The sequence below is a fragment of the Ziziphus jujuba genome, chromosome 6 (assembly GCF_031755915.1).
Source record: "Ziziphus jujuba cultivar Dongzao chromosome 6, ASM3175591v1".
In the NCBI taxonomy this organism is placed as follows: Eukaryota; Viridiplantae; Streptophyta; class Magnoliopsida; order Rosales; family Rhamnaceae; genus Ziziphus; species Ziziphus jujuba.
This window is the reverse complement of record NC_083384.1, coordinates 16,580,875-16,725,053: the sequence shown is the minus strand read 5'-3', so window position 1 is coordinate 16,725,053 and position 144,179 is coordinate 16,580,875. Positions and strand designations below refer to the sequence as shown.

Here is a 144,179-nt window from a genome sequence, read left to right as displayed (position 1 = left end):
ATATATACATACTCATCTATATGCATTCATTTACACATATATAAATATATATATATACACATATCTATTTATTCATATACCCTCACATATACACACATATATATGATCACATATTTTCACACATACATACATACATACATATATATATACACCCTCATATATTTATATATTTTTTCATATATATTCACACTCATCTATATATATATATATATATACACACACAACCTTCTAACGAATATACATATATGTATTTATATGTTCACCATGTTTATATATAAATATATATATATATATATATATCAATCTACACACATACAAGCTCTAAATTTCATACAAAAATCTCAATCAAACCCAATAAATAATCTTACACAATAAATAAACACAACACACCTGCCACTTTGGTATTTGATGTCTAAAATATTACAAAAATATTACTTGGGCTTCCATAAAAACAAATGACCAGATAACTAAGATTCCAAAGTCCCAATTTCATGCCATGACTCAAGAATTACCAATGTTGCCCACCCAATTGAATATAAATCAAGGTGAACCCGATTGGCCTAAACTCAAGATTTGGGGCTTTTCAATATCTTGAAAATTAACTTAAATTAATCATTCCATTAGTCTCTAATTATTATTTGGAACCTAACTGTAATGACAATTGACTAAAAACTTGTCCAATTTCTGTCCAATTTCAACATAAACACAACCTAGCTCCATCAATGGCAACTTCCTAGATACTCAATTATAATTCACATTCTAACTACCAATTTGAAGCTTATGATGAGAGCATCAAGAATATACCTCCAATTGGTCCAACCGCCGCAGGAGATCGCCGGAATCCTGCCGGGAAGTTGCTGCCGAAATGGGCTCTGTCATATCTCACGAATGAGCAAGATTTAAGCCAATCTGAGCGGAAACGGACTCAGGAGGCCCAAATTTGTGGTAAAGGACCACCCATTCGACGCCATACTCATCGAAAGACGGCGATCAGAAAAAGCACATTCACCGGTTTTCATGGCTTTCCGACGAGCCTAGGCCATTCCATGGCAAGATAGACATGGCTATGGATTCCTGGTAGTGTGGGTTTCAATTTGGTATGACTAATTTCTGATGGGTGGTCAAAATTTGGAAGCAATTAAAGGTAGGGTTATTGCCATGAAAGGCTGCCGTATGTCACGTCCCGTGAAAAAGGAGTAAAACCCTTGAGGTTTAACTGGAAGACTCTACACTCTCCATGAAGATCCTAGAGAAGCCCAGAATATTCTAGAAGATTCAAGAGAAACCTAGACTAATGTAGATTGGAATCTCTCTAGAATACACCATGTAAATATCTTGTACATAACCCTAGAATAATCTAGAATCCTAACTAGATAGGTGACATGTGTACATATCTAGAACCTTCCTACATGCCAAGCCCTCTATATAAAGGGTTGGACACTCATTTGTAACATATCTAAGAATTCTAGCAATACAAGTATTCTTTACATTCTCTCAAACTCTCCTACTTCCTACTCTCTTACTCTTAGCTTCCGCATTGTGTTAGCTTGTGAGCAAGACTTACTTAGCAAGGGAGGTGCTAAGTGCCACACGGGAGTGTTGGAAAAGTTAGGCCCGTGACAGTTGGTATCAGAGCCAATTGCTGCTCAAGCATATCGTTAGTGTAACGTGGAAGTAGGCAAGATGGCTAGCTCGGAGGTTACCATCAATGTGGAGGGAGCTACTGATGTGCGAGGTCGTGAAGAGCAACGCAACCCCAATGCGGGGAAGCAGAGACATAAGTCCAAGTCCAAGGATGTGATGACTGGCGTAGAGTTACGCTTGGAGGAACATGCTGCTCGAGTACAGGGACGGTTTGAGGCACTGGAGGGTCGTCTAGATGGGCTAGAGTCGGAGGACATTGCCATCAATAAAGCCGTGAGAGGGTTACTCAATGGGCTAGACGATGCCTTGAGGAGGGAGCTCCGCTCGACACGCGACCAATGCATGGGGGAGGTAGCAGACCTTCGTGCCATGTTGGAGAGAGAATTGGATGCCATCCGCACCCAAATGGAGGATATGCGGGGTGATTGGGCTCTTTGCAAGAGGGCGGTGGCGTCGGGGACAACCACCATCCGCGAGGGACCATGAATCGATGTGCCAAAGCCCAAGTCCTACTCCGAGGCAAGGAATGCGAGGGAGCTCGAGAATTTCCTTTGGGGCTTGGAGCAATACTTTGAAGCAATGGGCATTGTGGATGATGCTTCAAAGATTAGGACCGCCACTCTCTACCTTAGCGACACGGTAATGTTATGGTGGAGAAGGAGGCATAGCGACATCGAGCGAGGTACGTGCACTTTTCATACTTTTGACGACTTTAAAAAGGATCTCAAAAGGCAATTCTATCCGGAGAATGCCGAAGATGAGGCAAGGAGTCGCCTTCGACGACTCAAGCAAGTAGGCCATATCCAGGAATACATCAAGGAGTTCACCAACTTGGTGTTGGAGATCCCGGACCTATCGGACAAAGACTCCCTTTTCTACTTCATGGATGGTCTACAACCTTGGGCCAAGACAGAGTTGAAGAGGCGTGGAGTACAAGATTTGGCTAGTGCCATTGCATATGCCGAAGGCTTCATTGACTACTCCAACCAAAGAGACTCTCTAAAGCCAAAGGAATGGAAAGAAAACCATGGAAAAGGTGGGGGAGAACCTAGTAGGATCAAAGAGGATGAAAGGGAAGAAAGTGCACATAAGCCAAAAAGCTTAAAATGGAAGCCGCCTAGGGAAGGTAAGGATGCTTCCAAATCTAAAAACTCTTGTTTCTTATGTGATGGACTGCATTGGGTTAGGGATTGTCCGAAGAGGAAGGCTTTGAATGCCATGACTACCCAATACGAGGAGAAGCAAGAGGAAGGAACTAGTATAGGTTTCTTACAATTGTTGAATGCTATCAAGGCTGCTCCTAAGGAGACAAAGAAGAATGGCCTAATGTTCGTGGAGGCAAAACTCAATGGAGTACCCACCAAGGCGTTGGTGGACACAGGTGCCTCACATAATTTCCTATCGGTGGAGGAGGCACAAAGGCTTGGGATCGAGGCAACCAAAGAAAGGGGCTCCGTAAAGGCGGTGAATTCAGACGCAAAGCCGCTCCAGGGAGTTGCTAGAGGTGTGAAAACCACCATCGGAGACTGGGATGGCCAATTGAACCTAACGGTTGTGTCCATGGATGACTACAAGGTTGTCCTTGGCATGGAATTCTTCAACCAAGTAAAGGCTTTCCCACTCCCATTTACTAACAAGTTATGCATCATGGATGGGGGAACGACGTGCATGGTGCCTACGGAACAAGCTAGCAAGCAGGAGGCTAAAGTTTTGTCGGCACTGCAGGTTGAGAAGGAGGAGAAAATCAACCTGGTTGCTGCCCAAGAGCTTAGCAAGGATGCCCTGAGCCATGCCAAGACATCTCCTAAGGTACAAGATGTGCCAAAGGAGTTGGAACAAGGGAGCTTGTGTGCATTGGCTTCAAGTCGTGGAGACAATAAGAGAAAACATGTAGAGGTTAAGGAAGGGGACTTAGTCTGGCAATCCAAAACTCTACATAAGGAGCATAAGGGGGTAACAAGACCCTATGAAAGGCCACTTCCCATTATAGGGAACGGGGGCAAGGAAGCCCCAAAGGAAGGTAAGTCAAGAAGGGCACCCATGGAGATAGCGACTTCACCCGACAAGAATGTGAAGGCCACACCTACGGATCGAGTCGGTCAACGTAGAGGCATGCCCAACCACACCAAATACTTGGTGAACGAGAAGGATCTGCCGGATGGTGAAGTAAGTGGGGAGCACAAAGATACAAAACGGCAACTCAAAGATCGCATTCGGCGGGCAAGGAAGAAGGCGCAATGAGGGCGTCGCGAGTTTAGGTGGGGGAGAGTGTCATGTCCCGTGAAAAAGGAGTAAAACCCTTGAGGTTTAACTGGAAGACTCTACACTCTCCATGAAGATCCTAGAGAAGCCCGGAATATTCTAGAAGATTCAAGAGAAACCTAGACTAATGTAGATTGGAATCTCTCTAGAATACTCCATGTAAATATCTTGTACATAACCCTAGAATAATCTAGAACCCTAACTAGATAGGTGACATGTATACATATCTAGAACCTTCCTACATGCCAAGCCCTCTATATAAAGGGTTGGACACTCATTTGTAACATATCTAAGAATTCTAGCAATACAAGTATTCTCTACATTCTCTCAAACTCTCCAACTTCCTACTCTCCTACTCTTAGCTTCCGCATTGTGTTAGCTTGTGAGCAAGGCTTACTTAGCAAGGGAGGTGCTAAGTGCCGCACGGAAGTATTGAAAAAGTTAGGCCCGTGACACGTAGCTTTCTTTTCTTTTCTTTTTCTCCATGGGTCATCGGGGAAGAAGAAGATGCTGATAAAAGATGGAATAATATAAAATAAATATATACAAGCAAAAGACAAAAGATAATAAAATATTATTAAAATAAAATACAATAAATACTAAAATAATATATAATATAGAATGCATACTATAAGACCGGTTGTGGGTTTTAATTTATCCAAAAAATAGTAATTTAATAATAAAATAATGCAACATTTAAATATGGGACCAAATAAGTAAATGAGTAAAATACTCTTAAAATTGTTTTGACTATAACATTCTATTCTTAACTCTGATTTTAACATACGACTAGTCTATAAACTCATGTTGATAAGTACTTTGCCATGGTACCTTGGTGAATATGAAACTCCAACTATAATAAAACATCAACATGAGACCCGTTTGGTCAACCCTAGTCACAAAGGGTTCGAAAATGTATTATACTTGATGACTATAAGGTTTATTTGCAGGAATTAAGTTTAATATAAATGATAAATTAGATCTAGTCACTTATAAGGAAGCAAATAAATAGTTCGATATCTTATCTTGATTTAGTTACCTGAAGGTAGCAATCCTATTATGTACAAATGGATCTATAAGATTAAGAGAGATTCCAATGGTCACGTGAATAAGTATAAGTTATACTTGTTACCAAAAAGTTTAGCCAAAAAGAAGAAATTAACTATAAAGAGAAGTTCTCTCATGTATCCACAAAAGATTCTTTTAGAATCATTAAGGCAATTGTGGCTAATTTTGATTTGGAGTTGTATTATATGAATGTTAGAATTGCTTTCTTAAATGGAAGTTTTGTATTTAAATGTGTATAAATATGGTCCAACCAATTGGCTTCCAAGTAGTGGGAAATGAAAATTTGTTTTATAATCTTAAGATGTCTACTAATGATCTTAAGTAAGTCTTATGGCAGTGGTATCTTAATTTTTGGATGAAGTTATTACCTAAAATAATTTTAAGAAAAATGTTGTTAATTTATATTTGAGGGTCAATGGGAGCAATTTGATATATATGGTATTGTATGTTGAAAATATACTGTTAAGTTCCTTTGATATTGACTTATTGACTAAGACAAAACTGTTGTTGTATAGCCATTTTTATATGAAAGATCTTAAAGAGGTTTCATTGGTACTAGAACCAAAGATTTTTCAAGATAAGGCTAATTGTGTTTTGTAATTGTCTTAGTTATAGCTTCTATTGATAAGATTATGTTAAGTTTATTATGTAAAATATTTTCCTAATATGACATCTATGGTATTGGTAATAAACTCTCTAGGGATATGTGTCTTAAGCATAATAGAATGATAAAAGAGAATAATAATAATAGTCCAGTATTCTTTTCCATTAGCAGTTTGTTGTTAACTCATGATTGCACACTATTGGATATTATTTATGTTATGTGCTTGTTCTTGTAAATGCTTGAGTAGTCCCAGTTATGTGTACTATGGAACAACAATTTTTGTTTTAAGGTTAGCTCACCCTACTTTGATGCAGTGAGGTTCAATAAGCTAATTATAATGGCTATAAAGATGTTTAATTTTTTTCTTTTTAACATAGGAATGTTATTTATCATAGTAGTAGAAGCTATTTTATGAATCAGTGTTGGATAAATACTTATAACTTCATTGATTATAGTGGTAGGGTATATAGCGTGTTTTGAAACTATGATACAAGCTTTTGGATACACTTTTGTTACATGAACTATAATGTTATTTTGTGGTAATTCCACAGCGATATCATCTCGATGAGAGTCTCATTTTGTTGTGTACATGCCTGTTATAGCATGGCAGCAGACCCTTTAATAAAGACTAGCTGATACGAACCTAAGACGACCTGCTCCCAAACCCGTATTATATTAGCCCGAATCTTTAATTAAGTTCAAGTTCTAATGGAATGGACCTCAACCCTAACCAACCTGTGGTTAGAAACCTTGGTATAATGTAGACGCCACAATAGGGGATGGAAAACCTATTGATAAGTCAAGCTAAAACAACCAATTCTCTAATGGTGTTTTAGGTGTTCTCAAAGAACAAAGAGATAATTAATCTCACAAGTATTTTTTTAGTCAAATCAAAGTTCCCTTAATATTGAAAAATAAGCTGTTAAATAGGCTACAAAGCCACGAAATAAAACCCTAAAAATAAAAAAAAAACCGGCCACCACACATAAAGAAACCTAGTTGGCCGAAACTATACTTCCTTTCCTAATCTAAGTTTGATTAATTAATTCCTTTATATTAAATTAGGAATTAATTAATTTACAATGGAAAGAATAAAATAAAAACCTTCCTAAAGTTATTTGTCCAGAAAATAAATAAATAAAAGCCAAAAAGTAATGGTAGTTTCCTAAAACAAAAAGTAAAAACAAATTAGGAAACTAAAAATGCTAGCCTTTTGATCAAGTTGACTTTGATCAATCTTTGACCTCTTTGAGCTTCAAATCAGCTTCTAGATTCTTTTTAGGATGCCAAATAAGCTGAATATGAAGTCCCACACGTTGCCCATGCTTGGAAAAATAAGAAAAGGCTAATACAGTAAAATACAGTAAAGCCAGCAAGCAATACAGCAAATTCGGCCAAATTGTTGATGCTGTCCGTATAAGCCCTTTTTGATTGCATTTGAGGCTGCTTTAACTTGATTCCATGACCTTTTAGGCATATGTATTGAACCCATAAAGCATTGGAACCATTTCATGCTTGCCGGACTCCAAAAATGTACCAAAACCGTCACCCGGGCCCGTTTTGGCTTCTATTGCTTGTATAAGTAAAACAGGCCTTGGTTCTTTAGATATGGCCAACTCCTCTTGACTATGACTTATTCCTCGTATAAAGATAGCAAGATTGTCCTTGAACTTCTTGGCTAGGGCTCTAGTGATCGGTCCCACCTTCATCCGTAATGGATCGGCACCCCAGCGGGTTGTCGATTGTATGGGTTCGGGCGGATTCGCATCACTAGCCTATAGTCTTGTTTGTGGAGCATACATCTTTGTATGGGTGTATAGCAGTTGAGATTGCTATAGCTTAGTGGGAGTCTTGTAATCTACAATAATATCCATGTTGTATGTAGTGTATGATTGAGTATTATCTTTTGAGCAATACATGTACGTATGTGGATCATTATAATGTGATGTTTATTACACATATTGTTGGTCCTTATTCTAGCAGGTGTGTATGAGACTTTAGTCTCTGAGTATATGTGTATGTTGATCCACTGGTGTCATGGTGAGTTCTTACTATCTAATTTGGGTATATTTTTGTATCCTATCGATACATAATGTGTTCAGATGAACTAGTATTGTGTGCTGGGGAGTTGCATGTGGTAAGATAAATTTCTATTACCTAGACCGAATCTATGGCATACAAAGTGCTTAGTTAAAATGGTGTCTAGTTTTGAGAGATTTATTGAGAGAATCCCTACTGCCTAGTTTGGTATATTGTTATGCCCTATCAGTATATATACTATATGCTTAGATGAAATGGTATTTTGATTTGGGAGATTCTGTAATAAGTGAGTTTGTTATTATTTGTGATGATTATGTAGTCCAAGTGGGATACTATTATATTTTGTATGGACTAGCCATAAGCATGTGACTCATTTATAGGGTTTGTTTATACTAGTAATGGAATTGTCTTGTTTATTGACCTCTTTTAGTACAGTCTTTGGATACACACTTTCTATAATACTTCAATTATCCCATTGGATTGAAAGATCTGTTCTCTCCAGAAGTCCAATTGACTTATTCCCTGTTTTATTATTATTTATTATATATTATATATTATTATTATTATTATTACTATTACTATTATTGTTTTATTAATTATTTTACATATATCTATAGATAAAAATTTGGGGAATAAGTCACTAGTGATAATATATGATACATATAATGTAGATTAGGGTTTTGAAGCATCTATGGTATCTATTTGGTGAAATCCTGAGGGAAAAAGGTTAGAGAGAAGTGTGTCAATTAGGCACTACTTTAGTGTTTTGTTTTGCAAGTAGATTTAAAGGATCTGATAAATAAATAGCTGTGTTTAAAGATTAATATATCATATAATACAATTATGATTGTGTATAGATCCATGATTTATAGTACTGCAATGGTATATATTTAATTGTTCATGTTTGATAGCACTAACATATAGAGGACATAAATTTCACTAATGTTGGAGCAAGAAGGAAACTAGAAAAAGAGAAAGAGGGTGGGTGATAGTAAAAATTACCCAATGGAATTGTGTGCATTATGAATTACCTAAATCCTTTCTCTAAATCGCGATGGGCATAAGAGCATCTTAAATGGAATACTCTTTGAGCATGTTGTTGCTAAATTTTAATATGATTCTTCCATTTGGTGCCTCAGATGGGGTGCTAAATTTTTATATTTTGGCATTAAATTCTAAAATAATAATAAAGTACATACACCTCATAACCATTTATTAAATCATATTTGATATGCAAAATAAATATATATAAAATATTTATTTCACTACAATAGTTTTTTTTTATTTGATATATTTTTAAATTAAAGAATTACTATTATTTGAAAAACATAATGCCTTTTAAAAAATTTTTAAAGAATAAATATTTTTAAAAAATTGATAAACTTCATTTTAAAGAATTGACAATTAAAACCTCACAATTCTTATTTCCATATTTTAATATAAATAAACTTTAAATATGTCCTTATCATATATAAATTTAGATGATCTATTGTATATTAAAAATACATAAATAAATCTAAAAGCTGACATTTTATCAATTTTGTCTAAATTTTGAAAATTGTTAAACTATTTATCGTGGCTAATTATTGAATATAATTCAATAATGTTACCAAACATATAATTAGGATAATTTTTTTTAATTTGTTTTTATAATTTCCATGAATAGCTGATTCTATCTTAATAAAATAAGCATTCTCTAAACCCAATACGTGCTTAATAGTTATACTTTTAATTTTATAGAAAAATTTTATTTAACCTCCTCAATTTTGACATAATTATGATTAAACTTATGCTTTTGAAATCATTTAGATCTCATCTATCAGATTTTAATAGTTAATATTAATAATCAAATGTCATCATTAAATTTTTTACAATATTATTCAAGCATATAATGTTTATTTTTAACATTCCTTTAACTTTTAACGGTATAAATTAAGTTAAAAGAATGACAAAGAAAGTTAATAATGATTTTCCAAAAATTTTAATTTAAATAAAATTATGATAAAATTGAAAAAGTTTAAATGAAATTTGCCCTTAATCTTAATTAGTAATCAGTGAACCGTATCATAAGATAAGAAAATTTATAATTTAAGAATATTATTTTTTAAGTCTTGCTATATATGATCGCTAATCGATACCCATCTGATGTATCAAATTTTAAGTGGAATATTTAATTTTATCATTTTTTATTCGAAAATCTTCAAAATTAGACATTTAAATTATCATTTGACATGTAATTCTCACTGTAATCATTTATTAATGTTGACAACTAGTAATTTTATTTTTTTATTTTTTTAGTATTTGTTATTGGATAACCCATGCTAAAATTGATGGAATGACATTTAGCAATGAAAATGCTTTAGTTTATCCTTGTTACCAATTCTTGAAAGTCCATGGACAATACTGATTATTATTATTATTATTATATTCATTTATTTAGTTGTTTGTTTACTTATTAATTGTAAATTATTTATTTCGCTATTGTTGTTTGTGGCTTTTGTTTTAGGGTGGAAAATGTGAGGAAACAGGATTTTGTGAGTGATCTACAATGTTTTATTTGCTTACTGGAAGAATATTTTTAGCCATTAGATTCTGATATATATTAATTGACTGTTTTCACACATCCTTCATAGGTTCATTCCCAACCTTTATATTTTTTAAGGAAAAACAAGCTTATACCGAACCCTATTGCATAGATTATATTGAACTCATATGTGAATTTATTATTGATAATAGAACATGCGCTTGAGGGAGCTCAGTAGAAATGTTATGATACAGAATCTAGAGAGTTACTGTGTAATTTAAAATGAATGAGTATAATATAGCACAAATTATATATATAAGTTACTGTGTAGTTTAAAATGAACAAGTGTAATATAGTACAAATTATATATTTATATATATGCATTCTTACTTACTTTTCAAGTTGTTTAGAAATTCATGAACTAAAAAAAATTGCTCAAATATTTTACATACATTAATAATCAAAGATCCATAAATTTGAAACTTATTTTATTCATGTTTCGTTACTATATGAAAGTACAGATCTAATTATTTATTGAGCAGAGAAAGCAGAGGAACTGCACCCTACTCTGCCACACTATATATCATTACACCAAACACAAAGCAACTGAAAACATGGTGTGTAAATATATATATATATATACTTGCACACACACTAAACTCCATCTAAGCAAGCTTAATGGATGAATCATAGACAGCACCAGCTTTCCAACAACCAGGGATGGCATTGTTGGATTGGACCCAGGTATAGCCAGCATTTCCACTCAGTTGGAACCTCAAGTTTATAGAACCTGATGGTGGGTTGGCGTAGTCAAATACTGCCCCAGAGGCTCTTCTCATAGGGTTCCATTCCTTCAAACCCTCCTGAACCAAAAACAACATCATTAAACCCCCATCAATATTTTTTGTTCAAATTGTATCGAATTTCAACTATGTAAACAAAGCATAACCGAAAAGATTACCTGCCACAACTCGACTGCTGTTAAGTCATTTTGTCCTGCTACGTATAGAATGACTATGGCCAAGTATTGTGGATATCTACTTTGCTCATGGACCTTGATCATGAGATTGTAACCAGAGTACTTGCAAGAGATCCTTCTGTATTCGATATCAACAGCACCATAATCAAACATCTCCATGGCCAAGTTTGGCTTTGCCAACTTTGTGTAGGCTCTTGTGCTGAGAACGAAATCTGTTCTGTCTCCTTCAGCAGCGTCAGTCACCACTACGTTCACCCCATCATCACTGCAATATTCAGTATCTGTGCACTTAACCTGAAAATTGTTAAAAAATAAAAGGTAAACAAAAGTTAAAAAACGAGTTTTTGAAGATAAAGTTAAATTATATATCTACTTTAATATATAGTTAATTATTAGTAGCAATATGATTTGAACTTTGAGTATTGAAAGCCACTTCAAGTCCGTGGGTTTATGCTCTTTTTGGGATATTATGAATTATTGTTATATAGTTTTGTTGGAATTCCCTTTAAGCATATATTTGCCCCACCATATATAATTCATAGTGAGAAATTTCTTTTATAACATACTAAACTAATTGAAGCACACCTGATAACAAGCACCACAGCCAGATCCATTCCTGTAGAGCCTAGAAACTCCAGCAACATTGCCAAAATTGACAGTCTTTCCATATCCTCCATACCCACAGGCACCACCTAAACAAAATCAACATCACTTTCGCTTAATTGTGTATTTGTAATATTATGAGCAACTATGAAGTAGTACTTCTATTGCTATGTAAAGCAAATGTTGTACTTTTTGCCCAAGTTGAAAAAGCACTTGGGTCAAAAATGTTAATTGTGCACTAAAATGAACAGAAAAAGTGTGATAAGTTAATTTTTTTTTTTTTTTTCATACCTGGAGTTCCGTATGCCTCAGGGCTACCATAATAGGTGGCTCTGGAGCTTGTAAAGGTGTTATCAGAGGTACAAAGTAAAGGAAAGAGAACCACAAGACCAAGAAAAACCATTTGTTTTTCCATTGGAAACCCCATTTTGGCGAGTATTTCCAAGAAAAGAAAATGGAAGGTAGACAAAGAAATCTGAGCTAAAAGAGTAAAGAGAAATGGGGAGGTTGTGAGAGCAAAGAATTCAAGCATCCTATATTTATAGTTGATTTGGAGGCAGGGTAGGTGTTACTAGCCACCTTTTTCTTCCACTTGATAGTAGGGGGTACAAAGGGGATGCTCAAGTTTATGGAATAGATTGATGATGTGTATGCGTAGGGTCTCCTTATTGATCCTTTAAGATCATTTCATGATTTTTTTAATTTTTTTAAAATGAAGAAAAAAGAAAATAATAATAGCAATAACTAGACAACATGTGTAATCATAATAAATAATTTTAAAAATAATCTATTTGAATTAATTATATTCAAATCTAATAATAATATATTGGAAAAAAATTTTACTAACTATCTTATTTTATTTTTATATATAATATATATAATATCATAAATAATAATATTCAAGTTTTGATATTATCATATATTACATACTATCAAAACTTTAAATTATATTATATGTTTTATTTGTTATAAAAAATAATTTAAAATAATTTGAATCAACAAATTAAAGATAAATAGATATTAAATATACTGAAACAAATAATAATAATAATAATAATAATAATATCGTGTAACAAAAATTTAAGGAAAAAAATTGTTCATCCATTAAAATTATTTCAACAATAAAGCTTGAAATCTCCTAAAGTTACAAGATTCGAAATTTGAACATCCACTGCGTTTTGTTAGCGTTGATCTGGTTGATAAAATCAACTTGTTCGTCCATATTTGAAAAATTATTTAAAAGTTTTATTGTTAATATATATATTTGAATCTTAATTTTTTTTTCATCTATATTATAAAAGTTTGTCAAGAATGAAAAGTTTGGCCTCTATATATAATACTATTTAATTATAGAATTCAAATTCAAAAGTTTTTACATGTCTAATTTTTTCATCTATGAAATTTAAATTCAAATTTAAATGTATTTATGTAATATTTTTTATCTATAGAATTTAAATTTAAATTCAAATATATTTTTTTATTCACTGGCAATAATTAATTTTCCTATATTAAATACTCATAATATAATATAATTATATTTATTATTATTATTTGCCCAATGAAAACTTTTTTACTTAATAAGATAATTTATTTATGGTTACATATATATTTTAAGATTAAAGAAGAATATCAATTTTATTATTGAAATCTATACATTTTGATATTGAAATTCTATTTATTACATAACCATATATGTATATGTATTAGTATATAGAATCTAATTATTAATTACCATATATAACATTTTTTATTTTACAATAAAATAACTATAACAAATTTAAAAAATATTAATTTATAGATTATAAATCTTATTTTATTATTTTAATTGTCTTTCTTCATTTTTTATTCATTGCAAGTAATTAATTTCTCTGTATTAATGAAAAGCTAAATGTATTTGACTTATTTGGTAAATAAAATAAAATCAAAAAATTTATTTTGAATATAAATTCTACTCTGCCATGTTTAACAATTATACCCTGAAAATGATAACTTAAATGTTTTCCACTAATAAAATAAATTATATTACTTATGTAATTTTTTGGTATCCAAATACAAAGATATTTTTATTATTATTTTTTTATAAAATCACATCTGTATATGTAAAAATATTTAAAATACATTATATATAGAGATACACTTATTATTTTACAAATATAATATTATAGTTTTGTCATAATTATACACTTTAACATTATTGTCCTAATTAAGGTACATGACATACAATATTATAATAATAACACTATATATTTTTGGGATACAAATAATTAAAGGCAAAAAATTCCATACTCTTAAATGGTTACTTTATTGATACTGATTGATATTTTGATAAGGAAGTTGAATTTTACATTATTTTGATAATGCCATAATTTTCAATAAATTATAATTTTTTTATTAATAATTTTGAAGAGAATTTGAACGAATATTATAATGACACATGGTATTGACTCTTATATTTTTATATATTATATAGATTATATTGTATAATATAATAATAATAATAATAATAATAATAATAATAATAATAATAATAATAATATCACTAACATGTAATGAAAATTAAAAAAAAAAAATCTGCTCATCTGTTAACACCATTTCAATACTACTAATTTCATATTTGTCATCAAAGTTTGTGACCTCCTAAAATCTTAGGACATGAAATTTAATGTCCATTATGTCTTGTTAGAATTAATCTGGTTGATAAAATAGCTCTGTCCGGCTATATTTGAAAACTTATTTAAAAGTTTTATTGATAATAAATATATTTGTATATATTTTTTTTAATATATATTATAAAAGTTTGTTAAGAACTAAAAATTTGATATTTATATATAATACTATTCAATCATAAAATTTAGATTCAAAAATGTTTCTGTATTTAATTGTTTTTTTTCCATCTGTGGAATTTAAATTTAAATTCAAATGCATTTATATAATTTCATTCAAATTCAAATATATTTAAATAATATCTTCCTCCTATAGAATTTAAATTCAAATTCAAGTATATTTTTTAATTCTTTGCAAATAATCATTTTTGTAATATAAATGATTAGTCAAAAAATGAAAATCCATATATGTAGTTTGCTCTCAGCAATTATATTGTTCGTTTAGTATTCTAAACTTTAATAATTATATATTTATATACATATACACATATATATATATATATATATATATATATATATATATATATATATATATATATAAATATATATATAATATTCTCTAAACTTCAGTCCAAATTTTTTATCAATAATATATAATGTTTGAACCGGATACAATCAATATGGTAAACCAAATATTTTTCCAATAATATGTTATCAAAATACTCCTAAAAAATAGAAGAGAGAAAATTAGTTTACATATCATGGACAATAGAACTGGATTGGCCATAGGCAAATAATTAATTTTTATCTACTATATACTCATAATATAATTTAATTATTTGTTATTATTATTATTTTTATTATTAATATTATTATTTATCTTATAAACATATTTTTAAATTATATATAGAAATTAGATTAAAAAATAATTTCCTAACTAATTTTTCCCATATATGGAATTCAAATTCAAATTCGAATTTAGATATATTTATATAATTTAATTCAAACTAAAATATATTTGTATAATATTTTCTATTTAGAGATTTTGAATTCAAATGCAAATTACAATATATTTATATAATTTAATTCAAATTTAAATGTATTTATATAATATTTTCCATCTATGAAATCAAATTTAAATTCAAATAAATTTTTTGATTCTTTGTAAATAATTAATTTCCTTATAATCAATGGTAGGCATAAATATTTCAAAAACCGAAATAACCGAAATGTGTCACTTAGTTATATTTAGTCAAATGTATTTGACTTATTTGGTAAATAAAATAAAAATAAATATTTTATTTATTTTAAATATATTTCAAAAAGTTACTATATGTCATTTTATAAATTGATATATCATTAATATTTCCAAAAATTTGGTGACTATAATAATGTACACTTTTTGATTAATATAATCTCATACATAATTTCGTGACTATAATAATATAATCTTATACTTCTTCAATCAAGTATATAATATTCTAATATAATAATAAAATATATATTAACTGATAAATAAAATAAGGTCAAATAAATTATTCTGAATATAAATCTTATTTTATCATGTTTAATAGTTATTATTTATGATATTATATTTTTTATGTTAAAATAATAAGATATCTTTATTAATTTTCATATAACCATATTTATATATGTAAAAATAGATTATTTATGATATTATATTTTTTTATGTCCAAATAAAAATAGATTTTATATATATTTGGATACAACCATAAAAGATAAGATCATAAATAAAATAAAAATAAAAAATATCTTTGTTAATTTCCATATAAACATATTTGTATAGATAAAATATTTAAAATATGTTTAATTAAAGAAACAATATATAATGTCATATATAATAATACTATAATAATAAAAATATATATTTTCAAATTCCTTCATTCATAAATTCAAATATACCATATTTGATTCTAAAGAATACAATTCTATGAGTATAATGTACCATATTTGATTGTGTTCAATTTATGATTATGAATATTTTTAAAAAAAGCATGTTTATTTAAAATTTATTTCAAAACAAAAATTGATTTTATCTATATATCAATTTTATCTATAAAAGGTAATATCATATATAAATATAATAAATAATAAACAATTTACATATAATTAAGATGAAAAAAATAGTTCTGAAGGGAATTTGAATTAACAATATGCTGACACGTAACATATACATTTTTACTTTTATATATTATATAGATATAGATATTTTCCCTCCATTAGGAAACAGCCCAACTTTTTTCTGTTTAGATTCTCCATCTCTTTGTCCCTGCAGCTAAGTTTAACAGAATTTCTAATAATCATTACAGTAAAGAAAACTTGTTCCTCTTTTTTTTTTTGTTTTTTGTTTTTTCAATTCCCCCTTTTTATCCCGTGTGGATTAGAATTAGGAAGTTTCTATCATAGGCATTTATAGGCATACTTAACTGTTATATATTTTGCAGTCTTGTTGGTGATGGTTTACAAATCAATTCTATGAAAAACCAACTATTTTACCATATTCTTGATTGACAAGGTTTTAGTGAGTTGACTTTAGGTGAAGAATTAAGCTTGACAAGTTCTTATTCTTTTTGTCAATTTTACTATTCTCTTTCCATCAATTTATATTGTCATTAAATTCATTTTCTATAGACTCCCACTTGGGGTTTTTTAATAACAGCAGCACCATTTCTCTTACAAAAGTAATCGAACTCTTGGACTATATACAATAACAGTCACATCTAAACCTTTTTTAATTTTTATTCCCCATCCTCTGAGCTTGGTCATGTCTGGACTTGATTTAGTTAGTAATTTTCTTTGTTGTGTTGTAATAAGCGCAAAGGTATATATACATGAATGCACTAATATGATTATAATTTTCTATCAATCATTTTCATGCACTAATATGATTATAATTTTTTATCAATTATTTTCTTTTGTTAGTCCGAACACGAATAATATGATATCATTTAATTTTAAAAAGTGTCAGCAAATAAACAAAATAAATAACTTTTTTTTTAAATGAAACAATATCCAATTAATGGTCCAACAGGAGTGGAGATAGATAATCTCCATTTTCAATGAAGTTTTGAAATTTTTATTGTTTTTGTTTTTGTTTTGTTTTTTTTTTTTTTTTTAAAAAAATCCAAAAGCTACCAGATTAAAACGAAGAAATTTCATAAAAATTGACAAGCGTAAAAAGTTTTATTGTTCCGCACTGAGGAAGTAAAAGCTTATATGGCTCTTACCCGTGTCAAATTTATTAGTGGATTTTAACTTTGGGGCTAGAGCACTCAAAATGTATCCTCACTAAGAAGATTTGGCTTTTAAGATGCCAAGGACTACAACTATGGCAGATTTATTAGTGGATTTTAAGTTTGGCAGATTTATTAGTGGATTTTAAGTTTGGGGTTAGAGCACTCAAAATGTATCTGTCAGATGATTTGGCTTTTAAAGGTGGCAAGGGCAACAACGATGGCAGAAGATGGCAAAGACAACAACTATGGCAGCCATCTATTGGAACACCCTTGCTCTTCTAGCATTAATAAGACTTTGTTGACTTCTTTTGTCAAGGAAAGAAATAAGGAGCAAACATGGCATGAGTTACGACGTCGGCAGCTATAAGGTCAGAGAAAGCGTAGGAATAAGGAAAGCATTATAACAAATAAGACATAACAAATTTAATTTAAAGTTTCAAGAAAACGAAAAAGCAAAAAGGTGATAAAAGAATAATTTTTTTTTTTTTTGGGGGATATTTTTCTGTGTTGGAATAAGCGGAAATTAATACAATTTGGGTAGATGCCTCTTGTTCATTGCCGTCCATTTGGTTGCCTGCTTGTAATTAGTGCTCCTGCGTTTGTAATGGAGCGGAAGAAAGCTATTAGCATATGAGTTTTAATTAAAGATTACATCTTCATTAAGCTTAAAAGCTTTTCATTATTACCACCACCTTCTAACCTTCTTAAGTGCAACTCTCATTATTTGCCTGTTTCGGAGATAATCCAGCAGTTTTTACCGATACCTTTTACAATAACAATGCCAATTCGAATTCCCATATTCCCATATATGTAAATTCTGGACATTTTTGTGTCCGGGACAATATGTATTCTTTTAATGTCCATTTGGTACGCTGAATATAGTCAATCCTACAGCATTAATTTTTTTTAATTATTATTAAAATAAATATACATTTTTGAATTAAACAATATAATTTAATTTAAATAAGTTTAATATAAAGAATTTATAAGTCCTTTATCTAATTATTTTTAAAAAAGTTTGTTAATTCATTAATAAAATTATTAATATGAATTAGTCAAATTGCATATATTAATCTAATAATCCATCAAGAGGGAAAAAAAAAAAAAAGAAAGAAAACCAAAACTGATACTGTTGGAATATATATATATAAGAAACAATGGTTTAAAAAAAGGAAGAAACAAATATAAAGAAAAAAGTTAAAAGAACAAAAGAAGAAAAAAGTAAAAAGTAGTTTTTCATTATTTATTTATTTATTTTTGGTGTCATCCAGCTAGACATAATTTTATCCTAGAGATGGAGATGAGATAATTTTTCTTGCCAAAGGGGCAATATCTATTGGCCAATGATTTTTTAATCCTATCAGTTGTTGCACCAAGTATGCGATTTGGACTATTTGATACTAATATCAATCCTTATCCTGTCTACCAATGGGACTTTAAGATTGTATTGAAATGCAAAGCCCAATGTCTTCTTTTTTATGATATGCATTATCCTGAGCAAAATTTTGTTCAGGATTCTCGGATGCTTATCAAGAAATTTAACTAAACGAGGGATGTTTATGCGGTGAGAATTCAAATTGCTGATAAGATGTAGTGAATTTTAACAGTTGCTATGCAAAAATTTGTAATTTAATAAAGTCAGAAATTTCCTAACTAGAGAATAATTATGTATATATATATATATATACAATTTTACTATGAGGAGTGAAATCACCCACCTCTTGGTGGACCGATTGCATGTCCCGATTGCATGTCTAACAATTACATGCAATTGCAGTCTAATTACATGTAACAACATAGATCAAATTTTGATAAATTCTTGTCACCCAACGCTTGGTGGGAAACACCTCCCATAATAGTATTTATGTACATGTAGTCGTTTGCTTTTGTAATAGTCGATGTTAGACTTCTAATGTTGTCCAACTAATGTCCAACTTAAGTCAGAATCAAAATAATCCAATAGCATATTTCATCTTGACCATACAAGCTATAAAAATAAGCTTTCACGCAGAAGGGACAAGGACTTAATGTGACATCATATAGGCAAAAAATATCGGAGAACTGAATTGAAATATAAATTCTAGAGCTAAATTACAAACTTTATAGACTACTTCATGCCAATTGCAGGTCTTTGATTAGATATTCGACCTCAAATTCCCTTTTTAGTTCCCGTGTACTAATAATAATCAGGCAATTTAGTGTTGTTTGATCTCAGCAAAAAAAGTTTTTAGCTTGTGCTTCTAGGTCCTCATTTCAGTGCAGTTCAGTTTTCTGCGCCAAGCTGACAACATATTTGACAGTTGACACTTGTAACAAAATTAGAGAAAAAATGAACTTTCTTAATGCATTTATAAGCAAGATTTATTCACACTAATTAAATGGCAGTTCCAGGTCAAGTTCCCAACTCATTAAAAGTGACTTTCACGACAAATGGCTGGACAATGACGTCACCCTTCATAAATGGGTCATGTAACCGCTTATAGCAAATAATGGAAGATACAATGTTACAACATGGGACTAAAGTATGTGTATGGTCCCTAAATATCTAATCTTTTAATTCCTTCAATCCGCTTCCTACACTTGTAACCTATGATGAGAATGATAGGGTAAAAGGCTATGCCACGGGAAACTAAACCAGAACCATCGAGCAACAAAGCACAATACCATCCACCAATGTTTTTTTCCCCACCACAACGCATTATTTTTGATAGCTTGTACAAAAATATATATGATTGCATTTTTAGAAATGTCATGATAGCTTATCCTATAAAAAGTTGTATTTTTTTATATTATTTTTTAAATATTATGCTAAATGCTATAAATAATCATTTAATAGCATTCGTTTTATGTTATTATGTATTTCAAAATAGTTATAAATATCATATCATAGCATTTTATAAGCTATATTAAATATATTTTTATAGCATTTGAAAATGCTATTTTAGATAGATTTAATAGTATTTGAAAATGCTATGTCACAATAACAAAACAGTAAATTTATAACAGCTTAAAATATCACTAAAATTTTACTATAATGACATTTAATTAATTAATGACAATCATTATAGATATTATGAATAGTATAACTAAAAATTATAGTGACAATTTAAAATATCATTTAAAAGATAAATAATGACATTTCTAAATATCATCAAAAATTATTATATTAGTACAATTAATCGATTAATGACATTTGAAAATGTCTGAAAAAATTATTAATGACATTACAAAATCTTATTGAATTTTAAATATTTATTTTATTATAAAAATTTAAAAATGCCAAAAAAAAAAGATTTAGAGTCATATTCAAAATGTTACTAAAAAGCATAATAATAATAATAATAATTTAAATCAATTTTATGTTTTTTTAGTGAAATTAATTAATAAAAATAATATCATTTGTCTATATGAGATTTCAAATTTTAATAATATTTTTATTATTTTAATGAATTTAATTTATAGGACTGTTTTTCTTTTTTAGGAAAAATTATCTCAAATTTAAAGTTGATAATAATGAAAACAAAAATCATAAGAGTAATATATTAAAAAATAAATAATAAAATTTGAAACTAATTTATTTAATAGATCATGATTAACCATTCAAAAGATAAATTAAGGTACATATGATAATAAAAATTATCTACACATAAAAGAGGAAAAAAAAAAAAAAAAACTATACCTGCCACAGTTACAAAACAAATCTTTAAATATTTATCTAGAAACTCAAATGACAGCAACAATTCCAAAAAGATAATCCCCATTAATGATTCCACCTCTTATTATTCTTGTTCAACATCCTGCAAGTAACACACACACAAAAAAAAAAAAAAAAAAAAAAAAAAAAAAAAAAAAAATCTCCATCTCCGATAATCCAAACATATCAGACTTTGCTAATAGAATAACACTAAAAATTAAAGCACTATAAAAAAAAAATTGATTAAATTAAAATTTTACCTACAAGTAAATTATGAATAAAAAATTATAAAACTAACATAAAAATCACAATAGGCCAAAAGAGGCATGTCGGCAACAGAAAGGGTTGGCTTGGGTGAGGAAGATGCCAAAAGCAAGAATGTAATTTATCCAACGAAGAGGTACTCGAGAGTCACTCCACTTAGAAAGAAGCATTCCAAGTATGACCTGCCTAGCTCTATGGGAAAATGCCCCTGCCCCTCCGTATTTAATTGAAGAAAGTCAGCCCCCTGTTGGATAACAAAATGGATCTGAAATGTTGGAGGAGGTGTTTAGTTATTTTTTGAGTTAATAAAACCATGATATGAAATTTTTTTCCTTATTTAAATAGGAAAGAATTTTGAAAAAAAAAAGGTAACAATTTTAATTATTTTTGAAAGATAACTAACTTTAATTGGAAGATAAACTAACAAAAAAGAATATATATATATATATATATATATATATCCCTCCAAATTAATTTTCCTTTTAATCCAAAGTTATTTTTAAATAGGAAAGAATTTTGGAAAAAATATAAAAAATTTTATTTTTATTTTTTGAATAGCTTGTTGAAGTGTGACAATTTTGTCACTTGATGGTGCATGTCACCGACTAGCATGCACACCTTGGTATCAAATCCTTTCCTTTTATGACTTTATATTTTTTGTATGTTTTTAATTGATGCAAGGTATATTTTGATAATGTTTTGTGCCTAAGTTATGTATGCAAAATTATAGGCAAAATTATGCACAAAAAAGTAGGAATGTTATGCTTGAAATGCCTATGGTGCTGGATTCATAATTTCCAGCAACATAGTTCCACTATTTATCTTATATCTCAGGTTGCAAATGGAGTTTTGGGCTGAAATTTTGAAGGATGTCTACAGACATATATAGAAGACTATGGTTCAAATTTCATGTCAAAATGACATGTGAAAGTCCATTTTCTATTCCAAACAGATTGCTGTATTTGATGGACCCAGTATGCAGAGTATGGGTCAGTTTTGGAGCTGTTTGGCCCATGATCTGGTTCCAGAACTTTTCTAGCTCTTGGAGCAATATTTATTGATGACCAAGGATGCTTCAAACCAAGTTTCATAAGTAGATACAAAAGGGGAACTAAGTAGGTGAAGCTAGTTTGGTTGTTTACCCAAACTAGTTAAACAATAGGAACTTAGTTCAAACCATGTGCCACTTTTTACTATATTTGGAATAGACATATTGCAGCTGGTTTTTACCTCTTTTGTGTATGAAAAGTTAGGTGTTGACCATTTTACTTTTAAAATTTCAAATACTTTACTCATTTTGTAAGCTCACATGCTTGGCATGTGTGAACTAGTTGTAATTTCAAGCTTATATTGTAAAATGAATGAAATGGCTACACATCTAAGCCTTATTTTCAAAAGCCAACGTGTTCCTCTTCTTCTTATCTCTTCTTCAACACCTTAGAACACTTTAGGAACCCTAAAAACCAAAAAATACCATAACCAAAACCTAAAAACACAACTCACACACAACCATTCCCAAGAGCATCACCAAAAGCTTGCTTGTTGCTAACACTTCAAGCTAGCTTGCTCTTGGTCATAACCTTCTCACCCCAACATAGCTAACAACTTCAATTGATATTATCTTCCTTTTCATACAAGTAGTGGTACCAAAAAGAAAAATTTTATTTTAAAAATTATAATCCAATGACATTTCAAAATGTCACAAAATAATATTTTTAATGACATTTAATAAACTAGTGATACTCATAGAAATGAAATAAATATTTTGTAACTAAAGGGTTGATGAACATATTTAAAAATAAATAAATAAATAAATAAAGGGTTAATAAATAGATAGACAAATTTAAAAAGAAATTTTAGGAGAAGATATTAAGATATAAGTAAAATATACAGAGTGCTTATGACAGAGAATATAAATAATATATATATGATTTTAGGTTGTTTTATTAGGGCTTGAATTACAAACTATATATATCAATATTTATTATTTATTCCACATATATTTTTACTCATTTAATTTTTCTCCTTGGTGATATTACTTCATCTTTATTTCTTGTTTAATGTTGAAACCAATCTAGAAATGAATTATTATCAGTTATGAAACTTCAAAATTAGTATGGACTCATTTATATTTCTTTATGGCTTATTCATATAAAAATCACTAGCTTATAGAATTCTAAATATTATGTTAAGTACATTTTACAGCATTTAAAAATATTATTTAAATATATTTATAGCATTTAAAAATGCTATAGATTTTCATAACATTTGAAAATGTTATTGAAAAATAAAGTTTTAATCAACATACTTTAGCATGTAAAAAGTTGATTAAAAAAGCTATTGTTTTATATTAATAATTGCATTTTTTTTAAATGCTATAACTGTATGCTATAAAATCCAATATTTGTTGTAGTGCCCTTTAGTGAATCTTCCTCCTACCTCACTCCATTGTCATTCTTATACTTTCGGAATATCCATTGGTCACTACCTACTCTGTTCAAATAAAAAATGGAAAGAATTACTATAAATTGGACATAAAATTTTTTTTTTAAAAAAAAAATATGAACTTTGAATTTTTCTAATTAATTTCATGAAGGTCATAAGATTTCATTTCTATTTTTTTTTAACTAATTTTTCCTTTTTTAAAGTGATTCTTAGGAAATTTATTTTTTATTGATATGTGAAATATAACTTTGTTATTATATAATTTATAGTTATATTTAAAAGACAGTAAAAGTTTATCAATATCTATGAAAGCTTATCAATGTTTATAAAAGTTTATTAACCTATATCAAAGCTTTTTAAAATGAAAGTACCTAAAAATCTATGAGAGTTTTGTAAACTCCATAAAAGTGAATAGAGATTCAAAAAATTTGCAAAGTCAATCACTGAAAAGATGCAAAACAAATTAGAAAAACTCACTAATTTTTCAAATTTTTTTTTTTCATTTAATGTCATTTCCAAACTAAAAACGTTGATGAACTTCGCTTCACTTTTATTTGGATATCTATATGTATATACGTATATATATATATATTTTTTTTTTAGAATGCTTAAATTGATTAACAAACACAAAAGTAGCTAAACAGTCTCAAAATGTAACTGACCAAATCCATCAAATGGCTTCAAATTAACTTGATTTAAATCACCATGCAAAATTTTGAAATGGCCCAAAACAAGACTACACAATACTTCTAAAAGACATAAAACGACCACCTAACTAATGAGTTATGATTATGTATATTGGCTCACTAGATAGAATTAAGTTATAATGAGGTCTTTTTTTTTTTTTTTTTTGGGTCACGATCACAATACAATCTTAATTTAAAAGGCTTAGGCTTGCTTATTTTTAATTCCAAGGTTGTAGGAGGATGGTGACATGAACCTATAATTTCTGAGATATGAATGTGATAGTTATATTACTAGACTAACTTCATTTATCTAAATTAATAGTGTTGAATAGCCTAATTAGAGCTTGCTTTTTCCGTCATAGTTTTACAAATAAAATTGGATTTTTTTGCCCAAAGCCCAAGGACATAACCAAGATTTCACAACTGGGGGGCCTTTCCATAAAATTTCAATTAAGCAAACCTCGATGGTGAGAGGAAATTTTATTCGTCAAAGGAAATAAATAAATAAAACACCTAGTTAGAGGGGGAACCTTACCTCTCATTATGCATATAATTACCACACTAAATTAATATAATAATAATAATAAATTATGAAAGTAAAAAAATATTCAATGTAAATACATAAACCACTTAGTCTGAACTTTTGATTCTTCAAAAGATCAAACTTATGAATTATGAAATTTGAATCAATACCATCACCTATCTCCCTCGCAATATAAACAATCACAAAGTTTTCCAAAAATTCATTGTCAGGACCCGTCCAGAATTCCTCCCCGGAACCCTAAACAAGCCCTGATCCCAGGGAAATACCACTGAACCTTCCAACAGAAAATCCGGCAGCACCTCCCCTAAGGGTAGGACTAACCAAAAATTACCTGCACTGAAAACACACTACTAAAAACATCCCCTTATTCCTCCCACGTTACTACAATTTGTTTCCACAATTTACAGCACTTCAGAGAAATAACAGCAACTCAGTGCATAAATAATAACTACACGTCCAATACAGTATATAGAGCATTATACAGATAAATGTGGAATTTATACAATGACAGATAAGAAGTAATACAGGATGGAGAGGAAAGAGGGAAGAAATACTTCATGAACTTTCGGCAACGAACTGAGACGTTGGGCTCGCCCCGGACAATCAACGTTTCCAACCTGGACCTAGGGGAATGGAATTTAAAAATGTGAGATGCTAATCATCTCAGTGAGTGACCCTATCTACTGTACACCTTTAATATTAATAATATACCAAATAAAGGGATTTAATTAACTAATACCGAACAATTAAATAAATAAATAAATAAACAATTGAGGTAACAATTTCTCTCAAAACCCTCACTATTCACTCCGTTATAAATGTTCCCCTTTTAAAACATTTTCACAAAACCCGATATTCGTACTTCCCGAAAACCAAGGGACCAAATAATTTAGTAAACAACAAATAAATAAATATATAAATACCCCAAATATAAATAAACTGTAATAAATTATAATAAATAATTTTGTACTCTTTGGGGTTTGAAATTTCTATCCGAAAAAAATTTGTACTTGACGCACCACACCATATACCAGTGATGCCCTCCGATACCTAGCGTCCTGAGCACCGACTGGCGGGGAGATTAAAGAGAGAAACTTGCAAACGGCACTTCGGCGTCCCGACAGTACCGCTGCTGAAACCATCATCCCGGCCAAGGAGGGGGGCGGCTGTGTGCACTATATAAGACTTGCCTGCCCATGGTCCAATGGCAACTCACGGGAGAAATAATAATACTTGCGCGCTGAACCACATATACATATACCAGAACACCAATACTGTATGAATGCGTCTAAAATAATTATTAAACCAACTGTACCGTTTTCAAAAATTACCGTGGAAAATATATCAAAATTTCACACTTACCATCCCACATATTTTTATTTAACAAACCGGTACGAAAACATCGATAACCAATAAAACCATAATTTTTCTCGTAATACGAGGTTCAACAATTGAAATACCGCGGGCATAATTTATAAAATTAAACCACCGACTTAAACAAATATTTTTATAAAATATTTAACCCAATTGTGCCGAAAAATAACACTTAAAACCACATACGATTATTACTGAAATATACTTTGCTCATGCACAATAAATAAATTAAACCACAATAAAACCATAACTAAATTGTACTACATGAGCATAATTTAAATACCAATTAAACACCAATTAAACATAATTAATTGCCCAAAATATTTTTAAAGGTGGGTCACTCACCTGGAGCACGCAATTAAACCATGATCCACCGTGGGATCAATTCCACGACTCACCGGTGCTCCTAGAACACAATTCACACACAGTCAAATAATTTAATATTTTATTCGGGTAAATAATACCCGGTACCCGGGGGTCAAACACAAACATTATCCAAAATTGACAAATTATATGTCTATGGAAAGCTTGTGAGATGAGGATCACATTACCGACCTCCATTGAGTTCAATTCGACCGGCGGTGGCCGGAAAGTTTCGACCGAATTTAAACTTGAGGGATGTCTCAAATGGTGGCGATTTTGGGCAATCTAACCCCGGAAATGGACTCAGAGGGGTCAAAAATGGTGGAATAGAGGTATGGGTCGAGCTGGGTTGGCCGGAAATGGCGAGAATCGCCGGAAAAACTTAACCGGCCGCCGCCGACTTCACCGGCCCGATCTGGGCGCGTCCGGTGGTGACCGGCCGGGAAAATTGGAGGTTGAGGTCGCGGGGAGCTGGGCTTCACCGGTGGCCAGCGCGTGTGGCTTTCCGGCTACTAAAATCCAGCCAAACGGTCGGTCAAAGAGAGAGGGGGAGAGGGTCAAAGGAGAGAGAGAGAGGGAGAATTCTTGCTAGTTTTTTTTTTTACTGGCTCGGGGAAGAAGGAGAAGGGAAGAAAAGGAAAAGAAAAGAGAAGAAGGTGTTTTCCCACGTGGGGAAAAGAAAAGAAAAAGAAAAAGAAAAAGAAAAGAAAAAAAAAAGAAAATAAAAGAAAATAAAATAAAATAAAATAAAATAAAAATAATTAAATAATATTATTACACAAAATAATAATAAAATAATATGATATTAAAGATGGTTGACATGTGGCACCTCACTATGGTGACACATGGTCACATTTATTTAGTCACACGTGGCACATCGTTACGCGTTTAAAAATAATATTAAAATAACACAGTATTTAAAAAAACTCTACAGGTTCATAACTTTCAAACCACATGTCCAAATCGGATGTGCCGTTAGTCTACAGACTCGTATCAATAAGCACTTCACAACCATGCATGAGTCAACACTCAAGTTTGCATGAATAAAAAGTCAACTTCGGCACCCCTTGGACAGTTTGGACCTCAACTTGTTTTGCTCATAACTTTCAAACCGTAGCTCCGTTTTCAACGTGCTACTAGTCTACGAACTCGTACCAACGTGTTCTTCGTAACGGTACCTCAGTCAACCTAGAATTCCAATCGAGTCAAAAAGTCAACTTTTGATCCCTTTGGTCAAAGTCAAAGTCAACGGTCAACAGTCAACCTCGGTCAATGTGCAAAAATTCCGACATGGTTCGGGACGGGGTGTTACATTCATTCTTCATTTAATTGCAGAGCGATGTTTTGACAAACTTCATCCCTGAAAAAGCTCGTTCTATTGTTGTTTTTGAAACTGTAAGCGTTAATACTAGATGAATCAACCTATCAATCAACAAATAATGTTGTGACTTTTTTGTTTCGACCAACAATCGGCATAACTAGGCAAGAGAAGAAGCATTTTGAAACTACGGGTGGTGAAGTACATCAAAATCAGTAATGATTCTATTCTCTATCTTGTTAGACAATCATGGCATTATTAACCATGATGGTGAACAAACCCGAGACCTTGTTACTTAGGCCGAGAGGTTTGCAATTGAAGCTTGTCTTTGTGTTTTGACTTGTATTTTATTCAAGCCAATTTTTGTGTACAATTTAGGCTAGCTAAGTTGGTGCTTAATGACACCAAAATAATGTAATTAAAGTATATTAGCTAAATTAGGGCTTAAGAAAAATCAAGTCTGTTAGGACCAATCCAAGATCTCTCACCGGAACCCTAGATAAGCCCTAACCTCAGAGAAATACTACCGAACATTCTAATGGAAAATTCGACAGTATCTCCCCTAAAGGTTGGACTTACCCTAAAATTCTCTGCACAGAAAACACGCTTCTATATATACCACCTTATTCCTCTCACCTTATTACAATTTATTATCACAAATTTGCAGCACTGCAAATAAATAATTAGGGAATCAGTGCAAAATTAAATACATCCAACATAGTATACAGAGCATTTATAAAATTTCTGACAGGATCCGTCCAAGATCCCTTACTGGAATCCTAAACAAGCCCTGATCCTAAAGAAACCATATTGAATCTTCCAATGGAAAATCCGGCAAAATCTCCCCTAAAGGTTGGGCTTATCTTAAAATTTTCTGCATAGTAAACATACTTCTAAAAATATCTCCTTATTCCTCCCACCTTACTACAATTTATTTCCACAAATTTGCAGCACTTCAAAATTAACAGGGAATCAGTGCAATATTAAATAAATACATCAAATATAATGTACAGAGCCTCAGAGGATTACAAATAAATATGGAATTTAATACAACAAAAGATAAAAAGAAATATTACAAGATAGGAAGGAAAAAAAGGAGGAACTCCTCTGAATATGACAACGAATCAAACATGTTAAACTCGCCCTGGATAGTCAACGCCTACTAACTTGGGCCTAGAGGAACGAATTTAAAAATATTAGATACTAATCATCGCATTTAGTGACCCAATCTATTATATAATAATAATAATAAATGATAAATATTTGAAAATAATATTTTCTCTCAAAATTCTCACAATTCACTTAGTTGGAAGTGTTTCCTTTTAAAACATTTCGCAAAACCCCATAATTTGTATACCCCAAAAATCAGGAAATAATTAATTGAATAAATTGCAACTAAAGTACAATAAATTAAAGATCTAAAATTTATAATGAGAAATAAAAATAATTTTTAATAATAATTATTAAATTGTAAATAACATATCATCAATAAAATAAAATCACAATAAAATTTATATTAAAAATAATCAAGGAAATATTAAAATTAATTTTTAACCTCATTTTGAAATAGATAATGGATACAATAAAATTCATGTTAAAATCTCAAATTTAAATAAATAATACCAGCATGGTAAAATGAAATTCTAAACACCAACTTAAAATAAATATTAAAATCATGATAAAATGCATTTTACACATCAATTTAAAATAATATTTTGAAATATGATAAAATACAAATTAAAGCATCAATTGAAATAATATGAAACACAATTAAACACATTTTAAAGATAAATAAGATCTTAAAATAGTAATTTGAAATGAATGGTAAAAATACAAATAAAATCCATTTTAATTCATCAAACCCATTAAAATAATAAAACCATGCTAAAATGCATTTTTAAAACATTAATCCAAATAAATGATTAAAACATAATTAAATACATTTTAATGTTAAATACTCTTTAAAAACATTATTATTTTGGAAATCGTATCGAGAAACCACTTGATGCACCAACCTATATACCAGTGGTGTCTGACGGTACTTAGCATCCTAAGCACTGCCTGAAAGGGAGGTTAAAGAGAGAAATCGGCATATGGTAGCATGGCGTTCTACAGCGCCGCTACTAACAATCATCCTGGTTATGGAGGAGGGCGGCTGATGCTCATTGTTCATTATACCTTGCCTACCCTTGGTCCGATGGCAACCACAGGACAACACTCCTATAAATAAACCTGCATGCTAATCATATTCATATGTAAACAGTACAGAACACTAATACCGTATGGTGCATCTAAAAGCCAGTAAATCATAAATTCAATATTTACATAAATACCACCAAGTTTATTTTATCCATTTAAATCTGTAATTTTCCATATTCCTTCCTAAATCATCATCATAAATCCATCACTTAAAACCCATCAATATAAATCCATCAATTTCAAATCCATCAATTTAAATATACCAATTTTTCAATACCATAAAACCAATTTCATAAATATTTAAATGCATAAATATATTTTTGAGGCATAATAATTTAAAACAATATTTTCTCAAATCCTCAAAATCAATTCAAATAAAATTGCATTAAAATCGCAATAAAAATCCACAATTTTCATAAATTCATATAAATACATTTTTTTATCAAGTGTAAATAATGCGCAATTTAATTAAACAATAATTTAATAAAAATTAAATTCATAAATTTATTAAAATAAAAAAAAATGATTTCAATACACATTTATTTATTTCAACCCAATTTGGCATTAAAATTTCAAATAGAAATTAATTAAATATTCAACACATAAAATATAATTTTCAAATATCTAATTAACACAAATTATTCATAATTTAACACCTGAAAATAAATTTGAAGGTGGATCACTTACCTCAAGTATGCATATTAGCCAAGATCTGCCATGGGATAATTTCCACAACTCAGATGTGCTCCTAAAATATCAAGGTTACACAAAATCGATTGAATTAATATTTTATTCGGATAATTTACACAAGTGTACTAGCGGATTTAACGCAAACGTTAACCAAATTCACAATGATATACCAAATTGAAGCTTATGATGCAAGGATCACGGATTGAGTCTTACCTCCGGGAGATTGGACCTGTGGTGGCCGGAATCTCGTCGAAAAGGTTTCTGGTTTAATATGCTCAAATCTCTCAATTCGTCGAGAATTTGGGGAAAAGCACGTCGGATTTAGATTCAAAGACAATTAGTGGGGGAGGGTGGGAGGTGTCATCAGAAACTCACCAGAGGTGGGTTTTCCAATGAGCCATCGTGGTCACTAGAATCTGCCACAGCCGGTAGTGCGTCCGATGGCCCCTGGCCATGAAAATTGGTGGAGAGGTAGGTCGGAAGATGGGTAAGCTAATGGGATTGGTGGTATAGAAAAAGGAGGTTTGGTTTGGGATAAATCGGTCGGAGAAGGTAATGGCGCTGCCATCCAAAAATGCCTTGATCTGGGTACATCGGCAGTTGGTTGGCCATGATTTTTGGCTGGCAGGTGCATGTACTGTTCTAGTGGCTAGAAAAGGGTGCACGGCGGTTGGCCGGTTCTCCGTCTCTCTCCTCTTCTCCTTCTCTCCCCACTCTCTTCCTCCACCTCAGCCCCCCTTCACCCAATCAAAATGCCTCCTGTGGGCGCCACTGTGCACTCACGGGTTGGCTGGATTTTTGACACGTGGCATTACTGTTCACACACACACACACACACTCACAGATCGATGATAGTAATTGCTGTTTTGGAAAAACTTCATGGATCCGTAACTTTCAAACCACATGTCCAAATTAAGCGTGCTACTAGTCTAAGTACTCGTATCGATGAGTACTTTACAATCATATAGGAGTTAAACCCAAATTTTTGCAAGAATAAAAAGTTAATTCCGGCACTCTCGGACAGTTTGGACCTCTACTACTCATAACTTTCAAACCGTAGCTTCATTTTCAATGTGCTACTAGCATACGGACTCAGGTTGATGCGTACTTTGTAAAGGTACCTTGGTCAACCTAGATTTCTATCTGAATTAAAAAGTCAAAGTTTGACCCCTCTTGGTCAACGACGGTCAAACTTGATCAACTTTGGTCAACTCGAGAAAATTCCAATGTACTTCGGGACATGGTGTTACAATTTCTAAGCATGATAGTTATTACAACATGAAGTAGAAAGAAATATTACAAGATAGGAAATGACGAAAGGAAGACTTCTTAGACTTTTAGTAACGAACAAGTCGTCGAGCTCACCCTCGGACGATCAATGTCTACAACCTGGGCCTATGGGAACAAAATTTAAAAATATGAGATGTTAATAATCTCAGTGAGTGATCCAATCTACTATACAATGATAATAATAATAAAATAAACCTGATTAATTAATAATAAATAAGTAATTTAATAATAATAGTTGAAAATAATGTTTTCTCTCAAATGCCTCACTGTTCACTCAATTGGAAATGTTCCCCTTTTATAAAACATTTTCACAAAATCCAATATTTACATATCCCAAAATCTAGAGATAATTAATTAAATAAATCGCAAATAAAATACAATAAATTAAAGATCTAAAATTTATAATGAAAATAAAAATAGAAATAAAAATAATTTTTATAACAATTACTAAAGGGTAAATAAAATATCATAAACAAAGAAAACAAAAATCACAATAAAATTCATATTAAAATAATCCAAGAAATATTTAAATAAATAGAATAAATCAATTAATTAATAAAAGAAATATTTAAATCAATTTAAAATATCCATTTAAAATAAATGGTAAAAATATAATGGATTTATTCTAAAACACCAAATCAATTTAAATAGTAAAATCAAGGTAAGATGCATTTTAAAACATTAATATGAATAGATAATAAAAAAAATAAAATTCCATAAAATTATGTTAAAATCTCAAATTAAAATAAATAATAAATTTGAAAAATCATTTCACGAAAATCACTTGATGCACCAAACTATATACCAGTGGTGTCCGACGGTATCCAGCGTCTCAAGCACCACCTGACAAGGAGGTTAAAGAAAGAAACCGGCATACAGTCGCGTGGCGTCCCACAGCGTCGCTGCTAACACTCATCCTAACCATGGAGGGAGGTGGCTGATGCTCACTGTGCATTATACCCTACTTACCCTTGGTCTGATGGCAACTACAGGACAACCCTATAAATAAACCTACAGGCTAATCTTATCCATATGTATACAGTACAGAACACTAGTGCTATATGGTGTATCTAAAAACTAGTAAATCATAAAATCAATATTTACATAAATACCACCAGGTTTATTTCATCCATTTAAACCCGTAATGTTCCATATTCTTTTCTAAATCATCATCATAAATCCATCACTTAAAACCCATCAATTTCACCATAATAAATGAAATTCACAAATATTCAAATGCGTAAATATATTCTTTAAGCATAAATTTTAAAACAATATTCCCTTAAAAAGTCAAATTTCAAGATAAACAAAATTTCATTAAAATCACATAAAAATCCACAAATGGATAAATTCATATAAATACATTTTTATTAAACATAATAATTCGCGATTAAATTCAACAATCATTCAATAAAACATGCCTTAATGCACATATATACTTCAACTTATTCAAATTTTGACATCAAAAATTCAATTAGCAATTTATTTAATATTGAACATACAATAAAAAATTTTCAAATATTAAAATATCACAAAATATAGTTAATTTAACACCCAAAAATAAATTTGAAGGTGGATCACTCACCTCGAGTATGCATATTAATCAAGATCTTCTATAGGATCAGTCTCACGACTCACACGTGCTCCTAAAATATCAATATTATACAAGATCAATCAAATTAATATTTTATTCAGATATATTATTCATGGGTACGCAGGGGAGCTAATATAAGGGGTATCCAAAATTCACAAATGATATACCGAAACGAAGCTTACAACACGAGGATTAAAAATTGTGTCTTACCTCCCGGAGATTGGACTTATGGTGGCTGGAATCCCGCCAAAAGGGTTTCGGGTTTAATTGAAGGAAACTGACTCAGATTTGGATTCAAAAAGGTCGAATTAGTGGGAAAGTGTAGGTGGGATCACCGAGAACTCACCAAAACTATGCTTTTCGGCGAGCCATCGTGCCTACCTCTGGCCATGCGTCCGGTGGCCAATGGCAGTTAAATTTGGTGGGGAGGTAGATCGGAGGATGGGTGTTTCAATGGGACTGGCAATGTCAAAAATGGGTGGCTGGTTTGGGATAAATCAACTGAAAAACGGATCGACACCGCCGATGAAAAAACAACGGATCTGGGCACATGGGTGGTGGGTAGGTCAAGGATTTTGGGTGGCTGGCCAGAAATGGAAGGGTGGTGGTGGAGTTCCGGCACATGTCAGCGGAAGGTGGCCAGAGATGGGTCAAACGATTGTGGCTAATGGTGTTTCTCTCACCTCTCTCTCTCTCTCCTCTTTCTCTTTTCTCTCACACACCCCACACGCCTTCTTGCCCAATTAAAAAGCCACCCGTGGGTGACATTGTGCACTCACAGGATTGGCTCAGAATATGACACATGGCACACATTGTGCACACGTTTTACACATGCACAAAATAGTCATAAAATAATACGGTATTCGAAAAACTTTGAAGACCTACAACTTTTCAACCAAGTGTCCAAATTAGGCATGCCTCTAGTATATGAACTCATATAAGTGAGTACTTTACAACCATACAAGAGTAAAAGCAAAATTCTACAAAAATAAAAAGTCAAACTTGCCACCCTTGGATAGTTCGGACCATAACTTGTTTTGCTCATAACTTCCAAACGGTAACTCTGTTTTTGACATGCTACTAGTCTATGAACTTAAGATGATGCGTAATTCATAATGATGCCTTGGTCAACATAGAATTCCATCCGAAACAAAAGGTCAAAATTTACATAATGCATGAGGAAATTGAAGAGTCTTGTCATTTGGTCAACCTCTCCTCCAATGCATGCTAAGACATGTAGCATAATGCATGAGGACTACTTCAATATGAAGAGTCTCAATAAGGCAGCAACACTCATCAAATTTTAAGAAAGAAAGTGATGAAGTTGCAATCACACTTGTACTTGCTTCAACTTGAAGCACTTAGAAATTAGCAGTGCTTAGGTTCCGCTATGGTGTGCTTTCACACCACTTTTGTAAACTATATATATGTGTAACATTATAATGAATGAATTGAAGTTTGATTTCAGAAAAATACCTTCTTTTTTTTTAAAATAAAAGAAATAACCATGCCGATCTTGGTGAAAATTAGAGCAGCTTATTTGAAAAGTATTAAGGCAGAGCTTATCAAAACCCCTTTCCAAAGTCAATTTTCAATAGCTTTAAATCTTTGTTCTCTTTAGTTAAACCTTTCCCTAAACTTTCAAATTGATATCAAAGCTAGGTGTTTTCAATCCTTTGAAAAAACCAAGTGAGAATCCAAAGAATGCCTATTGGATCCTATGGGTTCTCCACATTTTTCAACACCTTCACCTCCTTTATTTGATGGCCAAAACTACTTAATTTGGCCAATCAAAATGAAAGCTTATCTTCAAGTTTATTGACCTTTGGGATCTAGTTGAATTATGATAATGAACTAGAACCTTTAAGGGTAGGAGCTTCTATAAACAAAATTAAGCTTTATGGCAAAGAAAACGCAAGACTTTATAAAGCTCTCACATCAATAGAAGCTGTTTTTACTGATGAGATCTTTACAAGGATTATGACTTGCACAACACTTAGTGAAGCTTGGAAAAAGATTTAGGAAGAGTTCAAAGGAAACACAAAAATAAAAGAAATGTAGTTTCTCAACTTTAAAAGAGAGTTTTAGAATATAAAAATGCTAGAGCATGAAATCGTGAAAGAGTTCTTAAACAAAAGCATGAAGATTGTGAACCAAATTCGGTTACAAGGTGAAGACTTTCTAGATCAAAGGATTGTAGAAAAGATCCCTCATATTCCTTCTAAAGAAATATAAAGCAGATATTTCATCTTTGGAAGAGACCAAAAACCTCTCACAGATCTCCTTTGCTGAATAGATCAATGCATTGCAAGCTACAAAACAAAGGAGAAGTCTTCTGCTTCAAGGTTATTCTAGTTCAAGAGAAGCACCCTTTGTAACCAACAATAAAGGCAAGTCAATCCAGCAAACTCAGCCTTTTCAAAAGCCAAACAAAGCCAAAGACATCACCATCCAAGGAGGGAACTAGAAGACTTATGATCTTTGTATAATATGTGAAGAGTAAGGACAAATGGCCATGCTACATTGGTGGAGACCAAATGCTCAATGCAAAATTTGCAAGCAATTTGGTAACATGGAGAAAGTTTGTAGGGAATAGAATCAAAAGAAAGAAGCAGCAAGACAAGTTCAAGAACCTGAGGAGTCAAATGAAGAGCATGAACATACCTTCATAGTCATTTGCAACCTCGTAAGCACAAGCAAACTCGTGGATCTTGGATAGCGGTTGTACCAACCATATGTTATGACCTGTTTATGAGGTTAGATAAAAGAATTGCCCCCAAAAAAAAAAAAAAACAAAAAACAAATCAAGGTAGCAAATGGACAAATGATGAAGACATAAGAGAAAGGAGATTTGGTGATCAAAACATCGAACGGTACAACATTAATCACAAATATGTTGTCTGTTCCAAACCTGTCTAAGAACCTATTGAATGTGCCATAACCAATGAAGAATGGTTACATTTTGAAATTTGTAGATACAAGTTGTGAAATGTCTAAGGATGGAAAAGTTGTATTACTTGTCCATATGAAGTATAGAAGTCTCGTGATTAATTTTAATCAACAAAATCAATCAGCCTTGAGCATTAAAGTCCAAGAAGAATCGGAGCTATGGCATAGAAGCCTTGGTCACTACAACTATACCACCACACAACAAATGCAAAACTCAACAGATTGTTGACAATCTACCACAAATCCAAGATGTTTAAGCTATGTGCCAAACATGTCAACTTGGCAAGCTCAAAAGGCAGTCATTTGCTTTAACAACTTTCAAAAAGGCAAAGAAGAAAATACAGCCAGTGCACTCGGATTTGTGTGGACCTATAAATGAGGCAACTCATGCCGAAAGGAGGCATTTTGTCATTTTTATTGATGACTATTCAATAAAATAATGGATCTACTTTCTTAAAAAAAATAAAATATCAGAGGTAACGGTCACGTTTCAAGATGTTATAATGGATGAAAATTCACAATGGGATTGGAAAGAACATAACATGCTAATAAGCACTTATATTCAATCAGGAACTGCTTCCACAGACCAAAGCAATTTGGATGTTGTCAAAGAAGAGGAAGATAATGATCCAGCCAATGAAGATTATGTTAGCAAAAGAGGAGCCAAATCAATTGCAGAGCTCTATGAGAAAGAAAGCACGAAAACCCATGATCCAGCAACTTATAGTGAAAATGCTTAACAAAAAGAATGGCAAGTTACAATGAAGGACAAGCTCTATATGATTGAAAGAAGAAGACATGGAGTTTGGTACCAAAACCGAGAGATGGACATGTCATAGGTGTTCAATGAGTCTTTAGAACTAAACTAAACCTTCATGGCACCTTGAACAATTACAAAGCAAGACTAGTGGTAAAAGGATATGCCCAACAATATGGAGTAGATTACATTGAGACCTTTGCACTGATGGCAAGACATGAATCCATTGGGCTACTTCTAATCTATGCAACCAACAATTCTTGGAAAGTATACCATTTGGATGTGAAGTCAACCTTTCAACCTTTCTAAATGGTAAATTGGAAGAGGAGCTCTATGTTGAGCAAACTAAAGGTTTTGTCAAAGAAATAGAGGAGGAGAAAGTGTACAAGCTTCACAAAGCTTTATATGGGCTCAAACAAGCTCCAAAAGCATGGTATGAAAGGATTGATGACTTCTTGATTCATGAAGGTTTTTCAAGTAGTGAAAATGAGCCAAACCTCTACATCAAAGCCAACTCACATAAAGACAAAATTGTAATCTCTCTTTATGTTGATGATTTACTCATAACAGGTTGTAATGCCAAAGCTATCCAACAATTTAAGAACAAGATGAAGAAAACTTTAAGATGTCCGATCTTGGTTTGATGAACTTCTTTCCTAGGCATGGAGATCAAGCAAATAAGTAAAGGTATATTTCCATTCGAAGAAAAGTATACTTTAGATATGCTTAATAAATGTCAACTAGACTTTGAGAATCATTGCATTGTTAGCCATGATGGTGAGCAAACTTGAGATATAGTTACTTAGGTCGAGAGGTTTGCAATTCAAGCTTGTCTTTATATTTTGACTTATGTTTTGTTCAAGCCAATTTTTGTGTACAATTTAGGCTAGTTAATTTGGTTCTTAAAGACACCAAAATGATGTAATTAAAGTATAATAGCTAAATTAGGGCTTAAGAAAAATCAAGCTCCTAGATGACGTGGAAGTACCTTGGTGACATGGATGACGACATGGATAGGTGCTTGGTGTCATGGAGTCTTGTCATTCGATCAACCCCTCCTCCTATGCATGTCAAGACATGTGGCATATTACATGAAGACTAATTTAATTTGAAAGACTCAATAAGGCAGAAACACTTGTCAAAATTTAAGAAAGCAAGTGATGAGGTTGCATTCTCACTTGTACTTGCTTCACCTTGAAGCACTAAGAAACTATCGGTACTTAGGTTTGGCTATAGTGTTCTTTCTCACCATTTTTGTAAACTTAATATTATAATGAATGAATTGAAGTTTGGTTATGGCAAAATACCTTATGTTTCTTTTGAAAATAAAAGAAGTAATCATACCGATCTTGATGAAAAATTCAGCATCTTATTCGAAAAGCATCAGGGCGAAGCTTATCAAAACCTTTCCAAAATCGATTTCCAATACCATTAAACCTTTGTTGTTTTTAGTTGAACTTTGCCCTGAACGTCATCTTTTAATCTTTTCTATCATCTTTATTAAAATCTTGAGAATAGAACTTTTTAGCAAGTGTACGTATAGCATTCATAGAGAATGATTTGAGCTTGTCAATCGGCTTTAAAGCCTCACTCAAAGTAAACCGTTTTATTGTTTTCTCTATAAATCTACTATTCGACTCCATCAATTGAAAATCTATTATAGAATTAAATATAATAAAATGATAGTAATTCTCCACAATAATATTATTTTTTATCGACAAGAACATCCTTTTAAATCAGAGACCACAACATCATACTTTTCATAAAAAAGATGCCACATTCTGAAGAAAACCATCATGTTCATCTTTTCACATCTTTTGAAGAAGCACTCTTAAAGTTGATACTAAATTCATTGCGTTCAAAATGTCTTGGAATTTCATTTGCAATGCTTGACATTACATATTAGATGTTCCCAAAGCTCTATACAACAATAACAAAATAAATTAAAATTAAAATGTTTTCAAATCTTTGTATGCACATTTAGGTCTCCACGTATATTATTCTTCAATCCATTGTCAATAAGATTTTCAAGAAGCACAGAAATTTAACCACACATGTCAATCAATCTATTAATGAAATAAAAATGGGTAATGCCAGTCTGTTGCAAAGTAAAATTTGATTAGCTTCTGTACGTGTCTCATGTTCTCCTGATGCTATCAAATTAACAATTTCATCTTTTCAAAATGATTTTAAATGAGGATGACGTTTGGTTGAAGCACCAACAAAATGGATAGTAGAAATCAATTCAAAAAAAAAAAGCCATGCATCATGCACCTTTTTAGATGCTGCAACTGAAATAATTTGTGACCGATAAGCAAAACAATAAAATATAGTAAGCATATAAATGACTTTAAGAAATAAATCTTGTAGTCCATTCCGTTCACCGCACATGTCGCTAGCTAGCACAATCATATCCTTGACCTCATAAATTTTGAACTAATCACATGACCCTAGCACCATCATATCCTTGACCTTATAAATTTTCAACTAATATAAAGTATTGATCTGATACATTGCATATCTCTTTTTTCCAAAGTTGAAGTATTATCACCACAAACAATTTCAAAAGATCTTTCTCCAATAAACTCATTGCTAATTGCTATCTAAGTATCTCAAAATAGTAGCCATGTTTTCCTTTGTTGGATTCATCAACTGTTCCATCAACGGTAATACAAAATTTTACTTCTCACGTTATCAGCAATAATTTTTAAAGAAATTGGCATCATTGCACCCAAAACTTTATTGGGGTTGGCATTTTGCACCTTAAAGAATTTTTTCTGGTAATTTGCACCCTGAATTCACAACTTTTTTGCACCGTCTATCAAATATTCAATGGAAATGAGAGTGCAAAGTGCAATTTTTATATCGTTTAGGGGGCAAATAGAAAAAATTTCAAATAAAAAATAATGAGAAATAAAAAAATTAAAAAAAGGATTAATATTTTTGTTAATGCTAATGAAAACTTTAAAAAATTGCAAATGTAATCTATCAAAGATAAAAATAAAAAATTTTACAATAAATATTCTAAAAAAGTAAAAAATAATAATAGAAAAATTGCACAGATTATTATAAAAAAGGCAAATGTACTTTTTCAAAAAATAAAAATAATAACTTGTTCATATTTGAGAAATTAAGAAAAAACATGAAGACCTATAAAAAAAAGTGATTAAGTATTTCAAAAATATAAAAAAAACTTTGAAAATTTATTTTTATAAAATATGTTCTTTTATTTATTACATATATATTTTTTGCACTTGTATTTTAGAAATTTTATAAAAATAATTTTTCAAATTTTTTTTTTATCTAAAATACACACAAAGTATTATTTTTATTTTTTGAAAACTTATATTTGCATTTTTATAATAATCTATGGAATTCTTTTATACATATTCAAAAAATTTTTTATTGGTTTTCATTTTCTTCATTTTTTAGAAATTTTTTTTACTAACGTAATAAAAAAATAAAAATCCTCTTTCTAATTTTTTTATATTTCTCATTACTTTTTATTTAGAATGTTTTGCAATTTACATATAGAAGGAATAACAGTGCAAGGATGTTGAGAGTTCGGGGTGCAAATTGGTAGAAAATTTTTTTTGAGGTGCAAAGTGTCAATTCCAATCAAATTCGGGACACAACAATGCTAATTTTCCTAATTTTTAATAACTTATGTTGAATATTTGGGGATGTACACTTGGCATCTTAAGCTACACTATCTAGAACAACTTCAACAATTTCATTGTACACTTTTGCTTGCAACTTGATTAAATCAATGAAATTTCCACGATTAATAGAATTTGATGGGTTCATTATTACCTCCAAAAGCGCCCCCTTGCATTGTTAGCTATTTCACGCTTTCTATGGTCTTTAGCATCAATTGATCACGCATGGCTATTTTTGAAGATTGTTGATTTATCCATCTGTAATATGTTGAGGTAGACTTTTCAAATCCTCATATAGCAATGTTGTGTAGTGAATTAGCATCCCCTTCAAGATTTATTTGCAGACATGGGTGATTATTTACTCTCCAATTTTTAAACCCCTTGACTGTGAATGTGTTTTGCTTCGATGTATTATGACCAAATAAATAGCACGGAAAACAAAATGCACTTTCCTTTTTTGTAGAAAACTCAAGCCATCAAGCAAGAAGATTGAAATCGACGATATTGAGTAAAAAATACAGCAAGTGGATAATCGTATATAGGTTGACATGGTCCCATATAAATATATGCTCTTTAAACTTCATCTTGTTTGTCAACTGGATATTACCATATTGGAATACAGTTTCTAGAATCACGTTATAGTATGGACTATTACTTTCGAGTGGAGCAAGAGTATCCTCGTTGTCAAGTTTAGATCTTTCGTTCTTCAATGGTGATCTTGAATTTGAAGTAGGACCATAATGTAGGATATTTGGCTTACTTGATGATTGACTATCTTCCTTTCTCTCAAAATAATCAAAGATATATATATATTCACATGTGGATTGGTGGATTTCTCATAGTTGGTGCAGCTGTCGCATGCAGCCATTTTTATGGTGACTATGATCCAACTACTCGATACAATGATCTATTAGATCGTGTCCTTAGACATTGCAATGCAATCATATCACATCTCAACTGGGTATGTATATTTTTAATCAAAGATATTCAAAGATATATATATATATATATATATATATATATATTTGTATTGTATTGTGATCTATAAAAATAATAACAAGAAAATTGCTCAGTTAATATAAATAAAATTTAAAATATGATCACAAATATATATAATTTTTTAATATTTCCTTTATTTTTCTTGGTTTTAGCGGCATAGGAGCAAGCTTTTCACAATCGTATACAATGGATTATACGGTCCCAATTATATATACACTAAAAAAAAAAATTAGAAAAATTTAAACTTTGGGTTGGATGGGCTTGGGCCCACCTTATCCCATATATAGATACGTCCAGTGCCTTATATTTGGGCTATATAAGTGACATGCCCAGCCATTGTATTTAATTTTTATCATAACCATTTCACCAGCTAACTACTCGACATATCCCTATACCTATGTTCCTTCAAGCTAGATGCACAAACATAACCCTCAGCCCACGGAAGTTTTTTCCGTTCAGCAGTTTCTAAATTTTGTTGAGTTTAATTGAGAATCAAAAATATTTTCTTAAAAGCTTCTTTAAAAAAGGTGAAGAGGATGATATTTGATGGGTTCTGCTGTAATATGTAGTTCCAGACAATGCACAAAGAGGAAGAGAGAGAGAGAGAGAGAGAGAGAGAAGAAAAAGGAATTTGGAAGTGATGGTTATGGGTTTGATGATTCAATTGATAGTAAACAAAGTAGAATGTAGATTTCATTAATGCTAAAGAAAGAAAGAAAATGGAAATGGAGAAAAGGGGGCAGGTGACTGTGAAAATTACCGAAGAGAATTGTCTATTAGAATTTATGGATCTAAAATATATATAATAAATACCATTAAAGCATAAAAATACTAACCTCCAAATGCAGCCATTGATAAATTAAATATTTAATCCAGCAAAATAGAAAACAATGTAATAGTAGTGCCTATAGATGCACTAATCTTAAACCACTCTTAAACCACTCTCAAACTTATATCTAAAAACCCTAATCATAAAATACGGTATGTATCTGTTTGCTTGTCCTAGACCTTTTATAGTCTCTACAAGTCAGACTTACCCATTAATTTTTAACACACACAAAATAAATAATAATTTAATAATAAAAAAGTATGGGTAAGTCAATGGATTTATAAAAAGAGTTGACCCTCCATTCCAACAGACCAACTGGAGCATTACAGAGAGTATGTAACCAAGGCCCTTACTACAAAATAATAAACAAGTCAGTCTCATCAATGACATTTAGGGTTTTTTCGAAAACTAGTCACCCCGTAAATCGTTTTTTGAAGAATAGCAAAATTAAAAAAAAAAAAAAAAAAAAAAAAAAACTAGCCACCTTGTGACAAAAATACCGTTGATCAAATTGAAAATTACGCAATATGTTTTTTCTTACCCTTTCCATCTTCCGCTACACACCTGTTCATATTTTGTGCAAGACATTCTCTAACTCTCCACCAACACTCTTTGCATCTCATATACTCTCACTATCATTTTCTTGTATTTTTTTATTTCTGAAACTAAACGCAGGTAAATTTTTTATCTTTTTTCTTATTAGATGAAACTGAGGAAATATGGGTATGTATTTTTTTTTTCTCTTTTTTCTTGTATTTTTTGTTAGTTTTGTATTTTTTAAGATTTTCATTTAATATGGGTATGTAAGAAATTAATTTATGAGCTGTTATATGTGAGTTTAAAGATACTTCGATGACATATAGTTTGAAAATGGGGAAAAGTTTTGCGTAAAACTGAAAAATTATGAAAAACAGTAAAAATAGAGGAAATTTGGCAAAAAAGATGAACTTCTACGATTTTCCTCCAGTTTGTCAGTTTTCGTAAGTTTTCTGCCAATTTTCTGTTAGTTTTCCGTTAGTTTTCCGCCAATAGAAAAACGCTATATTTGGCCCAAATAAAACAAAATCGACTTTTTTAATATAGTTAATATGTTTGTTTAGTATTATTCAAATTTTTATATATTTATTGATTTAGTTTAACGTTATTCATTTAATTTTGTAGTAAAATGGAAGATGATGATATTGTAATTGCGATTTTATACATTGGAACATTGGTACAAAATGATGGTGGTAATTAGGACTATCGAAATAGTAAAAATATAATGGTTTCCGTCGACAAGAGATGCACAAAATCAGAGTTAGAGGATGAGATTTTCAATTCTATTGAGATAGATCGAAATGAATATTTGCTAAAGCTAAAGTTGGATCCTACAGAAATACGTTGTGATAGGGATGTGAAATGTTTTCTTCAAGAAGTGAGGAATGGAGGGATGACAATAATGCGGCCTCTATTGTATGTTGAGGTGATTTCGAAAGTTGAACATGTATCTAGAAATGTTCATCAAACAGCCTTTGCTTGGGATAGTGGGAGTAATCTTCATTCTTTTGCTTGTCCTCCAATTGATGTTCGTCTACCACAAGTTTCTGGTATTGAACCTATTTAGACTACATCTTAGGAAATTATGGTTCACGAAACTCAGTTTAGAGATTAAGTTGATGTTCATGGGGCCTGGATATCATTTAACATCCACAAAGGAGTTGATGTTGGAGGTGACTATGCTGAATGGTTTCCTAACGATGAGGAGTATGAGCAGTTGCATAATATTGATCATTATGAGAACTATAATGTAGCAGGGATGATGTTGATTATAATGATGTAGATTTTGAACATGAGTTGCCAGATAATGATAATGATATGCATCTTGAAATGAACAATGAAGGAGTTGATGATGTTAGGGTTTATCATGCTACAAGTGACCACATATCATCAAGCAACAGAAGTGGTTCTATGGCCATATTTTCATCAAAGTTCACTGGCTGTGAGAGCATAGTAGTTGGACAATTATTTCGCAACAAACGTGACTTACAGAATAAACTGAGTATCTATTGCATGCGTGAAAATAAGAAGTTCAAGGTGACACGGTCAACTACACAACGGTATGAGGTTGTATGCTTGGAAAATACTTGTAAATGGCGACTACGTGCAACCACATTTAAAAATGGAGAAATATTTATTGTGAGAATTTTTGATAATGTACACAGTTGCTCGTTAGATATTGTGCATTGAGAACATAAGCAGGCCAGTAGCTGGGTTATCGGACAATGTATTAAATCTAAATATGAAGGATTGCACGTGTTTACAAACCCAAAGAAATTCAACATGATTTTTTGCAGAAATATGGGTTGAATATAAGCGACAACAAAGCATGGAGAGGTAAAGAGTATGCACTTAACAGTGTTAGGGGATCTCTAGAGAAGAAATTTGCTAAGTTGCATGCCTACTGTTATGAGTTAGTGTCAAAGAACCCTGAAACTCTTACACGTATCAAAACAGATGATAATAAAAATTTTGTATATTTCTTTATGGCGATAGGAGCAAGCATTAGGGGATTTATATCCCACATAAGACCCGTGTTGGCTGTTGATGCGACTATATTGAAAGGGAAATACAAAGGGTACATTTATATTGCACCAGGCATGGATGGTAATAAGCAAATATATCCTTTGGCTTTCAGCATTGGAGATGGAGAGAACAAGCAAGCACATACATGGTTTTTCCAAAACCTCAAGGATGCCATTGGAGATTTCCCGGATTTGGTGTTTGTGAGTGATAGACACCCCGCTATTGAAAAGGCATTATGCAAAGTTTTTCCAATGCATACCATGCACTGTGCATGTACCATATAAGCAGAAATATTAAAGCAAATGGACATATGAAAGATGAAACAATAATACAATGTTTCATGCTCGCACCGAGTGCATATTTGGTTGAAGATTTTGAGTTTTATATGGGGCAAATTGAGGCAAAAATAGTAAGGCTGCCCAGTAAATTCGATCACGTGACCCTACAAGGTGGGCACATTTTCTTTCTCCATGTAGAAGGTACACTATCATGACCACCAATATTACAGAAAGCTTGAATGGTCTTTTGCTAGATGATAGAGAGATGCCAATAGTAGCATTAATTGAGTACATACGGGATTTACTGCTAAAGTAGTTTTATGAGCGATGTAGTGCAGGTGCAAAATTGACGAAGCCTGTGACTGACCATATGGAATAGCAACCCAAACTATGAAATTTGGAATCTATCGGACTACGTGTGAAGGCCATTAATATGCATGAATTTCTTGTGGAAGGTGGGAGTTTGAGGGCTACAGTTATTCTCCAATCAAAAACATGCTCATGCAAAGTCTTTGATCTTGATCAATATCCTTATGGTCATTGTATTGCCGCTTGCAGAGAACGCAAAATTGCTCCTTATGGCATGTGTTCTCATTACTACACCGTGGATGCATATCGTGCAGCTTATGCTGAGTCCATTTATCCTGTGTTAGATGAAAAACAGTGGCATGCTCCGAATGACGTGGCAAGTCGTATTGTTCTTCCACTAAGATGGATACGTAGGCGAGCCGGTAGGCGGAGGATGCAATGCATACCATCCGAAGGTGAAAATGTTATTGGACATAGATGTAGCCGATGCGGTGGTGTTGGACATTATAGGTAGAGATGTACGAATCCATTGTCTTATACTTCGAATTAAGAAGTTTTAATTTAGTGTTATGGATTAATATATTTTGATAATTATTTTATATCTTGGATATTATATTATCTACTCGAAGGTAGAATATTTATTAGCAATTTTTTTTTTTTTTGAATTTAATTCCAAATGAAAAGAGGCTTTTTGGAGTTGATTTTAAATCTTTAGTTTACGTCACATTTTATGAAATGTCCAAATGATTTTGAAAAGAAAAACAAATATATATCAGTTTTTCTTTTCTTTAAAATGGTTATTGATTTTAAATGTCAATACATTTTTTGTTAAATCCATCTTCATCTTATATAATATTTGTCTCCATTCTCAATTTTTTTACCCCACTATTAACTTAAATAATCTATTAGAAATTGATTTTCCAAGTGGAGGAAATTAGTTTCTGATAGGAGTAAATATTATTCAACGACTTCCACTTGGAGGAAAAATTTTTCGCCTGGGGGAAAATTATCCAGAAGCTTCAATTGGTCTCCATATGGGATTTCTGACTGGAGGAAAATTTTTTCGCCTAGAGGAAATATTTTCTGACAAGCAGAAAATTTTACAGAATCTGGAATTGAGCTCGTAAGATGTTTGTGCATAATGGAATTCTAATAAATAAACATGGCACATTTTCTATAAGATCAGTTAGTTATCTTTACAACAATAACACATCGTTATCTTCGTGAAATGAACATTATAAGCTACTATTATCTTTACAATTAAAAGTCTAATATAATAAAGAATATGCATCTATAAACATGACAAAAGTAAAGAAAAATGCATCACCACCCAGCTCATATGCTTAGTTCTTTGTTGTAAGCCTCATATGCATACTTCATCCTGAAGAACTCTATGTCATCTTGTGTGAATGTCACTGGCAACCTAGCATGTAAAAACTCCATGGTCTTGAGTGTAAACATGCCACAGTCACTATTACAAAAAAACAATTATTATAACGACACAATAACATTATTAGAACCATATTCAGTAGTTAATATTTATTCAACATTTATTAGAACCATATTCAGTAGTTAATATTTATTCAACAAACATGTAAGTGTTAAGGGGCTTTACCCATTACTTTGTTGAGGGGAATTTTGTGCCAATTCACATGTAAACTCATTAACGGAGTTTACAAGATCCGTTCGCTGCTTATAAAAGGATGCAGACCGGAGTAAATAAAGTAACATAATGCATAATTTCTTAAAATATGTTTCTCCCCTGTTTTGGTTGCCAGCCTTATCTGAGTCATAAACAGTCATACGACGCTCTTTCAAGTCCACGTGCCCTAGAAACCAATGTATGTTGCGTTTGTTTAGTGGAATCAATAACTGTCAATACATTATAAGAATTCAGTTAGCACAACAAATAAAGGAAGACACACAAATAAATGAATAGTTAACATTACACAATTTGGACATGTCATGCATACATGATCTACGCATTTCTATGGCTTCGACTCCTTCATTCGAATCCCCAATGCATATTCTTGCATTGCATATGAGAATTGGTAATTAGATGGATTGGCGATGAACTTTCCATAATACTGCTCAATGTATACCTACAACAAAATAAATTATTAGTTACCCAAAATCACAATAGCCACATATAGGACACTGCCTTTAAAACTTCTTTACTTATCCAAAATCCTCCATCTATCACCTCGAAACTAGGATAAAAAAACATCAGGAAATCGATTAGCACGACACAAAATAAGTAAGGCAGGACTTCCATATGCTGCATTGAAATACAAGTTAATTTTAAATTACATCCATGCAGCTTAACGAAAATCTATGGAATTTATCAAATTATAAAATAAAAATCTTAATCGAAAAATACTTACATCGTGATTCAGCCATCTCTCACTGATTATAAGCAACTGGAAAAAGTCTTTACCCGCAGACAAAATGTTCATATCGACCTTTGCTGCCCAACCAAACTTCATAAATTGGTAAAAAAATTTTACAAATCGAGTGGGTACCGGTCTGTATGGGTCGAACTTCAACGTAGAAGATGGACCTGGTAAAGTGGGCTGTAGTTTTTTTCACAAGCCTCCAACACTGTAAGGTGTAGTAATAGCTGCTACCACCTTCCTATCCTGTCTCCCAATATGTATACTTTGTTTAGTAGCTGCTACCTTTCTTGCACGTCTCCCGGCTGGAAACTTTGATGGAGACACTATCTCAATAATCTCAACACTTGCTCTTGTATCACCTACGACGGATGGACATGACTGACTATCAATGGGGGTTGCATCGCGACTAAACTCTTCTTTCTTTTCATCCCCGTCAATGTCCGCTTCCATCCCATCTCCCAAACCATTAGCGCCATTGTCAAACTCACGTAAACGAGGGTCTGAAAATTGACCTTGGGCATCATTGACCTACAAAATGCATAAATAATCAACATAATCAATGTTAATATTAAACACGCTTAATGCAAAAAAATTTGCGTCAACATAAACAATAAGCATTACATGAACTCTCCTCCTTGGTACTTCATTAACTTATCAAGCTTGGTCTCCAAACTTGCAAAGTCTCTAAGCATGGCGATTCTTAACTTCTTAATGTCTTGCCTACATTAGCCACTTCACCTTCAAGGATGGTTAATCTCTCTGTCAAATGTACCTAAAAGAAACAATAATGATTAGTAGTTGCAATAATATAAAAGAGAAACATTCATACAATTTATACAAACCTCATTATGGGATGAGGTTGGGATGGAGTAAATGGTTTAACATAAACATGAGCAGCAACTCCCGCAGTCGATGATGAAGGATGGTCTGTTAGCTTATCTCCCATTCGCCGCGTCCCTCCTTTACCTTTGCTTTCCATAGATGCTTGTTTTCGTTTTTTACTTCTTCCACTACTTCTAAGTGGAACACCTACATCTCTTTCACCATGACTTCCTTGTGGTGGCTTGTCTCCGAAGCAGGTGCAACACTGTATGGAGTAGTGTCATGATGTACGTCCCATGCAATCTTGCCAATATATGCATGTGCAAATTCAGTTACATTCATTAAGTCATGAACGAGATACTGCAAAAGATAAAAGGGATTATCAGCAAGTGATTATTAAGTAATACTAATATTACTACAAATACTGCAAAAGTCTATAAATAATATTACTGAGTTGGAATGTATATATATATATATATGTATATATAAGTAGAAGAACTCATATACTTACATCACGATGATTGAAGAGTTCAGTGGACTTCTCAAATCTTGGCACTTGTGAAATATGCCAATTGAGAATTCGAAGGAATGCCATGTCCGACATCTTCTTTCCAAATGCTTGACCTAACGAAGGAATTGTCTCAAAACCCCAAATCTATCAAACAATAAATGAATAATGAATAAGTAAAGAAATACACACCATAAATACAAATGTAACAAACTTGAAATAATAGTGTAATAAACTTACCATGAAAGCCAAAGGAAACCCACAAAGACTATAACTCTTTGACTTGTTTAAAGGCATGGATGCTCTATGCTTAAACGCACTTTAAAACGATCTAATGGTGATAAAGTACCCCATAGATAGTTATTGAAGTACTCTAAATCGTCCACTATCTCCAAGTGATTATGGGATATGGTGGCCATGCTTTCTTCGCCTAGAAGAACCGTCTTTAGGAAATATAATAAAGCTAACTTCAATCTATCATCGTCGGCTTCATCATTGTCTTGACACTGTGCGGTCATGAAAGCTTTGGTTATCTCCGAGTTAGTGACCTTCGCTTTCCGCCAAAATATGTGTCACTAATATGCAAAGAGATGTTAACCCACCTATTGGCTTAGTAACCAAACTGTATACCTGTAATTATGGCGAAGTCTCTTCGCATAAATCTAGCACCATGCCCTCCAAAATTGAATACCATAGAATCAATTGTCGTCATAAACACACTATCTATACAGCATGCTGTTAATGATGTAGCTACTAAATTGTATCTCGTTGGCCTTCAAAAAGAGGCCAAAATAGCTATCCTCGAACTTCTTTACTTGGGCGGGAGTAAGCTTGAACTTAATATCCGACCCGGCTTTCCAGAAGTTAGATCTTCAATTAACCTTTGCCCTTGTTGGTATTTTGAATCCATTTATCTGCAAATCAAATACAACTAACAAATCATAACATATGCTTGTATATGGACAACAAAATCTAAAGGACCAAAAGCATATTAAATAGTAAAAAAGAAAAATCTAATGAAAATTCCACCAAACAATTACAATTTGAAAGTTTAGAACAAAAAGATATTTATGCATCTATTGTCAAAATAATTTCCAATAGGAGGAAAATACTTTCTGGCAGGAGGAAATTTCTTTTCGACAGGAGGAAAATGCTTTGCACTAGGAGGAAATTTCTTTCTGACAAGAGGAAACGTTTTTTCCGATAGGAGGAAACGTTTTTTCTGCCTGGAGGCAAAATTTTCCGCCTGGAGGAAAAAAAATTTCTCCTGGAGGAAAAAATTTCAGCCTGGAGAAAAAATTATCTACCTGGAGGAAAAAGTTTGCTGAAAATTTTTTAGAACCTACAAATGACATATACTTAACAGGGTTTGTGCAAAATTATAATGAAAATGGCTAAAGAAACTTTTCAAACCAACGCATATGTGGATTTAAAAGCTACAATATCTTCTATATATTAGTATACATTATACATTGGGCAACAAATCAACCATGCGCATGTGACATTGCTTCCTAAGGATAACATATGGTTCTAACACATATTAATCATTATGGTTTCACATTCAAACCTCCTATTAAATTCAACAAAAATACAACTTCATAATAGTTTTAATTTCACATTTCACATTCTAACCATGCAACATAAACATTTCCGTCACACCAAATAACACAATATTATAAGCATAGCTCATAATGACAAAGGTTCAAACTTGAGTAATTTATAAAGAGATGACTTATCATCTCTAAAATAATACATTCTGGAAATTATCAACAATTCTGAAAAACCATTCAATACAGCACAAGTAAAGGTTTTTAGATTAGTTCATTACATTAAAGCGAAATTAGTTTGCAACATTTTTTCTGGTTTTTGTTCAAAGAAGCAACTTACATTAATGGGGGAAAAACCATCACCAATGCTTCTTTATGTATTTATATATATATATATATATATATATCTTTCTCTATCTTTGTAAGTGTGTGTGTAATTTTCTCAGCAAACACTTATAACTCTAACGATCGCAAATTTTGTGCTTCAATTTTCTGCTCGGTCCATCACTTGCTCCTTCAACGCTGAAAAATATAGAAAATCAATATTAGTAACAAAAAAGAGATTGACAGTGTTTCAAGATTAATAATAACAACGAGTATATTGTTTTAATTTTAGTAATGTCCATTTAATAAAATCCCCTAATACAAATAATAACAAAACGAAGAAAGCCCCATGCACACATGTGGATGGAACAAATTGCTTATACCAAAATGTAAACAACTTAAAGGTCACATACGTTTAAAAAAAAACGCAAAGAAAAAATAGAGTAAATGTCACATATGTCTAACAATCTATCTATACGGTATATCATGCTATAACAAGCTTAGTAATTGTTGGTACAATCAGAAATACATGCTAAAACTGCATCTTATGCAGAAATTGTACATATAGCAATTTTTCAAGTCATAAACCACAAGAACAAATTAGTTATGGTTAAGACAATCTCTTAACATTATTCAAATGCCAATCAAGTATGCTTTACCATTTTCATGGTTTTCTTTCTGGTCTAAATGACTAAGGCTTAACTAGGAAGTTTAATTAATTCAGTAATAACATTATAACATCAGTAGAAGCATTCAAGCTTAAAGGAAGAGATATGTTTCAGAGCACTATACTAATTAATCATAAAAATTAAGAACATGACTCCTACTATAAGTGTCTTTAGCATCAAAGTCCTTTCAATGAACAATAAACATGCTGAAAATATTGATGAGTTAAAAGTAAACTCAAACAACTACCATCACAGACTACGTTGCTTGATCCAAATTATACATCATGTAACACTCCGTCCCAAATCGCACCGGAATCCGTGCACGTTGACCGTTGACCGTTGACCGAAGGGGTCAAAAGTTGACTTTTTGACTCGATGAGAATTTTGAGTTGACTAGGGTACCGTGGCGAAGTGCACGATGCCACGAGTTCGTAGACTGGTAGCACGTCGAAAACGGAGCTACGGTTTGAAAGTTATGAGCAAAACAAGTTGCGGTCCAAACTGTCCAAGGGGTGCCGGAGTTGACTTTTTGTTTATGGGGAATTGAGCTTTGACTCATGCATGGTTGTGAAGTGCTCGTCGATACGAGTTCACAGACTAGCGGCACGCTCAAAACGGACATCCGGTTAAAAAGTTATGGACGTTTGAAGTTTACCGGATACCGTATTATTTTAATGTTTTTTTGGTCGATGAACAGTGAAATGCCACGTGTCAGCTTCTGAGTGGTCCACGTGGCATGAACAGTGTCACGCAGGGTTTTAATTTTGAAAAACTCTCGGGGAAGAGAGAGAAAGAGAGAGAAGAGAGAGAAAGAGAGAGAGGAGAGAGAAAGAGAGAGAGAGAGCCACCGCCGGCCACCGGATTTTGCCACTGTTCCCGCCGAGTTACTGTACACGCGCCGGACAGAAAGCTTGCCCACCTCATTTTCGGCAAAACCTCCAAGTTTCACGGTGAACGGCCGCCGGACGCGCCCGGATCGGACGTCCGAAGTTTGGCGGCGATTTTTCCCCTCCACCGCCGGCCACCGCGAATCGGCACTGTTCCGGCCATTTTCCGGCCACACGCGCCTGACAGCCTTGATCCTCTCCTCAAGTCCGGCCTACCCACCAAAAATCACGGCCATCGGACCACCGACGCGCCGGGATCGGAGCGTTTTCCGGCGAGGGGTCGAAAATCTTCAAATGGTGATTTCTCCGCCGTCCGACCTCCGTTTTGCTCACCGTCGGTCCCGTTGGATTGCTCTCCTCACGATCTACAAATCTGCAAAATTTCACAGCAAACGGCCACCGTCGGAAAATACTGTTCCGGTGACGGTTGCCGGTGACGTGGCGGCCCGTCGGAAATTACTGTTCCGGCGAGTACCCGAAAATTCCGGCCAGCTCCAGTCCGCAGTGTTCGACCTCCTGAACCCAAATCCGACTTCCGTTTCCGCCAATTCGCGACGGTTTGGGAGAATTGCGAAGCCGAAACTCGAAAAGCTTTTCGGCGAGATTCCGACCCCGTCGGGTTCGATCACCGGAAAGTAAGACCGAATCCGTGATCCTCATCATGCGAGCTTCGATTCGGTATATAACTCGTAACCCTTAGATGTCGCTTGGTGTTCGCTCCCCGGGTATCCATTTGGGAATTACCCGAATAAAATATTAATATTTTTGGTTTGTGCACTGTGGTTGTTTAGGTGCACGCGCGAGTAGTGGAGTGGATCCCGAGGGGGATCTTAGTTGATTTGCGCTCTCCAGGTGAGTGACCCACCTTTAAAAATATTTTCGGGGTAATTAATGGTATTTATGTGGTATTAATTTGGTATCTGTAAAATTGTGCTCATGTGGTGTATTTTAAATATAATCGGGAAAAATATTATTTTATATATATATTTACCATTGGTAATAAATGGAAATTTTGGGATCATTAAGAAATTCCCGATTATTATTTTATGGTGATTTAATTATGAATTATATTGTTGTTTAATTTATTATGCATGAGCAAAGTGAATTTTGGTGGTATTTGTACGTGGTTTTAAATTTGATTTTCCGGGCATAATTGGGTTAAATATTTTACGAAAATATTTGGTTATATTTTATAAATTATGCCCGCGGTATTTTTATGGTTGCATTTCGTATTTCGAGGAAAATTGTGGTTTGTTGATTATCGCTGTTTCGTACCGGGTTATTGGATAAAATATGTGGGATGGTGTTTTGTGAAATTTTGGTATACTTCCCACGGTGGTTTTTGGAAAAACGGTACGGTTGGTTATTTATGTTTATTTTTAGACGCACTCATACAGTATTGGTGTTCTGGTGTATGGTGTATGGACACGTGGTAGTGCGCGGTTATTATCTGGTTTAGCGCACGGTTATTACTTCACCTGTGAGTTGCCATTGGACCGTGGGCAGGCAAGGTTATTGTTGTGCACAGCCGCCCCTCTCCTTGGCCGGGTGATGGTTTTTTTAGCAGTCGGTACTGTCGGGACGCCGAAGTGACCACTGCAGGTTTCTCTCTTTAATCTCCCGCCAGTCGGTGCTCGGGACGCTGGGTATCGGAGGGCATCACCGGTATATGGTGTGGTGCGTCAGGTGTAATTGTCGGTGTAAATTGCAATTAAAGTTTAAAACCCCAAAGGTGTTCTAAAATTTATTTATTATAATTTATTACAGTTTAATTATATATTTGGGGTATTTATTTATTTAATTGTTGTTTGTTAAATTATTTAATCCCTTGATTTTCGGGAAGTACATATATCGGGTTTTGTGAAAATGTTTTAAAAAGGGGAACTTTTCCAACGGAGTGACTAGTGAGGATTTTGAGAGAAAGTATTACTTCAATTGTTTATTTATTTATTTATTTAATTGTTCGGTATTGCTTAATTAAATTCCCTTATTTTTATATTATTATTATTAAAGGTGTTCAGTAGTTAGGGTCACTCACTGAGATGATTAGCATCTCACACTCTTAAATTCCGTTCCCCTAGGTTCAGGTTGGAGACGTTGATTGTCCGGGGCGAGCCCGACGTCTCAGTTCGTTGCCGAAGGTTCAAGAAGTTTTTCTTCCCTTTTTCCTCTCTATCTTGTATTACATTCTTATCTGTTATTTTTATAAATTCCACATTTGTTGTATAATGCTCTGTATACTGTATTGGACGTGTGGTTGTTCTTTATGCACTGGGTTGCTGCTGTTATTTTATTTTTGAAGTGCTGCAATTTGTGGAACCAGTTTGTAGTTTGTGGGAGGAATAAGGGGATATTTTTGAAGTTTGTTTTCAGTGCAGGTAATTTGTGGTAAGTAAATCCCTTAGGGGAGGCTCTGCCGGATTTTCCGTTGGAGGGTTCGGTAGGGTTTCCCTGGGATCAGGGCTGTCTAGGGTTCCGGGGAAGGAATTCTGGACGGGTCCTGACACATCAGGTTATTCGAAAACGTTTCTTTGTTAAAAACATAATTTATTAATAACCTCGCATCCCTTAAAAAAAAAAATTCCTAAACTAACATAATTTCTTAAGAAACGCATATGATGACAAACAAACAAGTGCTGATAGAACCTACAAATATCCAATATAACTTGGCCAAGCTCAACCATCTGGAAGGCCAACACATATACACAAACATTCTCTCTAGTAAATATCGATTCGGTAAAGTAATAAAAAATTCCCAGAAACTTTTAACCTCGTAACTTGCTCAATCTAACAAACACTTGCCCAATCCATAAAACCAGGAAACAAAAACGATCACACAAAAATGACCCAAAAAAAAATTAAATTAATAAAATCAATAAGAATATGGAGAGGCATAAGCTTTAAAGCTCATGATCAGATACTCAATTGGAGAAGAATATGCTTTAGAAAATTGATAATCAAAAGAATCGTGAAGTTCAAATGGAAAATACATACATCGAACAAGCACAAGCACATATATACATACATATATATAAATATATAAGTATAAATATAAAAATGAAAAAAAAAACAAAAAAGAAGAAGAAGAAGAAGAAATCCTAAAAGACAGAAAAAGAGAAAAAGAGAACCTTAAGGAGGAAAAAAAGAAGATGGCAAAGGAGGGTGGATGGAATGGTGAAAGAAAAGAGTATGAAGAAGAAGAAATCTTCGCCGGCCGGAGATGGTGGAGACAGAGGGTGCGTTTGGCATATATAATGGACTCTTTGTATGATAGAAATATGAAACAATGCCCTAATTATGAGATGGTGGAGACAGAGGGTGTGTTTGGCATATATATGAAATTTTTATTTCTCTTTCTATTTTGGAAAATTATATGAAAGCCGAGAATAGTGGGGAATTTTAAGCAAACAAGAAGAAGAAAAAGAATGTTAAAGTTGTTGGAAAGAAAAACAGACCGCACCGATGCTTTCAAAGAAAGGTTACCTTGCAGCTGTGGCAACAGCTAACCCCTGGTGGGAGGACGACGACGGCGAACAGAACGATAGTGGTGCGAGGACGACAACAGCGGTGAACAGTATGGAAGGCGTTGCCTTTTGTGTCTTTCCTCTGTCTCTGGTGGCTCTCAATCAAATGACTCTTGCCGACACAACAATGGGCAATGATGATGTTGGCGAACGGGAGACAAATGTCGATGAAAATGGCAATCGAAAATGGTGATCGAGATGGTATTTTTTAAAAGCCCTAGCTGCATTTTCAAAGGGAAAGTAGAAAAAACAAAACTGAAACCAAAAAAAAATAAATAAATAAATAAACAAGACAAAAGACCTTTTGATAGATAAAAGAACCAAAAAAATAAAAGAAAAAACATAAATTAGGGTACTTTAGTCCGAATGTGTAAAATATTGGTTAGTTTTTAAAAAAAAAAATTTGCTATTCTTCAAAAAACGTATTACGGGGTGGCTAGTTCTCGAAAAAACCTAATCGATTATGCTAAGTCCACAAATATTTATTTTTCTAACATTCTCCTACTTGAACTGCATGATCATCATTATATATAATCCAAACTCACTTACTACAGAATCTCTTAAACCATAATACCATTTTATCTAAATATATAGCATACCAACAGGGCACAACAATATATTAGATTAGATAGTAGAGATTTTCTATGTAAATCTCTCAAAACATGATATCATTGCAACTGAGCACTTTGCATGCCATAAACTCAGTTTAGGTACTAAAGATTTACCTAACCACATGCAATCCCCCAACACACAATACCATTTCATCCGAGCACATTGTGTATCAACAGGATACAACTATATACCCAAACTAGGTACTAGGGACTCACCATGGCACATGTGGATCAACATACACATATACATAGACTAAAAGTCTTAACATGCCTGTAAATATAAAGAGCAATAATATGTGTAATAAATCATCTAATAAGTAAATAATGATCCACACATACATATTAATGTATCAAAATAATCAACATGGATATTACTGTAGAGTACATAATACAGTCCCACTGACCCACAGTAGTCTCAACTGCCTAACAATCTCATACGGGACACATGCTCCTCAAATATGCCTACTCGTAAGGCCTTGGTCAGTGGATCTGCTACCATGCTCTAAGTTGGCGAGTGAAAACAATAATGAGGCCCTTTTCAACTTTCTCCTTTACCACTAAATACTTTCTATCAATGTACCTCGCACCAGAAGTACCTTTTAAATTATTGGAGAAAGACACTGATGTAGTATTGTCATAATATATTATAATAGGTCTATCAATGTAGTCAACTACTCCTAAATCATGAATAAAATCTCGAAGCCAAACTACATGATGAGTAGCCTTATAACACGCCACATACTCTGTCTCCATAGTAGAGGATGCTGTCACAGATTGCTTGGCACTCCACTAAGACACAACACCTCTTGCCCTGATAAATATATATCCAATGGTAGATCTCTTATCATCCATATAGCATTTATAATTTGCATCACTATAACCAACTATATCAAGAGAGTTGATGCATCAATACATCAACATATGATCTTTAGTACCCTGAAGATACCTAAAGACCTTCTTAACTGCTTGGTAATGAATAGGACCAGGATTGCTCATAAATCTACCAAGCATACCCATAGAAAAAGCTATATCAGCCGTGTACAAACTTGAGTATACATTAAACTACCCACTGCTAAAAATAGCGAACATTTCTCATCACCATCTTCTCTTTATCATTATTGAAACAATGATTCTTAGAAAACCTTTCACCCTCCGTGGCTGGTACACTTCCAGGAGAACAATTATGCATATCAAACCTTTTAAGGATCCTATCAATATAGGCTTTCTGAGATAACTACAACAGATAATTAGTCCTATCTCGAACAATCTGGATGCCAAAAACAAAAGAAGCCTCACCAAGATCTTTCATATCAAAATGGTTACATAACATCTGTTTTGTCTCAGCCAACAATTCAGTGTCATTGGTAGCCAAGAGTACGTTATCAACATACAACACCAGAAGGATAAAATTGCTCCCATAGACCTTTATATATATTCTCCTTAAAGCAATTTTTAGTAACAACCTCATCAAACTTAAGATACCATTACTTCGAAGCCTACCTAAGACCATAAATTGACTTCTTAAGCTAACAAACCAAATTATCATTCCCTCTTTGCTGAAACCAATTGGTTGAATCATATATACATCCTCATGCAAATCACCATTCAGAAAAGCAGTTCTAACATCTATCTGGTACAACTCTAGGTCATAATACAGCACAATCACCATAAAAGAATCCTCCGTATAATCAATTCCTTTCTTCTGGCTAAACCTTTTGGTTACAAGCCTAGCCTTACACCTTTCACTTGACCATTGGAGTCTCTTTTAATCTTAAAGATCCATTTGCATCTTATAGGCTTGCTACCCTCTAGTAACTAAACCAAATCCCAAACACCATTTGATGCCATGGATTTCATTTCATCTTCCATTGCATTGAACCAAAATTTTGAGTATGAACTGCTTATGGCCTCCTCATAAGTGACTGGATCTAAATCATCATTTATGTCAAACTCATGCTCCTACAAATAAACCTTATAGTTAACTGAAATAGTTGTCTCCAGGTCCAGTGGGTTGACCCGATTTGTCATAAGCATGGATGACATCATCATAGAGGACCGTGCAATTACACTAACATCTCATGATGACATGAGTGCTCACGCATGCTGATGTCATTGATTACGTTAGCCCTTGCCCGCGTCGCCTGTGTCATGCTGACATCAGCATTATGACGTCAACACACAGGAATGACACTTTGTTCAATTCGTCTCCAGGTCTAGTCGGGTCAACCGGGTTGACCCGATTTGTAGAAAATGGGTCGTGTAACCCGGTGTTGACCCAATCGGAACTTGCCATTCCGGCCACCGTTTCCAACCATCTAGTGATGGGCAAGCAGAATCCAGCCTTAATTTTTTCAATTTCAACTCAAAAATAAAGATTTATCAATATGAATATACATGGGGTTTTAATCGGTTTTACAAAAATTGAGTGCTTTAGATAAAAAATAGGGCTCATAAGTATTTGATTCAATAGAGCTAACATTATTACACAATACCAAGGCCAATAACTTAAGGAAACAATTTTTTTTTTTTTAATAAAAAGCAATCGGCTAACACATATATAGATATATATAATGTTCCCAGACAACATGTAGTCCAATAATCTCACAAATCCATGCTTGAAAGAAAATAAAATAAAGAACATATATTTGGATCGCACAGATCATTCAATGGTCACATACAGCAAAAATCCGATCATAGTCATAGTCAATATAAAGAAGACTAATCACAAAAAATTTTATTATGCATATTAACCATTCTCTGATATCAATCGTTAGAATTTATGGATCTAAAATATACATAATAAATTCTATTAAAGCATAAAAGTACTAACCTCCAAACATAGCCATTGATAAATTAAATCTTCAATCTTGCAAAATAGACAATAACATAACAGTAGTGCCTATAGACAAAGTACACTCAAACCACTCTCAAACTGATCTCTGAAAACCTTAATCATAAAATACAGTATGTTTTTGTTTGTTTGCTCTAGATTTTTTATAGTCTCTGCAAGTTATATTTACCTATTAATTTTTAATATACACAAAATAACTAATAATTTAATAATAAATATAACAATAGAAAAATATGGGTAAGTTAATAAGCTTATGAAGAGAGTTGGTCCTCCAGTCCAATGAACCAACCGGAGTATTACAGATAGTGTGTGACCAAGGGTCCTACTACAAAATAATAAACAAATCAATCCAATCAATGACATAATGGGCCTATAAGTGAGTAATCGATTATACTAAGTACATAAATATTTATTTATCTAACATTGTCTGCATTATGAATTACCTAAATCCTTTCTCTAAATCGAGATGGGCGTAAAGATCATCTCAAGTGGAATGCTCCTTGAGCATGCCGTTGCTAAATTTTAATATGGTTCTTACATTTGGTGCCTCCAATGGGATGCTAAATTTTGATAATTTCGCATTAAATCCTCCAATAATAATGGAAGTATGTAGACCATTTAATCGTTTATTATAATATATTTGGCTTGTAAAATAAATATATGAATAAAATATTTATTACAAGAATAGTTTTCTTATTATATTTGGTATATTTTCAAATTAAAGAATAATTATTTTTTCAAAAAATATAATAACCTTTAAAAATTTTCAAGGAATAACTATTTTTTTTAAAAAAAGTGGATAAACTTCATTTTAAAGAATAAGTATTACTTTTGAAGCCTCCAAATTCTTATTTCCATATTCTAATATAAAAAAGCTTTAGATATGTCCTCGTCATATTTAAAGTTAGATGATTTATCATATATTAAAAATACATAAATAAATATAAAAAGCTGACTTTTTATTAATTTTATCTAAATTTTGAAATTTTTTAACCTATTTATAGTGGGTCAATTTTGAATCTAAGTCAATAATATTATCAAATATATAAATAGGAATAATTATTTTTATTTTTTTAATTTCCATGAATAATTAATTTTATTTTAATGAAATAAATATTCTTCAAACCTAACATGCATTTAATAATTATATTTTTAATTTGAAAGAAAACATTTATTTAAACCTTCTCAATTTTATCATAATTACGGTTAGACTCTATGCTTTTGAAATCACTTAAACCTCATATGTCAAGTTTTACTGGTTAATACTAATAATTAAATGTTATGATTAAGTTTTTACAATATTATTCAATCATAGAATATTGACTTTTAATATTCTTTTTAAATTTAAACTCTAAAAATTAAGTTAAAAAAGGCAAATGAACTGAAGGAAAATTAATAATGATTTTCTAAAAATATGAGAATTTAAATATAATTACAACAAAATTAAAAGGGTTTAAATGAAATTTGTCCTTAATCTTAATTGGTAACAGGTGAGTTCGTATCACAAAATAAAAAAAAATTGTAATTTAGCCATATTATTTTTCAAGTCTTGTTATTTATGACAATTTATAATTTAGCAACGTTACTTTTTAAGTTTTGCCATTTATGATCACTAATCGATACCCATCTTATATATTAAATTTAATTAAAACATTTAATTTTATTATTTTATTTTAAAATTTTAAAATTAAATATTTAAATTATCATTGGACATGCAGACTACACCGATGATCATTTAGCACCGATCATTCAGCACTAATGATCGTTCATTAACGGTGACAATAACTTATTTATTTATTTATTTATTTTAAGATTTGGTATGGGATAATCAATGCTAAAATTGCTGGAATGACATTTAGCAATAAAATGCTTTCCTTTGTCCTTGTTACCAACTCTTGAAAGTCCATGGATAATAGTGATTTGGTGCCAGTGGTAAACAAAAAACTGCCTTCTTCTTCCTTATGAATAAACTGCAAATCCCCAGCAACATTAAATTTCCATTTTCCCGATTTGCAGTGGTTTTGCTCCAGTCTTTTTGGTTTGGTTGGATTCGAGTTGTAACTGTGATAGATAGTGGAAAGGGAGAATTCACCAAAAAAAAATTTTTTAAAAAAAAGACAGAAAAACAAAAAAAAAAAAAAAAAAGAAGGGGAGAGAGGGAGAAAGAAAACTACAGAGGAGAAGAAAATGTGGTTGCCGATGTAGAAGGGTAATATAGGTAATGTCTGTAATATAGATAAATAAAAAACTTATTTCATCTATTGGTTATCTGTCATCTAGAGGACCAAATATTGGGATTGACTTTAAAAATCCTAATCCAATTAGCAACTTTGATGGCTGACGGGCCATTTTCTTCCTAACAGAACCAGCCACCAAGTACTGTTACCTTATTATTATTATTATTATTATTATTATATTCATTTATTCTGATGCTTGTTTATTTATTTGTTTTTGTTGTTGCTTATGGCTTTTGTTTTTGGGTGGAAACTGTGAGGAACAGGATTTCATGAGTGATCTACAATGTTCTATTTGCTTACTGATGGAATATTTTTAGCCATTAGATTTTGATATATATTAATTAACTTTTTCACACACCCTTCATAAGTGCATTACAACCCTCCATGTTTTTGAAGGAAAAACAAGCTTATACCGAATTCTATTGCATAGATTATATTGAACCCACATGTGATTTTACTACCGTTAATAGGACATTAACTAAGGCAACCTAGTAGAAGTGTTATGATACATATTCTAGAGAGTTGGTGTGTAGTTTAAAATGAATGAGGGTAATATATCACAAATTATATATATATATATATATATATATATATATTTATTTCTACTCACTTTCCAAATTGCTTAGAACTTTATGAACTGAAAAAGTTGCTCAAATATTTTACAAAAAAAGATCCAAAGATTTGGAACTTTCGTTACTATATGAAAGCACAAATCTAATTATTTTTTGAGCAAAGGCAGTAGAGGAACTGCACCCAACTCTACCACACTATATAGCATACCAAACACAAGCAACTGAAAACATGGTATATATATATATATATATATATATATAAATACATACATACACACACACATACACACACACACACACACTAAACTCCATCTAATTAAGCTGAATGGTTGAATCATAGACACCACCAGCTTTCCAATTACTAGGGATGGCATTGTTAGACTGGACCCAGTCATGGCCATTACTTCCTTTCACTTGGAACTTCAAGTCTATAGAACCTTCTGGTGGGTTAGGCATGTCAAATACTGCCCCCCAGGCTCTTCTCATAGGCCTCCATTCATCGTCATCCTCCTGAACCATAAACAACATTCTTAAACCCCCCCATCAATATCTTTTGTTCAAGTTGTATCGAATTTTGACAATGGAAAACAAAGCATAACCGAAAAGATTACCTGCCCCAACTCCACGGCTGTGATGTCATTTTGTCCTGCTGCGTATAGAATGATTATGGCCAAGTATTCTGGATATCTACTATGCTCATGGACCTTGAACATGAGATTGTAACCATAGTACTTGCAAGAGATCCTTTTGTATTCGACATCAACAACACCATGAGCCAACAACTCCTGGGCCAAGTTTGGCTTTGCCAACTTTGTGTACGCTTTTGTGCTGAGGATGAAATCTGTTCTGTCTCCTTCACCATAGTCAGTCACCACTATGTTCACCCCACCACGAGTGCAATATTGAGGATTTGTGCACCTAACCTGAAAATTGTTAAAAAAAAGGAAACAAAAGTTAAAAAATGAGTTTTTGAATCTAAAGTTAAATTATGTAGCTACTTTAATATATAGTTAATAATTAGTAGCAATATGATTTGAACTTTGAGTACTGAAAGCGACTTCAAGTAGGTGGGTTTATGCTCTTTTTGGGGTATTATGAATTTTTGTTATATAATATTGTTCGAATTCCCTTTAAGCATATATTTGGCCCACCGTATATAACTCATTGTGAGAAATTTCTTTTACAACATACTAAACTAATTGAAGCACACCTGATAACAAGCACCACAGCCAGTTCCATTCCTGTACAGCCTAGAAACTCCTGCAACATTGCCATAATTGACAGTCCTTCCATATTCTCCAAACCCACAGGCACCACCTAAACAACGTGAACATCACTTTAATTGTATATTTGTAACATTATAAGCAACTATAAAGTAGTACTTCTATTGCTGTGTAAAGCAAATGTTGTACTTTTTGCTGAAGTTGAAAAGGCACTTGCGTCTAAAATGTTAATTGTGCACTAAAATGAACAGAAAAAAGTGTGATAAGTTAATTTTTTTACATACTTGAAGTTCCATAGCCATCATGGCTACCATAATAGGTTGCTCTGGAGCTCGTAAAGGTGTTCATAGAGGTACAAAGTAAAGGAAAGAGAACCACAAGACCAAGAAAAACCATTTGTTTTTCTATTATAAACCCCATTTTGACAAGTATTTCCAAGAAAACAAAATGAAAGGTAGACAAAGAAAGCTGAGCTATAAAAGAGTAGAGAAAGGGAAATGAGGAGGTTGAGGAGCAAAGAATTCAAGAATCCTGTATTTATAGTTGATTTGGAGGCGGGGTAGGTGTTCTTAGCACCTTTTTCTTCCACTTGATAGTAGGGAGTACAGAGGGGAATGCTCAAGTTTCTGGATTAGATAGATGATGTGTACGCGTAGACCTCCTTATTGACCCTTTAAGATCATTTCATGATTTTATTTTTTTCAGTTTTTTTAAAAATAAAGAAAAGGAAAATAATAATAATAATATTTGTTCTCTATCAACCAAGAGGAAACATGTTGAAAAGTTTTTTGCTCTAACGTTTTTCTGTTTACATTCTCCATCTCTTCGTCCCTGCAGCTAACTTTAACGGAATTTCTAATAATCATTACAGTAAAGACAATTTGTTATTTTTTATTTTTTTTATTCCCTACTTTTTATGCAGTGTGGATTAGAGTTAGGAAGTTTCTATCATAGGCATTTATTGGCATACTTAACCATTATATATTTTGTAGTCTTGTTTGGTGATGGTTTATAAATCAATTCTATGAAAAACCAATTACTATATTCAAAATTGACAAGGTTTTAGCGAGTTGACTTTAGGTGAAGAATTAAGCTTGACAAGCTCTTATTCCTTTTGTCAATTCTACTATTCTCTTCCTATCAATCCATATTGTCTTTAAATTCATTTTCTATAAACTCCCACTTGGGTTTTTTTTAATAACAGCGGCACCATTTTCTCTTCCAAAATTTATCTTGGACTATATACAATAACAGTCACATCTAAACTTTTTTTTTTTTTTTTTCTTTTGCATCCTCTGAACTTGGTCATGTGTGGTTTTGATTTAGTTAGCAATTTTCTTTGTTGTAGTTAAATTAGCATAATAGTACAGTAACAAAAAATGTGACATAACATGAGTCATTAGCCCGCCAGCACCAATCCACGCTCAATTTTGTAAGGCAACATGAACGCAATAATTGGATAATAATTTTCTGTCAATCATTTTCTTCTCCTCCCATGTCGAACCACCGATAATATGATGCCATTCAATTAAAAAAGCAACAGACAAAAAAATTATTTAAAACAAATAACTGTTTTTTAAATGAAATAATATCCAATTAATGGTCCAACAAGAGTGTAGATAGACAATCTTCATGATAGATAATCGTCATTTTCAATGAAGTTCTGAAATTTTCATTATTATTATTATTATTTTTTTTTATTATTTTTTTTTTCTGCGAAAATACAAAAGTTAAACACATATAAAAATAGACGAGGTGTTATACCGCACTGAGGAAACTAATTCTAAGTTTGGGGTTACTAAGGAAACTAATTCTAAGTTTGGGCGAAAATACAAAAGTTAAACATATATAAAAATAGACGAGGTGTTATACCGCACTGAGGAAACTAATTCTAAGTTTGGGGTTAACAATAACAAAATGATTTGGCTTTTAAAGAAGAGAAGGTTGTTATCCATTGGACTGCATCTAGTAGAGAAAGCATTATAACAAGCATTTGGCTTTTAAAGAAGGAAAGGACAACAACTATGGCAGCCATCTATTGGACAACAACTATGGCAGCCATCTATTGGAACACCCTTTCTCTTCTTCTAGAACTAATAGCATTATAGAATTAATAGCATTAATAATATTTTGTTGACTTCTTCTTCTAGAATTAATAGCATTGATAATATTTTGTTGACTTCTTTGCTTATTAATAATATTTTGTTGACTTAGCAAACATCTGGTATAAAGCATCTAAGGGTATAGCCAAAGAATAGAAAGCAGCATGGGTTTGAGCACTCAAAATGGATCTCACGATTTGGCTTTCAAAATCAAAATGGATCTCACGATTTGGCTTTTAAACAACAACTATGGCACCCATCTATTGGAACACTCTTTCTCTTTCTTTTCTCTAAGACTTGACTTTTTTAGGTTTTTTAGGAGCGACGTGTAGGAATAAGGAAAGCATTATAACTTAAATTAGAACTTTCTGGGAGAAGGAAAAAGCAAAAAGGTGATAAAAAAGAATTTTTTTTTTTATTTGATATTTTTCTATGTCGGGTGATAAAAGAAGAATTTTTTTATTTGATATTTTTCTGTGTCGGAAATAGCTGAAATTGCTACAAGTGTAGAGAATGTTGTACAATGGAGGTGGTAATCGGAAATTAATACAAGTGTAGCGCATGTACAAGGTAGGTGGTATGCAAAACCACTGTTCAATGACAAATGGTTTTCCAGCACTAAAGAAATTTACAATTGGAGAAGGTGACTCTTGATCTTGTCGTCCATTTGGTTGCTTGCTTGTAATTGGTGCTCTTGCGTTTGTGATGGAGCGGAAGAAAGCTATTAGCATATGAGTTTTAATCAAAAATTGCACCTTCATTAAGCTTAAACGCTTTTTATTATTACCACCACCTTCTAACCTTCATAAGTGCAACTCTCATTATTTGCCTGTCTCGGAGATAATCCAGCAGTCCTTTCCACGACTTTTTACTATAACAATGCCAAATTCAAATTCTCATGTTCCCATATCTAATTTTTCTGTTGTATGCAAACTCTGGACATTTTTGTATCGGGAGAATATATATTCTTTTGACGTCCGTTTGGTGTGCGGCATATAATTGAATTGAGATTGAGATTGGATGGATTAAATTTTAATCTAGTCTTATATTTATTGTCAATCCTACAACATTAATTTTTTTTTATAATTATTATTAAAATAAATATAAATTTTTGAATTAAACAATGTAATTAAAATTGGATAAGTTTAATACAAAGAATAGATAACTCCTTTATCTAAGTATTTTTAAAAAAAGCTTGTTAATTCATTTATAAAATTGTTAATATGAATTAGCAAAATTGCATACATTAATCCAATAATCCATGAGAAAAAAAAAAAAACTGATACTGTTGGAATATATATATATATATATATAAAAGAAACAATGATTAAAAAAAGGAAGAAATAAATATACAGAAAAAAAGTTAAATAACAAAAAAAAAAAAGTGAAAACTAGTTTTTTTCTTTTTTCTTTTCCTTTTTTTGTTTTTTTGGGGTTATCCAGCTAGAATAATATTATCCTAGAAATGGAGATGAGATATTTTTTGTAACACCCCGTCCCAAATCGCACCGGAATCCGTGCACGTTGACCGAGGTTGACCGTTGACCGTTGACCGAAGGGGTCAAAAGTTGACTTTTTGACTCGGTGAGAATTTTGAGTTGACTAGGGTACCGTGGTGAAGTGCACGATGCCACGAGTTCGTAGACTGGTAGCACGTCGAAAATGGAGCTACGGTTTGAAAGTTATGGACGAAACAAGTTGCGGTCCAAACTGTCCAAGGGGTGCCGGAGTTGACTTTTTGTTTATGGGGAATTGAGCTTTGACTCATGCATGGTTGTGAAGTGCTTGTCGATACGAGTTCACAGACTAGCGGCACGCTCAAAACGGACATCCGGTTAAAAAGTTATGGACGTTTGAAGTTTACCGGATACCGTATTATTTTAATGTTTTTTTTTGGGTCGGTGAACAGTGAAATGCCACGTGTCAGCTTCTGATTGGTCCACGTGGCATGAACAGTGTCACACAGGGTTTTAATTTTGAAAAACTCTCGGGGAAGAGAGAGAAAGAGAGAGAAGAGAGAGAAAGAGAGAGAGGAGAGAGAAAGAGAGAGAGAGAGCCACCGCCGGCCACCGGAGTTTTCCACTGTTCCGGCCGAGTTACTGTACACGCGCCGGACAGAAAGCTTGCCCACCTCATTTCCGGCAAAACCTCCAAATTTCACGGCGAACGGCCGCCGGACGCGCCCGGATCGGACGTCCGAAGTTTGGCGGCGATTTTTCCCCTCCACCGCCGGCCACCGCGAATCGGCACTATTCCGGCCGATATACAGTACACGCGCCATACACCCAGCATCCTCTCCTCAAGTCCGGCCTACCCACCAAAAATCACGGCCATCGGACCACCGACGCGCCGGGATCGGAGCGTTTTCCGGCGAGGGGTCGAAAATCTTCAAACGGTGATTTCTCCGCCGTCCGACCTCCGTTTTGCTCACCGTCGGTCCCGTTGGATTGCTCTCCTCACGATCTACAAATCTCCAAAATTTCACAGCAAACGGCCACCGTCGGAAATTACTGTTCCGGCGACGGTTGCCGGTGACGTGGCGGCCCGCCGGAAAATACTGTTCCGGCGAGTACCCGAAAATTCCGGCCAGCTCCAGTCCGCAGTGTTCGACCTCCTGAACCCAAATCCGACTTCCGTTTCCGCCAATTCGCGACGGTTTGGGAGAATTACGGAGCCGAAACCCGGAAAGCTTCCCGACGAAATTCAAACCCCGTCGGGTACGATCATCGAAAATTAAGACCGGATCTGTGATTAGCATCACTCCAGCTTCGATTCGGTATATGATTCGTAAATTTTAGTTATCGTTTGTGTTTTGACCCCCCCGGGTACCGGGTATTATTTACCCGAATAAAATATTAATTTATTTGACTGTCTGTGAATTTTGTTCTAGGAGCACCGGTGAGTCGTAGAATTGATCCCGTAGTGGATCATGGGTTAATTGCGTGCTCCAGGTGAGTGACCCACCTTCAAATTAATTTTGGGGAATTTAATTGATGAATATATTATGTGTGAATTAAATATTTGGAATTTAATTTCTATGTGCCAAATATTTATTGGATTTATTGTAGAATTATTTATGAATTTATTGGATTTAAGAAAATGCGAATTCTACAAATTTATGCCGTGTGGAATTATTTTATGGTTTTGAGGATTTTGAAATTGGTGTGGTTTTAATGGTAAATTGGGCACGATTTGAATTTCAAATATTTCAAGGAAAATATTTGGTTATGTTGGTGATTTCAATTTTTATAAAATATGCCCATGAAATATTATGAGATTTGATTATGATATTTCGAGAAATTATTTATGCTTGGAAAAAATGTGGATATTTGAATTGATGGATTTGGGAGTTGGTGGATTTGAAAATCATGGAATTTATGGCATTGATTACAAAGAAATTGTGGGAAAATTCCCGGTTCAAGCGGATGGATTATGCCCGCTATGCTTATGAAAAATGTGAAATTTGTTTTATGATTTAAATTTATGGATTTTATAATTTTTAGATGCACCGTGCACGTACTGGTGTTCTGATTATGTGATATGGTATATGTGATATGGTTAGTGTGCACACGGTTGTGATTAGCGCGCAGGTGGGTGTGATTAGCGCGCAGGTGATGTGATTAGCGCGCAGGTGGGTGTGAGTAGCGCGCGGTTGATATTATGAGGGTGTCCTGTGGATGCCATCGGAGAGGGCGGCCACCCCCCTTTGGCCGGGACACCAGGTTAGCAGCGGCGCAGTGGGACGCCACGCGACCGTATGCCGGTTTCTTTCTATAACCTCCTGTCTGGCGGTACCTTGGGACGCTGGGTACTGTTGGCGCCACTGGTATATAGTGGGTGCATTAAATGATTTTTCAGAACTGTGTTTTAAAAATAAAATGTTTGGAAACTGAATTGGAATTAAAAATATAATTGTTACCGCTTCTGGTATTTAATTGATGTCTTGGTTTTCGGGGAATATGGATAAAGGGTTTTGTGAAAATGTTTTAAAAGGGGAACCTTTCCAACTGAGAGAATTGTAAGGGTTTTGAGAGAAAATATTATTTCCAAATAATTATTATTTATATACCTATTACCGTGGTATTATATTGTATAGTAGTAGGGTCGCTCACTGAGATGATTAGCATCTCACACTCTTAAATTCCGTTCCTCTAGGTACCAGGTTGTCGGTGTTCATTCGGAGCGGACTCGATCTTCATCGCTGTTTTACTTCGTGAAGTACCCTGTTCTTCTTTATTGCAGTTGTACTATTTCTTCCACTCTTGTTGTATTTATTATGCACTGGATTACTGTATTTATTTTGAAGTGCTGAAATTTGTGGAACCAACTTGTAGTACTGTGGGAGGAATAAGGGGACAATTTTAGAAGTGTGTTTTCAGTGCAGGTAAATTTGTGGTAAGTAAATCCCTTAGGGGAGGCTCTGCTGGATTTTCCGTTGGAGAGTTCGGTAGGGTTTCCCTGGGATCAGGGCTGTCTAGGGTTCCGGGGAAGGAATTCTGGACGGGTCCTGACAATGCCCGCTATGCTTATGAAAAATGTGAAAATTGTTTTATGATTTAAATTTATGGATTTTATAATTTTTAGATGCACCGTGCACGTACTGGTGTTCTGATTATGTGATATGGTATATGTGATATGGTTAGTGTGCACACGGTTGTGATTAGCGCGCAGGTGGGTGTGATTAGCGCGCAGGTGATGTGATTAGCGCGCAGGTGGGTGTGAGTAGCGCGCGGTTGATATTATGAGGGTGTCCTGTGGATGCCATCGGAGAGGGCGGCCACCCCCCTTTGGCCGGGACACCAGGTTAGCAGCGGCGCTGTGGGACGCCACGTGACCGTATGCCGGTTTCTCTCTATAACCTCCTGTCTGGCGGTACCTTGGGACGCTGGGTACTGTTGGCGCCACTGGTATATAGTGGGTGCATCAAATGATTTTCAGAACTGTGTTTTAAAAATAAAATGTTAATGAAAAATATAATTGTTACCGCTTCTGGTATTTAATTGATGTCTTGGTTTTTCGGGGAATATGAATAAAGGGTTTTGTGAAAATGTTTTAAAAGGGGAACCTTTCCAACTGAGAGAATTGTAAGGGTTTTGAGAGAAATTATTATTTCCAAATAATTATTATTTATACTTATTACTGTGATATTATATGGTATAGTAGTAGAGTCGCTCACTGAGATGATTAGCATCTCACACTCTTAAATTCCGTTCCTCTAGGTACCAGGTTGTCGGTGTTCACTCGGAGCGGACTTGATCTTCCTCGCTGTTTTAGTTCGGCAGTACCCTGTTATTCTTTTATTGCAGTTGTAATATTTCTTTCACTCTTGTTGTATTTATTTTGCACTGGATTACTGTATTTATTTTTTTTTAGTACTGCAATTTGTGGAACCAATTTGTAGTTTGTGGGAGGAATAAGGGGATATTTTTGAAGTGTGTTTTCAGTGCAGGTAAATTTGTGGTAAGTAAATCCCTTAGGGGAGGCTCTGCCGGATTTTCCGTTGGAAGGTTCGGTAGGGTTTCCCTGGGATCAGGGCTGTCTAGGGTTCCGGGGAAGGAATTCTGGACGGGTCCTGACAGTTGGTATCAGAGCTCTAGGTTCTAGTATTCCGAAGGGATTGTGCATTGTTGTGTGTCCCATCCATGTCTAGTCTCTCGTTTTACCCGCGTGAAAGCGTTCTTTCCGTTTGTCTCGAAGTAAATTCGTTGCTCGAGTTTGAATAACTCTAATCTTCGAGGGTGACAATTAGGATCATCTAGCCTAACGGGAAATTCCTATGGCCTAGTCGATGGTCGAGGATGCCTTTTCTTTTTGAAGGTCAAGCTTATCATCTTGAATGGTATCCGTTTCGTTCATGGAGAAGAATGATGATTGCCTAAGGATGTGTGTCGATCGATTTCAAGGCGTCAAAATATTTTCCCGATCGATTATCAAAATTTAAATGCTTTTCAAGGTGTTTTATTCAAGTATTTTTGGTTTGTGTTCATACATGTATCTGTATGTTATATTGTTTGATATTATACTGCACCATATGGAGGCGGCGAACCAATGTGGTCCATGTAGAGCTAGCCCCATGATCATGTTGCCTACGAGCCCGGGGAATTGGACGGCCAATATAGGCAACCACCCTGGTTTGTATTGGTAGCAGAGTGTCAGCGACAGTTGGAATCATGGATTACGTAACATGGAGAAGGTGTCGTACGTACCTCCATTACAAGCGTGCATATTTTATTTTATGCTATGGATTTTAAGATATGAATTTCAATGTGGAGTTTTAACAATTGCCTATGCAAGTTAGGTATATTTGAAAAATATATTTTATTATTTGTTTTATGTTATGGTTTTTCCAAGAGCGACTTAAGGGTTAAGTATCGCCAGTCGAGAATCCAAAGCAGGGTATCGTTGAGTTCAAAAAGGAGATCTTAAAGGAAGCACGCGGTTCAAAGTATGCGATACACCCCAAGGGTACCAAGACGTATGGAATGCTCACTGGATGACATGGTGGTTTGGCACGATAAAGGAAGTTGCAAGATCCGAATAAAGGTACTTAGGTCACCGATAAGTAAGAGTAGGGAGATGTAAACATGGATTTCGTGCTTAAACTATCATTCACAAAGAGAAGGTACGACAGCGTTTAGAGAATCAAGCAAGCTCCGGATAGCGACTAAAGTTCTACTTGGTGGTTGATGAGGTTAATGAGATGAGGATGATTCCTTAGGCATGGTTGGATGTTTAAGCATGGTTATTTTTCATTCTAGAAGCTAAGATCTTGATATCTTATTTCCTTGGAGATTTAAGGTTCGTATTGATGGTGCTTCATCGATTCAAGGTGGTTGATATTGTTGGTGATAATTTACAATGATAAGGAGTATGATTTTTGGGACGGAGTTAGAATTTAAGAAGTGTGGAATACTTTATTGGGTTAAGGATCTAGTGATTTGTTCATAGTATTGGTGGTGATGCTAGAATTAAGATTTAAATTTCTTATTGCTTGAGGTGTGGATTCATGGAATCTATTTGAAATGGGGGAAACTTAGGGTTTTCAAGAATGGTATTTGGATGTTGAGAATTTTATTCATGACCTTGATGAATTTAGTTAAAAGAAAGATTGATGTTTGTCGAGGTTAAGACTATTGGTTAATCAATGAGGAGCAAGGGTTTTATAATTGTAAGTACTAGGAGGGTAATCGAAGATAAGTGAATTAATCTCAACCTTAACTTGGTGATACCAGTATTTGAGGAAATTAGACTTAAGTTCTAATCTAACCTTTTAAAGTGCTGATCGAGTCACGAGAGTTGGTTGTTGGTTTAAGGATGCATGCTTTAGAAGCACCTTATGGTTAACGTTCGACTATGACCAAGACTTGTAGATCGTGTTCTCGTGGACCAATTTGACTATCCTTAATTAGTGGGCATGAGAAGGAAAGTTGCACAAGAGGGAAGTTAAAGTCACTATTAGGCGAATGTAGTGGCAGATGCTTTGAGTAGGAAGGCTACTGGATCCCTTGCTCACATCCAAGTCATCCAACTACCTCTCATGGTGGAGTTGAAGAAGATGGGGGTGTTAATGCATATGCATCCTTCAGGAGTTCTCATGGCTAGCTTCCAGGTACGACCGGTGTTGGTGGATCGTATAGTAGAGACCCAAATGGAAGATCCTAAGTTGAGGACAATTAAGGGCAAGGTACAAGAAGGTCTTGATCCGGAATTTTCCATAAGGAGGGATGGAGCCCTCGTGTATAAAGGACGACTTTGTGTTCCGGATATTCCAGGACTCAAGAAGGAGATTTTAGAGGAGGCGCATAGCTCGATGTATGCGATGCATCCGGGAAGTACCAAGATGTACCGGACGCTTGTTAAGTATTATTGGTGGATTGGTATGAAGAGAGAAGTGGCAGACTTCGTATTAAAGTGTTTGATTTGTCAACAAGTGAAAGCAGAAAGACAGAAGCCTTCGGGACTACTCCAACCTTTACCGATTCCCGTGTGGAAGTGGGAAGAACTCAACATGGACTTCGTATTCAAGCTTCCTTCCACACCTAGAAGGTACGACGGCATTTGGGTAATCATTGATCGTCTCACCAAGTCGGCACACTTCCTACCGGTACGAGAACATTTTTTCACCCGAGAAGTTAGCTTAGTTGTTCGTGCAACGCATTGTAAGTCTTCATGGAGTACCGTTAGCCATCGTCTCCGATCGAGATCCGCGCTTTACTTCACGACTATGGCGGAAATTGGCTGATGCACTAGGAGCAAGACTTAACTACAGCACCGCTTTTCACCCGCAATCTGATGGACAAGCAGAGTGCACAATTCGGACATTAGAAGACCTGCTAAGGTCTTGCATTATGCAGTTTCGTGGTAGCTGGGATGAACAACTGCCATTGATAGAGTTTTGTCCTCCTGCGTACCGTGAGGCGAGAAGGAGAGAGTTCGAGGAACTGCGACAGGGGAACATGACAGTGACCGAGTACGAGAGGAGATTCCGAGAACTATCAGGATTCTGCATGCACCTGATTCCCGACGATCACACGAAGAAGGTGAGGTTCATAGACGGATTGAAAGAGAGCATCGGCTACACCATTTCTGGATCAGTACATCCCACCTATCAGTCCGCCAGGGATGCAGCGCTCGAGCTAGAGAGACAGGAGGAGATACACAGACCCTCGAGGCGCAGATCATTCGAAGGTTCGTATAGCGGAGTACCTCGACAAGGGGCAGCTAAGAAGAGCCATAGCTCAGGCTCAGACAGTGATGGGTTAAGCCCACGAGGCAGATTCCAGAGGAGAGATAGTTATCGCATGCCCCAGCCAGCTCGCCATTCGATCAGTGTGGATGCAAGCTCGTATCAGCAGTCACGCATTGGTTCTCCGCGGATTTGTCCACTTTGTAGGGGGAATCATTCGGGGCAGTGTCAGATGGATGGTTTATGCTTTCGGTGTGGGCAGCCAGGTCACATAAGGAGGGATTGCCCTTATGGTAGTGGCAGTGTGCTAGAAGCAGGTCGACGGACACAGCATACAAGGGTATTTCCAGGACAGAGTTCCCAGGGGAGTCAGCCAGTAGGAGTTTCTTCGGGATCAGTCCAGCCGTCTGCAGGATCGAGTCGAGGTAGAGGAAGGAGACCCCAACAGACAAGTCAAGGCCGGGTGTTTGCTATGACGCAGCAGGGAGCCAGGACTACGCCCGTCGATTTGACAGATCAAGTGATGGAAGCAGACCTGATCCTGTTGGATCTATCCGGACTTGAAGTAGTGTTGGGCATGGATTGGTTGGCAAGGAACTACTTAGTCGAGGAAGCGACATGGGAGCCCGAAGCGCAGGTGCGTGATCAGAACCCTTGTTACGTGCGGAAATTTCGAGGACGAAATTTTTGTAAGGGGGGAAGGCTGTAACACCCCGTCCCAAATCGCACCGGAATCCGCAAATCTTTTACTTTCTTGATGTGGGATAATTGAAAAACTTTTATTTCTAAAATCCAATTGGTTTTCTTGCTTTAATCCATGTGGGGTATTTTTCCTTATACTTCCCTATTACCTTAGGTCAAAAATATTAGTACAAACAAATGTAATATTGCACAAATTATATATATATATATATATGCATTCCTACTCACTTTCCAAGTTGCTTAGAACTTCATGAACCGAAAAAAGTTTCTCAAATATTTTACAAGAATAATAATCAAAAGATCCAAAGATTTGGAACTTATTTTATTCATGTTTCATTACTATATTACAATCTGAAAGTACAAATCTAATTATTTATTGAGCAAAGGCAATAGAAAAACTGCACCAACTCTGCCATACTATATATCATACCAAACACAAAGCAACTAAAAAAGCAACAATTTAAATAAGTAATCTTTATCCTATTTAAATTAAAATATGGTGCATATATATATATATATATATATATTTGGTTATTTTTTATCTTTTATAAAGATGCATTACACGTTTAAGAAGGAACGCAGAAAACAGAGCAAAATACATAAAACATTTTTTTTATATATATTTTTCACACACACACTTGCTTCAATAGACAAAAAACAAATATATATATATATATATATATATATATATAAGCTTTCACGTTTTTCATAGTTCATGAACCATAGTAAATATGTTCCTACATTTCCCATATATATTTATTATATATCCTAGAGAAACCAAATATTAAATTTGGTTTATTAATCCAACAATCCTTCTTGTAAACCAATTTTTCTTTTAACTCCAAGCTTCGTAATTATCTCTTTGAAAAGCTGTTGCCTAAGAGGTTTTGTTAAGATATCTGCCAACTAGTCTCTGCTTCTGCAATATTCAATTTGAATGGTTCCATCTTTGATAAGATCCTTGATAAAATGAAATCTAGTTCGAATGTGTTTAGTCCTCACATGTAGAATAGGATCTTTAGCAACTGATATAGTTGAACTATTATCACAAAACAAAAAGATTTGGCTTTTCTGGCTTAAACTTGAGACTCTCCAAGACTCCTTGTAACCAGATAATTTAACAACCTGCAGCACAAGCAGCTATGTGCTCTGCTTCAGTGGTTGAAAGTGCTACCACTGGTTGTATCTTTGACATCTAGGAAATTGCTCCACTCCCAATGTTGAACACATAACCAGCAACACTTTTATTGTCATAAACGTTTCCAGCAAGATCACTATCAATGTAACCAATAAGATTAATTGGAAGATTTGCTTGATAAAAATATACCATTGTCAATGGTCCCTTTAACATATCTCAAAACTCTTTTAACAGCTTCCAAATGATTTGATATGGCTTCTCAATAAATCTGCTCACCAAACTAACTGTAAACATGATATCAGGCTTTGTTGCCATTAGATACATCAAATTTCCAACTAGACTTCAAAAAACACTTGGATTGACAAGTTTTCCTTCGCCATTTTTACTTAACTTTAATCCAACAACACATGGAGTTGAAATCTGATTTGCTTGCTCCATTTTAAACTTCTTCAAAATACCATTTACCTATTTCTCTTGAGAAATAAAATTCCTTCTCTGCCTTGATGAACTTCAATTCCCAGAAAATGATGTAGCTTTCCTAAATCTTTCATTTCAAACTTCCCTTTCATTAATGCTCTAAAATTATTTAATAACTCCATATTGTCGCCAATGAATATGAGATCATCAACATAAAGACTCACAATAATGAAACCTTCTTTACCATGATTCTTGACAAATAGAGTATGCTCATATGGACACTTCTGAAAGCCATTCTTCTAAAAATAAGAATTAATTCAACTATACCATGCTCTAGGTGATTGTCTAAAACCATATAAGGCCTTCCTCAACTTATAAACTTTATGCTCTTCACCCTTCTTCACAAAACCAGGTGGTTGTTGAATGAGAATTTCTACATCAAGATATCCATTCAAGAAGGCAGACTTAACATCCATTTGATAAATTTCCCAATTATTTTGAGCTGCAAGAGAGAATATCAGTTGAACAGTTTCAAGTTTCAAGTCATGAAACTGGTGCAAAAACTTCTTTGAAATCTTCATCTTCTTTTTGCTTGTACCCCTTGATAACTAATCTTGCCTTGTATTTGTTGATTGAACCATCTGGATTGAACTTTGTCTTGAACACCCACTTAACTCCAATAGCATTTTTCTTTGCTGGAAGAGAAGTGAGTTCCCATATGCTATTTCTTTCAATTACAAAAAGAAATAGGATCTTCTCCTGTAAAAAAAAGGCAAAGAAAATATTCTCTTAATTTATTGGCTGAGTTGCATCATATATCTCCTACCTAGTCCTTCTCTTTCTCCATTGGGAAGAATCTTCATTTTATGAATCTTGAGAATTTCTTTCATCTTCAACTACAACACATGGTGTCTTGAGTGAAACATTTGCTTCAAAGTCATATAAAGATGATGCTTCATCAAATTTCACATCTTTACTTACTATAATCTTCTTTGTAAGTGGATATACAAATTATGAGCTCCAGATCTTTCGCTATATCCCACAAAAGTACATTTTTCAGCCTTGTCATCCTACTTGTTTCTCATAGCATCAAGAATATGTGCATATGCAAGTCTTCCAAAAATTCTCAAATGATGAACACTTGGTTTTGACTGGTACTAGGCTTCATGAGGAGTGCAATTTTGCAAAGCTTTTGTTGGTGACTTGTTGATTAAATAGTTAGAAAACATACAGCTCTTTTCATAAACACCATTTTGTTGTGGTGAATAATGAGTTGTTAGTTCATGTTTTATACCAGCCTCCTTATAAAATAATTCAAACTCATTTGAAAGATATTCTCCACCATGATCAGTTCTCAAAGTTTTAATCTCATATCCTAAAAACTTTTCAACATGAGCTTTAAAATCCTTGAAAGCTTGCAATGCTTCTGATTTTTCTTTAAGAAAGAATGTCCAAACTTTTTTTGAAAAATCATCGATAAAGGAAATAAAGCACCTATTACCTCCCATAGATGGTTCTGGCATTGGAACACATAAATCTGAATGGACAAGCTTAAGAGGTCTTCTAGCTTGTTGAAAAGATTTCGAAGGAAAAGTATCACGATGCTACTTTCCAAGTTGGCAAGCTTCACATACTCCCATCATTTGATCAATTTCAGATAGGCCTTTAACCATTTTTCTCTTCGATAGTAATCTTAGACTTCCAATATTTAAATGACCAAATCTATCATGCCATATTTTTGAATTTTCTCCATCAACAGATCTAAAACAATCAATATTAGAGATTTTCAGTGTAAGAGGAAATAAATTATTTGAACCCACTGGAATTTTAGCAACAAGCTGACTTTTCCTCCTTAGAATGCACATATTATCATGGAAGTGAATATTGAATATCAAATTTCTCTTTCAAAAGTTTCCCAGTGCTTATTAAATTACATTACAATCTAGGGACATAATAAACTTCTGACATTTTCTTCAAAGTTCTAGATTTAGTTTTAAAAACAATTTCTCCCATATCTTGTACTTTATAGGATTTTGCATCTCCAATTGTCATTTGACCCCATTCAAATTCTTCTAATGATGAAAACAAATACTTATTTCTAGTCATATGCTTACTTGTTCCACTATCTAAATACCAAACATTATTTGTATCACCATAGCAAGCAAAAAGCAAGGTTTCAGAATTACCTTCCCCTTATCATGAATGAACCTAACATTCTTTTTTTGATTAGGGTGATTATTCTAACATTCATTTGCTTTATGTCTAGGCTTGTGACAATAAAAGCATGAAAAATAGCCATGTCCATGAAAATTAGAACCTCTTCCTCTTCTTTCTCTAAATTTGCCAGCTCTTCCCCTTTGTGATGTGCTTTTTGGCTGATTTATATTTTCTGAAGGATCTTCTTTGCTTGGACTTCCTCTCCCTCTTCCATGAAATTTAGAACCTCTTCCACTAGTATTGACTCCTCTGCCACATCCTCGAAAATTAGGTCGTGAGAAATTTTGCCCTTTATATATGTAACTTGTGATTTAAGAGCTTGTTCAATCGAAATCTGATTGGATGAAGCAATAGTTCTTTTATTTACTTGAAATTCATGAGACTTTAAAATGCCAAATAACTTCTCTATTGAAATAGTAGATAAATTCTTTGATTCTTCTACTGCAACCCAACAAAATCAAATTTTCCTGCAAGACTTTGAAGAACCTTTTCAACAACCTTTTGATCTTCTAAATTTCTCCATTAGAAGCCATTTGATTCACAATAGAAGTAACCTTAATGAAATAATCTGAAATGCTTTCACTCTCCTTCATTTCTAATTTTTCAAATTCTGCTCTTAAAATTTGCAGATGTACCTTTTTCACCTTTTCTTCTCCCTTATATGCTGATTGGATCATCTCCTAGGCTTGCTTGGATGTTTCTGCTTTTGCAATCCTTTCAAATATTTGTCTTTCAATGGTTTGATAAATCTAAAAGAGAGCCTTGCTGTCTTTCTCTCTTTTTTCTTTCAAAAAAGTGCTTTGTGCTATAGTTAGACTCTCTTCATCTTTTGGCTCTTCATATCCATCTTCAATAATACTCCATAACTTAAATGATTTTAGTAGTACCTTCATCTGATGGCTCCAATAATCTATACCGGTTATTGGTTATTTTTTATATTTTATAAAGATGCATTACACATTTAAGAAAGAGAGTAGAAAATAGAGCAAAATACATACAACTTTTATATATATATATATATATATATATTTTTTTTTTTCACATGCACCTTTGCTTCAATAGACAACAAACAGAGATATATGAGCTTTCACATTTTTCATAGTTCATGAACCATATTAAATATGTTCTTCAATAGACAAAAAACAGAGATATATAAGATTTCACATTTTTCAAAGTTCATGAACCATATTAAATATGTTCTTACATTTCCCATAAATATTTATTATATACTCTAGAGAAACCAAATATTAAATTTGGTTTATTATTCCAACATATATATATATATATACACACACGCACACGCACACGCACACTAAACTCCATCTAAGTAAGCTGAATGTTTGAATCATAGGCAGCGCCAGGTTTCCAATAACTAGGGATGGCATTGTTGGATTGGACCCAGGTATTGCCAGCACTTCCTTTCACTTGGAACCTCAAGCTTATAGAACCTTCTGGTGGGTTAGAGAAGTCAAATACTGCTCCAAAGGCTTTTCTCATAGGCTTCCATTCATCGTCATTCTCCTGAACCATAAACAACATCCGTTTAATATCTTTTGCTCCAAATTTCGACTATATAAAACAAAGCAAAACCAAAAAGATTACCTGCGACAACTCCACCGCTGTGATGTCATTTTGTCCTTCTGCGTATAGAATGATTATGGCCAAGTATTGTGGATATCTACTATTCTCATTGACCTTGAACATGAGATTGTAACCAGAGAACTTGCAAGAGATCCTTCTGTATTCGACATCAACAACACCCAAAGCAAACAACTCCAAGGCCATGTTTGGCTTTGCCAACTTTGTGTAGGCTCTTGAGCTGAGAATGAAATCTGTTCTGTCTCCTTGACCATAGTCAGTCACCACAATGTTCACCCCATCATAACTGCAATATCGAGGATTTGTGCACGTAACCTGAAAATTGTTAAAAAAAGGAAACAAAAAGTTAAAAAACGAGTTTTTGAATCTTAAGCTAAATTATATAGCTACTTTAATGTATAGTTAATAATTAGTAGCAATATGATTTGAACTTTGAGTACTGAAAACGATTTCAAGTAGGTGAGTTTATGCACTTTTTGGGATATTATGAATTTTTGTTATATAATTTTGTTGGAATTCCCTCTAAGCATATATCTCCCCACCATATATAATTCATTGCGGGAAATTTGTTCTATAACGTACAAAACTAATTGAAGCACACCTGATAACATGCACCACAGCCAGTTCCATTCCTGTAGAGCCTAGAAACTCCTGCAACATTGCCATAATTGACAGTCCTTCCATATTCTCCAAACCCACAGGCACCACCTAAACAAAATCAACATCACTTTAGCTTAATTGTATATTTGTAATATTATAAGCAACTATGAAGTAGTACTTTTCTTGCTGTGTAAAGCAAATTTTGTACTTTTTGCTGAAGTTGAAAAAGCACGTGGGTCTAAAATGTTAATTGTGCACTAAAATGAACAGAAAAAAGTGTGATAAGTTAATTTTTTTACATACGTGGATTTCCATAGTCATCAGGGCTATCATAATAGGTTGCTCTGGAGCTTTTAAAGGTGCTCTGAGAGGTACAAATTAATGGAAAGAGAACGACAAGACCAAGAAAAACAATATGTTTTTCTATTGTAAATCTCATTTTGACAAGTATTTCCAAGAAAATAAAATGGAAGGTAGACAAAGAAGGCTGAGCTAAAAGAGTAGAGAAAGGGAAATGAGGAGGTTGAGAGAGCAAAGAATTCAAGAATCCTATATTTATAGTTGATTTGGAGGCAGGGTAGTTGTTGTTGGCCACCTTTTTCTTCCACTTGATGGTAGGGAGTACAAAGGGGAATGCTCAAGTTTCTGGATTAGATAGATGATGTGTACACGTAGACCTCCTTATTGATCCTTTAAGATCATTTCATGATTTTATTTTTTCAGTTTTTTTAAAACTTAAGAAAAGGAAAAAAATAATAATAATAATATTTGTTCTCTATCAACCAAGAGGAAACATTTTGAAAAGTTTTTTGCTCAACGGTTTTCTGTTAAAATTCTCCATCTCTTTGTCCCGGCAGCTAACTTTAACGGAATTTCTAATAATCATTACAGTAAAGACAATTTGTTCCTTCTTTTTTTTTTTTTTTTTTCTATTCCCTATTTTTTATGCGGTGTGGATTAGAGTTAGGAAGTTTCTATCATAGGCATTTATTGGCATACTTGACCATTATATATTTTGCAGTCTTGTTTGGTGATGGTTTATAAATCAATTCTATGAAAAACCAACTATTTCACCATATTCAAAATTGGCAAGGTTTTAGTAAGTTGAATTTATGTGAAGAATTAAGCTTGACAAGTTCTTATTCTTTTTGTCAAGTCTACTATTCTCTTTCCATCAATCTATATTGTCCTTATATTCATTTTCTATAAACTCCCACTTGGGTTTTTTTAATAACAGCAGCACTATTTTCTCTTAAAAAATTAATCAACTCGTGGACTACATACAGTAACAGTCACAACTAAACCATTTTGGCGAGAAGTACAACAGCTATGGCAGCCATCTATTGGAACACCCTTAATAAAGGAATAAGAAGCAAACATGGCATGAGTGCATTATAGCAAATAAGCTTATAGCTCTTCCCCATGTCATGTCAAATTTATTAGTGGATTCTAAGTTTGGGTTACAGCATTCAAAATGGATCCTCACTAAAACAACAACTATGGCATCCATCTATTGGAACACCCTTTCTCTTTCTCTTGTACCATTAATCATACTTTGTTGACTTTGCTTAATGACTTTGCTTACTAGCATTAATCATACTTTGTTGACTTTGCTTACTAGCATTAATCATACTTTGTTGACTTTGCTTAAGAAAAGAATAAGGAGCTTAACGTCTCCATCTAGTATAGGAATAAGGAAAGCATTATAACAAATAAGACATAACAACTTTAATTTGAACTTTCAAGGAGAAGGAAAAAGCAAAAAGGTATAAAAGAAGATTTTTTTTTTTTTTTTTCTGTGTCGGAATGAGCGAAAATAAATGTACAAGAGAGGTGGTACGCAAAACCACTGTTCAATGACAAATGGTTTTCCAGCACCAAAGAAATTTACAATTGGAGTAGGTGACTCTTGATCCTTGCCGTCCACTCTTGCGTAGCATATGAATTTTAATCAAAGATTACACCTTCATCAAGCTGACACGCCTTTTATTATTACAACCACCTTCTAACCTTCATAAGTGCAACTCTCATTATTTGCCTGTCTCGAAGATAATCCAGCAGTCTTTACCGATACTTTTTACCATAACAATGCCAATTCCAATTTCATATTCCCATATATTATTTTTCTGTTATATGCAAATTCTGGACATTTTTGTATCTGGGACAATATATTCTTTTAACATACATTTGGTATGCGGCGTATAATTGAATTGAGATTGGAATTGAGATTGGATTGGATGGAATAATATTTAATCTAGTCTTATATTTAGTGTCAATCCTACAACATTAATTTTTATATAATTAATATTAAAATAAATATAAAATTTTGACTTAAACAATATAATTTAAATTAGATAAGTTAAACATAAAGAATTGATAAGTCCTTAATCTAATTATTTTTAGAAAAGGTTATTAATTCATTTATAAAATTATTAATATGAATTGGCAAAATTGCACACATTAATCTAATAATCCATCAAGAAAACAAAAAAAAAAAAAAAGGGAAAAAACTGATACTGTTGCAATATATATATATAAGAAACAAGGATTAAAAAAAAAAAAAAGGAAGAATCAAATATAGAGAAAAATGATAAAAGAACAAAAAAAAAAAAAAAAAAACAGTGAAAAGTAGTGTTTTTCTTTTTTTTTTTGTTATCCAGCAAGACATAATTTTATCCAAGAGATGGAGATGAGATAATTTTATCTTTCCAGACGGGAATAAATCTGTTGGCCAATGATTATTTAATCTATCAGTTGTTGTCCCAAGTATGGGATTTGGACTATTTTATACTAATATCAATCCTTATCCAGTCTACCAATGGGACCGTAAGATTGTATTGAAATGCCAAGGCCAATTTTGTCCAGGATTCTCAAACGCTTAACAAGAAATTTAATCAAATGAGGGATGTTTATGTGGCGAAAATGTAACTATTGATAAATGATAATTAGTATTTAAATTCAAATTTAAAATCGTAGATAAAATGTTGCAACTCTTAGCAATTTTCACATAAATTTGTAATTTAATAAAGTCAAAAATTTCCTAACTAGAGAATATCTGTGTATATATATATATCTATAATATATACAATTTTACTAATACAAGTGACATCACCCACCCCTTGGTAGACTAATTGCATATGTGTAACAATTACAGGCAATTGCAGTTTGATTACATAATACGAACCTAAATCGATTTGCTGCTAAACTCGTATTATATTAGTTCGGATTTTAATTATATTGAGATTCTAATGGAAACTTTAATTCCTAATCAATTTGTAATTAGAAATCTTGGCATATGATAAAGATGTCACAATAGGTGATGGATGTCATATTGATAAGTCAAAATAAAACACTTGATTTCTATTAAATGTTTTAGGTGTTCAAAGAGAACAAAAAAAATTCTTTCTCACAAGTATTTTTCCATATGAATAATGAACTGAATATTATTGAAAATAAAGCTCTTAAATAGGTTTCAAAAACAAAATAAAAACCCTAAAGGATTAGGTCAAAATTGGCCAAGCATAGACAATTCCTAGTGTAGCAGAATTTCAACTTCCTTTCCTAATTTAATTTGGATTAATTAATTCATTTATTTTGAAGTAGAAATTAATTAATTTACAATAAAATATCAAATTTTCTAAGTAATTTGTCCAGCAAATAATCAAATAAAATATAGTTTCCTAGAACAAAAAGTCAAACTTAAATTAGAAAACTAGTTGACTAGTTGACAACTAAGCTGTTTTTATCCAATTACCAGCTAGTTTAGGCTCAAATAAGCTCCAATATGCCATGTAGGATGCCAAATAGGATTAATATTGATTCCCATACATTGCTCCTTGATTGGAATAAGTCAAACTTGCTTGATCAACAAAAGAAGTCCAAGCCAGCACCAAAATGAGCATTTTGGGCCAAAAAGACAGCTTATGTGCACAAATTGAATTTGGATGCTTTTGCTTCTACCTTGATATGATTCCATGGGCTCTTAGTGATATCAATTGAGTTCATAAATTGTTGAATCCATTCCTTACTGCCCAGGGTCCAAAAATGTACCAAAACAGCTTGCTGGGTCCATTTCCACCTTTGTAACTTGAAGGCATAAGAAGGGCTTTGGATCTTCGGATATTGTCATGCCTTCTTGAGATTGAATCAGTCATTGGATGAAGCCAACCCAAGTGTCTTTGAATTTCCTAGCTTGTGCCCTAGTGATTGGTCCCGTCTTCATTTGTAAAGAATCAGCACCCCAGCGGGTAGTCGATTGTACGGCTACGAGAGGATTCTCATCATTCCCCTCCTCTTAAAAAGGATTTGCCCTTAAATCAAAGTCATCACCTGCAGCAAATGGAGATAAATCAGCAACATTAAAGGTGGCACTCACATTATACTCACTTGGTAAGTTAAGCTTATAGGCGTTTTCATTAATCCTCTCCAAAACTTGAAAAAGTCCATCCTCTCGTGGCGTAAGCTTTGACTTTCGTTGTTCTGAAAACCTCTCATTTCTTAAGTGAAACCAATCCCAATCTCCTAGGCCAAACACTATCACAACAAATCCTAGAAATACAAGCTCATTTAGGCACAAATCGCACTTTTTAATATTAGTAAATAAACTTTCCTTCCTAAGTACTTCTAAAACTAACCTAAGATGTCCTACATGATCATCTAAATTTGTATTATATACAAGAATATCATCAAAATAAGTAACCACAAATTTTCCAATGGATAGATGCATGACATGATTCATTAAACTCATAAAAGTGCTAGGTATATTAGTTAAACCAAAAGACATTACTGAGCATTCATACAATCCATATTTAATTTTAAATGTGGTTTTCCATTCATTACCCTCTTTCATCCTAATTTGATGATACCCACTCCTAAGGTCAATTTTAGTAAACATGCATGCACCATGCAATTCATCAAGCATATCATCTAACCTAGAAATTGGATGCCTATATTTAATAGTTATATTATTAATAGCCCTACAGTCTACACACATAGGCCATGAACAATCTTTCTTAACTACTAATAAAACAGGGACAGCACATGTACTCATGCTCTCACGAATATAACCTTTGTCTAACAACTCACTTACCTGCCTTTGTAGTTCCTTTGTCTCCTCGGGATTACTCCTATACGCAGGCCTATTAGGAATTGTGACTCCAGGAATAAAATCAATTTGATGTTCAATCCCTTGAATAGGTGGTAAACCACTAAGAATTTCCTTCGGAAAGACATCATCAAATTCCTGCAAAAGAGAAGAAATAGAACTTGGCAATACAAGCTCTTCATGGTTAGCTAGATGATTTAAATAAGCATCTTTATAAATCATGACCAGCATAGGTTTCTTTCTAAAAAATGCTTTATTAATATCACCTAAATTAAGATAAAAATTTTTCTTTTTCTTCTCTTTCCTCTCTTTTTCTTTACCACTCTCAGCCACCTCTCTTTTTCCCACACTCTCGAGTTCCTCACTCCTTTTTCCCCCAATTTTGGTTTTAGAAAGCTTACCTTGGTTGTGTGGTTCAGCCTTGATTGGTGAAGCCGTGGGTGCCATGCTTGCCTTCTCCTTTAGCCATTCAGTCTCACTTCTTTGCTGCATTTGTAATTGGTCTCTAAATACCTCTTTTGAAGTTAATGGCTCAAGCTTAATATTTTTATCTTTGAATCGAAATACAGTGGCATTCTCTCTACTATAATGTATGGTGTCCTTATAAAATTGTCATGGACTATCCAATAAAATATGGCCAGTATGCATGGGAGAACATTACATAAAACAACATCCATATATTTATCAATGTTGAATTTTACTTTGGCTTGTTTGTTTACTTTCATCTTTCCACTATCATTTAACCATTGTAATCTATATGGTTTGGGATATTTAATGGTTGTTAACCCTAACTTCTTAACTACCACATTACTAATTACATTAGCACAACTTCCACTATCAATTATCATACTACAAATTTTACCTTGAATTTCAATCAGGTATGGAAGATGTTCTCTCTTTGACCTTGGTCTTCATCCCTATATATTGTTAGAACCGCCCTTGCAGCCAAGCTTAATTCAGCTTTTGAGGCTTTAAGTGTCTCGGCATCTTCTTGCTCTTCATCAACAAATTCGGCCTCTCCCTTGGATTCTTCACTTTCGGACTCCAACTCTCCATTGCCTTTCAACACCATTATTTTTCTATTCGGACATTGATTGGCAACATGTCCTCAACCCTAGCACTTAAAACAAACAATGTCATAGGTTCTAGAAGGTTTGGAATCAGATTTACCTTCAAACTTTGTTGCTTGTGCAGGTTCAGTATTAATCTCCTGCTTTGGCCAATTGGCACTCTCATTCCCTTGTTTCGGTTTTGTCCTTGCTTCATAGTTGGGATTACTTCTCCAAACACTTGAATTAATCCTCCCACTATTTGAAACACCTCCAAACCATGAGCTTGTACCCCTCCTCTTAAATTGGTTTTCAATCTTGATGGCCACATGAAGCATCTCCTCCAATTCTACATATTGTTATAACTCCACTTGATTGGCTATCTCACACTTCAAACCACCTAAAAACCGTGCCATGGTTGCCTCACGATCCTCATTCATGCTCAATCTCATCATGAGCATCTCCATCTCTTTATGTAATCCTCCACGGTCCTACTTCTTTGTGTTAATGATTGAAGCTTTTAATGTAGCAGCCTATGGTAATGACTTTGTACAAATCTCTTTCTGATGGATCATTTCATTTGTGGCCAAGTAGTAATAGGTTCATCTCCAACTCTTCTCGAGGTATTTTGCTCATTGGTCCACCATTGGAGTGCATAATATCCAAATTCCAAAGCAGCTAATTCACCTTCTTTGCCTAGCAATAATTATGGCAATTAAATATCATCTCTATATGCTCCTCCCACTCTAAGTATGCCTTCGAATCACTTTTTCCCTCAAATGGTGGGATATTTAGTTTAACATTCCCAAGGTCATTATCCTTATCACTAACTTGCCTCCCACGGTTTTGCTTTCCTTGGAATAGATATCATCAAACTCCTCCTCTAGATTGTCTCCAAAATTACCTTCTTTAAATCCTACCCTAAGACGCCCACGGCCTCCTCGACCTCGTCCTCCGCCTCCATTGAAATCCACGCTAGGATTCGGCCCATCTTGTGAATTCTCAAATCTTTCCATTCTTTGATCTAGGTAGTAAAAGCAAGCATTCATCCTTTGGAGTTGTTCCAAGATCACCATCATGTCAATAGGTTCACCTCCACTTTCCGTTGCTCGAGATTCACCCTTGAACCCTACGGATTCCTCTTCATTAATTCTTAATGAACCATCTCCTCTTCTCATTCTTGAATCTGCCATGTTAGTATAAATAACACAAAAATTCTCACCAAAATCACTCCCTCACGTGTTTCACTCAAATAAGGTCTCAACACTTGTATTTGCACTCTAGTTTCGGCTTTTGACCCTCTTTTAAGCTCACACTCTCTTGCATTTTTCCACTCACAAGAAAATCTCGAAGTTCTATTAAAACACACTCAAAACAACAGCTAAATCACAAGTATGTCCTAATTAAACTTATCAATAAAACAGCAACTAAAACAAGCAATTACCAAGTGAATCGATAAAACCTAGTCTCGGTCTAACTAACCAAAAACAAGGTAAATCAACAAGCAATTTTTGGAATCAATAAGGAGCAGACCATAATATTATGAAATCAATAATTCAAGGATAAAATTTAGAAAATAGATTCAAACAATGAACAAGAAACAATTCGAACAAAACATGGAAAAGTTGTTGGTTGTAGTTCTTGTAATTTAAGTTTTTGTTTCAAATCCTTTACCAATTTTAATCCAAAAAATTTTAACACTCAAAAGTCAAAAAATCCAGCAACCAAATATTGAATAAATAATCAATAACCTAGCAGTTACAATTGTGTTTCTCGAAAACAAACAATCCCCAATAATGATCTACCAAAATTGGCCTTTGTGCAGTACTTTTTTTTTTTTAATATCTTTGGCTTTTTCTTTTTTTTTTCTTTTTTTTCTTTAAATACTCATAGATTATAAACACCAAATCCAATAGCAAGAAACAACACCAAAATTGCAATTCCAATTCAAAAATTTCACCAAACCCAATCCACACTTCAAACAAAAAAAAATTGCACAATTTTTAGATTTTAATGCAATATGCTTTCAAAACTCTCTCTTTTTTTTTTCCTTTTTTCTTTTGAATATATGAATGAAACTAATTCAGAATAAAATAGAAAAGAAAAATCAACAACAAACCAAACCACTAAGAAGTAATATGCAAAATAACCAACAAACTAGGAAGCAAAAATTTAGCTGAACAAAAAACAAATTCGGCTATGTAGAAAATTATTATTATTATTATTATTATTATTATTATTATTATTGTAATGCATAATGTGATTGAGATAAGAAACAACCTTAACCTAATGTTAAAATTTCAAAATAACACAAAATAAAATAAAGCAAATAAAATAGATCAAACCTGAACAAAATTTGGCTCTGATACCAAATGATACGCACTATGGTCGACTTGCTGCTAAACCCGTATTATATTAGCCTGGATCTTAATCCTATTCAGATTCTAATGGAAACCTTAACCCTAATCAATTTGGGATTAGAAACCTTGATATATGATGAAAACACCACAATAGGTGGTGGATGTCCTATTGATAAGTCAAACTAAAACATTTTATTTCTATTAAGTGTTTTAGGTGTTCAAAGAGAACAAAGAGAATTCTTTCTCACAAGTATTTGTCATGCCCTCTTGAGATTGAATCACTCCTTAGATGAAGCTAACCAGATTGTCCTTGAATTTGGTAGCTTGTACCCTAGTGATTGGTTCAGTCTTCATTTGTAAAGGATCAGCAACCCAGCAGGTAGTCGGTTGTATGGGTACAAACAGATTCTCATCATTACATGTAACTACATAGATCAAGTTCTGAGAAATTCTGGTCACCCAACTCTTGGTGGGAGACACCTCCCATAATAGTATTCATATATATATAGTTGTTTTCTTTTATATTAGTTGATGTTAGACTTCTAACGTTGTCCAACTAATGTCCAACTTAAGTCCGACTAACAACTATCCAATAGCATATTTCATCTTGAACTACATGTAATCAAGCAATACTCAGGTAACATAAGCTGCCCAATTTCACCTAGTAGAATTTTTTAATATATATATATATATATATAATTTTGTTATAAAATATATGCACAGCCTTGATATTGAAGGTGTGCCTAATTGATTATATGTAATCCACTTGGATTACAAGTGGCTGGACCATATAACCCATTGTAACTGGTGGTTACATGTAATTTAAACCTGGCAATTTGGGTCATGACACGGCGACACGATTCGAAAACGACACGGAATAAATGAGTTTGGGTTTATTATAAATGGGTTCGGATCATAATTGGGTCAACCCGTTTAACACGAATATTAATCGTGTCATTTTCGGGTTGACCTGTTTAACTTGAAATTGACCCATTACAACCCATTTATTAAACGTGTCAGTTTCAACCCGACTCGATTATACACCTATTACAACCCATTTAAATTTAATTTTAAATTAATATTTTATCACTAATATAATATTTAATAACTAAAAAATATTATAAATTAAAAATTTTATAAAAATAATTTTCTATTACTAATTTTTTAAAAACAAAAAATACATCTTTAATAAAACAAAGACATAAAAATAAAAAAAATAAAAAACAAATTTTTGGGTTAATAGGTTAATTTTCGGATTAACGGATTAATAGGTTAGTTTTCGGGTTAATAGGTCAATTTCAGGTTAACGGGTTAATAGGTCAACACGATCCATTAAAATAATCATGTTAAACGGGTCGGGTCGTGTTGACCTGTTTATAAACAGGTCGGGTTAGTGTTTTAGGTACCTGACACAATTAATAAATGGGTTGTGTTCGGGTTAGGTATTTTTGACACGATTATTAAATGGGTTGACACGAACACGACCCACAAACACGAATTGTCAGGTATAATGTAACTGACTAGGAAAACCCTTGGCATTAAACGAATGTCATGCATTTTATAGCAAAACTATACATATATATAGTAATCCTCTCATGTAAGAATCATGGACAATTTTTTTGTCTAGCACATGTACCTAAATTAAACGAATATCCTTAAAACAATACACTTTGTCCCGGATAAATAATATGTAAGAAAAACGATATATATATATATATATACATATAAGACCAAACTCAAGTCAGATCCTTAAGTTTCGAAATGTTGATCCACATCAAATTTTGAGTTTAATGACTTTACCAAAACCTAATGTATTCATATATTTATATATAATCCTACTATAGAGAGCACCATATATAGAGAGCATTTATGAGTGTATAACATCCTACAATATGTTGCAGGACGTGTAAATTAAATTTCAATTAATTTATATATCCAACACGTTACAAGATGTTAAGTGCGTACCACACACAAAGTGATGCTTTTTTTAGAAAAATTATATATATATATATATATATACAGATATCTTATTGGATGCCTTTGAGCATGGTATGTTGCCTGACAGCCCTTTGATTCATTTTCAGAATACCTTAAATCAAAGGGCTGCCTGATAACATACCATTTCCAACGTCGCCCAGTAGATATTTCCGTGTGTGTGTATATATATATATATATATATAAAGATATGTTAGTTATTTTGGGGTTTGTTGTGATAATCTTTCTACCCTTAGAATTGCCGAAGGAATTTTACATACCACCATGTCCAGTTCCACGCATTCTATCCATATTATTCAGAAGTTTAATAAGCTTTTGTAAAGCCAACTCAAAGGACAAGTACAGTCTATGATTAGAGAACATACAATACTTCACCGTTTTTCACTTGTGCAAATTGAATGAAAATCTAGTTTAACAGGAACAAGGATATAACCCGAACGATACACAACCAACAAAATTTTGAGCTTGTACAAGTTCGGATTGATGCTTATGGGATCCCCTTCTTCGCTGGATCGTGAATATTCTACTGTTGCTATACCTGGTGCAATTTTTAGCTCCGGAACTCGAGCAGCTTGTTCATTGCATAATTTCCAATCTGATAGAGTCGGGAGTACTAGATAAGCTTTCACGCAGAAGGGGCAAGGACTTAATGTGACATCACATAGGCCAAAAATATCGGAGAACTGAATTGAAATATAAATTCTATAGCTAAATTACAACCTTTATAGACTACTTCATGCCAATTGCAGGTCTTTGATTAGATATTGGACCTCCAATTCCCTTTTTAGTGCTCGTCAGGCAATTTAGTGTTGTTTGATCTCAGCAAAAGAAAGCTTTTGGCTTGTGCTTCTAGATCCTCATTTCGGTGCAGTTCAGTTTTCTGCACCAGGCTGACAACATATTTGACAGTTGATACTTGTAACAAAATTAGAAACAAAATGAACTTTCTTAATGCATATGTAAGCAAGATTTATTCACACTAATTAAATGGCAGTTCCAGGTCAAGGTCCCAACTCATCGAAAGTGACTTTCACCACAATTGGCTGGACAATGACGTCACCCTCAATAAATGGGTCATATAACCACTTATAGCAAAAAATGGAAGATACAATGTTAAGACATGGGACTAAAGTATGTGTATGGTCCCTAAATATCAAATCTTTTAATTCCTTCAATCCGCTTCCTACACTTGTAACCTATGATGAGAATGATAGGGTAAAAGGCTATGCCAGAACTAAACCAGAACCAACGAGCAACAAAGCACAATACCATCCAACAATGTTTTTTCAGTCACTCTCGGTCCCACCTTCATCATAAATAACAGAAAAGGGAAATATATGGAGTAGAAACTATACAGTCTAATCAGAAATTGTAGCTGGTTCCACTTCCATGTGTTTCATGATAGAATCTTCTAGGGAGAGGGAGAGCAATAATTGTAAATAGATTGTAGGGCACAAAAAGAACAAGCATATACTAAACCATTAGACCGAAAATTAACATGGGGTGCCGTATGGCTATTCAACTAACCTCATACATCCGGGCTCCATAAAAAATTTTGAACAGTACAAACAACATGCAAGTTCACAAGCGCCGTAAAGGAGTTCATCATTTTGACAAATTGCCGCTGAAAAAGAAACAATGATTGTTACATCTAGCTGTCCATAAAATGACATGTGTAATTCGAACGGCTACCAGTTATTGTATGCTTAATTTGACAATAACTTTTGGTTGGAAGTTAACTGAAAGATCCTAGATTAATCACTTAAAAGGCATCAAACAGTCAAATAAGTTGTGTTTTTTTCCAAGTCAGAGACAACTCCCCTGTCTTCAGTACTCCTTTCATTGTACAGTACCTGACAAAAAATAATCAACAATGTATTAGCATTGCAATGCATTGGACAAAATTATGAACTCTTTCAATTGGTGATACCATAGTCAACTGCTTCACTGGGACTAAAATATTTTGGACGCCTGATGTCAGCTTGAACTTCCTCAGGTGATTTTCCAACATGCTTGGCAAAGAGGTTAACCTGGAACAAAAATTCACAGAAAAAGTGCAAGACAGATATATCACCTCATTTTAACTGACATTCAAATGACAACTTACTAAAGCAGTCAAGCCTTAACTCAACTAGCTGCTGTTTAACCACAATTGCCGAAGCAAGTCTGGAGAACCCATTTTTTTTTTTTTTAAATCATATCTATTTAATTGTATATCTCTGTGGAATAAAGCTAAGTATTTTTCTTTATTCTGCTTCCTACTTTTCATTTAGATTATTTAATAGTTAAATTCCAATATATTTTTGGGATTCAATTTTAACCATCCAAGTCGAGGAAATTTATTTCATCTATATTTGTTAAGAATAACCAATTTACAATAAAACTGTGAATTAGGATCCTAAATTTTGATATAGTTTACTCGTAGTGGTCTGAAGAAATCCCATATTGTATGAAATGAACATTTTTTGTGGTTTATATATGGAAGCCTACAAAGCTTACTTGGATTCTAAAGACAAGTTTGGCACCATCTATAAAAGTTTAGAAAATTCTACGGGTCCCACTCATTTATAAACCTTTACTGGGTTGAAGTTGCACTATACTTCAATATATTTTTTGTTTTGGCCATGGTAAGTTGGAAAGCTTATATGTGATGTTTTTTTCCCTTAAAACACGTTGGAATGTTTAATGGTTGATTCTTTTTTTCCTAAAATGCTGATTTTTCATTTTTATTTATTTTTTACTTCCAAGTCCTCAGATTTTAGTTCAAATGTTGACTTGAGCAAAAATTTTCACTTCTTCAAAGTATTTTGATCTCTATTAATATAGAAATCAGTTATGTGTTTGGAAATACTATCTTTAGTCCATTGCAATTAGCAAGACTTTTCTAATCATCAAACTCAGTATTTTATTTACTTGTTTCATAAGTTATTTTTGTATTTTCTATATTTCTATCACATTTTTTATAAGTTACTGATTGTCTTTGTATTCCCAATAGTTTATTTGTGAAGGTAACAAGAAGAGGGAGAAAAAAAAAATAAATAATAAATTAAAGATGTACTAATTCAAATAATTTGAAATATTAACTTTCCTTTGGGAAAAAAATCCATAACTCTGTTTTTGGAGTATGAACATAATCACGGATGGTCATGATAAAGTTGATATTTTTTTCAATTACTGCTTACGAGTGTTAAGGTACTTAAACTTTTTAAGAGGGTGTATTTAATTGAGCTTTTCATTGACTTTTGTAGACTTTTATAGTATTCAAAAGTTATGTGGTATTTAATTCAAACATTTAAACATTCCATAAATATTTGAGAGTATTTAATATAGATTTTAAATGGCCTTTTCAAAGTCTATAAAAGTTAAAAGATATTCAATTAATTAGGGTCCGTTTCGTGTAGTTGATAAAAATAGAACTTTTGTCTGTAAAGTTCTATATAATATATATTTTTGAAAAAGAGTTTTTATTAAAAAGTTAATAAGTGTTTGGCTGTAAATAAAAAAACTATATTGAATGTTCAATGAGTTTTTATTTAAGCTAAAAAAGCTGTATTAAATGCTTATTGAGTTTCTATATAAGCTTTAAAAAAAAAAAACAGTTTTTCTAGAAAAATATAAAATTTGGGCTTCTCTAAAATAGCTTAAAAAAACATTTTTTTTTTCAACAAGTGCTTGTTGACTTTTGCCAAATACCCTTATTTTTCAACAAAACAGTTTTTGGCCTTCAAATAGAGCTTTTGACCAAAAAAAAAAAAGCTCTACCAAATAGCCACTAAGACTTGTTACAAATCTACAAAAGTCATGTGGTATCCAAAATGTCAATGAGTTTTATTAACTTTTTAAATTCATGATTTTTATTGACTCTTAAGTCAAAAGTGGAAAAATCTACTTAAAAAATTCTCTACTCATTTACCTTAAAAAATTTGAAGACTTTTAAAAAAAATACAATTAAATTACATCGCAAGTAACTTTTGCAACCCATTCTCAATTGAAAAAATAACTCTAGTATTCCTGTAAGAATGGTAACCCCACAAGGATTTGATCCTATGGGGCAAACAAATCTAAGATATGGACGAGGTTTCATGACCCATTTAGAATCCTTTCCTGGAATCCTAGATAAGTCCTGATCCCAGGGAGACCCTACCAAACTATCCTATGGAAAATTAGGCAGTATCTCCCTCAAGGATAGAACATGCCTCAAAATTTACCTACACAAAAATGCACTCCAATATGGTACCACCTTATTGCTTCCACCTTATTACAATAATTTCCACAATTTACAGAACTTCGATTATCAAACTATCTAACAATATATACAATAGAAATGTACTAATATGTAAAGAACAAAAAATATACATTTGAACATTCACGTCCGCCCACACCACCCACTTAGTGCCATACATTTCAAATATCATTTTACAACATATACCAATGTGTAATATAGAATGAAGAATAATAAAACAACCACCATATTAACAATAATAATAATAGCAATCATTTTAATGATAGTAATAGTATTAATATAACTTGTCTGTGGGCTATCATATTAGCATTCATGCCTAAAGGCTATCATGCTTATCTGAAGACGATCACCTGTCCAAGGGCTATCACCTAACCACACTTGTTCAAGAGCTATCTCACCTGTCTAAAGGCTACCACTTGCCCAAGGCCTATTATGTTTGCCCGTAGGCTGTGATACTTGTTTGAAGGTACCATATGATAATGATAATAATAATAGATAATAAAAACATCAATACTCACAATAACAACATTAATAACAATAATAGTAATTACAGCAATTAATAATAGCAACTATACTAATGACTAACCATATCAATGATAAATAATAATAACAGTATTTATAATAAGAATAATATTAATAGTATTAATGGCAATAAAGGCAATTAAGTATAATGTTAGAAAATTAAATTATGAATAGATATGATAATATAAGGTAAAATAACATTTTAAAATTCATAACATATTATGAAATATGTACACTCGTATCGGAGGTACATACGATACCCTCCAACCTGCTATGCGATCCATGGTTCCATCTGTCGTTGACACTCTGCTACCAATACAGTCTAAGGTGGTTGTCTAGATTGATCGTTCAATCCCTTGGACTCGTAGGCAACATAGTTACGAGGCTAGCTCTTCATAAACCACGTCGGATCGTCATCCTCATATGGTGTATTCAACAGTAATACATAAAAACATAATATAATATAACATACACATATATATATATATATATATATATATAAAGATACTTGATGCACATATTATATACTAGTGACCCCAGCACCTCCTGATGGGAAGGTTAAAGAGAGAACCTGCATCTGGTTGCCGTGGTGTCCCAACGGTGCCAATGCTATAACCTTCAATCCCGGCCATGGAGATGGGCAGTTATGGCCCATATGTCAAACTTGTCTGCCCTCGACTCCATAACATCTCACGGGAGAGCATATAACTTGCGCACTAATAACAGATACAATACAGAACACCGACATGATGTGGTACACCAATATTAGTGGTGTCAGGTGGTACACAGCTTCCCAAGTATGGCTTTGACGAGAAAGTTAAGAAGAAAACCTGCATCCGATCACCATGGCATCCCATTAGCGCCGATGTTATAACCCTCAATCCCGGCCATGGAGGGGGGCAATTATGACCAATATCAATCTTGTCTGCCCTCGGTCGGATGGCAACCACGAGAGAGTATACAATCTGCGCACTCATCACATCCACAACTACAGAACACCGATACATGTATGGCACATCGAAAATCCATAAAATTTAATAATCATATAATATAATATTATAAAATTTGAATTTTTAATAAAATACATTTAAATTTGTGCACTTTAATCAAATCCATAAAACTAGTGTCCTCTTTCAATACATCATCACAAATTCATCAATTTAAATATTTAATATGTGTCATCGTGAATTCAAATAGAAATTTATTTAATTAAATATCCAACAAATAAAATATACTTTCTAAACTTTCAATTAACACAAAATAAAAATAAATTTAAAGTGGGTCTTTCACATAGGATCTAATTTAATATAAATATAATTTATTATGCATAATAAATATAATAGTAAAATTTAACCATATATTCAACAATTAAGAATCACAAATATATTCATCAACCCATAAAAATAAAATTTATGTAACAAATATATTTAAATCACATACAATAGCCCCATAAAATTAGTTAACGACTTTTCTTAATTTCTAAAATACACCTGATATTTTTTCAAAGTATTAATATCACAAATTGTACATTACGCACATATGCATATGTGGAATCTCTTAGCAAATACATATCCAATCTCATATACATATATATATATATATATATATATACACAAATATACACACATACTCATACACATACCTGCAACATTTAACAACGAATTAACAAGTATAATGTCCACATATATATATATATAATACATGTGTTGACAACTTATCCATACATATATATATATATATATACATAAAACACATATACACATATAATTAAGTCTATAAAGATACATTCTATTAGATGCCACAACCTCACAGTAAATTTAACAACAATTTAAAATATGTAGCTTCCCAACTTTTCGAAAACACTAATTCAAGACCATATTTGTTCAATTCAACACAATTTGGCATCCTTAATATAAATAACAATTATTTAAATATTAAATAGATACATTTTTCAGATTATCATATTAAAAAAATAATATTTTATTTGAAATTAACATCTTTCAAAATATTCCACCATAATTTGCAAATAAGGTACCCATAGAAAGCTAATGAGACAAAAAAACACGTTTCTAACCCTCGTTGGCCACAATCTCGCTGGTGGTGGTTGGAATTTGACTAGAAAGTTTCAGCTGGATTCCTTCTCTGTGTATCTCACAATCCATTTAGAAATTGGACAAATGGAAGTCATTTTCAGAACCAGGGGTTGAAAACTAGAGGGAGGAGTAACCATGCAGTCGGTCACCACCAGAAAGCTAACCAACTGAAATAACACCGGCCACCGGCTTTAGGCGCCGATCCCAGTGAATCTACCGGCAATTTGGCACCCAAGCTTGCCCAGCCATGGGCCACCATGCTGTCCAATGTGTGTGGCCATGTGGTGGTCGGAAAGAGGTGCACACAGGGAGCTCGACATGAGAGAGAGAGAAAAGGAGAAAGGAGGAAGAAGAAGAAGAATAAGAAAAAATAAATATTTTATTTTTTATTACCCGATAACATCGGTATTGGAAAAAATAAATACAACTTTACAGACCCATAAGTTTTAGATTGTATATCCAAATTAGGCGTGCCGACCACTTTCATATAACACATGGGTCAGCGCCAATATGTATGTAACTAAAAAGTCAACACCAAGCTCGTTGACCGATCTAGATCGTATTTTGTTTCGCTCATAACTTTTATATTGTAGCTCCATTTTCGACGTGCTACTAGTCTATGAACTTGTGTCGATGTGTACTCTACAATGGTATCTTGGTCAACACAAAATTTCATCCGAAGTGCAAAGTCAAAATTTAACCCCGCTTGGTCAACGATGGTCAAACCTGATCAACGTGAAAATTTTCGATGTGATTGGGGACAGGTGTAACACAAGGTGAGATGGGAAAATGTACTCCCTACCTTGTATATATGTTTATTTGAATGTATTTGTGCATTAAAGCCAACTCATATAAAGACAAAATGAAAATCTCTCTTTACGTTGATGATTTACTCATAATAGATTGTAATTCCGAACCTATCCAACAATTCAAGAACAAGATGAAGCAAACCTTTGAAATATCCGATCTTGGTTTGATGAACTACTTTTGAGGCTTAGAGATTAAGCAAACAAGTAAAGATATATTTCTATCCCAAGAAAAATATACTTTAGATTTGCTTGATAAATTTCAACTAGAAAATGCCAAACTTGTTGAAACTCCTATGATTCAAAATACCAAGTTTGAACATGATGATGGATGTGAAAAGATAAATTTTAGCTTGCTTTACTTATGTGCATCAAGACCTAATATCATGTATGCTACAAGTGTGTTGTCAAGGTTATGAGTGCTCCATCTTAGAACCATTATCAAGCTACAAAAAGAATCCTAAGGTATGTACAAGCATGGTAAAATTTGTGAGCTAGTTAACTATTGTGATAGTGATTGCGTAATCAAGGAAGACATTAAAAGTACCTCTGGTTACTTATTCATGTTTGATTTAGGTCCATTTTCTTCGAGCTCACACAAGCAAGGAACCACAACACATTCCACTATCAAAGTCGAGTATATTTTAATAGCAGTAGCGTCAAACTAAGCAATTTGGCTAGGGAAATTGCTTGATGATTTAGGTTGCAAGCAAAATAATCAACCATCATCCATTGTGACAATACTTACACTACAGCCATTGACAAAAATCTAGTGCAACATAGGAGAACAAAGCACAATCTTGTAAAATATCGTAGCATCTGAGAGGCTGAAAGAAACAAGGAGACAAACTTGGTCCATTGCCCCATAGCAGATCAATTTGCAGATATCCTTACGAAGCCATTGCCAAAGGAGAAACTACAAAAGCTTAGGAGTTTGCTATACATCATGCTAATATTGATAAAAAGGAATGATAGAGAATCATGGCATTATTAGCCATGATGGTGAGCAAACCCGAGACCCAGTTACTTAGGCCTAGAGGTTTGCAATTCAAGCTTGTCTTTGTTTTTTTACTTATGTTTAGTTCTAGCCAATTTTTGTGTACAATTTAGGGTAGTTAAATTAGTGCTTAAAGATACCAAAATGATGTAATTAAAGTATAATAGCTAAATGAGGGCTTGAGAAAAATCAAGTACTTCGATGACATGAAAGCACCTTTGTGACATGGATGACGACATGGACAGTTGCTTGGTGACATGGAGGCTTGTTATTCGGCCAATTTATCCTCCAATGCATGTCAAGATATGTGGCATCATGCATGAGGACTACTTCAATTTGAAGGACTCAATAAGGCAGCAACACTGGTCAAAATTTAAGAAATTAAGTGATGAACTTGCATTCACACTTGTACTTGCTTCACTTTAAAGCACCTAAAAACTATTGGTGCTTAGGTTTGGCTATGGTGTGCTTTCACACTACTTTTGTAAACTATATATATGTGTAATATTATAATGAATGAATTGAAGTTTGGTTTTGACAAAATACCTTATTGTTCATTTGAAAATAAAAGAAGTAACCATACCAGGCTTGGTGAAGACTTTAGCAGCTTATTCAAAAAGCATCAAGGCCGAGCTTATCAAAATCTTTTTAAAATCAGTTTCCAATAGCCTTAAACCTCTCTTCTCTTTAGTTAAACTTTGCCTTAAACTTTCATCTCCAAATCCTTTTTGTCATCTTTACTGTAATCTTGAGAATGGAACTTTTCAGCTAGTGTACATATAGCATTTATAAAGAATGATTGGACCTTGTCAATCAGATTTAAAGCCTCACTCAAAGTAAATAGTTCTATTGTTTTCTCTATAAATCTACTATTCGAATCCATGAACTAAAAATCTATGACGGCACTAAATATATTACGATGATAGTGATTATCCACTGTAATATTTTTTCTTTTATCAACAAGAACATCCTTTTAAATCAGACAATACAATATCATACTTTTCATAAAAAAGATACTACATTCTAAAGAAAACCATCCCATTCATCTTCTCGCATCTTTTCAAAGAAGCACTGTTGATACTAAATTCATTGCATTTAAAATGTCTTGGGATTTCATTTGCAATGCTTGTCATAACATATTAGATATTCCTAAAACTCTATACAACAGTAACAAATTAAATGCAAATTGAAATGTTTTCGAATCTTTCTAAGCACTTTTAGGCTCCCCACATATATCGTTATTCAATCCATTGTCAATAAGATTTTCAAGAAGCGTTGAAATTGAACCACACATGTCAATCAATCTATTAATGAAATAAAAATGGATAATTCTAGCCTGATGCAAAGTAAAACTTGATTAGCTTTTGCACTTGTCCCATGCTCTCCTAATGCTATCAAATTAACAATTTCATATTCTTAAAATGATTTTAAATGAGAATAACATTTAGTTGAAGCACCAAGAAAATTGACAATAGAGCTCTATCCCACACAAAAAAAAAAAAAAAAAAAAACGCCATGCATCATGTACCTTTTTAGATGCTGCAACTAAAACAAGTTGTAGTTGCTAAGCAAAACAATTAATATAATGAGTGTATAGATGACTTTAAGAAATAAAGCTTGAAGTCCATTCCCTTCACCTCACATGTTGCTAGCACCATAATATCCTTAATATCATAAATTTTCAACTAATATAAAGTATAAAATTGCATATCTCTTTTCTCAAAGTTGAAGCATTATCAACATAAACAATTTTGAAAAATCTTTCTCTAAAAAACTCATTGCTATCTACATATCTCAAAATAATAACCATTTGTTCTTTGTTGGATTCATCAACTATTCCATCAACAATAATAAAAAAATTTGCATTACTAATTTCATCACAAATTTTACTTCTCATACTACAAGCCATAATTTTTAAAGAAATTGGCATTGTTGCACCCAAAACTTTATCGGGGTTGCACCTTAATGAATTTTTTCTGGTAATTTGTACCCTTAATTCAGAACTTTCTTGCACCGTTTGCTTTTCTGTCAAATATTTAACGAAAATGAGGATGCAAAGTGCAATTTTGAAATAGTTTAGGGTTGCAAATTTCAAAAATTTCAAATAAAAATTAATGAGAAATTCACAACTTTCTTGCACCGTTGACTTTTCTATAAAATATTTAATGGAAATGAGGGTGCAAAGTATTAGGACCCATCCACGTTCCCTTCCCAAAATCCTAGCTAAGCCTTGATCCCAGAGGAAACCCTATCGGACCATCCTATGGAAAATCCAACAGCATCTTCCCTAAAGGTAGAGCATGTCCAAAAATTTATTTGCGCAAAAACGCACTCCTATATTATACCACCTTATCCTTTCCATTTTACTATGAATAAATTCCACAAATGGCAATACTTCGATAATAATTGATATAAAACACACATATATATTCAATAGGAATAATTTACTAAATAAACAACCAAATATACCTTTAAACATTCACGGCTGCCCACACCTTCCACACAGTGCCATACATTTCAAATATCGGTTTACAAATATACTGATTTGTAATATAGAAAGAAAAGTAAAACAATCACCACATCAATAATAATAGTAATAGCAATCATTTTAATGATAAAAATAGTATAAATATAACTTGTCCGAAGGCTACCATATTACCATACATGTCCGAGGATTATCATATCTATCCGAAGGTAATTACCTGTCCAAGGGCTATCTCACCTATCCAAAAGCTACCACTTGTCCAAGGACTATTATACTTGTCTAATGGCTATCTTTCTTGCCCGTAGGCTGTGATACTTGTCCGAAGATTCCATATAATAATAATAATAATAATAATAATAATAATAATAATAATAATAATAAAAATAATAAAAATGATTGTAAATGAAATCATGATAAATAATCATAACAATATTAATTACCAGAATAATATTAACAACAATGATGACAATAAAAGCAATTAAGTATAATGTTAGAAAAATCAGATTATGAATAGTTAAGATAATATAAGTAAAATAATATTTTAAAATTAAAAACATATTATAAAATATACACTTGCATCGGAGGTACGAACGATACTCTCTACTATGCTGCGCGATCCATGATTCCAACTGTCATCGGTACCTTGCTACTGATACAGTCTGGGATGGTTGCCTAGATTGGTCGTCCGATCCCTTGGATTCGTAGGCAACATAGTTACTAGACTAGCTCTTCATGGACCACATTGGATCATCTCCCCGTGCAGTGTAATACATACAAGCATAACATATATGTATATATATATATATATATATATATATATATATATATATATATCTATATATGTAAAGATATTTTATGTATATACTATATATTAGTAGTGCCCGACGGTGCCTAGCGTCCCAAAGCATCACCTGATGGGGAGGTTAAAGAAAGAAACCAGTATATGGTCGCGTGGCATCCCACAGCGCCGTTGCTAACAATCATCCTGGCCATGGAGGGGGTGGTTGATGCTCACTGCACATTATACCCTGCGTACCTTCGATCCGATGGCAACCACAGGACAACCTTATAAATAAACATGCACGCTAATCACATCCACCTGCGCACTAATCATATCCACATATGCAAAACACAAGTACATATATGGTGCATCGAAAATCGATAAAATTTTATAATAATATAATATAATATTATAAAATTTAAATTTTAATATAATACATTTAAATTTAAATACCTTTTGAAAATAACATTTTAACCTTAAATACTCTTTTAAAACATTATTAATTTAGAAATCATATCGGGAAAACCACTTGAAAATTTATATAAATTTATATATCATTAAATTCATAAAATAACATTTTTAATTTGCACATTAATTCAACAATAAAGCTTAACATTAATTTAACCAAATTTTAAATCCATAATTTATTAAAAATCAAAATATAAATTTGATGCTACATATCTTTTTAATTATCCCAATTTGACATCATAAATTCAAATAGAAATTAATTAAATATCCATCACATAAAATATATTTTTTTTCAAATATTTAATTAACACAAAATATACTTAAATTAACAATCGAAAATAACTTTGAAAAGGAATCACTCACATAAAATTCACATATAATCTAATTTCACATAAATATAATATATGAGGAAAAATAAAGATACTAGTAAAATTAACAATAAATTTAACACAATAATCACAAATGTATTCTCCAAACACATAAAAATAAAATTGTTCGAAGAAATATATTTAAATCACATACAATAGCACAATCAAATTTGTTTACACTTCTTCTTAGTTTTTAAACCATACTTGATATATTTCAAAATGTTAAATAATACAATTTAGACATTTACTTACATACGCCTATGTACAGTCTTATAGCAAATAGGTAGCCATGCTCATATACATATATATATATATATATACTCATACACATACATATACACAAATATATATATATATACACACATATTCATCCATAGATATCTGTAACAACCAGTATCAAAATACGAATGTTTTAGCAAGTTTGATTTAGTTTGACCAAGTTTGACTAAGTGAAAAATATGTGGGTTCAAGTTGACTTTTTCAATGGTCAATATTTTTGATTTGACTAAGGTATTATTGTGTAGATCTCATCAATATGAGTTCATAGACTAGCGACACAGCAAATTCTGAGTTATGGATAAAAAGTTATGGTTCTAAAAAATTTTAAACATAAGTTTTATATTAGTGTCCAAACCAATTTCTTGTTTTTGTTTGTTAGTGACCCAAGACTCTATATAAGCTTTGATAAGCATGCCGAGTAGGAAACCAATTTCCAAAATACCCATTTCATTCCCAAAACCAGAGACATTTCTTCCTAGACCTGTGCCATCAAAGGAGGAATCCCACATGAAGGCGAGCTCGGCATGAAATGTCACAGCGAAGGGTAGCTGGACACGTCCGACAATGAAATTTCACGTGAAGGTGGTGGCGATTGAAGAGGTGGGTCGCTAGATTTTTGAATTTTTCGGCAGTTTCAGACCAACCAATACACCTACCCTACCATTTTTGGACCCTCTGAGCTCATTTCCGTGGTTCTTTGCCCAGATTCCTCACTATTTAAGAGATACGACAACAAGGAGTTCGTCATAAGCTTCAACCGAGTCTTCCAGCCACTGGAGGAACCTTTGGACCGAGGTGAGCATACTGATGGATTCCTTGTCTCTTTGTCTTTCTGCTGATATAAAGTTTATGAATTTTGGAGGTCGTTTGATGATTTTTTCATCAATTAATTAATTATCGAACAAATTCGGACTGGGTTTGGACAAAATTGGTCAAATTGGTAAAAATTGGAGTTAGATTAGTGAAATTAGATATTATTATGACCCATTAGGATATTCAATTTCAAAAGATTAGGCTTCGGGTGAAAATTTCCAATTTTGGGTACCGGGTCCAAAGGGTATGCCGTATAACTGGATCGGTCGGTGTCCAATTTATGTGATTTGGTAGTTATATAAATAATTTTAAAACATTTGGTGCACAAAAATGTCTTTGGTTTAGTTATTGGAGCTTGAGAATTATGTTATTATATTACAGGCACTCGAGTTGAGACTAGGAACGATCCTGCAGGGAAGTAGGAGTGAGCATCTGCAGTATTGTGAGTGCGTATATCATTTTAAAATGTTTTGGGTATATAGTATAGTATATATGTGCTTCAAATATTTTACGTATATACCATTTGATTGAAATGTTTGATTTATGAATATAAAAATATTTGATTTTACATATATGTGTCATCATTTTATGTGACGTTTGACAATATTTCAAACGCTTTTCAATTCTAATGAGTTTATAAATGAACTTGTGGCATTTAAATATCTTGGTATTTGAATTGAGATTTTAAATCATTTCAGAAAATAATGGATTTGAGGAAGCGGATTGAAAGTTTTATGATTTTAAGCATGTTCAAATATTTTATAATTTTATGTGCTTAAAATTGGTTATGGAGAATATATTTTACTGTGGTATTTTTTATTTTAGTATGAAATGATTATTTGAAAATTTTTTAAAATATTTAAATAAGCAGTTGAATTTAAATATTAAAGTATTATTTATGATACAGTATTGTTGGAAAAGTATACATGATCTTACAAGATTATTTTAAGGATATTGTATTGGTTATTTTTAATAGATGTACCATATAGTACCGAAGTTTCAACTCAGTATTATATTATAGCGCGCTAGGTTTGCCACGGTACCATAAGGTTAGTTTCACCCAACGGTTTATTATTGTCATGGAATGTGAGGTCGGGTTTAACTGATGATTTAGTATTTCCATGGTGCTGTGAGGTTGGTTTCACCCAATGGTTTATCATTGCCACAGACCCTGAGGTCAGGTTTATCCAACGGTTTATTATTGCCATAGTGTCGTGAGATTGGGTTCATCCCACAGGTTATTTATTGCCATGGATTGTGAGGTTGGGTACGTCCCAAAGGTTTATTATTTTCCACGGTGCCTTTGTATATTAAGGATCGTGAGATGGATATATCCCACGGTTTACAGTTTGGTACATCGAATGGTACATTATATATGTTTTGAGTACATTGATGTTTTCAAAAATTGTGGTTATTACCGCACTTTCATAATAATTTTGTGGAACTGCATTTATAATATTTACGCTCAATTTTTACATCTTATTAAGACATTTTATAATATTACAATGATCGTTCACTTTATACTTTTAAGTATCGATTTTATGATATTAAATTGGGGTACAAGTTCGGAGTTTGTAAAATGATTTTTAAACTGGGAACTTTTCAAACGAATGGAACGAGAGGTCTTAAGAGAAAGATTTTATGGAAACAAATTATTATTTTTCTATTATACTATGCCACTCATTGAGATTTTTTTATCTCACGTTTTATTTGTTTTAAATTTGTTCCCCTAGGTCTAAGCAGTTAATAGCAGTCTACCTTGCACTCAGTTGTCACTTTATTCTTCTATGACAGCAGCAGTATTTATCTTTTCTTATCTTACCTTTATCTTTCTGGACTTGTTCATTACTTATTTGTACTTCTAAACTTTGTTAACACTCTTAGAATGCTCTGATCTATGTTTTGGACTTAGTAGAGACCATATTACATATGTGTGTAGTTATGGCCTATGGTACTATAAGCCAGTTGTGGACTTGTGCTGTTGTGGATTTATTTTATATTTATATATTGAGGTATTATTAATATTACTGGTGTTCGTTGTCCACGTTTTAAGGTGAGGTTCCATTGGATATTCTCTAAGGATTGTCCGGTGGAACTTACTAGGTGGGACCACCGGGAGATCTTGGGAGGGTTCCCGGGGTGGGTTCTGTCAGCTTGGTATCAGAGCTTTAGGTTCTAAATTCCTTGGGGTTATGCATTGCTATGCGACTCATCCTGTATTTCGCCTTCCATACCTATCCTTTTGTTGGTCATTTTCTTGATGTCACAAGGAGTTAGACGTGGTTTCCAGCATGTTACAACTAGAAATACAGATGTGTCCACTTATAAGGAGCATCTTGTTGAGTGCCTAGCTCGATCACTCGAGAAGAGTGAGTTTACTACGTATTCATTTAATTAGGCTTGTAGACTTGGAGCAATAGGTTGTGATGGCTCCACGAATCCTATGCAATGTTTGGATGAGGACGAGATCTCATTAGCTAGCTTTATGCTAGAGGGAAACACAAAGAAGTGGTGGACGATTTGAAAGAACTAGGAGATGTCACACTTGGACATAGTTCAAGATTATGTTTCACATTAAGTTTTGTCCTCTAACCTTTGTTAAGATTAAGAGGTTAAATTTGAGACATCCACTCAAGGTTTAAGACAATGGATAGTGAATAACAGTAGCGACCATTTTCAGATATCTGCACTCCGAGATAACTTATGTGGTAAGTTTCATGATAGACACTGCTAGCGGGATGAATCATGCTTTTACTATAGGCAATTGGAACTCTTTAAAAATGATTGCCCTATCGAGGACATAGGCATGCTAGAGCTTTAAGGTCGGGTGCACATTTTCAGCTGACTGATGGGTACAAAGTGCATGATACATAAACAGGCCAGACTTCAAAAGGTTCTACAAACACTAGGCAACAGTCTTCATCCACAGCCAAAGACAGAGGTCAGAAAGGACGACTTACCAAAGGTAAGGTATATGCTAGGATCAGTTAGGAGGTATAGATCACCCCAATGTTGTGACAGATACATTATCTAAGCTTGGTAGACATTGATATACCCCAATGTTGTGAAAATGTTGCACAAATTAGGATTACTCCAGTTCCATTGGGATGTCACTTGGAAATTTTCACCTTCACAAGAGGGATCATTAGACCTAGCTAGATGTTCGAGGGTAGTTGTTTTCATTTCATGGAATTAAGATCTTAATATTAGAATCCGGTAGAGACAAAGTTTGGTTGATGCATTTAGGTGATCTGATGTGGGACAAACTTGTTGAGAACTAAGCAGAAAATTTCATAAGTTGGTTTTGTGGCATCTATTTTTGGGTGATAATTTTAGATCTTGATTTTGATATTTGATTTCCTTGGAGATTAAGGGTTTTATGTTGAGGGTGTTTTATGGATTTAAGGTGGTTGATATTCTTGATGATAACTTGACTTTCTAAAGATTACGATTTTGGGGGGCATAGTTAGAACATAAGAAGGTAATGAATGTTTCCTTATGGTTTGAGGATCTAGTAACTAATTCTTAATACTTGGTTGTGATATTAGAATTAAGATTTAAATTCTTTATTGCTCGAGGTATGTATTCTTGGAGTTTATTTGAAATTTGAAGAATTTGAGGTTTCTTTAAGAATGATATTTGAGATGACGAGAGGAATTGGACTTGATTTTTTGGTTTCATATTCCTTGGTGTTGACAATTTTGAGGATTTTGTTAGGCATTATAAGCAATCTAAGGCCTCCATTAGAATAAGTATGAAATTTTTTGTTTTACGACTTGATGAAGTTGGTTAAAAGAAAGATGCTTATCGAGGTTAAGGGAGTTGGATAATCGGAGGCAAAAAAAACAATCTCGGTTTTAATTTTGTGATACTGGTATTTGCATCAGATTTAAATTCTAAACTTTCTTTTTGAATTATGGATGGATTTATCTTTTAGAAAGTTATGAGTTATGGCTTATGCTTCTAGACAGTTGAAGAAGCATGAGTTGAATTATCCGACTCATGATTTACGGCTCACTGCAGCGATCTTTATATTGAAGGCTTAGAGGCACTGCTTGTAAGGAGTTGCTTGTCGGACATTTACCAATCGTACGAGTCTTAAGTATTTTTTTACTCAAAAGAAGTTGAACTTAAGGTAAAGGAGATGGATGAGGTTGCTTAAGGATTATGATTGCACTACTTCTTTTATGTTTGAGTTGCAACAATTGGGTGTTAATTTGTGGATGCGTACTTCATGAGAACTTTTTACTAGCTTTTGGCTATGAGCGATACTTATGGATTGTGTTCTTGAGGCGCAATTTGAAGACCCTTACTTGATGAGCATGAGAAGGAAAGTTGAATAAGGGGGAAAGTTAGATTTCACTGTTAGAGGCAATGTAGCTTTGGAAAATGATTCTAGGCATTGTTTTCCGGCTAATGAAGAGCTAAAAAGGGATGAAAAGAGAAGTTATTGAATATTTATCCAAGTGTTTTATTTGCCAACAAGTGAAGGTAGAGAGATAAAAGCCTTCTGGACTTCTATAGCCTTTACCCATCTCAAACTGGAAATGGGAATGTATTATAATGGATTTATATTCGAGCTTCCTCCCACAATTCAGAGACAAGATGGTATTTGAATGATAGTGGATCAACTCATCAAGTCCGCACATTTTCTACCCATTTATGAGAGGTTTTCTCCTTAGAAGTTAGCGGAACTCTTTATGAATCATATAGTGAGTTTGCATGAGGTGCCAATATTGATTGTATCTGACAAAAATCCACGGTTCACTTCGAGATTTTTAGCAAAGATTAATGAATAAACTTGGTGTCAAGTTGAATTTGAATACCGCTTTTCACCCTCAAACTGATGGACAATCTAAGAGGACTATTCAAATCTTGGAGGACATGTTGAGGTCATGTATACTACAATTCAAGGCGAATTGGAATGAGTATCTACTTTTGGCAAAGTTCACCTACAACAATAGCTATCACTCGAGCATTAAGATGTCATCTTATGAGGCATTGTATGGGAGACAATGTCGAACTCCATTATGTTGGATGAGATGGGTGAAAGGAAACTTCTAAGCCCTGAGATTGTACAGGTGACAATGGACAAGGTCAATATTATACGGGCCAGGTTAAAAGCAGCACAAGATAGGAAAAAGGTATGCAGACATGCATAGGAAAGATCTCGAGTTTGAGGTTGGCGATTGAGTATTCTTGAAGATCTCTCCTTGGAAAGGTGTAATACATTTTGGAAAATGAGAGAAGCTAAGTCCTTGCTACATTGCATCATTTGAGATAGTAGAGAGGATAGGTCCAATGGCTTACAGGATTGACTTGCCGGAGGAGCTTTCTCGAGTCCATGATTTTTTTCACATTTTCATGCTTCACAAGTCTATCTCAGATCCATCACATGTGTTGGAGACACTGGAGATTGAGTTGAGGGATAACTTGTCTTATGAGGAGCAGCTGGTGCAAATTTTAGGAAAGGAAGAGAAAAAGCTTAGCAACAAGACCATACTGTTGGTGAAGGTTCGTTGAAAAAATCACCTTGTTGAGAAGGTGACTTGGGAGCGAGAGGAAAAAGGTTCGAAGTCAGTGCCCTCACCTCTTCCAAAACTAAAGTATGAATTTTGTGGACAAAATTTCTTTAAAGGAAGCTAGGTTGTAACAACCCGTACTAATATACACATGTTTTAGCAAGTTTGACCAAGTGAAAAATATGTGGTCCAAGTTGACTATTTAAATGGTCAATATTTTTTGTTTGAATGAGATATCATTGTGTAGATCTCATCAATACGAGTTCATAGGCTGGCAGCATGCTAAATCCCGGGTTACGGTTAAAAAGTTATGGTTCTGAGAAGTTTTAAACATAACTTTTATATCAGTGTCCAAACTAGTCTCCAATTTTTGTCTGTTAGTGACCCAAGACTCTATACAAGCCTCGATAAGCATGCCGGATTTTTGCATTTTTTGGTCGTTTCAAGCCAACCCATACACCTATCCTATCATTTTTGGGCCCTCTGTGCTCATTTCCGTGGTTTTTTTGCCTAGATTCCTCACCATTTGAGAGATATGACAATGGGGATTTCATCCGAAGTTTCAACCGAGTTTTTCAGCCACCGAAGGAACCTTCGAATTGAGTTGAGCATACTGATGGGTTCCTTGTCTCTTTGGCTTTCTGTTGATATAAAGTTTATGAATTTTGGAGGTCGTTTGATAATTTTTCCATTTTTAGATCAATTAGTTAATTATCGGATAAATTCGAATTGCGTTTGGACAAAATTGGTGTAATTGGTTAAAATTGGAGTTGGATTAGTGAAATTAGATATTATTAGGACCTATTAGAGGGTTCAATTTTGAAATCTTAGGCTTCAGATGAAAATCCCCAATTTTGGGTACCGGATCCTAAGGGTACGCTGTATAATTGGACCAATCGGTGTCCAATTTATGTGATATGGTAGTTATATAAATAATTTTAAGATATTTGGTACACACCAATATCTTTGGTTTAGTTGTTGGAGCTTGAGAATTATGTTATTATATTATAAGAACTCAAGTTGAGTCTGGAAGCGATCCTACAGGGGAGCAAGAGTGAGTATCTGCAGTACTGTGAGTGGTTATATCATTTTAAAATATTTTGGGTATATAATATAGTATATATGTGCTTCGAATATTTTACGTATATACCATTTGATTGAAATGTTTAATTTGTGAATATATAAATATTTGATTTTACATATATGTGTCATCATTTTATGGGATGTTTGACAATATTTCAAATAGTTTTCAATTCTAATGAGTTCATAAATGAACTTGTGGTATTTAGATATTTTGGTATTTGAATTGAGGTTTTAAATCATTTTGAAAAATAATGGATTTGAGGAAGAGGATTGAAAGTTTTATGATTTTAAGCATGTTTTAAATATTTTATAATTTTATGTGCTTAAAATTGGTTATGGAGAATGATTATTTGAATTTTTTTTGAAATACTTAAATAAGCGGTTGAATTTGAATATGAAAGTATTATTTATGATATAGTATTGTTGGAAAATTATATATGATCTTCCAAGATTGTTTTAAGGATATTGTATTGATTATTTTTAATTAATGTACCATATAGTACTAGAGTTTTGGTTTAGTATTATATTACAGTGCACTAGGTTTGCCACGGTACCGTAAGGTTGGTTTCACCCAATGGTTTGTTATTGTTACGGACTGTGAGGTCAGATTTAACCGAATGTGTAGTATTGCAATGGTGCTGTGAGGTTGATTTCAGCCAACCGCCATGGGCAGTGCGATCGGGTTTATCCGATGGTTTATTATTGCCACAGTGCCGTGAGGTTAGGTTTATCTCACATGTTATTTATTACCATGGATTGTGAGGTTGGGTACGTCCCGGATGTTTATTATTTTCCACGATGCCTTCATATATTAAGGATCGTGAGGTGGGTATATCCCACGGTTTACAGTTTGGTATATCGAATGGTACATTGTATATGTTTTAAGTACATTGATGGTTTTCAAATATTGTGTTTGTGGAACTGTGTTTATAATATTTAAGCTCAGTTTTTACATATTGATTAAGACATTTTATAATATTATAATGATCGTTCACTTTATACTTTTGAGCATCGATTTTATGATATTAAATTAGGATACAAGTTCAAGTTTTGTGAAATGATTTTTAAACAGGGAACTTTTCAAACGAATGGAACGAAAGGTCTTGAGAGAAAGATTTTATAGAAATAAATTATTATTTTTCTATTATACTATGCCATTTGCTGAGAGTTATTTATCTCACGTTTTATTTATTTTAAATTCATTCCCCTAAGTTCAAGCAGTTAGTAACAATCTATCTTGCACTCAGTTGTCACTTCGTTCTTCCGCAACAGCAGCATTGTTTATCTTTTCTTATCTTTTCTTATCTTTTCGGACTCGCTCATTACTTATTTGTACTTCTAAACTTTGTTAACACTCTTAGAATTCTCTGATCTATGTTTTGGACTCAGTAGAGACCATATTACTTATGTGTGTAGTTATGATCTCTGGTACTATAAGCCGGTTGTGGACTTGTGCTATTGTGGATTTATTTTATATTTATATATTGAGATATTATTAATATTACTGGTGTTCATTGTCCTCATTTTAAGATGAGATTCCATTAGATATTGTCTAGGGATTGTCCGGTAGAACTTCACTAGGCGAGACCACCCAGGAGATCCTGAGAGGGTTCCTGGGACACGTCCTGTCATATCTATGCATATGTATTCATACATTTTGAAATGCACAAGCAGAGACTTCAACAATTCATGTTTACACAAAGGCTTCAACAAATATATATTTATATAAGTATATACATACATACATCACCATATATATATATGCACATATATACATATATATAAAGTGCAAATTCTTACAAACGTACACATACACATGTATACATAAAAACATACACACACACACACACACACACACACACACACACACACACACATATATATATATATGTGTGTGTACAATTTAATTTAATTTTTCCATTTTTCCACATTTAATATCACAATTTATTCAAAAATGGTAACTTTTCAAATATATCATCAAAATTCACCAATCAATGGAAAGTTAAAGAGGTGAGGAATATGTTACCAACCTTCGTTGGACTCAACTTAACCGGTGGTGGTAGGAAAATGGATAGAAAGTTTCAACCAAAGTTCAATTTGCCATATTTCCCAAACAGTAAGGAATTGAGCTAAATGGACCTCAAAATTGAGATAAGGAGGTCCAAAAATTGTGAAAACGAGCATCAATTTGACCGGGTGATGGCCGAATCACCGAAAAACTGCCTTGCCGTCACTGGCGATGGAGGCCCGATCTTGGGGCGTCTGATGATGGCTTACCATGCCGTTTTGGCTGTCAGCCAGAAACTTCATGTTCACCACCTCTAACCAACGCGTGCATCGAATGGGTGATCAGAAAATTGGATTCCGACAGGGACCTAAGAGAGAGGAAAAGAGTGAAAAAGAGGAAGAAAAAGGAGGACAAAGAAGAAGAAGGCTCGAGAAGGGGGGGTATTTTTCCCAGTGGGAAGAAGAAAAAGAAAAAGAAAAATAAATAAATAAATAAATAAATATATTAAAATAATCAAATAATAATATAATATAATATTTCATTAATATGACATGTGGCAGTCTTTCATCGTGATGCGCGTTCCTTTACGCGTTCCTTTTTAACCATGATGCATAGCAACTTTCAAGTGGTGACACATGGTGCAACTTTAAGGGCTCTCTCAAATATTTTGCTACATCAATTTTGAAAAATATGGATACAACTTTATAGATCAATAGTTTTTTAACCGTAATTTTTCAAAAATAAAAATAAAAATCTTTACAATAAATATTCAAAAAAAAATAATAATAGAAAAATTGCGCAGATTATTATAAAAATGCAAATGTAATTTTTCAAAAAATAAAAATAATAACTTGTGCATATTTGAGAAATTAAGAAAAAGCATAAAGACCTATAAAAAAAATGATTAAGTATTTTTAAAATATATAAAAAAAAAAAAGCTTTGAAAATTTAATTTTATAAAATATGTTCTTTTATTTATTACATATATATATTTTTTACATTTATATATTCGAAATTTTATAAAAATAATTTTTCAAAGTTTTCTTTTATATTTTAGAAATATTTTATCACTTTCTTCTATAGGTTTTTTTTCTTTTTTTTTTTTTTCTTTTGGATATCTAAAATATGCACAAAGTATTATTTTTATTTTTTTGAAAAATTTATATTCGCATTTTTATAATAATCTATGGATTTCTATTAAACATATTCAAATTTTTTAATGGTTTTCATTTTTTTATTTTTTTAGGAAATTTATTGTAACAGCCCAGTCCACCCGCATGAGATATTGTCCGCTTTGGTCCTAGCCTACCCGCATGAGATATTGTCCGATTTGGGCCCAACCTACACGGTTTTGTCAAAATGCGTCTCAAAGGAAAGGTATCCCCATTTTCTTATAAAGCATGCTTCATTTCTCTTTCCAACCGAGGTGAAACCTCACAATCCACCTCCCTTGGAGCCCAACGTCCCCGCTGGCACACCGATCCGGGTGCTGGCTCTGATACCAACTATAACAGCCCAGTCTATCTGCATGAGATATTGTCCGCTTTGGGTTCAACCTACAAGGTTTTGTTAAAACACGTCTCAAGGGAAAGGTATCCATATCTTCTTATAAGACATGTTTCGTTCCCATTTCCAACCGATATGGATCTCATATTTATTATATGTAAAATATTTACATTTTTATTTTTATTTTTAAAAAATTACATAAATGGAATTTTTTTTTTAAAGTTTTTGACTAAATTATTAAAAAAATAATAATCCGCTTTATATTTATTTTTTTATTTCTCCTTGCTTTTTATTTGGAAATTTTTGAAATTTACGGTTTAACCTATATAAAAATTGCATTCTACATCTTCATTTCTGTTAAGTATTTGATAGAAGGAATAACAGTGCAAGGATGTTGTGAGCTCCGGATGCAAATTGCCAGAAAAAAATTTCTTGAAGTGAAAAGTGCCAATTCAAATAAAATTCAGAATACAGTGCTAATTTTCCTAATTTTTAATAACTTATGTTGGATCTGTGGGGATGCATACTTGGCATTTTAGGCTACACTATCTAGGACAACTTCAACAATTACATTGTTCACTTTTGCTTGCAACTTGATTAAATCAATAAAATTTTCCACGATTAGTAGAATTGATGGGTTCAATATTACCTCCAAAAGTGCACCCTTGCATTTTTAGCCACTTCACGCTTTCTATGGAGGTCTTTAGCACCAATTGATTTTGCATGACTATTTTTGAAGACTGTTGATTTGTCCATCTGTAATATGCTGAGGTAGATTTTTCAAATCCTCCGATTTCTGCATAGGAAATATTGTGTAGTGAATTAGCATCCCCGTCAAGATTTTTTAGCAGACATGGGTCATTATTAACTCCTTTCCAATTTTTAAACCCCTTGACTGTGAAAGTGTTTTGCTGCGATATATTATGACCAAATAAATAGCACGGAAAACAAAATGCACTTTCCTTTTCTGTGGAAAACTCAAGCCATGGAAATCTTACAAAGCAAGAAGATTGAAATCGATGATATTGGATCCCAAATAACGCAAGTGGATAATTGTGTATATAGGTTGACATGGTTCCATATAAATATATGCTCTTTGAATTTGTCAACTGGATATTACCATATTGGAATACATTTCGAGGATCACGTTATAACATAGACTGTTACTTCCAAGTGGAGCAAGAGTATCCTCGTTGTCAAGTTTAGATCTTTCATTCTTCAATGATGATCTTGAATTTGAAGTAGGACTATCACATAGGATATTTGGCTTACTTGATGATTGACCATCTTCCTTTTTACTAAAATAATGAAATATATATATATATATATATATATATATATATATATTATATTTTGCATTGTGATCTAAGATAGTATAAATAAAATTTAAAATGTGAGCACAATTATATATATATAATTGTTTCATAGTTATTTTCTTTTTCTTGGCTTTAAAGGTGCAGGGAGCAGGCTTTTCACAATCATACATACAGTGATTATACAGTTCCAATTATATATATACTAAAAATAAATAAATAATTTAAATTTTGGGTTGGATGGGCTTGGGCCACCCTAGCCCATGTATAGACACGTCCAATGCCCTATATTTGGGCTATATAAGTGAATACCCAGCCATTATCTTTAATTTTTATCATGACCATTTCAGCAGCCAGCTACTCGACATATTGCCATACCTCTGTTCCCTCAAGCCACACGCACAAACCTACCCCTCGACCCACTAAAGATTTTTCTGTTTAGCAATTTCCGAATGTTGCTGAGTTTAATTGAGAACCAAGAATATTTCTTTAAAAGCTTCTTTTAAAAAGGTGAAGAGGATGATATTTGATGGGTTCTAGAGTGCTGTAATATGTAGTTCCAGACAACGCACAGAGAGAGAGAGAGAGAAGAAACAGGAATTTGGAAGTGATGGTTATGGGTTTGATGATTCAACTGATACTAGACAGAGAAGGACATAGATTTCACTAATGCTAGAGAAAGAAAGAAACTCAAAAAAGAGAAAAGAAGGCGGGTGACTATAAAAATTACCGAAGAGAATTGTCTGGATTATGAATTACCTAAATCCTTTCTCTAAATCGAGATGGGCGTAAAGAGCATCTCGTAAAGAGCATCTCAAGTGGAATGCTCTTTGAGCAGGCCATTGCTAAATTTTAGTATGGTTCTTACATTTGGTGCCTCCATTGGGATTCTAAATTTTGATATTTTGGCATTAATTCTACAATAATAATAAAAGTATATACACCCCTTAACCATTTATTATATCATATTTGGCATGCAAAATAAATATATGAATAAAATATTTATTACAAGGGTAGTTTTGTTATTATATTTGGTATATTTTCAAATTAAAGAATAACTAATATTTCAAAAAAAATTAATAACCTTTAAAAAATTTTAAAGAATAACTATTTCAAAAAGAAAAAAAAAAGTGGATATACTTCGTTTTAAAGAATAACTATTTCTTTTTAAACCTCCCAATTCTTATTTCCATATTCTAATATAAATAAGCTTTAATTGTATCCTCATTATATTAACATTTAGATGATTTATTATATATTAAAAATACATAAATAGATATAAAAGCTGACTTTTTATTAATTTTGCCTAAATTTTGAAAAATTTTAAACTATTTATAGTAGGTAATTTTTTACCAAACAGATAAATAGGAATAATTATTTTTACTTTTTTAATTTTCATTGATAATTAATTTTATTGTAATAAAATAAATATTCTCTAAACCTAACATACACTTAATAATTCTATTTTAAATTTTAAAGAAAAATTTTATTTGAAGCTTCTCAATTTTATTATAATTACAATTAAACACTATGCTTTTGAAATCAGTTAAACCTTATCTGTCAAGTTTTAATAGTTAATATTAATAATTCAATGTCATGATGGAGTTTTTACAATATTATTCGATCATAAAATATTAATTTTTAATATTCATTTTAACTTTAAAGTGTAAAAATTAAGTTTAAAAAGGCAAATAAACTAAAGGAAATTAATAATAATTTTCTAAAAATATAAGAATTTACATATAATTAGCACAAAATTGAAAGGGTTTAAATGAAATTTGCCCTTAATCTTAATTGGTGACAAGTGAATTGTATCTAAGAAAATTTTTAATTTAGCAATACCATTTTTTCAAGCCTTGCTATTTATGATAATTGATAATATAGCAATACTATTTTTTAAGCCTTGCTATTTATGACCACTAATTGATACCCATATGATATATCAATTTTAATTGGAATATTTAATCTTATCAATTTTTATTCTAAAATCTTAAAAATTAGATATTTAAATTATTATTGGAAATGTAGAACGTATTAATGATCATTCATTAGTGGTGACAATATCTGTTTTTTTTTTTTTTTTTTTCAGATTTGTTATTTGATAACCAATACTAAAATTGCTGGAATGACATCTAGCAATAAAAATGCTTTACTTTATCCTTGTTACCAATTCTTGAAAGTCCATGGATAATACTGATTCGGTGCCAGTGGTAAACAAAAACGTCCTTCTTCTTCCTTACGAATAAACTACACACTGCCAGCAATATTAAATTTCTAGTTTCCTAATTTGCAGTGGTTTTTATCCAGTCTTTTTGGTTTGGCTAGATTTAAAAGTATAAATGGAGAATTCACCCAAAAAAAAAAAAAAAAAAGGGAGAGAGGGAGAAAGAATACTACGAGGGAGAAGAAAATGTGGTTGCTCATGCAAAAGGGGTAATTTAAGTAATATTTGTAAGAATTAGATCAACAAAAAAAACTTATTTCATCCATTGGTTTTCTGTCATTAAGAGGCCCAAACATTGGGATACGCTTTAAAAATCCTAATCCAATTAGCCACCTTGATGGTTGATGGGCCATTTTCTTTGCAACAGAAGAACCCCCAACTACTGTTACCTTATTATTATTATTATATTCAATTATTTTGCTGTTTATTTATTTATTTATTTTTATAAATTATTTATTTTGTTGTTGTTTATGGCTTTTGTTTTTGGGTGGAAACTCTAAGGAATCAGGACTTCATGAGTGATCTAGAATGTTTTATTTGCATACCGGAGGAATATTTTTAGCCATTAGATTTTGACTATATTAATTAATTTTTTCACACGTTCTTCATAGGTTTATTCACACCCTTTATAATTTTTAAGGAAAAACAAGCTTATACCAAACTCTATCGCATAGATTATATTGAACCCACATGTGATTTTATTAACGATAATAGGACATTAACCTAAGGTAGTCCAGTAAACATGTTAAGATACAGAATCTAAAAAACTAATATGTAGTTTAAAATGAACTAGTGGAATATAGTACAAATTATATACATATATATATATATATATATATATATATATATGTATACATTCCTATTCACTTTTTAAGTTGCTTAAAAATTCATGAACTTAAAAAAATTGCTCAAATATTTTACAATGTTAATAATAAAAAAGATCCAAAAATTTGGAACTTATTTTATTCATATTTCATTAATATATAAAAGTACAAATCTAATTATTTATTGAGCAAAGACAGTAGAGGAACTGCACCCAACTCTGCCATACTATATAGCATACCTAACACAAAGCAACTGAAAAAGCTAACAATTTAAATAAGTAATCTCTATCCTATTTAAATTAGAATATGGTGTGTACATGTATACACACACACACACACACACTCTAAACTCCATCTAAGTAAGCTGAATGGTTGAATCATAGACAGCACCAGCTTTCCAATAACTAGGGATAGCATTGTTGGATTGGACCCAGGTATAGCCAGCACTTCCACTCACTTGGAACCTCAGGGTAATAGAATCTGGTGGTGGGTTAGCCAAGTCAAATACTGCTCCATAGGCTCTTCTCATAGGCCTCCATTCTTTGTAATCCTCCTGAACCAAAAACAACATTATTAAACCCCCATCAATATTTTTAGTTCAAATTGTATCCAATTTCAGCTATGTAAACAAAGCATACCGAAAAGTTTACCTGCCACAACTCGACCGCTGTGATGTCATTTTGTCCTGCTACGTATAGAATGACTATGGCCAAGTAATGTGGATATCTACTATGCTCATGGACCTTGAACATGAGATTGTAATCAGAGTACTTGCAAGAAATCCTTCTGTATTCGACATCAACAACACCATAAGCAAACAATTCCAAGGCCAAGTTTGCCTTTGCCAACTTTGCGTAGGCTCTTGGGCTGAGAATGAAATCTGTTCTGTCTCCTTCACCATAGTCAGTCACCACTATGTTTGCCCCATCATCACTGCAATATTGAGGATTTGTGCACCTAACCTGAAAATTGTTAAATAAAGGAAACAAAAGTTAAAAAAAGAGTTGTTGAAGCTAAAGTTAAATTATATAGCTACTGTAATAAATAGTTAATTATTAGTAGCAATATGATTTGAACTTATGAGTACTGAAAGCGACTTCTAGAGTAGGTGGGTATATGCTATTTTTGGGATATTTATGAGCCGTAACATTCAAGAACGTATGAATTTTTATTATGTAATTTTGTGGGAATTACCTTTAAGCATATATTTGCCACGCCATATATATAATTCATAGTGAGAAATTTCTTTTATAACATACTAAACTAATTGAAGCACACCTGATAGCATGCACCACAGCCAGTTCCGTTCCTGTAGAGCCTAGAAACTCCTGCAACATTGCCATAATTGACAGTCCTTCCATATTCTCCAAACCCACAGGCACCACCTAAACAAAATCAACAAAACTTTAGCTTAATCGTATATTTGTAATATTATAAGCAATTATGAATTAGTGCTTCTATTGCTGTGTAAAGCAAATGTTGTACTTTTTGCTGACGTTGAAAAAGCACTTCAGTCTAAAATGTTAATTGGGCAATAAAATGAACAGAAAAAAGTGTGATAAGTTAATTTTTTTTTTTTTTACATACTTGGAGTTCCATAACAATCAGGGCTACCATAATAGGTTGCTCTAGAGCTTGTAAAGGTGTTCTGAGAGGTACAAAGTAAAGGAAAGAGAACCACTAGACCGAGAAAAACCATTTGTTTTTCTATTGTAAACCCCATTTTGGCAATTATTTCTAAGAAAACAAAATGGAAGGTAAGAAATAGAAAGCTGAGCTAAAAGAGTAGAGAAGAGGAAATGAGGAGGATGTGAGAGCAAAGAATTCAAGAATCCTATATTTATAGTTGATTTGGAGGCAGGGTAGGTGTTATTAGCCACCTTTTTCTTCCACTTGATAGCAGGGAGTTCAAAGGGGATGCTCAAGTTTCTGGATTAGATTGATGATGTGTACGCGTAGACCTCCTTATTGACTCTTTAAGACCATTTCGTGTTTTTTTTTTTTTTTTTTTTTTTTTTTTTTTTTTAAGATAAAGAAAAGGGGAAAAAAAGAAAAATTAAGGTTTGCTCTCTATCAACCAAGAGGAAACATTTTGAAAAGTTTTTTGCCAAACTTTTTTCTGTTTACTTTTTCCATCTCTTTGTCCCTGCACCTAACTTTAACAGAATTTCTAATAATCATTACAGTAAAGACAATTTGTTCCTTTTTTTTTTTTTTTTCTAATTCCCCATTTTTTATCCAGTGTGGTCTAAAATTAGGGAGTTTCTATCATGGGCATTTATAGGCATACTTAACTGTTATATATTTTGCAGTCTTGTTTGGTGATGGTTTATAAATCAATTCTATGAAAAACCAACTATTTTACTATATTCACAATTGACAAGGTTTTAGTTAGTTGACTTTAGGTGAAGAATTAAGCTTGACAAGTTCTTATTCTTTTTCAATTCTACTATTCTCTTTCCATCAATCTATATTGTCCTTAAATTCATTTTCTATAAACTCCCACTTGGGTTTTTTTAATAACTGCTGCACCATTTTCTCTTACAAAATTAATCCAACTCTTGGACTATATACAATAACAGTCACATTCAAACCATTTTCCTTTCTTCCCTTTTTTTTTTTTTTTTTTTTTTCCCCATCCTCTGAACTTGGTCATATGTGGATTTGATTTAGTTAGCAATTTTCTTTGTTGTAGTTAACTAAGCATAATCTTACGGAAGTACAGCAACAGGAAATGTGACTTAACACATGAGCCATTAGCCCGTCAGCACCAACCCACGTTCATTTTTGTAAGATATACATGTATGCAATAACTGGATAATAATTTTTTATCAATCATTTTGTTTTCCGTCCAAACACCAATAATATAATGTCATCTAATTTTAAAAGAAATAACAAATAAACAAAATAAATTAATTAAAACAAAATGATATTCAATTAGTGAAAAAAAATTTAAACGAAATGATATTCAATTAACAGTGAAGATAGATAATCTTCATTTCCAATGAAGTTAGTGAAATTTTCATTATTTTTGTTTCGTTTTATATGTTTTGTATTTTGTTTTTTGTTTTGTTTTGTTTTTGAAAATCCAAAAGCTACGGAATTAAAACCAAAAAAATATATAAAAATAGGCAATAGAGGATTAATTTACACATACCATGGCCATCATCATGTTTGGTTGTAACGCACTGAGGAAATCTAATAAACTAGGTAAAAGCTTATAGCTCTACCTCGTGTCAAATTTCGGATTCATGGATTCTAAGTTTGGGGTTGGAGCACTCAAAATGATCCTCTCACTACGATTACCATAACAGCTTGAATTTGAACTTTTCTGGAAAAGGAAAAAGCAAAAAGGTGATAAAAGAAGGAATTTTTTATTTTTTATTTTTATTTGATAATACAAGTGTTGAGAACGAACAAGGGTGGTGGTTTGCAAAAACCAATGTTCAATGACAAATGGTTTTCCAGCACTAAAGAAATTTATTATTGGGGTAGGTGATTCTTGATCCTTGCCGTCCATCTGGTTGCCTGCTTATAAGTGGTGCATTTGCGTTTGTGATGGAGCGGAAGACAGCTATTAGCGTATGAGTCTTAATCCAGCAGTGTTTACCGCTACTTTTTACTATAATAATTCCAATTCAAGTTCTCATATGCCATATATAATTTTTCTCTTATGTGCAAATTCTGGACAATTTTGAATCTGAGACAATATATATTCTTTTAACGTCCGTTTGATAAGCAAAATATAATTAAATTGAGATTGAAATTAAGACTGACTTTAGATGGGATAAAGTTTAATTTAGTCTTATATTTGATGTCAATCGTACAACATTAATTTTTTTATATAATTATTATTAAAATAAATATAAATTATTATATAACTTATTAATTTTTTTAGTTAAACAATATAATTTAAATTAGATAAATTTAATATAAGAAATAGGTAAATTCTTTATCTAATTATTTTTGAAAAAATTTGTTAATTAATTTATAAAATCATTAATATGAATTAGCAAAATTGCATATATTTATCTACTCATCCAAAAAGAGAAAAAACAAAATAACAAAAACTGATACTGTTGGAATATATATATATATATATATATATGAAAAGAAACAAGGATTAAAAAAAAAAGGAAGAAACAAATACAGGAAAAACAAGTTAAAAAAAGAAAAAGAGTTTTTGTTTTTTTTTTTGGTTTATCCAGCTAGACATAATTTTATCTAGGGATGGAGATGAGATAATTTTATCTTGTTAGCGAGGAATAAATTTGTTGGCCAATGATTTTTAGTCCTATTAGTTGTTGCACCAAGCTGTCACTTGTACTATTTTATCCTAATATCTATCATTATCCCTGTCAACGGGGCCTGATAATGTATTGAAATGCGCCTACGAATGTATTGAGATGTAAAGACAACCGTATCAAGATACACATTATCCTGAACAAAATTTTGTCCAGGATTCTTGGACGCTTATGAAAAAATTTAATCAAAATTAGGAATGCTTATGTAGTAAAAATTTGATTATTGATAAATAATAATTAATATTTCAATTCAAATTTAAATATGACAACTTTTAACAATTATTACGTAAGAATTCGTATAAAATTTTCTAATTAAAGAATATGCGTGTGTATACACACATGCACACCTGATTTTACCAATATGAGTGACATCACCCACCTTTTGATGGAGAATGACTCTCTGATTGCATATGTGTAACACTTGCATGCAATTGCAATCTGATTACATGTAACTACATAGATCAAACTTTGATAAATTCTTTTTGCCCGACTCTTGATGGGAGAAGTTGCCCATAGTAATATTTACATATTTATATATATATATATATAGTATTTTTCTTTTATAATAGGTGATATTATACTTCTAATGTTGTCCAACTAATATCCTACTTAAGTCTGATTGAAAATAATCCAACATCATATTTCATCTTGAATTACATGTAATCATGTAATAATTAACATAAGCTGCCTAACTTCTCCTAGTAGAATGTTTTTCTATGTATCTATTTATAATTTTATATAAAACACATGCACACCTTTGACATTGAAAGTGTGCCTAATTGATTTCATTAAATCCACCGAGAATACAAGTGATTAGATCATATAACCCATTGTAATACGTGGCTATAGGTAATTGATTGGGCACACCCTCAATATTAAAGGCATGTCATGCATTTTATAGCAAAAACTTTATGGACCAATTTTTTGTGCAGGACAAGTATCTAAATTATACTAATATCCTTAAAAGGATACATGTTGTCCCGGATAAACAATTTGTCTAGGATACCTGCGTTAAAAAAAAATTATATATATATATATATATACATATAAGATCAGACCCAAATCAAATCTTTAAATTGCGAAAAATTGATCCACATCAAATCCTAAGCTTAAGCACTCAACCAAAATCTAACTGTATATATATATTTATATATAATCTTGCTATATAGAGAGCATCACATAAACAGCATTATAGCGCTCTAATATCATGCAATATGTTGCGAGATGTGTAAATTTAATTTCAATTAATTTACATGCCCCACATTTAACAAAATGTTCAACACCCGCTGCACACAAAACGACGCTCTATAGCAAAATTATATATATACTAGAATATTTTACACGATGATGTCAGACATAATGTGCTGCTTGACAACCCTTTGATTCATTACTCAAATATTTTGAATCAAAACGCTGTCAGGCGTCATACCATTTTCGATGTCGCCCAATAGAATATTTCCAAGTATATATGAATATATATATATATGTACTTTTTCTATGGTCAGATCAGATCTAATCAATATAATATAGATCATTGGATTCAAATAATACTATTCGAACGACTTAGATTATAAAAAAGCTCATATGCCAAAAATTGCAAAAAATTATCATTCGCACCGAGTATTTTTCTCCTCTTCTCCTTTTCTTGTCTGACACCCATTCGCACCACTCCTCTTCTCCTCTTCGCCTCTTCTACTCTTATTTCCATTCGCACCTTTCTCTTGTCTTATAGTGTTTTTTTCCTCTGTTTCCACCACCATCTCTAACTCGCACGCAAGCCATTCTAGCCCGTCGTACCAGCCTCAAACTTACTTAAACAATAAAGAAAGAAGAAGAAAAAAATTACTAAAAAATTAGAAAAAAAATTACAAAAGAATTACTTAAAAAAAACCAAAAAAATTTCAAAAAAACTTTTATTTCTTTTTGCTCCTCTACCAAACAATTGTGCAAACTCTCTCTCTCTCTCTCTCTCTCTCTCTCTCTCTCTCTCTATTTCTCTTTCTCTCTCTTAAAATTCCATAAAAGAAATTTACCAAAAAAAGTAACAAAAAAATTTAAAAAAATTGTATAAGCCGATGCTACTGTTGATAACAGCATCGGCTTCGACCCTTTTTAATGTTTTTTTTTTTTTTGTCTTTGATTTTTTTTATATAGTGGTCTATCATAAGTAATTTTAAGAGAGAGAAAAAGAAATACAGACACAGACAGAGAGAGAAAGAGAGAGATTGCACGTAGAGGGAGCCAAAAAGAATAAAAGCTAGAAAGTGAAGGGGGAGAAAGAGGGAGACCCACATTCTTTTTAAAAATATCATTCATTTGTCAATACCAATACCAATTGTACCGTGTGGGTCCTTTCTCTCGTCCTCTTCACTCTCTATTTTTACAAAAGAATTAAAAAAAAAAAATAATTTAAAAAAATTTACAAAACCAACGCTTCTTATAAATTTTTTAAATTTTTTTGTTATTTTGTTTTCTTTTTTTACTTCTGTTGCAAAAGGGAGAGAGAGAGAGAGAGAGAGAGAAAAGGGGGACCCACATGAGACAACTGGTCAAAGACCAAAAAAAAATAAAAAGGTCAAAGACGATTCTATTATCAACAGAAGCATCGGCTTATACAAATTTTTTTAAATTTTTTTGCTACTTTTTTTAAAAAAATTTTATGGAATTTTAAGAGAGAGAGAGAAATACCGAGAGAGAGTTTGTGCGGAGGAGCAAAAAGAAATAAAAGTTTTTTTGAAATTTTTTTAATTTTTTTTATTCTTTTGAATAATTCTTTTATAATTTTTTAGTAATTTTTTTCTTCTTTCTTTTTTTGTTTTTTGGGTAAGTTTGAGTTTGTTTTTTGGGTAAGTTTGAGTTTGATACGACGGAACTGGAGATGGTAATGGAAGTAGAGGAAAGAAAAACACTACATGAGAAGAGGAAGATGCACATGGAAAAAAAAGGAGAGGTGGTGCCAATGGATATAAGAGAAGAAAAAGAGGAGGAGAAAGAGGCTCAGTGCGAATTACCAGCCGTCCGAGTAAAATCATTTAAATCTAATGATCCAGTTTTTGGTCCGCACTATATTAGTAGGTCCGATCTGACCATAAAAAGACCATATGTATATATATATATATATATGAAGAGATGTTAGTTATTTTGTGGTTTCTTGTGATAATCTTTCTACCTTTATAATTGCCGAAAAAATTTTACATAGCACCATATCCGGTTCCATGCATTCTATCCATAATTAAGGTTTTTGTAAAGCCAAGTCAAAGGACAAGAATAACAAATGATTAGAACATACAATACCTCACCATTTTTCACTTGGGTAAATTGAATGAAAATCTAGTTTAACAATAACAAGGATATAATCAGAACGATACACAATCAACAAAATTTTGAGCTTGCAAAAGTTCGGGTTGATGCTTATGGGATCCTCTTCTTTGCTGGATCGTGAATATTCGCTAGTGTTGCTACTTGGTACAATTTTTAGCTCCGGAACTCGAGCAGCTTGTTCATCGCATGGTTTGCAATCTGATAAGATTAGGGAGTACTAGATAAGCTTTCACGTAGAAGGGCAAGAACTTAATGTGACATCATATAGGCCAAAATATCGGAGAACTGATTTGAAATATAAATTCTAGAGCTAAATTACAAACTTTATAGACCACTTCATGCCAATTGCAGGTTGAGAACTAATCTTTGATTATATTTAGGACCTCCAATTCCCTTATTAGTGCTCCTGTACAAACAATAATCAGGCAATTTGGTGTTGCATGATCTCAGCAAAAGAAAGTTTTTGACTTGTGCTTTTAGATCCTCATTTCAGTGCAGTTCAGTTTTCTACACCAAGCTGACGACATATTTCACAGTTGACACTTGTAACAACATTATAAACAAAATGAACTTTCTTAATGAATATATAAGCTAGATTTATTGACCCTAATTATATGGTAGTTCCAGGTCAAGGTCCCAACTCGTGGAAAGTGACTTTCACCAGAAATGGCTGGAAAATGACATCACCCTCCATAAATGGGTCATATAACCACTTAGAGCAACTAATGGAAGATACACGGTTGAGACAAAGGACTAAAGTACGTGCATGGTCCCTACATATCAAATCTTTTAATTCCTTCAATCCGTCTCCTACACTTGTAACCTATGATGAGACTGATAGGGTAAAAGGCTATGCCACGGGGAACTAAACCAGAACCACCGAGCAACAAAGCACAATACCATCTAACAATTTTTCTTCAGTCACTCTCAGTCCCACCTCCATCATCAATAACAGAAAAGGAAAATATATGGAGTAGAAATTATACAGTCTAATCAGAACCTGTAGCTGGTTCCTCTTCCAGGTGTCTCATGTTGGAATCTTCTAGGGAGAGGGAGAGCAATAATTGTAAATAGATTGTAGGGCACAAAAAGAACAAGCACATACCAACACCACAACCAACCTTCACCAATGAGAAATAAAGAGAGATTAATAAAACGAACTGGTATAATTGTGGGTAGGTGGGTATGATGATATGAGGAGGTAAGCCAGACGAAATTAGCAATATTCAAAAGTAGATATCCGAAAAGGAAAAATCAGTTCCTCCCATACTGTGGTAGGCAAGTTTAGCCTTCCAACCTTACCAGGGTCAGGTGACAGAGGGAGGGTCAAGCTCTAGCCTTCCCCCATAAGACCGAAAGTTAACATGGGCAAGAGTACAGGTATCAAATGACCATTCAACTAACCTCATACACCCAGGCTCCATAAAAAAATTTGAAAAGTACAAACAACATGCAAGTTCACCAGCGCCGTGAAGGAGTTCAAAGAAAGAAAAGAGCTATCATCATTTTGACAAATTGCCGGTGAAAAAAAACAATGATTGCTGTATATAAAATGAAACATGTAATCTATGAACAGCTACCAGTTATTGTATGCTTAATTTGACAATAACTTTTGGTTGGAACTTACCTGAAAGATCCTAGATTAATCATTCAAAGGCTTCCTACAGTCAAATAAGTTGTGCTTTTTTCAAGTCAGAGACAACTCCCCGGTCCTCAGTACTCCTTTCATTGTACAGTACCTGACAAAAAATTATCAACAATGTATTAGCATTGCAATGCATTGGACAAAAATTATAAACTCTTTCAATTGGTGATACCTTATCTATTATTCCATATTCAACTGCTTCACTGGGACTAAAATATTTTGGACGCCTGATGTCAGCTTCAACTTCCTCAGGTGATTTTCCAACATGCTTAGCAAGGAGGTTAACCTGGAACAAAAATTCATAGAAAAAGTGCAAAACAGATATATCACATCATTTTAACTGACATTCAATTGGCGACTTACTATAGTCAATCAAGTCCAAACTCAACTAGCTGCTGTTTAACCATAATTACCAAAGCATGTCTGGAGAACCCTTTTTTTTCTTTTTTTTTTTTTTAATCATATCTATTTAATTGTATATCTCTATGGAATGGAGCTAAGTATTTTCCTTTATTCTGTTTCTTACTTTTCATTTAGATTATTTAATAGTTAAATTCCAATATATTTTTGGGATTCTCTTTTAACCATCCAAGCGAGGAAATTTATTTCATCTATATTTCTTAAGAGTAACAAATTTACAATAAAAAAGAAAGAACCAATACTTTAGAAATCAAAATTTAAGTTGGATATTCTAATCACTTTACAAGTCAAATATATAGTCTTCAGCAATTGTTCACACACATATAACTAATTCTATTTCTAATTTTTCTTTTCATATATGTGAGATTTAAACTGAAATTAGATTGCTATGCAATTTCAAAGGTCTTATGAAAGTATATGTTATTCTGCATCCATGCATCCATAATTGAACACCAGAATTATATAGAAACAATGGTTTGAGTACTTTAAGCTAAAACAAACATCCTGAAGAATGTTATAGGATTTCGATTAGATTACAAAAGATTACCCAAGTGCTCAAACCGATGTTAAACTCAACTATTATCAAAACATGATATGGGGGTTTGTGGGCTAAAAATTGATCGTGTAAGCACAGAATTCTATTTTCCTTTCTCCAAATATGTCTCAGTATAAATGACAATGCAACTTTAGCAGTAATGTAACTCTTGCTTAAAAGATAGATTTAGACATTGCACATTGTTTTTCAAAATACAAGAGTTAAGGAGATAAATCTAAAATTTAATTATGCATAATGTTGACTACCAATAGAAGAAAAGTTATTAGATAAAATTGAATCTCTCAAACCAGACACGTGCAAGTAAATTTAATTAGCAGAACCATGGAAAAAACATTGCTCCTTTTTAAGTTATATGATAAACATTTCCAAATTGGTCTAACTGTCTTGTTTTCAATAATATTTACAAAAAGAAAGGGAAGAAAAAAGACATTTTTACCATAGTGTTACTGGTGATTATTTATATACTATAATTCAATAGAAATTCTAATACAAAAAAATTCTAACCCAGGAGAATCTATGATTTTGTAGGCCTTAAGTACGGTATGTAGAAATGGACAACAAATCCAATGGTTTTTAATCTTACCAACTCTGCTTTCACGTTTTTCACTTCCTTTCTTGCAAGTTCAATATCTGTTGCTTGGCCTTGAAACCTGGCAATTGGCTGCAGTGAACCTATGTTACTCAAAAGATATATAGCTAATTTTGGATTTGAATGGCAACATTTTTTATGATACATTATAATAAAGCATAACAAGGCATTGTTAAGAAAAAACCTGCTTGATCATAATTGTTGATGAGGGCAGAGCAGAGCGGTTTCCTGTTGCACCAGCAGCCAAAAGTAAGGCTGCTTCCCCCCAAGCATTACCAACACAGAGAGTAAAAATGGGGGGTTTAACATAACTGAAACAGAAAAGAATGAATTTAAGCATAAATGATGAAGTCATAAATATTGCCAGAATTAGGTTAATGCCAAATAAGATTTGAACATATTTTAGCCAACATTCTTAACTTAAAGACAAAATTTGCAAAGATCAATGACCTCATAACATCATAAATAGCGAAAGCTTCAGTTTCATAACCCAGCTTCTCTCCATCCTGTAAATCAATTAAAAATGTCATTAAGTATTTAAATTATTATTTGGACAAGGCACAATCTTCATAACTTTGGTTATCTGTTGACCATAAGAAGGGATATAGACAAAATAAAATAAATAAATAAATAGATAAAGAGTAAAAAATCAGTTTTGAAGGTGATAGACTGTACCATCTACTCACTTGAAACATAATAATACCAGTGTGACAAAAGTGATACCAGAAAAAAAATATCAAAGCATTCATACCTAGTGCTAAAAACTTCCTATATTTCGCAATTAATAGGCATCTACAATTTTTACATCATTGCCTCCCTTCCCAGTTTAATGATAAACAAACATGAGAACTCTGCTATTTTTTGTACTATCAAACTGTTAAAACAGAAAATTCGAATTAACAAAGCAATCATACTGGTTTATGAGATTTCAAGTCCACTGTATCATAGGTCCAGGTAATCACAATAAATCACATGTATATAGAAGTTGGTATAACTTAAATCACATCTCTTTGATTATGAGTTTTTATGTTTTTCTATTTCTCTATAATCAATTGTTAGACATTCATGAACTTTTTACTATGGACCCAAAGTCCACAATAATTCAGTCCAGTAAAGAATAAGGGTAAATCATAGTACTAGCTGCCACCCAAGGTTGAAAATCGAAACAAGGATTGTGGAGATGGGCCAACTTTTTTATTCTTCAACTTTTCCAAAGTAAAGCAACCTAATTTAATAAGAACTGTGCAAATCTGATGGAAAAGTGCATTCCAAATATATATTTGGGATAGACAAACCTTAGCATAATAAACCAATCTCTAAATAATCCGATAGTCAAGGTAATATAAAGAATGAATCATGGGATAAATCAAAGGTAGTACATAAGGAAACAAGTTTCTGAAGCAGGTTAACATAGAAGAAAGAGCATTAACAACCTTGGTTGTTCCAGTGGAATTTATATATAGATAAATAGGCTTCTGCTCATCTTCATACTGAAGGTATAAAAACTCTGCTAATATCAACTCTGTGACAGAAGGAACAAGTGACATGCCCAGGTAAACAATGCGGTTTTTGAACAAGTAAGATGCTAAGTCAGGCGGAGGTTGCTCCCATGCACTTCCCCTTGAAAATGGAATAACCTGCCCACAAGGCCACAAATACGAAATTGGATTGCATGAATTGAAAAAAAAATAAATAAAAATAAAAAATAAAAAAAATACATAAACGAGTGAATTAGAGCAACTTAATACCGCTTTCACATAAATCAGATTAATGGGTATCCAGAATGTAAGATCACTTTGCAGCCTTATATAGAATAACAAGAAATAAAGCTAGAATACCATTTCAGCCGAGATACAGAATAAAATATGAAAAAAATGTGAAGTTGGTCATACAACAAGAGTGAAATTTAAAATGGAAGATAGTACATCCCATCATAGGCAAAAGTAAAATGAAATTTCCAAAATTTTCCTTGAGCAGAAACAAACAAGAAGTAACAATTTATTGCTCGGAATGGAAATGGAAGGACTAGAAATTTTGAACTTCTCAATCCTAATCAACATACAAAAGTAAGAAACAAATACAATATCACCACCTTCAAATCCCCAATTTTTATTCTTTTTTACTTTTTTTTATCTTTTTATTTTTTAAAGCACTAGCAATTCCTCAATTCTTAAGATTCTTAGCTGAGGACCAAAAAATTTAATTTTACAAGCACTGTTCTACAAAAAAAACCTAAATAAGAAATTAGAGAACCCTATAAATAAATTTACAATGAACAAATTCAAAATTTTCGGTGAAAGCTACGATGGCAAACTTCATAAGTACCATGGTTACGACACCTCGTTTAGGTTTGGAGCTGCGCGAAATCTCCGGATTAAGAGAGGATGGTCGGAATATGGGACCGGAGAAGCCGGAGAAGAGACTTCCGGCAGCAAACGGAGCGACGACATTGGTGGAGTGAGATGAAGAGGACGTAGCCATGGCCTGGGTGAGTGTAGGTTTCAGAGTTCTGGAATGAGTGGCGCATGTTGTGAACATCCGGGCGTAAGTGTTGAGCGCGAAGCTCGAGGCGGTGGTTGCGACCTCCATAGCTGCTGCTTGCTATAGTTGACGGTGAGAGGGAGAGGGAGAGGGAGAGAGAGGGAGAAGGTGAGGAAAATGGATAGAAGAAGAAGATATCCAAAGCCTTAGGTTATTCCACATGGACCAGCCCAAACCCCTATTTGAAATCTATAGCCTAACCCAGTTAGAAGATGGGCTGCTTATCTTTCTTCTTTTTTTTTTTTTCTTTTTTTTTCAATTCAACCCAAACAGCGAATCCAAGGTTGCATATATGCTAGCTTTTAGTTTGTTTTGATAATTATTTATACTTGCCAAAATTACATCTAAGAATTCAGATTTTGGAAAGCAAAATCAAGAACAAGTGCCAAAGTCACAAATCATTATTTTATTGATTAGAAAATGAGTATACTTTGAATATGAACATAAATCTTTGAAGAATAAATATAATTAAATATAAAACCAATAAAATAACGAAAATTTCTATTGAGATTAGGTAACAAATATAATCCTAAACAAATTAGTATGATCAACAAGAAGGCAAGCAAGTAATATATGAACGATGAATTCACAACCAACAAACTATAATCAAAGAGGAAAAGAAATAAATGCAAAGTAGAGAAAAAGAGAGCACAAGAAACAACACACAATCTTAGGTGGTTCGATTTTCGATGTAATGATCCATGTCCGGGGGCAAACAATGAATGAATTCTTGTATTAACTCCAAGCCACAATATGGGTATCTAATGGATCTATGTGAGGGAAGAACAAAACCCGATTTCTCTCTCTAGAAAGTGTTTCCAAGCTCTCGCACACACAATTTTGTGTACCCAAGAGATATACATAAAATGGGGGCAAAAAAGGTCATTATATAGGGGGTAATATGGCCTTAGCTGACCTATGGCTCGCTTGCATGCAAGGCTAAATGTAGCAACAGGCCACGGTAGTGGCCATGGCACACCCCTGTTACAGGATATATCGTGCGCCCGCACACTTGGCAACGCGCATTAGCAGGCCACGGCAGTGGCCATGGCGCACTAGAGCTGCCCTGTGTCCATGCAATGCACTTTGCGCCTGCTTAATTTCCAGGCAATAAGCCTAAGCCTGACGTCATGGAACAGCCACGTACTACTCACTGCTCGTTTTTCGCCTTTTTCTTCATTTCTTCCTTCAACTCACAAAACAAGCTTCAAATTTTCAGACATTTCTCTACAACTTCATTACTTGGTAAACGTCTTAGTAGACATCATGGTACATCTAGCACAATTCATGTTTCTATCTAGCTGGTCCAGCTTCATCTTTTTTATCATTTTCAAGTAGAATAATGTTAGAGTACCAAAATGTTTGTCAAAATATTTTTATTTAAAGCACTAGGATATCGTCAGAGAGGATGTTGTACGGCTTATTCAAAATGTGTTTTGTTCTAGTATATTCCTGAAAGATTTGAAGAGCACGTTTGTGGTGATGATTCATTAAGTCAAGTCAGATTTCTTCTTTTAATCATCTTCAACTGATTAGTCTGTGTTATTCCTTGTACATTATTTATTAGAAGATTCTGATGCAGTGTTTGCATCCTTTGCGTGGTAGTTTAATTTCCTCTAACTACGCTGCTTTTGTCCCTGCTAGATGGATTGGTGAAAATTCAGTGCTTTCCAATGAAATTATTCATTCTATGAAAAAGAAGAAAGGGGTGAAATGTGTGGTTGGCATTAAAATTGATATGCAAAGGGCATATATGATCGGGATGATTGGCAGGTGCTATCTCGAATGTTGTTTCAGTCTGGGTTTTCATGTAAGGTGGTTCATCTAATTCATCATTGTTTTTCTACTATTTCAATGTCGTTGTTGCTTAATGAGAATGCAGCTTGTAATTTTTAAATGGAAAGAGGGCTAAGACAAGGGGATCCTTTCTCTCCGTATCTTTTCATTCTATTTTCAGAACTCTTGTCCAAAGTGTTTTTGAAGTTGGAGGAGCAGCGGAAGATTCATGGTGCTAAGATTGGTCAGTTGACTCCGACAATAATTTATCACTTTTTTGCATATGACATCCTTGTTTTATGCAAGGCTAACAAAGAGGATATTACTAACATGATTCACTACCTCAACTTGTATTGCAAATGGATAGGACAGAAGTTCAACTCTACTAAGTTCCGGGTGCTTCTTCTCTAGCAATTTAAAGAGGGAATGTAAAAGCAAATATTAAAAGGGCCTTACAAATTAAGTAAGTTCCCAAAAATTCCAAATATTTAGGGAATCCTTTGCTTGTAGGAAGAAACAAAGCTGGAAGATTTAAAGAAAAGGGTAGAGGCAGAGTTGGAAATCTAAGTTGCTATCCTAGACGAGTACAGCCACCCTTATTAAGCATGTTCATTCAGTTGTTCCGGTTTATGCTATGTCCTTCGCAAAGATCCCTACTGGATGGTATCAGAACTTGGAGAAGATAATCAAAGCATTTTTGAGATGATAACAGCAGATTCTTTGCAAACATTCCTTGGAGAAAAAATTGTCTTCCTAAATCCGCAGGAGGTTTGGGCATTAAAAGCATAGTTGATTTGAATGAGTCTTTATTTTGTAATCTAGGATGGAATCTTGCGTTAAAGGTGGATAAGCTTTGAGTGAGAGTTCTCAAAGCCAAATATTTCCCCTCCACTTCCTTCTTGAAGTCTAAAAAGATTCACTTAATTTGGTTTTTTAACAAATGGATTAATGATGCAAAAAATGTGTGAGTTATGGATGCAAAATGTTGAAAAAATTTCTATTAGAATGCAAAATACTAACCCTAATAAAATTCAGAGTGCAAGGGTATCAATTTTTTTTTTTTTTTTTTTAAATCTTAATAACAAAACCACCCTTCTCCAAAGTAATTTTGAAGGACATATTCCATGAATTCTATTTGATAAAAATAATAAAACGAGATTTTAGTAGGAAAGAAAAAAATTCCACAATTTCATGGGAAGAGTAGTTTTATTCAGTTCTAAAATTAATTTTACACTTCTAACATTTGGTATTTAAGGTATTAACATCAATTTTTTGGTTGAAATCTGACGCAATGTACGTACTTTTTGCAATTGCAATAAAAAAAAAAAAAAAACTAGAGGGAATAAATGCAACCAAAAAAAAATAAATAAATAAATAAATTAAAAGGCGGGATGTTGCGTAATTCGTACCAATTGTGTTTTTGGTGAATATTAATACCAAAGTATATATGTATGCATGTACAATTACACTTACAATCTTTCATATGTAACTTTCATATAAAAATCATGGTCAAATATATGTACTTCCATGGACCATAAGTTATTATTATTATTATTATTATTATTATTATTATTATTATTATTATTATTTTTTGGGGGATCCAAGTTATCATCTATGCGTGATTCCGTGAAGCCTAGATGATTAAGTATTTACCCTGCTCGATGGGAAACTGCCTAGGGTCAATGGAAGCTTTTTCGTTTTTCTTTTGTTCTAAAAGTTTTTCTTTTAGTATTTGCATGTTAACGTAATTTTATTGATGCAATGTTCTTCACATAAATTCATTTTAGGTGGTTCTATTATAGAGCTTTAGAAAATATTAAAAAAAGAAAAAGAAAAAGAAGAAAAGATAAACCCCAAAAATGGAGACAATATCATTTAGTGATTGAGAAAAAAAAAAAAAAGACAAAATCCTAAAAATGCAAGTATTTAGCTTTCTTTTTATTATTTATTTGCTTTATCTGTATTATTTTTTTATGTAGTTGTTTAATTTCCATTTTATCTGTTCTTCCAACCAGTTGGTTTTGTTGTATATACTCTAAAGTTAATCGGCATATGTACCTCGAACAGTTTGACTATGTCTGGGTTTTATATAATGAAGAAGTAAGTATTTAAATAATTTGTAAAATCATATAATATATATAGATAAGATGAATTTAACGTATCTAAATTATGTATAATAGACTACTTCAGTTATAAAAGATACATGAAGTTGTTTGTTATACATAATTTGGATGAATAGTATATGTCAGGGTTATATATACCAAACTATACAGTTATATTTAAGTTATATAATATAAACAAAATAGAGTTATCCGATATATATAACCTGGACAAATTGTATTTGTTCAAATTACATATACCTTTGCAGTTAGATATTGATTACATAATCCAAACAGAAATACATCAGTTTGAATTATATATACTGAATTATATGTAATTGGATAAAAACACAAAGATAGGTGATGCCATAACCCAATCATTTCTCAAATTTTGATTTAATGCTGTTTTCCAGAAAAAATAGAAAGAGAAGAAAAAGAAAGCAAAAGAAACAAAGGAAACTCATTGGTGAGGAAGAAAGGAATAAGCTAATGAGTGAAGATGATTATAAATTTAGACATTCTTGATTGTTGGACATAAGAAGAAATATCATAAGGAACTTTTAGAGATGATGGAGATTTAGGAATTAGGGCTGTTGTATAATATATGGATTTAATTTAAAATGGAATTATAGGTAATAATATATGGTATATGTATTTAATTATATTTAATTGTAAATTAGGAACAGATGATTTGTGTAGATAGTAAAAATTAAAAATAAAAAGTAGAGTGTATAGAATATAGATATCAAAATTTGTTGTGTGAATAGAATCATCCATTTATTTTGTGCAAATATTTAAACATTGAAAAAAAAATAAATAAATAAAGGGGTACCACTAATAAAAAAAAAATGTAGAAGGGAGGATATTGTGCAATTTATCCCTAACTATGTATCTACATAATATATATATATATATATATATCTAAATACACATGCATACATTTATGTATATATACAGGTACACTCACATTCAATTCTTTCAGATATAACTTTTCTAAAATGCGTGGTTTGGTAATCTCCATTTGGCTTTTTGTTTATAGCTTTGGTTATATACAGAGATATATAATTGTGTACGCATATAGTTATGCGACAATGGAACACGACACCGTGGGAGACGGTGGACGAACATGCGGCATGCCTATTCTTGCCAATCGCCCCCGTTAGCAAAATCCTATATATATATATATATTGGAAAAAGTTGAATTTGATTAACATGTACAAAATTGTGTTTGATTTGTTTTTTGTTTTGTTTTTTATCCTTTAAGTGTTTAATTATTTAAAATGTCTAACAAATTTTAACACTAATTAACATTTGAAATAAGTAATCCTTTGTTAATATGATTGGTTTTTTGTTTCTGTTTTTTAAAATTTTTCTCCCTAATTTTGTATAATTTACTTAGTTTAAATGTTAGTTACTCGTATTTTTTAGTTTGTTAGATATGTTAAACAAAAAATAAAAAAATAAATCATTTTTGTTTAGTTATCCTTTCTTATTTATTTTATTTTTTAAAACTATATGTAGTTTTCTTACTTTACTTGTTTATTAATGTATGTTAATGGTAAAGTTAGTTGGATATATTAATTTATTACAAATCATGTGAAGGAAAAAAAAAACAATTTCTAAAAAAAAAAAAAGCATAATTTAAGTTGTGTTTCATTTTTTATTTATGTTTTTTCTTTTAATATTTATAATTAGTAGAAATATCTAACTACTATCAATTAATATTAACTAATTATTAAAATAAACAAATTATATACAATTTAAAAGGAAAAGACACACAAAATATATATATATATATATATTAAACACGTTAATAAATGACCCATTAGTATACATGTTTTTTTCTCCTTAATTTTATAATTAACATAAATATCCAACAAATTTTAACTAATATTTGAAATAAGTAAATTACAAAAAGTTTGGTAAAAAAATAAAATATAAAAACCAAGCACGTTAAGAAATAACACCTGATCTGCATATAATAATAAATAAAGAACCAAAAATCTTAAACAAAAAACCTTTGGCAAAGGCAATCTCAATCGAACATAAATCGAACAGACCTGCGTTTTTGGACCTTCTATGTGTGAACATATACTAGATAGTCAAGAAATTCCATAGTCAAGGTTCAAAGGAAGCTTTTTTATAGTCAAGAATTTCCATAGTCAAGGTTCAAAGGAAGCTTTTTTATTGTTCTTTTGTTCAAACCGAGATGTTGAAAGATACAGAAACCTTTTTTTTAATTTTTTAATTTTTTTATTTTTATTTTATGAATAGCATTCAACAGATGGAAAGCTACAGACACCTAACTTATATAACTAGAACAAATATATAAAGCTTTGTCAAGTACAGGTACTACAATGTTTACCCAGTCTAGGATATCGTTTCAATTTTTTTATCGATGAAAAAAGAAAAAAAGAAAAAAAAAAAAAAAAGACATTGTTTTCAATTTGTCCGCATTCAACACTGCAGTCAGCATGTCTGAAAGAAGACCTTCACATCAATCACCAAATTGCATTAAGAAAAATTTTTGTACCCATTTATTGCCTTAATTACATATAGATTTACTTACTCTTCAATTTGTATTATATATATATATATATATATATATATAGTTGCCCGAGTTTCGTGTTTTGGAGGACTTTAGCATTTTGAGTATTTTGTTAAAGTTGTTCTGCTGCCAGTTTTCTTCCTTGTCAATTAGAGACCAGAGACAGTTGCAGGTTCTGTACTCCTCAGCACTTTCTTTATTTTTTCTAATTTTTATTTATTTATTTTTTTTTTGAATTTATCATTTTATAATCTGTGTCGCTTGTGGTTCAGAACCACAATGGATGAGAGATTCAAAAGTGCAGCTCAAATGGGAGATATGAACATGACATATACTTTGATTCAGGAGGATCCATATCTCCTGGATCGCATTGATTGTATACCATTCATCGATACTCCTTTGCACATAGCAGCTTCTTTTGGTCATGTCCAATTTGCAACGGAGATAATGAGATTGAAACCATCATTTGCTCGGAAACTAAATCAACAGGGATTTAGCCCTATGCATTTGGCCCTGCAAAATGGGCAAACCATGATGGTTCTTCGATTTCTAGACTACCAAAGCGATCTTGTTCGGGTTCAAGGGAGAGAGGGTAAAACTCCTTTGCACCATGTTGCTGAAGAAGGAGATGTTGATCTCTTGATTAAATTTTTATCAGCTTGTCCGCTGAGTATCCAAGATGTGACAATTCGAAGTGAGACCGCTTTGCATATTGCAGTGAAGAATTATCAAATTGATGCTCTTGATTTCTTACTAGGAGGACTACGAAGATCCTTTCATAAAGGTTCCAACATTCAGGAGAAGAAGATTATAAACTGGAAGGATGAAGAAGGAAACACCGCGCTCCACATTGCAGCCGCTACGAATCAACCTCATGTAATGACAGCCACTTAACTAATCAACTTTCTTTTTTTTTTTTTAATGTGATTTATTGGATATATATATATATATATATATATATATATATATTTTATCCCCAGGCTGTGAGATTGTTAATAAATAGCAGAGCAGATGTAAATGCTAAAAATTTGGAGGATTTAACTGCATTAGACATCTCAACACCAGATAACAAAGAAGTTACAACAAGTCTACTCTCTGCTGGAGCAAAAAGATTTGAGTCACCTCCTCAAGTTTCCAAATCCAAAAATGACCATTTGAGGTCCAAGATGTCATTAAAAGAGCGAGTTGTCATATCGATTATTCGTTTCAAAAATAATACAAAGGATGAAACGCGCAACGTGTTACTGGTGGTTGCTGCGCTGATTGCAACAGCTACTTACCAGGCTGCACTAAGCCCCCCGGGAGGGCTTTGGCAGGACAACAACAGCAACGGCAATGCTTTGAACACTGATGGTGATAATGGAGGCAGTTCGGAACTGCACAGAGCGGGAACAATAATAGTGGGGAATGGCTACCTCTGTTTTTTCTATATTGTTAACAGTGTGTCCCTTTTTTTGACAATATCGGTCATTTTTTTCCTACTGCCTAGTGGGCGTATGAGTCAGTTGCTTAGTTTGCTTCTCTGTTTCTTTTCTTTCTGCTATACATCTTCTTGGATGGCCATATCTCCAAGGTCTATGTTATCCTGTTTTTGTTTGATGTTATCACTGCTATATTCGATAGCTTTTTTGTGGACACTACTCCTGCACAATTTGGAAGTTCATCAGCTAACGAAAAAATCTTGAACGGATTTGCTGTGTTTTTGGGGGAGACGAATTGGCATTGCACGGTGATGGATGGAAATGATGTATGGCCAATTTGTTGCATTTGATCTGGCTGGTTGCATTATTATTATTATTATTATTTTTCGCTGAAATAGCCGGTTGTATTCTTGTAATATTTGTTTAGTTCGATTGGAATATAAGTATTTGTAATTATAAGAAGTATACCCTTCTTCTTATTTGAATATGAAAAATAATTTAAAAACTAGCCTCTACATAATCAAATGCTTCACTAAACATAAAAAAAAAAAAAAAAAAAAAGAAAAAAAAGAAAGAAAGAAAGACTGAATATGTATGGTTGAAGAATTATAATTATTGGTACACGTTGTTGCCTAAAATACATAATCACTGTTGAGATTCTGTTAACAAAACAGAGAAATTGGAAGAAACTAATAAATTGTCTGGATACAACAGAGTTCTATATTTTTCAAATATTTACACGTGTATCAAAATTTGTAAATATGAATTATAGTTTACCTAATTGCATTTATACGAAAAAGAGGAGATTTACAAGTGAAATTCAAAAAATATGTGAACAAAAAGGGTGGTATTTTTGCAACAAAAATAAAATTTGAACAGGATTTTTGTGGTTTCTGAAAAACATAAAGCCATTCAAGCAAAATTGACAAAATATAGGGGCATGTTTGTGTTAATTGTCCTATTTTATTATTATATATCCATTATTTACTTTTGGAGGATTTTTTTTGCTAATGACTAAAGCCTCAAGTAGTGGATTGATGGTAATGTTTTAATTTTCCTTTCTCCTCATGTCAACTTTGTTTTAATTTAGTCAACACGGTCAATAGACTTGAAGTAACTGAAAAAATTCCACTATCGGACCTAAAATTTCCTTGGTTTTCAAAAGAAAACAAAGTGAAGGATAGCCATATATATATATATATATATATATATATATATAAGTAAGACTTGCGATATCAATTAAATGTACCAAGAAGTGTATTAAAAATCATGTGTTAATATTTTATTGGTTAATATATTATTATATTTTATAAATAAATAAGTAAACCTTTAAATGGATATATGTAAGTAAAATGTAAATTAATCAAATATTGATAAATGATTCTTGATACATATCTTGGTACAGTTATTTGATATCTTTGACATTATTTGCCATATATTCAACAATGTGTTCTTAAAAAGCCTACATGAGAAAATACATAGAAGAAATGCTAATAATTAATCATTTCTTAAAGACTTTGGCAAAACCAATTTCCCTACATTCCGTGACATAAAGAAGAGCCAGCCGAGTATGAATCTTCAAAATCATATATCTACAGTAGCACATAAATTTATTTTTATTTTTATTTTTTCAATTCCCCACAAACTGCAATGGACTTGAAAGAACCGGGAAAGTTCCATAAAGTCTGGACCAAAATTTCCTTAAATTTCAAAGGAAAACAAGGGGAAAGTGAGCCATTTTCACACCAAAATGTTTATGAGTTGAGAACTATCTTCCAGGAGGTTACTTATCTATGTCTCTCCACCTATAATGCAGTCGGTAATTGCCTGATGGCTGTGAGTAAGTTGCTAATAGAGATGTGGTACACAATTGCTTGTTGACTTAATGGCAACATTGATATTCCCTATCTATGCATATTGGAATAGAAACTTAGAAAAATGAAATTATTAAGGAACTTTGAACTTAATATGGAACTAGGACGGCATTTGTGGGGTTGAAATAGAACTTTAAGAATCTTGCTATTTGTCATTATTGGTAATAATCATCTTCTGATGTGGCAAATTATAATTGGACATTTAATTTAATTCATCCTTTTGT

General features: G+C 32.8%; 5 protein-coding genes across 7 annotated transcripts; all 5 read right to left on the bottom strand.

Moving 5' to 3' along the window:
- Positions 1–10,675: 10,675 nt before the first annotated feature.
- LOC125419151 (expansin-like B1) lies at positions 10,676–12,218 on the bottom strand. The gene is made up of 4 exons (XM_048464512.2): positions 12,016–12,218; positions 11,707–11,813; positions 11,104–11,415; positions 10,676–11,005 (listed from the first exon to the last, which is right to left on the bottom strand). The coding sequence occupies exons 1-4, from the start codon at positions 12,149–12,151 to the stop codon at positions 10,808–10,810; spliced, it is 753 nt and encodes a 250-aa protein (XP_048320469.1). The 5' UTR covers positions 12,152–12,218; the 3' UTR covers positions 10,676–10,807.
- Positions 12,219–63,431: 51,213 nt separating this feature from the next.
- LOC107430373 (expansin-like B1) lies at positions 63,432–65,051 on the bottom strand. The gene is made up of 4 exons (XM_016041206.4): positions 64,842–65,051; positions 64,545–64,651; positions 63,946–64,257; positions 63,432–63,844 (listed from the first exon to the last, which is right to left on the bottom strand). Exons 1-4 carry the CDS (start codon positions 64,975–64,977, stop codon positions 63,647–63,649), a joined length of 753 nt encoding a protein of 250 aa, XP_015896692.1. The 5' UTR covers positions 64,978–65,051; the 3' UTR covers positions 63,432–63,646.
- A 15,822-nt stretch (positions 65,052–80,873) lies between these two features.
- On the bottom strand, positions 80,874–82,526 carry LOC107430374 (expansin-like B1). Its single transcript, XM_016041207.4, has 4 exons — positions 82,322–82,526; positions 82,020–82,126; positions 81,422–81,733; positions 80,874–81,340 (listed from the first exon to the last, which is right to left on the bottom strand). The coding sequence occupies exons 1-4, from the start codon at positions 82,455–82,457 to the stop codon at positions 81,143–81,145; spliced, it is 753 nt and encodes a 250-aa protein (XP_015896693.3). The 5' UTR covers positions 82,458–82,526; the 3' UTR covers positions 80,874–81,142.
- Positions 82,527–94,291: 11,765 nt separating this feature from the next.
- Positions 94,292–134,367, bottom strand: LOC107430377 (ATP-dependent Clp protease proteolytic subunit-related protein 4, chloroplastic). 3 transcript variants are annotated; one of them, XR_009639396.1, is made up of 9 exons: positions 134,022–134,365; positions 133,130–133,333; positions 132,147–132,202; positions 131,881–132,007; positions 131,691–131,768; positions 130,304–130,417; positions 130,114–130,225; positions 128,810–128,892; positions 128,426–128,684 (listed from the first exon to the last, which is right to left on the bottom strand). XR_009639396.1 is itself a non-coding variant. In XM_016041208.4 (8 exons), the coding sequence occupies exons 1-7, from the start codon at positions 134,283–134,285 to the stop codon at positions 130,154–130,156; spliced, it is 915 nt and encodes a 304-aa protein (XP_015896694.2). In that variant the 5' UTR covers positions 134,286–134,364; the 3' UTR covers positions 128,426–128,684; positions 130,114–130,153. The 3 variants fall into 3 exon arrangements, 2 of the variants coding, with proteins under 2 accessions (XP_060674409.1, XP_015896694.2); XM_016041208.4 differs by lacking the exon at positions 128,810–128,892 and having other exon boundaries at positions 134,022–134,364; XM_060818426.1 differs by lacking the exons at positions 128,426–128,684; positions 128,810–128,892; positions 130,114–130,225 and adding an exon at positions 94,292–94,379 and having other exon boundaries at positions 134,022–134,367.
- LOC107430372 (expansin-like B1) lies at positions 120,967–122,688 on the bottom strand. Its single transcript, XM_016041205.4, has 4 exons — positions 122,449–122,688; positions 122,140–122,246; positions 121,512–121,823; positions 120,967–121,414 (listed from the first exon to the last, which is right to left on the bottom strand). The coding sequence occupies exons 1-4, from the start codon at positions 122,582–122,584 to the stop codon at positions 121,217–121,219; spliced, it is 753 nt and encodes a 250-aa protein (XP_015896691.3). The 5' UTR covers positions 122,585–122,688; the 3' UTR covers positions 120,967–121,216.
- Positions 134,368–144,179: the final 9,812 nt, after the last annotated feature.

What these genes read in the sequence shown, in the direction of transcription:
- LOC125419151 (XM_048464512.2), bottom strand. Translation starts at nt 12,151, where the DNA reads ATGGGGTTTCCAATGGAAAAACAAATGGTTTTTCTTGGTCTTGTGGTT. An exon ending in GCTGTGGTGCTTGTTATCAG is followed by an intron (nt 11,416 to 11,706) that starts GTGTGCTTCAAT and finishes AACAATTTTCAG; the next exon opens with GTTAAGTGCACAGATACTGA. An exon ending in CAGCAGTCGAGTTGTGGCAG is followed by an intron (nt 11,006 to 11,103) that starts GTAATCTTTTCG and finishes TTTTTGGTTCAG; the next exon opens with GAGGGTTTGAAGGAATGGAA.
- LOC107430373 (XM_016041206.4), bottom strand. Translation starts at nt 64,977, where the DNA reads ATGGGGTTTATAATAGAAAAACAAATGGTTTTTCTTGGTCTTGTGGTT. An exon ending in TGATGGCTATGGAACTTCAA is followed by an intron (nt 64,652 to 64,841) that starts GTATGTAAAAAA and finishes CACGTTGTTTAG; the next exon opens with GTGGTGCCTGTGGGTTTGGA. An exon ending in GCTGTGGTGCTTGTTATCAG is followed by an intron (nt 64,258 to 64,544) that starts GTGTGCTTCAAT and finishes AACAATTTTCAG; the next exon opens with GTTAGGTGCACAAATCCTCA.
- LOC107430374 (XM_016041207.4), bottom strand. Translation starts at nt 82,457, where the DNA reads ATGAGATTTACAATAGAAAAACATATTGTTTTTCTTGGTCTTGTCGTT. An exon ending in TGATGACTATGGAAATCCAC is followed by an intron (nt 82,127 to 82,321) that starts GTATGTAAAAAA and finishes GATTTTGTTTAG; the next exon opens with GTGGTGCCTGTGGGTTTGGA. An exon ending in GCTGTGGTGCATGTTATCAG is followed by an intron (nt 81,734 to 82,019) that starts GTGTGCTTCAAT and finishes AACAATTTTCAG; the next exon opens with GTTACGTGCACAAATCCTCG.
- LOC107430372 (XM_016041205.4), bottom strand. Translation starts at nt 122,584, where the DNA reads ATGGGGTTTACAATAGAAAAACAAATGGTTTTTCTCGGTCTAGTGGTT. An exon ending in GCTGTGGTGCATGCTATCAG is followed by an intron (nt 121,824 to 122,139) that starts GTGTGCTTCAAT and finishes AACAATTTTCAG; the next exon opens with GTTAGGTGCACAAATCCTCA. An exon ending in CAGCGGTCGAGTTGTGGCAG is followed by an intron (nt 121,415 to 121,511) that starts GTAAACTTTTCG and finishes TTTTTGGTTCAG; the next exon opens with GAGGATTACAAAGAATGGAG.
- LOC107430377 (XM_060818426.1), bottom strand. Translation starts at nt 134,285, where the DNA reads ATGGAGGTCGCAACCACCGCCTCGAGCTTCGCGCTCAACACTTACGCC. An exon ending in AACGAGGTGTCGTAACCATG is followed by an intron (nt 133,334 to 134,021) that starts GTACTTATGAAG and finishes CCTTGTGGGCAG; the next exon opens with GTTATTCCATTTTCAAGGGG. An exon ending in CAACAATTATGATCAAGCAG is followed by an intron (nt 131,769 to 131,880) that starts GTTTTTTCTTAA and finishes GGTTCACTGCAG; the next exon opens with CCAATTGCCAGGTTTCAAGG.